Source organism: Dipteris shenzhenensis, chromosome 2, assembly GCF_047967505.1.
Source record: "Dipteris shenzhenensis isolate YYH24624 ecotype China chromosome 2, Dip_SZ_1.0, whole genome shotgun sequence".
Taxonomy (NCBI): domain Eukaryota; kingdom Viridiplantae; phylum Streptophyta; class Polypodiopsida; order Gleicheniales; family Dipteridaceae; genus Dipteris; species Dipteris shenzhenensis.
This window is the reverse complement of record NC_141597.1, coordinates 62791693-62935871: the sequence shown is the minus strand read 5'-3', so window position 1 is coordinate 62935871 and position 144179 is coordinate 62791693. Positions and strand designations below refer to the sequence as shown.

At 42.9% G+C, this 144179-nt stretch overlaps 4 protein-coding genes, 1 non-coding gene and 1 pseudogene across 7 annotated transcripts; 2 read left to right on the top strand and 4 right to left on the bottom strand.

The window, feature by feature from the left end:
- Nucleotides 1-451: 451 nt before the first annotated feature.
- Nucleotides 452-1707, bottom strand: LOC147905139 (chlorophyll a-b binding protein CP29.2, chloroplastic-like). The gene is made up of 2 exons (XM_087390410.1): nucleotides 1128-1707; nucleotides 452-1042 (listed from the first exon to the last, which is right to left on the bottom strand). The coding sequence occupies exons 1-2, from the start codon at nucleotides 1653-1655 to the stop codon at nucleotides 683-685; spliced, it is 888 nt and encodes a 295-aa protein (XP_087246536.1). The 5' UTR covers nucleotides 1656-1707; the 3' UTR covers nucleotides 452-682.
- A 14707-nt stretch (nucleotides 1708-16414) lies between these two features.
- Nucleotides 16415-24661, top strand: LOC147905138 (putative sucrose-phosphate synthase 2). The gene is made up of 13 exons (XM_087390398.1): nucleotides 16415-16768; nucleotides 16911-17000; nucleotides 17318-17553; nucleotides 17964-18027; nucleotides 18194-18892; nucleotides 19603-19728; nucleotides 19866-19997; nucleotides 20150-20326; nucleotides 21237-21290; nucleotides 21441-21503; nucleotides 21646-22569; nucleotides 23113-23240; nucleotides 23686-24661. The coding sequence occupies exons 1-13, from the start codon at nucleotides 16577-16579 to the stop codon at nucleotides 23954-23956; spliced, it is 3156 nt and encodes a 1051-aa protein (XP_087246524.1). The 5' UTR covers nucleotides 16415-16576; the 3' UTR covers nucleotides 23957-24661.
- Nucleotides 24662-49320: 24659 nt separating this feature from the next.
- LOC147905137 (small nucleolar RNA R24) lies at nucleotides 49321-49400 on the top strand. Its single transcript, XR_015543658.1, has one exon. It is a non-coding gene; the product is annotated as a small nucleolar RNA R24 (small nucleolar RNA).
- Nucleotides 49401-73010: 23610 nt separating this feature from the next.
- LOC147905134 (glutamate NMDA receptor subunit epsilon-1, putative (DUF3598)) lies at nucleotides 73011-143799 on the bottom strand. 3 transcript variants are annotated; one of them, XM_087390386.1, is made up of 8 exons: nucleotides 143443-143799; nucleotides 143254-143348; nucleotides 143015-143135; nucleotides 142783-142904; nucleotides 131227-131413; nucleotides 130947-131093; nucleotides 107817-107872; nucleotides 73227-73380 (listed from the first exon to the last, which is right to left on the bottom strand). In XM_087390386.1, exons 1-7 carry the CDS (start codon nucleotides 143683-143685, stop codon nucleotides 107849-107851), a joined length of 939 nt encoding a protein of 312 aa, XP_087246512.1. In that variant the 5' UTR covers nucleotides 143686-143799; the 3' UTR covers nucleotides 73227-73380; nucleotides 107817-107848. The 3 variants fall into 3 exon arrangements, with proteins under 3 accessions (XP_087246495.1, XP_087246503.1, XP_087246512.1); XM_087390369.1 differs by lacking the exon at nucleotides 107817-107872 and having other exon boundaries at nucleotides 73011-73380; XM_087390377.1 differs by lacking the exon at nucleotides 107817-107872 and having other exon boundaries at nucleotides 73011-73380; nucleotides 143271-143348; nucleotides 143443-143618.
- Nucleotides 79503-81602, bottom strand: LOC147905136 (uncharacterized; annotated as a pseudogene).
- LOC147905135 (uncharacterized) lies at nucleotides 121288-122118 on the bottom strand. Its single transcript, XM_087398021.1, has 2 exons — nucleotides 121908-122118; nucleotides 121288-121770 (listed from the first exon to the last, which is right to left on the bottom strand). Exons 1-2 carry the CDS (start codon nucleotides 122088-122090, stop codon nucleotides 121288-121290), a joined length of 666 nt encoding a protein of 221 aa, XP_087254147.1. The 5' UTR covers nucleotides 122091-122118.
- Nucleotides 143800-144179: the final 380 nt, after the last annotated feature.

Genomic DNA, 144179 nt, shown 5'->3' with positions numbered 1-144179 from the left:
GTCTTTGGAATTATATGCTTTATCTTATCTCTCGAGCTTCACAATTTACAACATCGCCCACCAACGATGCAGGCAATAGAAAATTATATAAATCAAGAGCTCCTTGATCACAACATGAAATTAATACTCTACAAGATCATGTACATATATACCATGTCTATGGAAAGACAATATCTTTCCCTCCAACGCTTTGCAACTCTGTGTCTTGCAAAGATGTGTATACCTAGATGAATCCAGGAACATTCCCAAACTCATCCTCTAAAAACACAACATAGTGCAGTTTCAATCTCATGATAGTCGCTCACAAGGTTGAAAACCATGAACTCCATCATGCATAGTAGGGACTTGCAAAGATGTGATTCAAGATAGTCTCTTCAACCAGAAAAATGTTCAAAGCGCAACATGAAAACTTGATAATTGACAAGCAGCTCGCACGACTGAAAGAAATTCATTTCAAAAGATGCTTCTGCTATTAAGCATACAGTACAAATTGTCCACTCTAATGCACTGGAAAAGCAAGGACCGCACTTCCTAGGAAATTGAGTCACATTTCAAAGCTTAATGTACCTCCATAGGAAAAGCCGACTGCGAGAGTAACGATTCCAATACCTCGGAAGAAGGCACTTATCTACACCAACGCTAGGATGAACCCTACAGGGCAGCACCTAGAGAGCTGAAAAACTTACTTTGTGAAAGTGTCAATAATAGTGGTGTGAAGGGGGTCGCTCAAATGCGTTGCCCAGTTGTCCAGAGGACCTTTTCCAGTTGCAGCGGCTTGGACGGCGAAGCCCAACGCAGCTACCATAGCAAGCCTAGCGTGTTTGATTTCAGCTAGCTTTAATACCTCTTTCTTCTCAGGGTCAGCTGCCAGGCCCAGAGGATCGAAGAACTTTCCACCGGGATACAATCTCTTCTCAGGATCTAGCTCGGCGTTTCTTTGGAACTCGATGTACCCAATCACGAGCGCTTCGATCCATATTAAGGTAGAGATGGAGAAGGGTAGAGGAAGACCGAAATATGAAGCTCCTTCCACGAGCTCAACCTGCAGAATCAGGAGCAGGTGTAAGATCAGAAAATGGACAAAGACACTCAGCATATAAACCACAGCCCGCAGAGCAATTGCGTACCTTCCCAGCATCTTGCCAGGTAACACCAGTAAAAGCTTCAACAGAAAGCGCTCCAAGAGTTGCGAGCATGGCCCATCGACCGTGAATGAGCTCGCATTCTCTGAACCTCTGGAGGCCAAACACTTCTGCATATGGCTGGAAGGGGGTAGCTTTAATATCAGTGGAGCTGTCGAGGCGAGTTCCGATGATCTCCCCAGCGTTATTTTTGGCCAAGTTCTGGTTCAGCGAGTCGAAGTCGAACTGGAGATATTCGGCGGGCTTACCCAAAGAGAGGGGATCGAATCCATAGTCACCCACAAGAGAGCCGTCGAGCCAGGCAGGAGCCTTAGCACCGGGGAACCAGAGGGGGCGATTGGGACTACCTGGAGACTTCTTGGGGGCTTTGGCAGCTTTCTTGCCACCAAATCTGGCGAAGACGCGAGAGCCATTGGAGGGGCCGAAGGATTTGATGGTGGAGGAGGGCTCTTGAGATGCTGCGAGGAAGGTGGAGGAGGCGAGGGAGGAGGCGGCAGCGGCGTGGGCGGCCATGGCTGATGGAGGAGTTGTGCGCTCTCGAGAGATCCGTGCGTGTTTCTGTGTGTGTGTGTGTGACCACAGTTGCTGTTGCGCTGAGGGTACTCTGTAGGTCGTGGTGCGCGTATATTTTACGTGTGGATCAGAATCGCGCTCTATCCTGATTTCGCTTACTTGGCATTCTCCCATTCGCTCCCCTTGCCACCTATCCTATGTGGCTTACACCCAATAGGCCCGCTTCTTATCAGTCATCAATCACGCAATTCAATACCCCCACACACAACACAAGATCACTCTTTCTAGATACAAAACTTCAGCGACTTTTAAAACTAGTAATGCATCCCCCTATGGGCCATGAACAAAGCTTGGTTTATCTAGGGCCGCTTTGTGTTTGTGCTCTCTTGCTATCTAACACTTTTATCCATTATTACGGATTTTTGAAAAAATCATCAAGAAAAGTACAACAACATTTATAGTCATGAGAAATAATGAAGGAAAATCCTTTTTCAAAAATCCTATGTGTGGTTTATATAATGTGCCAGTGTTTAAAGTAGTAATATTTCTTTTTCACAAGGAGGGTATCCTTTGAGATTGTTGTATCCTCTATTGCCCGTCGTATCAAAGCCAGCTACGTATATTTTTTTCCAACGTGATTGCCTTGTCTATGTTCTCTGTTTTCGATAGAATGTCCACATCAAAAATTTCACCAAAAGGTACACATTGTTCTATGTGTGATTTCATCCTAAGCTGGTAGCCGCCGTCGACGTTGTGAGTTTGAATGCATGTCACCAAGTTATTGGTGTGGCCGATGTATTTTTTTCCATTATGCTTGCAAGTTATGCAATAGATCACATGATTGGTTTCATTAGTGCAAATGGGTTCGTCAGGCGTACGCTGTTGTCCTCGATCATGGATGGGTCTACTGTTTGGACTAGCAAGGCAACAACAAAGAAGCACTTATGTCGTGGTGGTTGTTTTAAAAATAAAAGTGAATAGTTATTTTCTTGGTACAAATTATGTATTAGGTAGCGGTGGCCTATCTACCTTTTTTTTTTTGGGCAAATGATGTTCCATCTAGCTCGTCCGCTACATCAAGTACGAGTAATGTGGTTACCTTTTTTATTGTCAATGGGATTTTATCGTTTGAGTGCCCATATCCAAACTCGTCCATGAACTTATTCAAAATGTCAATGCTCGTCCTCCGATCCAATGCTATTAGGTGATCCAGCACAGACATTGAAACCCATAGTGCAACAACTCGATGTAGTAGCAAGATACCGTTTGCTTTGTTATCAAGTAACTCTTGCGTTCACCTTGCAACATGTGCAAACTGCGGTCATCGATATTTATGTCTAGCTTCCTTAATATATTTTTCACAAGTCTTGCAAATCAATTAATTACATAATGGTAGTAAAGTCCTACTATTGATGTGGTTGTTGTTGACTTGGCATGATAGTTTCGGACATTACTGTTCGTGAATCGTTCGACGGCGTCCTTTTGTGTAATTTGTTGCTTGCATTGTTACATAAATTCATTCATCTTCCCATACAAAGGGAATCCTCGTATGTATGCATCTGGCTCCTCGCATGCATTGTTAGCTAGCTTCATCTGTGGTGTCATTAAGTAGCAGGTGCTTTGTTTACTTGTTGTTGGTGGCTTCATGCTAACTTGTGACTTATACTACTCGAATAGTTGTAACATAGTATATATACTAGTCATTTGTCAATCGAAGTCTCCAAAAGGTAATTCTATTAAATCAAATGCTATGAGAAGGATGGTACTCATTGCTTACTTGGCTCAGGTCCATGGCTGATGATATAGGCAGTAGCTTGTGTCGATACGGTCGATCTGCACGTATGGAATCGAAGTTAAATATTTGTAAAAAATATATTTACTTCCTCTAATATGAGATGAAATACCTTCTAAGATTGGGCAGCAGGCTCGAGGTCATCCGGTGGTGTTAATTGTCCTAGAATATGGAGGTTGTGTCATGTTGTGACTCTGGATAGCATAGAGTGTGCTAGGCTGAGCGTGAACGCTTCTCAAATGACCACCATGGCTTTCATTGTTGAGACTGCACATCCTTGTGCCTCGTGGCTTGTGATAGCACAGGCGAGTGTGAGCGGAAATGTTGTCTTGTGGTACCATTGGCCGTTGATGGGTTTGGTTAGGTGTCTGCTTTTGCTCAGGATAATCGGTTGCGACGTTATCTCAATAACTACATGTATAGTTGTGATCTTGTCAGCATTTTTCGATGAGTCCTGGATGTTAGTGACTGTGGCAATCGCACCATTGGCTGCTTAGTTAAGTCTATGTTTTATGTTATAATTATCATGGCCCCTCTTGCGATCTCACTAAGCTTGTGGAATTTCTCGTCTTCCAGCCATTCTTGCAATTCTGGTTCATCTCTCACATTTGTGATTAATGTGAATGGCTATATTTCCATTAAAGGGAAAAGCCTACATGGTATCTTTTGGTTGTATTCCTTGGCATCAAGGCCGCGCGAGCAAATGATGGTCGTGTTTTCATCCAAGTAGTGTTCTACTTGCTCTTCATTGATGATGATTCCACCAAGGTAGCGTTGTATCTCGTCGATCGTTGGCTTCCGTGTCCATATGATGTTTAGGACCTCTAGGAACTCATTGTCGAGCATGTGGCGAACAGAGTGGTGCATGTTGTATGTCATGCCATGTTGCCAATGTGATGAGTTCCTAATGTGGCACATCTGGTAGAAGTCCACCTGGTGCTAGCATATCATCGGGAGCTGTGCGATGTCTCCGAATAGTAGGATGAGCTTCTTTTTGAATAGGCTATGGATTGACTACAATGTGGTAGTGCACAGTTGTTGAATCATGAGATCGAATGTTGTCTTCATCACCATGGATATCTCCTCGACAATAATGGCATCGGCTTGTATGAGAATGTAGTGCCACTCATTTGTCTCGAGAATGAAGGAGGGGTACAACTATGAGTAGTTTGTGATCTTAAACTGATAGTGAATAGTCGAGGCGATCTGAGACACATCGCTGGCTGCACCGATCATCGTAGTCAGTATGATGGACTTATCATGCTTAATGAGCTGATAGGTGATGTATCTAATCAAGAAGGTTTCCCCTACACCTGGCATCCCACAGACGATGTGGATTCCATTGCCTTTTGAGATGATCTCATTGTTTATGCGTTGCTACTCTAGGGTCAGGTTGGCATGTTCCATCTGTTTAAACTCGTGAAGCACCGTACTTAGTCATGTAACAAGTCCATGTCATTCAGCTTGCTGACCTCAAGTGATATCATAATGTCGACTCATAGGCAATGAGTGAATACCATTACTACATGAAAACTTTATGTCAATTTGAGCCATAGAAGTTTGAGCCATGGAGGTTTCAAATTATCTTTTTTATCTCCATAGAGATCAACTTGGGTGTTTGGAGAAATGATAGGTGCGAGAGGTTCTTTGAATGACTGAAGGAGCTTTTCTTACCTTGCTTTTTCATGGCCATGCTTTCCTAAAAGCTAAAATTAGCTAGTAAAGCCAACGTGCCTTTCTAATCGCCACGATTGCCTTTTATGTGAGCATTAGCATAACAATTATAGTTTCAATCTTAGCTTGGATCAATTTGGTCTCCACTCCATCAAATGGTCTAAGAGATGATAAAGTGGGGAGTGAGTGAGTGAGTGAGAGAGAGAGAGGGAGAGAGAGAGAGAGAGAGAGAGAGAGAGAGAGAGAGAGAGAGAGGAGTGCACACTATATAGCTACATGTGCCCTATGTTGTATTAAACACATGAATATATACATGAGAATCCCATAGGGTTAGGCTTAGGGTTAGAACTTGTCCTCTGAACCCTCTCTAGATAGTGCAATTTACATATCCTCAACACCCCCTCTTAAATTGCACTGGGTATAACGTTCTACCCACCATAGACCTCTTCTTAAACAATTGCCTTCGCTTGTCGAATTTCAAACTCACCATACTCTAATACATCCTTTCCACTCCTTAAACAACACTTCTACTATTCCTCTTCGTGTAGACCTTCGTGTAGACAGTAGGTAATCACGCTAGGTGATGACCTACTGTTTCACCCAGTGTGTTGTATCCTACTGGGGTTAAGTTCGGTACACACACACACTTTTTTTTTGGTGAGTCACACACACACACACACACAGACACACACTTACTATCCCTTTTCCACTTTACATTCAATTTACTTTTTATCCCTTCCCCCTATTTATTTCCAAGTTTAATCTCCCCCCCTTCCTTTTTCCCTTCCTTCCCCCCACTACCTCTCTAACTTTTTCCCTAGTTTTTCTCCAAAATTTTTTCCTATTTCTTGTATTTTTTGTACACTTTTTTTTTTCTTGCTCTCAACCCCCCCTTTCTCTCCCTATCTCTCTCGCTAAATTTTTCTCTTAACCCCCCCCTCCCCCGACTTTTCCTCTCCTGACTACCTTACCTAGCCTTTTTAAAGCCCTTCTCCCACACTTCTTCTCACACTTGCTCCAACTCACTCCTACATCCCCGCTTCTCGTGGCCATCTACATTTATGATGTCCCATCCCTGCTGTCCCGTGGCCGTCTACATAGTCTATTGTCCCGTCCCTGCTATCACAGTATATTGTTGTTGGCTTTGACTCATCAAAGTAATCTATTTCTGACAATAATCTTTTGAGCCATATAGCCTCACATGCACCTATAGTGAGTGCTCCATATTCTGCTTCAATCAAAAATAGGGAAAAATTGGCTATTTGTTTGACAACCATGATATAGCACCTTGACCAAGGAAAAATGCATATCCCTGTGTCGATCTCCTGGTCTCATGATCTCCTGCATAGTTAGTGTCACAGTATCCATGCAATCGTGGATGACTTCCTCTGTATTCTATCCCAAACTATCTTGTACCTCTAACGTATCTCAAGACTCTTTTGGCTACATTCCACAGTGAGAGTGTTTTGGATTTGCCATAAACTGTGCTAGCCAAGTTGCATGAGGCCTTTGACATGAAGGATTTGGGACTTGCAGGTCATATTCTTGGTATGCACATCACGCGTGACTGGAGTAGGAAACTCCTTTGGCTTTCATAGAAGGAGTATGTTACAAAAGTGTTGCAGCGTTTCAATATGGAGGGGGGGAAGGTAGTAAGTACTCCATTGCCTCCATATGTGAAACTGAGTCTAAAACTGAGTCAGGCAGATAGCCCCAAATCAGATGAGGAGAGGGCCATGATGGCCAAGGTTCCTTATGCATCAGTAGTTGGGAGTCTTATGTATGCTATGATAGCTAGTAGACCAGACATTGCATTTGCAGTGGGAGTTGTTAGCCGATATATGGCTAATCCAGGAAAGAGACATTGGGAGGTAGTTAAGTGCATCATGAGGTTACATGAAGGGTACCAAGATTTCCTCATGCACTAGAAAGACTTGCATTGGAAAGCATACATTGCAACCTTTCCTGAATGGTGCAATTCATCTTTTTTGCAATTGGATTTTGCTCTGCATTACGAGGGGACATGAGCTCCCACACGTGTATCATGGAAATGCTGAAAGTCATGAGAGAGATACTCTCCACCATTGTCAGTCTGTAGGCATTTAAGCATTCTACCTGACTAATTTCAACCAAAGCCAATATTTATGAAATACCTGGAACACATTGTTCTTCCAAGCCATAGCATACGCCCACACTTTCCTAGTTGCATCATCAATGAATGTGACATATGTGAGGACACAACGGAAGCTGAGAGGGTGAGAGGGAGCTTGAGAGACACAAGTTTTCATGGACGCAGAACACCCTAATCTTCTATTTCATCTGTATAGCCGGGGTTAAGGTATAGTGGCCTTTAACCCCCATGACCTCCCACTTAAAGGCTAATGTGCCTTTAAGGGAGAACAACCACCAATGAGCATACTATCCAATGCCCATCAATACACGACAATACTCAAACCACTGACTAGGTAGACTCTTTGTCAGCATATCTACAGGGTTATCATCTGTATGAACCTTGACAAGCTCTATGCGCTTGTCCTCAAGTGCCGCCCTGATAAAATGGTACCTGACCTCAATGTGTTTGGTCTTTGCATGAAAGACCGGATTCCGTGCTAGCTGAATAGCACTCATGGAATCACTATGCAATGTCGGTACACCTGTATGAATCCCTAAATCTCTCACTAGCCGATCAAGCCATATAGCCTCCTTGCAACCCTCTATGGCTACTGCAAAACATACTCGGCCTCTGTGGTAGACAAAGCAATGCACTTCTGTGCACAAGACATCCACAACACTGCACCACCTACAAAGGTGAACACATAACCAGAAGTGGATCTCTTGCTATCCACATGCCCTGCATAGTCGAAATCTGTGTACCCAAATACACGCATCTCTCCTCTGCCCTACCAATGGGTATCATTAATTAAAAACATATGTCTCTAATGATTTGTGGATTTGATTTGGATGGAGTTTGTTGTAGGAGATTTGTAATTTCGCATTCTAATTGTCTGACAATTCATGAATTCAATTTCATCAATAAATTTTAAGGAATTGGGAGAAACATTTCAAAATTTGATTCATATGGAAGATGCGAGTTTTTAGTCATAATCGTAAATTATTCCACCCAAATGACTTATTTTGCTCAAAGGCTTACAAAAAAAACAACATTTCATGTATAACTATTATGCCCAGTGGTCTCGCTTAGCATTTTGGGACATCTCTTTTAGGCAACATTCTTACTCGCAAAAAAAAAGCATTTCATGTATAACTATTATGCCCAGTGGTCTTGCTCAGCATTTGGGACATCTCTTTCAGGCAACGTGCACACCATTCTTACTTGCATTTACTAGAGGAAGGAAGTCAGGCACTCGGGCAATAATAGCACTCCTAGAATCGGACATCACATCAGGGCTGTTAATTGGTTCTTTTCTAGGGCAATGCTTCTGTACTGAGGATAAACATTCATTTGTCTTCTCATTTCCAGGGAAATGCTTATGTATTGAGGATGAACATTCATTTGTCTTCTCAATTGGACTCTCGCTGCATAACAGAAAGTTGGCGTCTGCTCCATCATTTGCATTTGCTGACAACCCAAACTTAAAAAATCTTAAACCACAATCAATTAGGCATTTTATATCATCATCTAGGTTGCGTTGTTCGTGCATCGTAGCAAAAGAAGATATTGCTAACATCAATTGGTGTGACTGCATTGTTGAGATATCGAGCTCCACTCGTGATATGCCAGGGTGACCGTTGTGCATTTATGTCATCGACTTGTTAGCTGCAGATGCGGTTGGTACACCGCCCATGAATAATATCTGGATGACAGCTATCCTTCTGTACTCTAGTTCATGGCTCAGTTAGTATGCCACCTTAGTTAGCTGAGTTTGGTTTGAGACCCACATATAGGGTTCTTCTATTTCTTTGTACTAGAGTTCTTTTGGCTTTCACAACTAAGAAGAGGAAAATTGTTTTCAGCCTCCACCTTTTGTGTGTATTCCCCCATTGTGTATGTGAGAAAGCCGCAAGTGAGACTCCTTCCTTCTCTCCCACTATCTTCACATGGTATCAGAGCCTGGTTCATGGTAAGGAGCTCAAGAAAGCAAACCAAGTTCGTGGTGTCCTGGTAAGAGGACCAGTGTAACTTTCCTTTTTTCGAGTTTGGTAGCAAATCTCTGTAGGTAGCACAGCCGGGAAGTGCAAGAGTGCATTGTCTCAGATTGAGACGCCCTTCGCGGTGTGGCGAGAGGGCAATATATGTTGCGGGAAAGGCCAAAGCACTTGGTGACTTTATTTTTCTGATTCGAGGCCATTTCAGGGCCCGTTTTGGAGGCAGAAGTTCTCCGCAAGCACTGAGAAAAAGGCCCTATTTTTGCTCTGCGACCACTGCTCTGCAGGTCGGTGAAAGTTGCCATAGAAATTGCATCGTATGCCTGTGCGCAGAGATATTGGGAGTTACAGAATCATCCTTATTGCCTGTTGATGCAAAATCGTCACTAGGAAGTGACTATGTGGTCAAATACCACTTTCGTCAGTTTTGCAGATTTGCCCTTGTGAGGCAGAATCTGTGTTTTTTGCAGTGACATAATATTTTGCAATGTTCTGTAATAGCGTTTGATTCTCTTTCACAGATTGTCACTAAAAAGCTTGACAAGAACAACTTCCAAGCATGGAAGTTTAGAATGATGAATTTCCTTATGGGAAAAGGCTATTGGGAGTTCATTACAGGAAATGAAGAAGAACCAGTTCTTCCTAATGTTCCCAATCAACAGGAAATGCAGGCATTTAAAGGACGGCATGAGAGAGCCAGAAAAGTTATGTACTGGCTGTCTATCAGTATTTCAGATTCTACGATTGTGCATATTCAGGATGCAAGTACGCCAAAGGAGGCATGGGATACTTTGGCAAAAATGTACAGCACAAATACGCAAGCCAAGAAAATGCAGCTCAAGCAGGAGTTGCACAATGTGTAGAGAGAAAATATGAGCATCAATGACTACCACATGAAGGTGAAGAAAATTGCAGATGCACTTGTTTCCATTGGGTCGCCAGTGGAAGATGATGGTTTAGTTCCTGTGACCTTGAATGGTCTAGGAAAGGATTATGCACAGTTCCGGACATCCATTGCCGTCCGTGAAAAATTTCCTGATTTTGAGGAGTTGTTTGCTCTTCTAATTTCTGAAGAGGAGAGAAATGGTGGTGCATCTTCTTCAGGAGGAACTTTAAAAGAAACTATCTTCTACTCAAATGTTGGAAGAGGTAGAGGCAGAGGTAGAGCAGGCCGGTCTGGAGGCCGTGGTAGAAATGAGAATATGCAGCAAACTCAAGAAAACCAGTCCTATGGAGGAGGACGTGGTAACTCAAGAGGCAGGGGGAGCCAAAGAGGTCGTGGTGGATGGCAGAGAGGCCAAAATGCAAACAGCAATGTTGAATGCTACTACTGTGGTAAAATGGGTCATATGGCTAAAGACTGCTATAAAAAGCAGAATGACATCATGAATGGAAAATTGCAGCAAGGGAATTATGCATCTTCTAGTAGACAGGGTGATGACAGAAATGAGCATCTGTTTATGGTGCAGCGCATGACCAATTCTGTGACAAGTGCAGAAGAAAGCAATGATGTGTGGTATGTTGACTCAGGTGCGTCAAACCACATGACAGGTCATGCAGAACGGATGCAGGATGTAAGGAAAATGGAAAGACCAGGATTTGTGGAGACTGGTGATGATATTGCACATCCTATTGTGCAGATTGGTAAAATTCCTTTGTCTATGCAGGATGGGAAAAAGAAATACCTGTCTGATGTATTTCATGTCCCGAATATCACCAAGAACCTGGTTTCTGTTGGTCAAATGGTTGAGCAGGGATTGCAGGTCATATTTAATCCTCATGAATGCTTTGTTGAGGACATGAAAAATAACAGTTGCTTGATAGCAAAAGGAAGAAAGAAGGGCAGGATGTTTACGTTGGATGCGGATATGCTTGAATTGAGTGCAACAATGTTTGCACATGGGATTGGTGTAGTTGCAGATATTGATATCTGGCATAAACACATTGGTCATGTTAATGTATAGCAACCTAAATCAATGCAGGCCCAAAATATTGTTGTAGGATTGCCTAAATTCAAGGTTGCAGAAATGCATAAGGTATGTGAAACCTGTCAATTTGGGAAATAGGCAAGGAAACCATTTCCTAGACATGTTCAAGAGAGTAAGAAGCCATTGGAATTAATCCACTCTGATGTGTGGAGTACTAAAGCTGCATCTATTGGAGGCTATCATTATTTTGTCACTTTTATTGATGACTACAGCAGAAAAGTTTTATTGTGGAGTACTAAAGCTGCATCTATTGGAGGCTATCATTATTTTGTCACTTTTATTGATGACTACAGCAGAAAAGTTTGGGTGTATTTTATGAGAAAGAAAAGTGAAGTGTTTGGGCATTTCAAAGCTTTTAAAGCTATGGTTGAAAAAGAAACAGGCCTGCAAATAAAATGCCTAAGTTCAGATGGAGTGGGAGAGTACCTCTCAAATGAGTTTGCAAGGTTCCTGCAGGAGCATGGCATAAGGCAGCAATATTCATGCAGTCATACCCCACAGCAAAGTGGACTTGCAGAAAGGAAAAACAGGCATATTGGAGAGGTATCTCGGGCCATGCTAAATGAAAAATACCTACCAGACTATTATTGGGCTGAAGTAGTTGCTACAGTAGTTTACATAATGAACAGGACTCCCACTGCAACAATACATGGCATGACGCCAGAGGAGATGTATACTGGTAGGAAACCAGATATTTCTCATTTGAAAATTTTTGGTTGCATTGCCTATGTTCATGTGCCAGATGAGTTGAGGTCCAAGTTGGATCCAAAAGCTGAGAAGTGCATCTTTATTGGTTATTCTCTGCAGCAGAAAGGGTATAGATGCTATAACCCTTCTACTCATAAGTTTACAGTGAGCAAAGATGTTGTTTTTGATGAGATGAGCAGCTAGTATAAACCAGTAAATGTGATTGATGATGTAGATGCACAAAATGGTAATGCTACATAGAATTCACAGCAGCAATCACAAAATATTAGTGGACCTGTAGTGTCCTCTAGCAGTGGTTCACATACTTTGCCATGGACAGGCAGATTGAGATCAGGAGAATCTCCTCAAAGCAATGCAGATAGTGGTATGCAGGTATCACAAAAAGGAAAAGAGAAGGTAGATCAGTCCATGTTTGATGTGAATGCAGGTCACTCTTATGTGGATGGTGAATCCAGTGGCTCAGAACAGAGCATTGATGATGAGTTGGGTATTCCTTCTGTTGTTACACCTGGAGTAAGGAAGACCAGGGATGTTTTGAGAGCACCTGGAAGTGAGCCTATTTTGCGCAGGTCTACCAGAGCTAGGTATCCTGTGGATAGGCTGAAATATGATGGATTTACAGCCATTCACTATGCCTATATGGTCAAAGTGATATAGGAACCAGAACCCACTTCTTTTGAGCAAGCCATGGGAAAAGAAAAATGGGAGAAAGCCATGGATGAAGAAATGGATGCCTTGGAAGCAAATGCTACATGGGAATTGGTGCCTTTGCCTAAAGACAAGAATGCAATTGGCTGTAAGTGGGTTTATAAGCTGAAGCACAATGCAGATGGTTCTCTGAACAGATACAAGGCAAGATTAGTTGTCAAGGGGTATGCATAGACATATGGCATTGATTATGAAGAAACATTCAGTCCGGTTGCAAGGATGGCAACCGTAAGAGCAGTCATTGCTATGGCTACATCAAAGGGATGGTCTTTACATCGGATGGATGTAAAGAATGCCTTCTTGCATGGTGATTTGCAAGAAGAGGTCTTTATGGAGCAGCCACCAGGTTATGTTCATGTTGTTCATCCTGAGTTTGTTTGCAGGTTGAAGAAAGCCTTGTATGGCTTGAAGCAAGCACCTAGAGCATGGTCTGACAAGATAGGACAGTATCTTGTCACTATTGACTTTTAGAAATCCAAGGCAGATTTCTCACTTTATGTGAGAAAAACAGAGAAAATTATTATGCTGCTTGTCATTTATGTTGATGATTTGATCATCACAGGTGATAATGATGAAGATATCCTTCATGTGAAAATGCTATTGAAGTAGAAGTTTGAGATGAAGGATTTGGGAGAGCTGCGTTATTTCTTGGGCATTGAGGTGATTAGATCACCAAGTGGGATACGGCTCTTGCAGAGGCAGTATGGATTGGACATGCTGTCCAAATATGGAATGACAGGCTGTAAGCCTATTTCAGTTCCTTTGGAGCAGAATGTGAAGCTGAGCGCAGATGCAGGTGAGCTTTTGGAAGACCCTACTATGTACAGACGCATAGTAGGAAGTTTGATTTATATGACTATTACCAGGCCAGATTTGAGCTATGTTGTTAGATTGGTAAGTCAGTTTATGCAGGCTCCAAGGAAACCGCATTTGGATGCGGCTAGACGCATACTCAAGTATGTGAAGTCCACATTGCAATATGGACTATTTTATGAGACTAGGGTTCAGATACAGTTGCATGGATATACTGATGCTGATTGGGCTGGTAGTATTTTTGATAGACGATCTACTAGTGGATATGTGTTCTCTTTTGGGAGTGCTGCAGTCACTTGGAACAGCAAGAAACAGCCTACAGTTGCCTTGTCGAGCACAGAGGCTAAGTACAGGGGTGCAGCAATGGCTGCATGTGAGGTAGCTTGGTTGCATAATCTACTATATGATATGCATCAGCAGTCTACAGATGGGCCATTTGTCATTTATTGTGACAACATGAGCAGTATGCACTTGGCAAATAACCCAGTCTATCATGCTAGAACGAAGCACATTGAGGTGCATTATCACTATGTGCGGGAGAAGGTTTTACTAGGTCTTATTGATCTAGTTTATGTCAGCATAGAGGATCAGGTAGTTGACATATTCACGAAGGCATTGGGCGTAAAGAAGCTGTGCAAGTTCAGAGACCTGCTTGGTGTGCAGGAATTGGGATTGAGCTCGAGGGGGAGTGTTGAGATATCGAGTTCCACTCGTGATATGCCAGGGTGACCGTTGTGCATTTATGTCACCGACTTGTTAGCTGCAGATGCGGTTGGTACACCGCCCATGAATAATAGTTGGATGACAGCTATCCTTATGTACTCTAGTTCGTGGCTCAGTTAGTATGCCACCTTAGTTAGCTGACTTTGGTTTGAGACCCACATATAGGGTTCTTCTATTTCTTTGTACTAGAGTTCTTTTGGCTTTCACAACTAAGAAGAGGAAAACTGTTTTCAGCCTCCACCTTTTGTGTGTATTCCCCCATTGTGTATGTGAGAAAGCCGCAAGTGAGACTCCTTCCTTCTCTCCCACTATCTTCACATGCATATGGCGCCATCATTGATTTCCACAAGCATTGCGCTTGTGTAATATCCATTCCTTTTCCTTGATATGGAATGACCCACGATGCTGAGGGATAATCGACTTTGCAACATTTTCAAAAGACATTTTCTAAGCGTCGTTGCATACCTATAGCCCACTTAAACTTCCAAAACATAAAAGATTGATCGAATATGTTAGCGTTGCTCAGACACACTCCATTCTTCATTTCATCCACTCCATAACGTATGTATAGCTCTACTCTAGCTTGCAACTCTTCCGAATTCACATTTTTACACACGCTTTTGAAATGAGTCTCACCAAAATCTTTCATACAATACCCCACCAACATACCTTGGTACGTATGCAAGTTGCATTACTTTAGCGAGCGACACATAATCAATCCACCAAGCTGTTGGTTCTTATCCCGTCCGCGGTATTTCTGATTCACTCTGTTCACTACTTGTATGCTACGAGCGCTAATCCGCAAGATGATACAATGCGCCTCCCCTCTCCACAGTGTAAAAGCCAGATATGCATGCCTTGTCCAAGAAACTTTGGATCTTTGGAAGCAAACGTGTGACGTCCACATCTCCACCTCCCACTCTGATCATAATACTTAGCTCGAGCACTTTAGGACTTGCCTTCTTCTTTGCATTTTTCGCAGCCCCCCCCGTTTCCTCTTCATCCTACAAGATACAAACAACATCAAAACAACGATAAAACCGCCGTGGCATCAAAACACCTAAGACTCACTCTTCGAATCCGATTGCCCCCTGTCCCCCATCATCTTGATTAAAAATAAATAAATAAATAAATATTGAAGAGGTCTACTCATATATTACTCAAAATCCACCAAAAGACGTTTCATACAAAATGCTCTGCAAACGAGCTCTGCCAGCCTCATTCGGCCAACTGGCCACTAGCCATCTAACCTGGATAGCAGCTTCCAAGACTGCCTACTTACAAGACAGGGAAAAAATAGCATTCCTACTAACTGAAGCCTCGTATCTAACTACCCAGATCCTATGTAATATCATGTATCTGATAATGTTCGATAGTTCAGTTCTATTCGCTCCTTGATCAGCGCCATGCATAGCAGCCCCCTTGGATAACCAAGCCCAACGTCTTAGCACATAGTGTTCGAACGATGCTCCACACATCCCGCACGCACGGGCACCCCCAAAATAGGTGTGTAATGGTTTCAGCAGAGGATCTACAGAACTTACATCTATCATCCACCTGTAGCCAAGGAACATGGCTGCCAACCGGGAAGTGGCCACCAACAATTCTCCACATAAAAAAGTTCACCTTGCTAAAGGGGGTAGCTTTCCAGGCCCTTTCTACTCTTCCCCTCTCCAGATCCATTCTTAGCTATTTGTTGTTGGCCTTCTGGAACTAGTCCTCATTATGCGCTAGGAGCCTGTCCACCATCTTCGCAGTTAGCTTATGAAGGTCCCCATTCCCACTTGTCTTGATTGCCTTCTTCATCGTCAAGCAACTTCCCATGGACCCTCTTCCCCTTCATCATCGATTGCGACCTCCATATCCAAAGCCAGAAGCCATCGTGGGCGCTCGATTCGCTGCTTTCATAGATCCATCATCGTAGGAAATTAAATGCCCATGAATGACCTTCGACTGCATGCAGAGGTGCTTTTTTGGGATGCATGGACACACGTGGTTCTCTCCTTTCACCACGCCCCCACTTCCCCCCATACTGATGCACCATTTTCTAGCAAGTGGGTTCCCTATTGGAACACAACGGATGAAGAAGTTGAAACGTCTACTCAAATGCCCAAAAAGTGTGGACATTGCTCTCGGAGCTGCCAAGTGTCCTCCTCCGTGGGGAATACATAATAATAGAGAATCGAGAATAGAGAATAGAGAATAGAGAATAGATAGATAGATATAGAGAATAGAGAAAAGGATAGAAGAGAATGAAAATGTAGACAATACTCCGAGACTTTCGGCGTGGTGTCTCTTCTTCTTCTTCTTGTTGCTCAACAAGAACTTCTCTTCTTCTGCATCCTCCATTGATCCTTCCTCTTCCTTTTGCATTCCCGCCTTTTGTTTCTTCACCTTCTTGTTTCTTCATGGCTGGTAACGACTGGATCAATGGCTACCTCGAGGCCATCCTCGATGTTGGATCCTCTTCCGAGCCTCACCATCGCTCCGCTATCCCTGCTCCCATTGCTGAAAGTGGCATCTTCAACCCCACCAAGTACTTCGTGGAGGAGGTTGTTGGCAGTTTTGACGAGAGTGACATCCACCGCTCTTGGTTGAAGGTGGAATTTGTTGCCGTATTTCTAGTTTCTTTTGGATCTTTCCAAGGGGATTGCGGTGTTTCTTTGATCGATCAAACCAACTGAATCTCCTCATTCCGATCAACTGTTTAGTAAGAAACTCTGTGTATCTGAGTGAGTGCAGGCAACTGCGACGAAAAATACCCATGAAAGGAACACCAGGCTAGAGAACATGTGCTGGCGAATATGGCATCTTGCACGAAAGAAAAAACAGGTAGAGCGTGGCCTTTCCAGAAGCTTTAATACGAGATTATACGACTTGGAATGCCGAGAATACTAGGCTTTAAGAGAAATTTTGAATCGTACCGAGCGGATCGAGTTAGGGACGTGCAATTCTAACCGTGCCTGTTTTGCATCCCAAAATGTTTGAGGATCGGAACTTGATCCTAGTTGCGGGACCTCTCGCTGATCCGTGCATCGCCCAGGCGTCTTCGTTTTCTGAATTCGGAAGTCGAACGCCTTTCCAAAGACTTTTTATCTTGATACGATTTTGAAGGAACGAAGAGAAGTTTACTGATGTCCTATTTGCAGATCGAGTGGGAGGATGCACAGCGCCTTGCCAAGCGTCGCATCGAGCGAGAAGAAGCCCGTAAGGACGCAGCAGAGGACATGTCCGATGACTTTTCTGAGGGAGAGAAACAGTATGCCCACAATCAGAGTGGAATCGCTACTTCTGGCAGCAGAATGCCCAGAATTAGTTCTGTTGACTTGGTGACAGCATGGGCGGAACAGCACAAAGACAAGCGATTATATGTCGTCCTGATAAGGTGCATTCATAATTTTCTAACTCCCGTCGTTTTTTGCCACTGGAGTTAGGTGTTGAAATGTCGCGCTAGCTCCGACAAGTGAAGCTGCAAGCCTCGTTTGAGGGGCTTATCCCGTTCATCGCTCCGATATCTCTACGACTGTGAGAAGAAATGAAGGGAAGGGAGAGGTGAACCTGGGGGTTTATAAGTTGGGCGGTTGCATACAGAAAAAGGTTAAAGGGTAATCGAATGCATCAAAATCCATTTAGTAGTGAGGCTTTACAATCAGCTCATCTACAATGCTTGTGTTCATCTCTTCATCTCTTTCCTTATGCTAGTGAAGATCTTCTTTCAACGCAGTTCCTGTGGACTTGTTATAATAATTGTGCATGTGCTTTCATAAACTGCCATCTCACCTGTTGCACTTTCAGCTTGCATGGACTTGTACGAGGTGACAATATGGAGCTTGGTCGGGACTCGGACACAGGTGGTCAGGTGTGCATTAATTTATGTCCCTGTAAACTGTGGGCTTCAATGCTGACTCAGTCTTAGGGCCATTTGATTGCAGTTAATATGCGTGGCTCAAGAAATCTTAGTTAGGTGGTCATTAGGACTCAGCTATGATGTGCGCCACACTGCATACTAATTCAGAAGGAAACAGGTGAAATATGTGGTGGAGTTAGCCAGGGCGCTGGCTCTGATGCCGCAAGTTTATAGAGTTGATTTACTGACCCGACAAATATGTTCCCCTGAGGTCGATTGGAGTTATGGTGAGCCTACGGAGATGCTTACCTTTAAACATAATGATCATGAAGGACAAGAGCTTGGAGAGAGCAGTGGAGCCTATATAGTGCGGATTCCTTGTGGTCCAAGAGACAAGTACCTTCCTAAGGAGAAGCTGTGGCCCCACATTCAGGAATTTGTTGATGGAGCTCTCGCTCATGTGTTAAATATGGCAAAAGCTTTAGGAGAGCAGGTTGCCGGCGGAGATCTCGTCTGGCCACATGTAATTCATGGACATTACGCAGATGCTGGAGACGCTGCATCCTTTTTGTCTGGTGCTTTAAATGTTCCCATGGTTTTAACTGGACATTCTCTGGGAAGGAATAAGTTGGAACAACTCCTTAAACAGGGTCGTCAATCCAAAGAAGACATCAATTCTATGTACAAGATAATGCGCCGCATAGAAGCGGAGGAGTTGTCTCTTGATGCGTCCGAGCTCGTGATTACCAGTACGAAGCAAGAAATTGAGGAGCAGTGGGGTCTTTATGATGGCTTTGATGTGAAGCTTGAAAGAATCCTCAGGGCACGGGCTAAACACGGCATTGGCTGTCAGGGTCACTTCTTCCCTCGCATGGTGGTGTGTAATCTCCTCCTCTCTGAGTCTTAGAACCAGGAGAAAATAGTCTTTAAGTCACCCTGGTGAGACTTATTTTCTTAATTTTGCATCTTGCCACATCAATGTTTCCCTTGACCAATTTTCTTCTTCATGGACAATGCTAACTAATCAACAACATCTCAGCCTCGCCTTTTCTGTATGGAATGAAAACTAATTATCATCATGTTCATCATCATCCTCGCCATCCTCTCTCTCTCTTATGTGCCCCCCCGCACCGTGAGGCCTCCTGAAAATGCCAATATTCTTTCTTTCTTTCTCTTGTGCACATGCACATACACACAAGGGCATCTTCATCTTCCTCTCTCTCTCTCTCCCCCTCTCCACCCTTAGGTTTCATTGCATCTGTTTTCTTTTCAGTCTCATAGACCCTTTGGTCTTTCGTAGATGTTAATAAACTTTCTTTCTTCTCTTTCTTTCTTTCTCTCTCTCCCTCTCCCTCTCCCTCACCCTCTCCTCCACTTATGTTGATCTTCTTATACTTCCCCTTCTTGGAGACGCACTTATGTTGATCTTGAAGTATGTTTAAATTCTTCTGACTTGAAGAATATACATTCCGCTTCTAGTGAAAAGTTATAAATATTGAGCAAAGAATTCATTATTGTCACGTAGAACACACAAAAGTGAACGATGGGTTCCTATTTGGAGTGTCAATAAAATGCTTCTTTTCACAGGTCATCCCCCCTGGAATGGAATTCAGTGAATGCATTGAACAAGATGGTGGAGATGCAACTGACAGTGATGTAGATGCAGTTGGGGATGCGACATCTCCACGAGAGGACCCACCAATCTGGACTGAGGTCAGGTGATTGTAGGATATGTTTATATATATAGGGATTAATGCCTCATTTGTCAATTGGCGGATCGAACAAATAGGACAACTGTAAGTGTGAAGCAAACAAATTTTGCCAGAACTTTAATATATTGGCTTTACCAGATAATGCGTTTTTTTACGAATCCACGAAAGCCAATGATCCTTGCACTCGCTCGTCCAGATCCAAAAAAAAATATCACCACATTGGTGAAAGCCTTTGGGGAGTGCCGACCTCTTCGGGACCTAGCAAATTTGGTATGACAGTCGTATCAAGGCATTAATTTGTGTTTGCCTGAAATATGAGCTCAACCTGGTTTGATAATAAGCACTTCTGGTTTGATAATGAGCATTTCCAAGTTGTCATACCTGAAGGTGAATCTCTAGTAAAATAAGAATGTGATGTGCAGACCCTCATAATGGGGAATCGGGATGACATAGATGAAATGTCCGGTGGCAATGCAGCTGTCCTGATGACGGTTTTGAAGTTGATAGATAAGTATGACCTCTATGGTCAAGTGGCATATCCAAAGCATCACAAGCAGGCAGAAGTCTCCAAAATCTATCAACTTGCTGCGAAAACAAAGGTAATATATTTTTACCCTAGTTTTCCATCTTTGATGATCCCAGCCTTCTCTTACCTCAATTTCACAGATGTCAAAGTCATATGCACATACTTATGCACCATTTAACATTCCCTCTTCGGCACAAAAAACCAGATGTATCTAGAGCAAGTATGGGCTACAGCCGATGCGGTTTTCGTTACAGGATGTGAGATTCTTAGTTTTAAGAGTTATGCATCACTTTGAAGTCCACTTGGATGGATCTATCGTCAATCATGCTAAAAAAATGTCACAAACTAGTATATGTTGCAGTCATGATGGTTTCATCGATGTTTTCAAGAATTCAGATGCAATGAGGAGATTTGTAGTCAATGTTTGTAACTGTTTTTCCTTTATCTGGGTTGCATTTATTGTTTTTGTGGATATATATATAAAAGCTCGTGTGCTTTAAAATTTAAGGATCATCGAATTGTGCCACCTTGTTCATGTTACAGTGGTCCTGATTGGATCATGGACATATTTTGAAAATTTGGGTATTTGAGGTAAACGATATTGAACGAATAGTACGGAAAGGCAGGCACTTGAATTGTGTGTTTCCCCCAACCATGTATTTGGTTTTACCTTTCCCTGTGTTCTTCTTGGGGGAGTGTGGCTCCTCCTCCTGGGGGCAATTGAAGCAATTGGACCAAATACATGTGGGCATTCTCCTGTTGAGGGGGTAAATAGTCGTACCTTTTGTTTCTTTCTTTTCTTGCATACTTAGTCTGTGATCCAATCTTGTCCTCTGGTTTCATGGTCTGCTCTGAAAGAGAGGCCAAGGATCAGAATATAAGTTGGTTTCTTAAACACTCGTAAGCTTGAGCAGTCATTTTAAGATCCCAACTCAGAAATGAAGTCTTAGATGATTTAAGGACGAATTCTTGCTTGTTTTCAGGGGGTCTTCATCAACCCAGCCTTGATGGAACCCTTTGGGCTTACCTTAATCGAGGTACCATATTGTTAAATGATGAATCCATCACAGTCTTGTATGCTAGCAGGAATGTCTGAAGATTGATTTGCGACACAACCTCCCTGTTACTTGCAGGTTTTGTGTGTACTTTTCAAAGAATGCTCACTGACAGGTTGTTGAATACTACAGGCAGCAGCAAATGGTTTACCAATGGTTGCAACAAAAAATGGGGGCCCTGTCGACATTCACAGAGTATACTTAGTTTTCTTATTTTTAGAATTGATTTTTAAAAGTGCAGGAATAGAGAGTATGGGAAAGAAGATATGTATAAAAGTAGTACTCCTGAATTAGATGCACGCTGATAAATTTACTAAGTGGCTTTAGGATGATACAGGCCCTTAATAATGGACTGCTGGTGGACCCGCATGATCAAAAGGCTATTGCTGATGCTTTACTCAAACTCGTAGTTGATAAACTGCTCTGGACAGAATGCAGGCGCAATGGTCTAAAGAATATCTACCTCTTCTCATGGCCTGAGCACTGCAAGACATATTTGTCAAGGATTGCCCTATGTAGGATGAGGCATCCACAATGGCGAAATGATGATTCTTCAGATGTCTATTCAGATTCTCAAGAAGACTCACTGCGAGACGTCAACGACCTCAATGTTTCCTTTGATGGGGATAGGGTTTCTCTTGATGATTCCGTTGATGTTGATGGTTTAGGGCAAAATGAGGAGAACGGAACTCTGGATAAACAAGAATCACAAATTGATGCTTCAGAGGCCAGCAAGCTTGGATCCTTACAGAAAGTTTACCAGAACAGCAGTTCACTCCGAGCTCCTGCAGTGAGGAGGAGGAAACTGCTTTTTGTTATAGCTGTTGATTGCTATGAAGTGACAGAAGCCCAGGTTCCAGGTTTGGTTCCGATAATAAGAAATATCCTTGATGTGATGCGTTCCATATCGGCTGTCCGTAGTGCTGGCTTCATAATATCAACTTCTTTGAAGTTGGAGGAGATAGTCTCTATTTTGGATTCAGGTGGAATTCATGTTCGTGAATTTGATGCCTTGATCTGCAGTAGTGGGAGTGAGCTATACTATCCAAGCCTCACAAATGCAGAAGATAGCGGCAATTCAAGTGATTTGCGATTGTTGCCAGATACAGATTATGAAGCACATATTACATATCGTTGGGATAGAGATAGCTTGAGGAGGACAATAGCCCGGTGGAGCATTGCAAATGATCTTGGCATTGTTGAAGATGAGACACCTTATAACCATCATTGTCTTGCTTACAAAGTGAACAACATTGACATGGTTTGTGTATATCGATTTTATGCTCTACTCCTAATGTGCATGGAAATCCCGAATTTCCTGTGTGTGTGTGTGTGTTGTTCGCTTTGGCATTTGGATTAAGTTTAGGCCTCCAGTTCAGATAGACCCTCTCTTGGTGCTCAAAGCTCTCTTCAGATAACAGAATGTGGGATTTTACCTATCTTTTACTTCTCATGCTGTCGTTTTTAGATGTTAGGCCTATTATTAGAAACATTTCCCTCTTATATAGTTCTTTTTCCTTTTTGCTGCTATATTGGATGAGACGAACAATAATTTTGTGCGCTGGATGTAACGGCTTCATAACATCTGTACCCCATTGTTGTTGGCTGTATGAGCTCGCTCATTTGTTTTCTGTCTAGACTCTGTGCAACCTTTTTTATCATTCTAAACCTTGCAGTGCGCGACAGGATGAGATGTTTTTGTTTTTTTCTCGTCTTTTTGTGCAGTAGAGATTTTATTAGAGTGGCCAAACAGATGCTTTGTAGCGGTCGTGTTTTCTCATACATGGTGTCAATGATTTTTCAGTGTCTAAAGGTGGACGAATTTCGCAAACGGTTGAGGATTCAAGGATTGAGATGCCATCTGATCTACTGCCAAAACTCTTCAAAATTGCATGTTATTCCTCTATTGGCTTCTCGATCACAAGCTCTAAGGTGACAACATCGTTATTTTAATTTACCCTGGCCTGGACTGTTGCAATTTTGTGGAATGTGAATTTGCTTTATGCCGCATCGGCTTCAATCATGGCCCTACTAAATGTATCCTGAATGTAATATTAAATAGCTTCGCAGTATTGCTGCAATATCGCTCTAACTAGAGATTCTGATGGCTCATTGTCTCCACTTTCTGGATGACAAATTTTATTAATGCGTCGTTAGATTTGCAAATCCTGATTCAAATTTGGAAGTATGAGTAAGTTACAATCTTTTGAAAGATACTCTGGAGATTGTGTGGAAGCTGTCCATTTGCTGACGAACGATGGTTTGGAGTGTATAGAAATTTGCTACTGTGGATCATGACTTATTGACTGGCTAGTATTTTGTTTGAAGCGAGTATATCTTTGCTACTCTTGATTGCTTTGTTGGCATAAATGTGCAGGTATTTGTTTGTGCGATGGGGGATTGACGTTGCAAATATGGTGGTCTTTGTTGGAGGAACTGGGGACACTGATTATGAACGATTGCTTGCTGGTGCGCACAAGACTGTAATTTTGAAGGGCAGTGTAAAGGGAGGATCTGAGAATCTCCTTCGAAGCAGTGGCAGTTATCAGAGGGAAGATGTAGTGCCTTCAGAAAATCCTCGTATTGTCTCTACGAACGACCAGTTAACTTCAGAAGAGATTGTAAATGCATTTTACAAAGCTAATTAGCGTCTCGCCCTTTACTAGCTGCTGCAATCAGACCTTGGGGGTCACATCCAGGGGAGCAAGTTCTGGTCTATGGCTGTACACTAGAATTGTAAAGAGTTTTCTGTAAAATACAAAGCAATAGCTTTTGAAAGAAAATGCAGAGCAATAACCTGATTCTGGAAGATACTGCCTGCTCGGAATCTTATTTAAACAAGAAGCCTTATGATTTGTAGTTGTAGACTCTGTACGAGAGGGTAATTGAAGGAAGAGCACGGGTCAAATGACGTTGGCTGCTGCTATTTGTGATTAAGCGTCTTGCAGAAAACATATTTTGTAATTGACCGAGGCATTCCATGTAATTGGCTCTTGTGATAGACAGGTGCATTTCATTCTCCCTGAAAAGAGTATCAATCTATTCAGCCTAGTAAGCCATTGTCTTGCTGTCAAGACCTATCATTTGGCATTTGCTCTCAGGAGGAGAGGGAATTGTTTAAATTTTCTGGTGAGTACGGATAGTTTCAAGCATTACAGGGACAAGTTCAAGGGAACTGTAGACAAGGGAACCACAAAGCTCTCTTTCCGTCTCGTCTAGTATCTCTAGCAACAGGAATATCTCATTGATAGCATAATGATTGCGTTCTCTTGAATGCATCATGTTAGTCACTTCAAACAAACATATGTCCTCTCTGCCCCTTGCTCGTGTGCCTAGACTAGCATGCACATGTGCAAACAGGAGTTGTATTAAAAAGTGGCGTGGTTTGAAAACCTTTTTGTAACAAAATGATGACTGAACACAGTTGGGACTCCCAACTCACGCTTTATCATTGCATGCATGATGGTGAAATGTGATATATGCACCGGCTATGTTCAATACCATACATGGACTAAGATTGAACTCGTACACTTGAACACAGCAACAAGAAGGTTCCTTGTTTGTCGCACACTTGTTGAATATGCTCAAGCACCGAGTATGGCTATATAGAATCTCATACATGGGCATTAGTGGATTAGTCAGAGGAGATATGACTAATTTACACTACATGAGGTGTGGGTGCAAAAAAGATCTTCAAAGGGAGAAGAGATGTGCTCCCAACCCTCCCCTCTTACATTGAAGTCGGCCCTTGAAAGGTAGAAGTACACAACTTTGGAGGAAAACTTGGGTAAGCAAATGCCTTCTCACTTCTCTCTCTCTCTCTCACACACACACACACACACACACACGCACACACACTTTCTTTTTTAGTGAACACACACACACACTTGTTTTTGTGAAATCCATTTGTCATTATATTACAAGAAACAGTCCCAAAGAAAGGGACAATCAGTTAAAAGCATAGAATACATCATTATATACTAAAAAGGCAAGATAATCCAGATCTTGCCCATGTAGAAAATCATAAAATGATTGCCTTAGAGATGCTCAGAGAACTGATATTTAGTAAGAGAGGGATCACCAAAGACTTGATGGTTGCAATCTTTCTAAAGAGTCCATAGCGCTCAGTAACAAGCACAGTACAAAGAAGATCATATCCTTGTTTGATTGGATGAAAGTTGAATAGTGAGAATTGCTAGCCAAAGCAAGCACTAGGGAAACAAGCTTGAAGACGTTGTAACAAAAATAAGAAATCACGAGGCTTCCAAAAATGTCAAAATATATGGGGTTTGCTCATTTGTGGTGAGTTTTTATTGGAGTGCCTTCAATTACCTATAATAAGCCATTCTATATGCCGAGGATGTTCGTTGGCTCCCTTAGTGTTTGCTTTATGCACAGTTTCGGATAAGCGTGATAAAGGAAGAAGTGGTTGAAGGTGCTATGAAGGGGTTGAGTCTTCCTTCTAGAGAACAATTGTGCTCTCAGTTGTTTGCAAATGATACTATGGTAGGTTTTGAAGAAGGTGAAGAAAAGGTAGTGAAATTGTTTGAGATCTTGAGAGATTTTTGTGAGGCTTCAAGGTCAATGTGTAGTTTGGGCAAGTCCTTTGCTATGTGGGCTGATTTGGGTATGGCTCACGGTTGGGTAGTGGGATTGCAAGTCAAAGGGATTGAAGAGGTACAATAGTTAGATACTCTTCTCCATCGGGCTTTGAACACATGTTGAAGCTCCATTGGACCTGAAACACATGTTAAAGCAACGGTTTTGTTGGTTCTTTGATAAGATAAGGAGAAACTGCATGGGTGCGGGGAATGTGTCTGGGATAGAATGCTCAAGTTTCGATTATCTAACATGTTTTGGTAGTAACCATGACCTACATTACGTATGCTTTGTATTTTTAAAAACTCACTGGGATTGAGAAGATATTTAGAGGTTTCTTTGGGGAGGAAGGAGGGGAAAAAAGATGCACTATCTTTCAAGGGAGGTATTGCCTCTAAGACTTAGGGTGGATTGGTTATTCCAGATATCTAGTTGAAAAGTGTAGCCCTACTGTGAAAGTGGTTGCCAAGAATGTTTGAGTGCACAACAGCTTGGGTGCAAAGGTTAATAATTAGGTCTAAAGGCCAATAGATGGGCTCATGACGCAACCTATTGTGGTATGAATAAAATTTGCTCTTGGTATTGTGACGCCAAAAATTGATATCTTTTATTTGGCAATGGTGTTACTTTTCTCTATGTTTGATAAGAGTGTCAGTATCAAGTAATAACCTAGTGGCTCTCACTTATTTCCATTTTCTAAGATATTGTATGAGATTGAGAGGATGAGTGGAATGGATCATTGTAACTACCATGTCTATATCAATACCTTGGTATGGGGTGAGAGTTATTTGTGTATGGGATATAATGGGGTTTTTAGAAAATAGGAAGAGATTCATATAAAGAGGTGAGTAATGTCCATGTGTTCCAATAATGTAAGAGAGATCACATGCCAAGCATGTGGAAGGCATGTGGAGGAGTGTAGAAGAGTGTGGAGTCGAGGAATCCTTTTAGAATTCCAATGTGGAATAAGGAGGATGTGGACATATGGAAAAGAGAGGGTCCCTATGGGATCCATGTGGGAAGACCCTTGACTCTCTCAATATTTTAAGACTCATGAGCATCTTTTGATGGGACACATGTCAAGAGTAGCCAAAAAGGACATGGATGGTGACATACAGCTTATGTGATTGATGGGGAAAGGAATCTATAGGTAGCAATTCTAAATGGGTGAAGGTCCAAGGAGGATGACAAAATCTCTATAAAAGGAGCCCTCCTCTCCCTTGTTCAACATCTCTTCCACCATTGAGCCTCATGCTGTTGTAGCTCTAGTTTCCTCAAGCCTCTTCCATGAGCCCACTCTCTCCCTCTCGTAGATATCATCTTATATAGACTCTTGAGTCCATATCTCTCTAGTTCATTCTCTTTCTATGAGTAGTCTTGGAGCTCTCGCTCTCTCTTGTATTTATGAAGCCTCTTCTTCTCTCTTGTGTTTGTGGTATTTTGAGTTGCATTTAAGTAGAGTCTCACTCTATTGGTAATGAAGGTCACCTTAGGTTATCTCTCTTGAGTGTCTCTCCCCTTTTTCCATTGCTAAATGGGAGCAGTTGTAGTGACGAATTGGAAATCACTAGAGTCACTTTGAGTCCAATTTAAGCTGACTGCTATTGAAATTAATCTACCAACGAGTGTTCTCTAATCTGTCTTGTAGAGCTGGCCTACAAACTATGTTTCTTCTCTAAGTTAAAGGATCAACTAGTGGGTGGTGCTAAGGAAAGTCGCTGCTCATATAGGTATTTGGTCTCTAGAAGGTTACTCTTACCATCTTTGAATTACAAATGGAATGTAAGGAGGGGTGAAACTTGGTGGAAGAATAGGTTGCAAAAACTATTAAAGGATTGCATCATTGTGAAGGCACAGTTCCTTGTTATGGAAAGAATCACGCAACTCCAGTATGGGGTAGTCTAATGATGTGGTTCTAGGTCAATCTAGTGTGTTTTTTGTTCTCAAGTGCTATTGAAGCCCTTAGACATCTCTTTTAGAAATGCCAGTTTTCTAGAATGGTGTGGAAGCATCTAGAGAGAGCTATCAGAGTGTCCAGGGAAATGGGGGGCATTCTTGGTAAAGTCAAAAGGTAGGGGTGTGTTTGTGAGACATCTTCAAGGGTTAACATTGACATTGGCAAGGTGGTGGTTGTACCTATGAGTAGCTAGTATTTTGGCCATCTAGGAAGTGCAAAATAGTCTGATATCTGACAATAGGCTAATGACAAGTGTGACTATCGACTTATGAAATTGCTGAAAAGTTTGCTCCAAGATTTAAGTGTTCTAATTAGTGCAAAGGACTCATTGATGAGTTCTTGCCTTGATGATGTCTGTCTTTCTTGTATGGATGTGTGGCTCTTGAAGTGTGTTTAATCACCTATAGTAGCAAGTGGAGGAGTGTGCTAAGTTGAGGAAAAGTTTACTTTGGCTTAGCCTTGGACATCCAAGGCTGTTTTCAAATGGTTTTGTTGCTTTCTGGATGTAAGGAGTTGTGCTTGTAGTCATGAGTTAATTGGTTGTCGGTTTTGTTTCTAATAGTTGGATTAGTCTTTGTTGGGATGACTATCTTGGTTCTACATGGTCTTCTTGCTGAGATTCTTATGCTATGGCTTATTGTTGATAGCATTTCTTTGATCGATGCTACCTACTTTAGTGTGCGACCTACTTTAGTATCAAGGCTAGTTAATCATTGAGGGTTGCAGTGGGTGGGTATGTGCGGTATGTGTAGGGGCTTTGTATAGGCACTAATGTGTGAGGATATGGCTTGTATGGGTTTTTTCCTTTAATGTTGGGTGTTTATATGTGCCAATAATAAGGTCCTAACACATGTATGAGACTAGATTGGGAATTTAATTGTCATCGGATGGGTACAAATGGGATTAGCCACTTTTCCTCCCATCCTCAACCTTGTCTTTAGGAATTGGAATGGGATCCTCTTTTTCAGGGATTGCAAAGGGGAATGATGACATCTACCCTTGTCCCTCCTCTTGAACACAGAAGATAATGCCATGTGTTGTCTCCCACCTAACCCATCCTAGTACTATCTTTAACTATTGGCATGTGGTAGGATGGGAATCGGCATGGGACCAGTATCCTTGCACTTTCTTCTCTTTGTCTTCCAATCTCCTAAGGTAATAACATTGGTAGGCGTAGTGGATTTTGCTAGTGAGTTGGAATGTGCATATCATCAAATCTTGATGTTAGTATATGACTTTTTGCATGTCTTTATTTTTGAATTGGTTGTAATATTTGCTAAAGAGGCTTATTAATTTTGATGGTGCTTTGTATTGAAGACTTATCCATGTTTGTTGTAGCTCTCATTGGGGCTCATTGATAGAGTCTTATCCAATGCTTCTTATAGAAGTATTATCCAAATTGTAAACAAAAACTGATGGTGCTCAAAGATTGAGACTTCACCCTAGTGGTGTTGGCTGGCAATTGTTTTCCAACTATTTCATATGGTGCTTTTTGATGGAGTCTTATCCCAACTGACATGATGGTGGTGCTTCTTGTGTAGAGGGCTTATCCTTGTTGCATAGGGTGCTCATTGATGGAGTCTTATCCATGGTGATTCTTATAGAACCTTATCCAACTTGTAATCTAAAAGTGATGAAGGAAATACATTTTCCTTGGTACACAAATATATATCTCCAAGAACCAGCACGGTGGCTTTATAGATCTCCTTCCGTTTGCCAGCGTAGTGATCATCATAGATCTCCTCTTGTAATACATAAAAATAGGTAATGGAGCCCTAACTCCAAGAACCAGCACGATGGTCACTCCAAGCCAACCTTGAATTCTGGGAGATGACAGGTCATCAGGTCAGAGACTACATTGCGGTGATGTTCAGAATGATAAATTGGATCTCATTATTACGCAAAATTGTGTTCTATGATTTGCATGGGTGCGATGTGCAATGACAAGTGGCAAAGCTGCAGCAAAAGGCTACGCGATGACAGGTGGTCATGCTTTTTAAAAAAGACCGCACTACGACAGCATTGTATAGAATGATAGATTGCCTCTCATTATTACGCCAAGAACCAGCGTGGTAGTCTCTCCAAGCCAACTTTGAATTTTCATGATCTCCATGGGCACGCTACCTAGTGACATGTGGCAAAGCTACAGCAAGAGGCTGCGTGTTTATAGGTGGTCAGGCTAGACTGCACTGTGTGAAGGAGTGCAGAGATGCACGATGTAGTTCAGAGTTGCTGTGTGTCGAGCTATGCAGTGTTTAGAATAAATAGATTGCGTCTCATTATTAAGCCAGTGTAGCATCATGACATCGAAAAAAATTTGGCGAGAGCGCGGCTCTACAGAAAATTCAAAATCTCACCCAAGAACGCGTCGCATCGTGGCCCCAAAATGGCCCTAAAAATAGTTCCACGATTGGTGACACCCAAGCAAACGTTGACAAAATAAAGACAGAGATATATTGTCAAAAAGAATATTTGTCAAATGGAGAATATTTTGAAACAAATTAAGTAAAATGCATCACAGGTGATGAATAAAGAAGAAGAATTAGATTTACTTGTCCTCAAGTAAAATGTAAAAGTAGCAAACAATATCATGATACTGATCATGATTGTTGGTAGACCATTGGAAGATATAAGGATTCTCCAATAGATAGTAAAATGCAAAGGTATCAAATATATATCATGATACTATTCATGATTGCCAAACATTGGAAGATAGAAGGATTCTCCATTAGATAGTGTTACTCTTTTGTTACTAGTAGCCACCTAACCTGATACAATTGTGCTGGAACAATTCCAATCCCTCCAACCATTTTCTTTTCTATCAACCTTCCATTTGTTCTTGTGTGTCCAATCATGTCTCAACCATGCCAACTTGATTTGCTTGCTTTCATAATTTACTTGTCTTACCACAACATGTAGGATTTCACTACGATGATATCCATACTTCTGCCATCAATGCGTGATAGCACAACATCATTTATTTCCAACCAAGGAGGCACCCAACCAATTTGTCCTATTTTTAATAACGTTTCTCTTTAAACTAGATCCTTTGTTTCATATGCAATAATTTGATTGTTGATAGGAAACGGCATAAACTTATGCAATAAAGAACTTATGGGTCTTACACACAATCCCAATTGTATGGAAGACGTTGAACTTGTAATACATTCATTCTTGTGATGGGATCTACCAATAAGTCTCTTGATTCACTATACTCCAACCTCTTGCCTATTATAATTAAAAAAGTTCAAACCAAAGAGTCAGATCATTTGGTCATGTCTGTGCCTTGTGTGCAATGCAAAGGGTGGCATCATTTGATAAGGTCATGTTAGTGGTTTGTGTGCAAAGATCGTGCAAACCAAAGAGTTGGATCATTTGATAAGTTCATGTTAGTGGTTTGTGTGCAATGAAAAGTGTGGGAGATGCTGCTGGCAAGGCTCCCCAATGCCTAAACAAAGTTGCATTGAAGTTGTTTGTGTGCATGTCTTTAGGATGTCTCCTCAAGAACATTGTCGGCGGTTGTGAGATGCTATGCAAGGCCAAGATGTACTATCTTTAGGATGTTTCCTCAAGAACATTGTTGGTTGTGAGATGCTGCTATGCAACGCTCCTCAATGCCTTGACAAAGTTGCATTGAAGTTGTTTGTGTACATGTCTTTAGGATGTTTCCTCAAGAACATTGTGAGTGGTGGTTGTGAGATGTTGCCATGCAAGGCTAGGAGGTACTGCTTCTGTATCAGGCCAAGTTGCTCAAAGAGTATGGGAAAATCTAATAGCAATGTTGGTTGTTGTGATAGAAATGTTTGAAGATGTCCTTGCAAGACTTAGGGTCTATGCAATGGTCTAGGGGAAGGAGGATTTTAGTTGCATGCATCGGTGGTCTTGGGAAGCCAAAACTTTCCCTTCTCTTGCATGTCTTCTTGTGGTTGTGAGTTTGCAACTCCTTGTGAGTGAGCTGAAGTTGAGACATGTCCTTTGTGATGTATTGAGAAAAGAAATATTCTATCTCTTCATTGGTGGACAACCCATAGGTTAGTGCTTGTTCAATCTAGAGCAATATGTGGTCATGTTGGATTCCTCTATTTTGGAACTCTGTCATGAAGAAGAAGTCATGTTTGATCAATGTCTTGACAACATGGAATTGATGGGCATAGTAGTGAGCGGTTGCAATCGGATCTGAACGGATGACATTTTGGAGGCCGGTGCAAGGGTTCAGGACTATTATTATCACGAAAAATGAAATCATGTATAGATTACAGCCAGAGAATTTCATTAGACAAGTCCAAAGAGGTTTAGTAGACAAGTACAAAACTCTTAACAAGCATAGCCATAGACTGCATAGAGAGAATGGCACTAGTGCTATTCTTCATGACCCCATGTGGCACCAATGCCATTCTCCATAACCTCATAGGGAGCCCCCATTCTCCATTATCTCATAAGGAGAATGACACCTATAACATTCTCTATAACCTCATAGGGACAATCCCAATACTACCATTCTCATATCCTCACATGGTAATGGAAATGGCACTCGTGCCAATCTCCTTATGGGGGTTGTGGAGAATGGCATTGGTTCCATTCTCCCTATGCACTTATGGAGAATGGCACTCATAGCCACAAACCCCACAGAGAATCTAGTGCCATTATCCACAACATCATATCAGGCTACTCCCTGTATGAGATGATACATAAGGAGAATGGCACCTATATCAATCTCCACAACCCCATGGCTGGTGCCATTGTCCCTGTGGGGTTGTGGAGACCCCTATGATGTTGTGGAGAATGAAACTAGTGCCATTCTCTCTCTAAGTTTGTGGAAATTGGGATGTGCACATTTTCGAGCAAAAACCTATGAGTAGAAAAGTTCGATCGATAATGTTTGATACCAACCATGCTAGTATATTTTTCAAAGGAATATACAATTCTTTCTTAATTTCTCATTTTGGAACCATATACTTACTTATTTATCATTATATATGAACAAATAGTGAACACTTTAGAAACTCCTATAAATCCCTTCCTACCATACTCTCTTTTGAGGATTATGGTAATTCAATTGATTTAAAATGGTTTCCCTTAGCTTGAGAAATCCCATATTTGAAGTATTGAGAAGCTTTCATGTAACAATGTATACCATATTCCTTAGATGAGTAGAAAAAGGATATTGAAAATCTCATAATTGAAGCCATTATTATTGATCATAAATTAATCTCTAATACGTTATCAAATATGGGAAGGCAAGGGAGGTATTTTCAAAATATTCCCAATTCTCCAAACTTTTAAGGAAATGTGGTCCCTCCTACTGAATTTCTTCCTACCATAATATGAATTAGTAAAAAGTTGTAACTCTCATATTTTGAAATTTCCAATTTATCTCTTCTATACCTATTAAAATTATAATTTTAAGCCTACCATTGAATAGATCATGAAATTTTGAATATTTTTCCTTTTTACAGCTCCTCAATTTGAGCCAGGAGCAAGCAGGCGGAATAGTGTTGGGGCAAGCTCTTCAAACCTAGCAGAATATCCTTAGAGGGTCTATTAAAAAGACGTTATATATTTTTTTAAGCTCATCCTGAGGAGCTATAAAGAGGATATTTGCTCAAAATTTTATGATCCAGCCAATGGTGAAAGGAAAAGAAAGGATATTTGAAAGTCATAAAATAAGTCACCATTTGGACATTATGTATGTATATCATATAAAGGTATATTTATATCTATCTCTGTTCATCAATATTTCATATTTACTTATATATTCCTTGAAATAATTTGAAATTTTGTGCTTCCCAAAAATGACTTGAGCCTATATATTTTGACCCCTCCCACCTTTTGTCCGCTCATCGCTTGGGGGTTTTCGCTCGGAAAATGGAAACCCATATTGCTACCCTAGCCACATCAACCTTGTCTGAGTGAGCCGCATTCTTAGGCAAATTCCAAACACCTATACCTTATTTGGAGGTAAACAAGCCAGTGAAAGCTCAGGGTTTGGCATCTCCAAATGCACAAAGAATTGCCTATCTCGATCCAATGATAGAGAAACAGAGGCTTCAAGAAGCGCAAAACATGGTGCGTGATTGCAAAGGGAAGTTTGAGTAGAGGCTCAGGGCTAACAGAGGGGCAAATACTATCCACCTCAGACACCTGATTCACCCTAGAGGCTCTAAGGCACTCCAGGTGCCTGAGCGAATGGAGGAGGTACCTCAGAGTCCTATGGTCATAGGGGAACCGAAGCTCCTTCAGTGTATGTTTGAGGAGGATCAGGAGGATCCTGCCCGTAGAGCTTAGGAGAAGGGGATGAAATGCCCTTCTATGGCTTTGAGGAACCACTGCCAGTGGGTCAATAACTCTTATGCACACCACACAATAAGCATGGCTAGCATCCATCCTCTCAATGGAAGTTAAGATGCCTATAACTTCCTTGCTTTGGAGGAATCCCGGGGGACCTTTTTGATTGGATGAATGGGAAAATTCTAGCTTAGGAGACTACTAGCTCAGAAGAAGACCTACCACCTCCTGAAGATGGTCAGAATCTCTCAAAGTACTCATTAATAAACTGGCCAATATTATGAGAGTGATGACATGAACTGATAATCCCCATATCTTTCTGCAACATAAAGGTTGAGGTAATACTAGATGGGGAGACGGTGCTAGTGTTTGCACCAAGGAGTGTTGGGAGAAGTTGGATTGATGTAAAGGTGTTTGATTTCACCTACCCCATCAAATTTATGGTAATGGACTTCACACAGTAGCCCAAGTATGAGGCTATCCTTGGTAGACCTTTCCTAAGAATGTCTGGATTGGTACATGACTGCTAGTCGGACCGCATTTATTTGCACCAAGATGACCAAGTCATGAGGGTGGACCTTCATATGTTCAACGCCCATCCCCTATTAAGACATCTTTTTGTTATTGCTGCTGAATCGGATACCATTGAAATATTGGAATCTCTGAAATTGGTGCAAGCATGTGAAACGGAGACAGATAGTAAGGAGGAGGATGAGCAGTGGTATGCCCCTCTCCCCAAGCAGGATTTCTCAATAGAATTGGATGCATATCCTGGCGACTGTCGGCATCCCAGAGAGAGTGGACTTCTATCTTACAACCCCCCAACTTGAAGGGCAAAAGAAAATAGTGCCACTACGCATGTTTAATATGCTGAAGCCCAAGAAGGTCAGTAAGGGGGAGGTCCATATAAAGTCAAACCTTCATTGGATGACTTATGTGGGCACCACAACGACTCACCATGAGTTCTCGTCAGACTGGGGATGTTGTTTGAGCAAGGTTAGGGCTCTCATGGGTTTCATCACCGCAATGAGGGAGCAATTCAAAAGTCCAAAACCCTCTAAGTCCAAGAACCCAGCCTAATCAAATAAGGGCAAGCAAAAGCTTGATCCCATAGTAGAGGAGGAAGATGATGAAGACAAAGTAGAGGAGGAAGAGCTTGATCCCATAGTAGAGGAGGAAGATGGTGAAGACAAAGAGAATTTGAGGAAAGTCCCTCCTCACTACAAGGGCCTATACGATTGAGGACTGTAAGATTCTCTGTCAACAGGCCAAAAGGACTAAGGAAGACGACGACTTCCAAGTCTAGTTAAGGTTAATGAAGTCAACTTGGCACTAGAAGGGGCTGATTTGCAACCAGTGTTCATTGTCTTGCTGATGACCTTGCCTCGCATGAGGAAGAGGTTCTGATTGCCCTCCTCAAAGAATTCAAGTATTACTTCTTGGAAATACACAGGCATGAAGTGTGTGCCAGCAAAAGTTGTGCATCACACCATACCTATGCTAGATGATGCCAGACCACTGAGGCAACACCCTTACCCCAATGAATCCCAAATATGCATTAATCATGAGGGAAGAGAGAAATACAAAACCTCATAGATGTGGGATTCATCTATGAGATTGAGCATATGGATTGGGTGTCACCAATAGTGATAGTCTTGAAAAAGAAGAACAAGATTCGAGTATGCATAGACCTTAAGAAGGTCAATGTTGCTCTACTATGAGATGGATCATTACCCTTTGCCATTCATAGAACACGCTCTAGAAGGGTAGTAGGGGAGAAGGAGGCCTATAACTTCTTGGATGGATTCTCAAGCTATAATCAAGTATCCATCACCTCGGAGGATCAACATAAAACCGCCTTCACCACCCCATGGAATGGGGTGTGTTCGCATCCAAGGTGATGATATTTTGGCTCTCCAATGTCTTTGTGACATTCTAGCGGGGTTAATTATCACAACATTCTCTCTTTGTAGACACAGCTGAGTTCACTAAACGACGTGATACTTAAAGAGCCAAGATTCCACACAAAGATGATATGATGCACCTAATGGGACTACTATAGCAGACCAACCATTTGAAAAGTGGGGCATAGACTTCATTGGCCTGATTAGCCTAACAGCTATAGGAATGGGAGCCATGTATATTATACTAGCCACCAATTATTTCCCAAAGTGGGTGGAGGGCAGGGCTACCAAAAGAGTGGATGCAAGGTCTATAGCCAAATTCCTGTATGAACAAGTCATAACAAGGTTTGGATTCCCTTTGGAGTTGGTTCGTGATAGAGGAACCCATTTCCTCAACAAAACCATGGCAATCCTAACCAGTGAATTTATGATAATCCACTACAAATCCTCACCATACTACCCAATGGGCCAGCACTTTGTCGGAGAGCTCCAACAAGACTTGTTGTTTCATACTCACTTGCACGGCCAAGGCTAGTCACTCGAATTGGGAACACTTAGACTTAGCGCTCCTCTATAGCATCTATAACACAAAACTCAAACTTAAATACATGAGCATAGGCCCCTACCATGTGGGTGGAGATCTTTCCATAAGGCGCATGTAGAATAGCTACCCTCGATGGAGTAGAGATGGATGGCATGACCTTAATGGTAGTAAACTAAAGTGTAATTATGGCTTGCAAACCATGAAAGCTATCCATAGGGAGAAGGAGCTTAAAGCTAAGGTAGCAAGGATGAAACATCAAGCCATAGAAGAAGCTCGGATGGGAAACACCAAACTAAGACAAAGAAGACAAATGTCTATTCTAAAAGCTACTCTTGAACTCAAAAAATGGATGATATAATAGTAGATGTAACAGTGAAGAACAAGGCAGTACATACATGCGATGCACTCGTCAACCTAGGAGCTAGCAACAATTTCATCTTGCAAGAACAATGGGAACAATTTCCAAAGGTACCCTTGACTCCCCATCTTGAAGATGTACACACCGTAAATGGTAAAAATATTTGTGCCTTAGGATATTTTGTGATGGAAGTCACTATTAATAACCTAGTTGTCCTAGTTTGCTTTTATGTAATGCCTACAAGCCTTGATTCAAGAACATGTGACACTAGAAAGAGGTTGGTGATGGCAGACTGACTGCCAAATCGATTGGCATCGGTGTACAGCTCTCCTCAACTACGATGGGCACACTACAATGGTGTTCCTTCATGAAGAGGACAAGAACAAAAAGGGGTTCAAGGAGATAGCAATCCTGCTCATGGCCATGCCAGCTTCCACATCTTTGTTGGGCATCAAAATATAATTCGTCCATGCCCAAACACCAAAATGATGCAACCTCTTCAAGGCAAGCTCCCCTAGAGGCAAAAGATCCAAGGAAAAATCCCCAACTGCCAAACAAAGAGCTAATATGGGTATGAAAAGAGAGGTGTCGATGTCCAAGGCCCACTCTTTTAGTCTCTTCCTCAAGGCCCATTTTCTTCCCTAAGCCTCGACATAGAAGCTAGCTGCATAGGTGTAGCCACAAATCACACTTGTAATGGGTGTGCAAATAGCTCTTGAAGGTACAATGCTATTACCAAGGACAACAATAAGTTTGATCCCTAAGTACCCAAAGGCGATTGGCCACAACACCCTGTGACCCACAACTCGATCAATTGGGACAAATGAGGAATGATCCATGGTGGATCGGACACCTAGGACAGCCCCACAAAGACCTGCTTCCGCAAAGGGAGCAGAGACACAAGAACATGTCAAGGATTCCACCCCAAAGGAAAGGTCCTAGGACCGATGCCAAAATTGGGCTCCAAGGTGCACAAGCACAATCGGGTCTTTAATTGATTCCATGGCCCTAGGCAAGACCCAAGAATCAGCAACAAAAAGGATCCCAAGGTAGAACCATAAGAACAAGCTCCTAGGGGGACAACACCACGAGAACCCACCATAGATTCTTCTCCCACCAAAACTCTCCAATTCTTCAACAATAACATGAGGCCCCATGTATTGAGGCTCCAAGAGTGTACCAAGTAGTTGAATGGAGGAGCACCACAAGAACCTCTTCTACATCCGTTCATATCAAGGTCCAAAGTTGCCTAGATCACGGCAACCTTAGAAAGGTAGAACTAGGGCACAACCCACAAGAACTTGCACACCTCCACTAGGACAAAGTTCTAGAAAGGTAGTATATGGGCATCTCTAGCTCATCTTCAAGTGATAGTACTTCACCTCATCTATTGGCCAAGGTGGCTAGCACAATCAATGGGTGCTCCACTCAGCTATGCACAAAGTCACAAAAACTAAAGGGAGGACCCATGATGCATGAGCATTCAAGTCTAGGTCTAGATGAGTCTATAGGATAGGCAACTCACTCACCTCAATTTTGAACTCATAGGAGATAGGAGTCCTTAGACACTCACAAGGATTTACGGTTTGCATTTGGTACCCCCATCTTGGCAGCTAATGCAGGCACCCCGTCTTGTAAGTCAGCACCTTTGTGATAGTGAAAACTATAAAAGGACCAGCCCCTAGCCCCATCCCTTACCCCCCTACCCCCGCCATAGTAAAGAGGGGAAAACTCTATCAAAATTCAACAAGATTTCACACAGTTTTCATTCAACCTCCAATTAACCTTCCGCACTTGATTCCTAGCCTCCCATTCCCTCACGTGTACCAACTCCCAAGATTATCATCATGACTCACTTATCAATGAGCTTAACATCAAAGATTTTTCCATGAACCCTTCTTCCAACCCTCTGTATAATCTTGTGGTCCAACTGGGACTCAAGAACCCATTGCATTCACATGCAACCAACTCCTCACCACTCCTACTCCCACCATCATGATGCCTGCCGAAATGATAGCAAAGGAGCTCCATGAGGGTGACATGAACTCTCAAGTCTAAGTCTATTGGGAAATCAACTTGAAGATTGCCTATATTATGTTGTGTTTCCATTATAGCGCAGTCTAGAGAGCATGGGATGTTGCAAGCGATTGAGAGGTTCATAAAATGTGCAGGTTATGGGTTCATTTGTGATGCTCTTATTGTGTTTCTGAGTTGAAGAGCTATTATAGTAGTCACCCTTGGTTTGGCCTGTCACTATTTTTGGAGCCCTCAATGAGCAGATATCCACTTGAAGAGCTGTTATAGTGGTCACTGATAGTCCCTTGGTTTCACCTATCACTATTTTGGAGCCCCTAATGAGGAGATATCCTTGGCATTGTGGTGACAGGTGAAGAACTTTAGGTGAGAGTGAGATTGCAAGTCAAAGATGGCATAAGATGTTGGAGGCAAAGCTAATGGCACATGACAACAAAGTGTGTGGGACTTACATGACATGAATCTCCTTGCACCCTTTTATGTGGACACTTGGCTCTTCTTAATGGACATGGTGCAGGATGCAAAGACAATAAAGACTGAAGCTAAGAGGGCTGCATAGGAATTTGATGTTCCCTTCATGTATAGCCATACTTTGGTAGCTTTCCCCCTATTGGTAAACTGAAAGGAAAGGAAAGAGTGGACACAAACTCAGAATACTTGCATTACTTGCTTGTAGAATGAAGAAGAGTGAGGTCCTTAAGTAGGCACCTCATACATGCTCACTGACATCACTGATGACTTCAGAGCTCCTCAATCATCTCCTCAATTTTCTCCTAGATTCTCTCAATCATCGTATGTGGCTCTCCACCACCTAACTGTGCTTATGGGCACCTAACTGTGCCTCTAGCACTCACACATAGAAACCAAGGTGTGCCTGAGGCATACACCTTGAGATATCCCATCAAACCCCCCCTCAAGGGAATGCCTCAGGCTATGTTAAGGATACATCTAGTCTCATAGTTTCTCATGCCATCTCATGGTGGTCAAGGATAAATCTATGGCTAGGTTCTCATGCTAGCAAGGGTTCCCATGGGTGTAAGGTAAGCAAAGAGGGATACAAAAAGACCTTCCAATGGTTATCTCCCCTGCATGTACATGCACACAATGTCTGCAGGAGGTACCATGGAGCAAAACATACACATGGCCTACATCATAAGGTGACTAGAGGTGTTTACAAAACACACAAAACACAATAGTTTATTTTCATTCATTTTGGAGGACTATCCAGGCTGAGTACCTTGACATAAAAAGAGAGATCTGGAGCATACATAGAGATGATTTAAAATGCATAATCTTCATGGGATGCCTCATCTTGTGGAGGAAAAATATCCATGTTAAGGCAAGGTCTTACCACATGGGCAGTGTCTAGTGCCTTATAAGATGGTACTATGATAGAACAAGTGGATCTGGAAATCATATCCTTCAAGAGAACAATTATCTTGTCATCTCCATAGTTGTGTAGAGAAGCATATCTTAGGTATCTGACCTTCATCTTTTTCTTGTACTTGGAGTCAAATAAAAGTGCCATGAGAGGGTAGATCTTTGGCTTTGTAGTTGCTTCCTTTTTGGCAACCATTGTTTTGGCAATCTTCAACAAGGAAGTCAGGTTGACATTTTCATCCTTTGTAGCATAACAAGACATTGCTTTATGTTTTGGCTTTTCACATATTTTGCATAAGCAAGCCATGAGAGGGTCTAACCCAGGTATTGGGTAGTGTCTTCTCTCTTACAGGGCTTAGAATAACAACTGAAATGCTTCAGAATATAAGCATTTAATGTAGCAAAGTCTTGTGACCAAATTTCAAACAATGATGCTTCTTCTTACATGCTTCATAGAGGTGGCTAAAATGAATACTTTCCAATCAAAACCAGGTCTAGCAATTCAAAAAAAAACTGAAGCCACACTTGTACTGAAGTTATTGAAAGTTTCAAAAAACCAGAAATGCTAGAGTAGCATTTTATGTAGCATCATCTTCAAAAACTTGTCCAAAACTGTCAAAACTAAAAGGCTGAACTTGGAGGGCTTGTAGCTCACTCTTCAAAGCAAGGAAAAGAAGGCTTTCTAAAGCAAAAGAAAGCTCATATACCAGAGAGGGTCCAGCACAGAGGTTGGACGAAATGGTGTGCACTTTTGCCCGGGAGAGTTGCTACAGTCTGAACCTGAGTTTTGACGATTTCTCCCTCGTTACTAAACCAAATGAGCTGAAAAATGGATCAAAATCTTTGTCTTGAGGTCGCCCATCTACTCCTAAGAGGGCTCAGGCAATGGCGGAGCAGGCAGGGAGTATTGAGCAATAGAAGAAATGGCAAAAAATGCGCTGTTTGGGGAATGGCAGCCAATACAGACGTTTTTTCTTCAATTGCTTGCAGGTGGAAGTTCGCCCATACTAGAGGAGTTTCCAGCTCAGAGGGTTTGGGCAATGGTCGTTTGTAGGTGGAGAACCAAGCTCTCAAAGATTTTGGGAAGAAAGAGGAAAATGGAGAAGAAGAAGATGAAGAAGAAGAAGATGATGTGGCAGAAATGGGCTCAAGGGGGATCAAAGGGCTCTGATACCATGTTGGTAAACTGAAAGGAAAGGAAAGAGTGGACACAAACTCAGAATACTTGCATTACTTGCTTGTAGAATGAAGAAGAGTGAGGTCCTTAAGTAGGCACCTCATACATGCTCACTGACATCACTGATGACTTCAGAGCTCCTCAATCATCTCCTCAATCTGCTCCTAGATTCTCTCAATCATCCTATGTGGCTCTCCATCACCTAACTGTGCTTATGGGCACCTAACTGTGCCTCTAGCACTCACACATAGAAACCAAGGTGTGCCTGAGGCATACACCTTGAGATATCCCATCACCCCCCATATCCTTGTTTGCCGTAGGTAGATGCTTGTCACCCATGGGGGTATTTGGGAGGTGCAGGAGCAAGATATTGGAGCCGGAGAAAATGACCACAAAATACATCAATGACATTTTCAATATTGGTAGGCCAAATGTAAAATGTAGGTGCAACAAGGAGAAATTGGAATGTAAAGCCCAACCTCTATGGTTTGACCATGCAATTTGGTACATAGTGAATAACTTAACTTCCTTTTTTTCGAGCAGACTTCTAACAGCTACATTTAATTCATTTCTACTATTTATGAAGATATTGGACATGGTCATATTTGGCAAAGCTTCTATCACATTCATGTATATCAGGGAATTGATGCTCATAGCAGCAGTGAACAACTTGGCAAGGAGCCCTTTTATGCTGTACTCCCTTATCCCTCCCTGGAGTATGCTCATATGTAGAAAAGATAATAAGAGGGCAGGATTCAACAATTTTAGGGGGACCAGATCCTTAAGGAGGGGGGTCATATTTTAGCAAACAAGAGGAGGCTTTGGGAGGAGCAGGATTTTATAGCCATTGCAATCCCCACCCCCAAGAAGAATTGAATGGCAACTTTCTTCCAATAGTTCAATCCCTTTGGACATAGGCGATACTCAGGTCGGACCTTCCAAGGTCTTTAGAGGTGGCAAGATGGTTTATAATACTCAAGGTGCTAACAACAGGATGCCATTGAGGCATCTGCTTTATGATGACATGGATTGATTGGATGCAGGTATGTTCCACACCCTTAGAGGTATCATGACCCTCCCTCATGGAAATTTATCCTTGATAATTGAATGTAAAAATGAAAGAAAAAAGTTTATGATCTTGAAATTTGATTACCCTCTTATGGATTGTTTTTTGATGAAGAAATTGATTGGTTTCTTCCTCCTTAAAGATGATCTACCTAATGTAAGCTCCATACTAAGGGAGAAAGGGGTCTTCCATGTCATTGCTTGGAACCGAAACTAACCCGTTATGTTAACCATACTTGGAACCATATAACATTATTGGATACAAACTGATTCAAAATGGGCAATTAGTAAATAAGATGTGCAAAGGCTTGAACCACATCCCTAAGGAACCAATTAATGTCAAAGGATCACTTGATACTATAATGGATGCTTGGAATCAATTGGTCATGTTCGTAGGGAAACAGGACATGGACCAACTTGGCCATCCTACGATGCCATTCTAGGAACACACAAAAGCATTTTTGAAAAACCTAATTGACTCTAAGTTCCCTAGAAAGGGACTCCCTTCTACCTTTTCTCACTCTTATGATGTAATGAGCAATGTTGATTGGCTTAAGGCCAATTTCTTGATCACTTCTATAGACAAATCGGCCTCCATTCTAGCTATCATTTACAAGAGATTGATCTTTTCCCTGGCAAAAGAGAGGTTGAATAGCACAAACTTTGAACAAGTCCAAGAGGGCAATATCCTTGACCGACTAGCCAAGGAAATATTGGGCTTCTAGGAAATACTTAATTGACTAGCCAAGGAAATATTGGGCTTCTAGGCGTGTCCACATATTGAAAAATACTCATGTCCCTATTTGAAATGCACATACAAAGCACATAAAAATGCTTTTAGGTGGATAACAAATGCCCCCCCCCCCCAAAACACACACACATCTTGTTGGGGACCCTTTTGTGCTTCAAGTTTGTCAACATATTGATGGCCAATGGAAACATGTGATCATGTTGAAGTCTTTCATAAAGTATATGATGGCCAATATACACACACACTCATCACCTTGGAGATTATTACAATCTATAGAACTTGAAAAATTTTTGTAGACACTAAATAACTCTATTGACAACTGCCCTAAGTTAAGTAACAAAGATAACGGTCCCTCAACCCCCTTTTTTTAGTGATATATATATAAGATGCTTCCTTGCATTTTTTAATGGCATATATATAAATAATTTCCCCTTGATAAGGAGGCATCAAAGGACATAACAATCCTTTGGCCCCTTTTTTAATGGCATATATAGAAAATTCCCCCTTGATCCCACTCTTATACTTGGGTATATACGTGCTAGATACATATATATTATTCCCCAAACTATTGGACCACCATGTCCTTCATTATAGTTATTGAGAGAAATTAGAATGATGGCCAATAAGGCTTAATGAAATGGGTGGTTGGAGCAGACTTGACTCTGCAGACTTGACTCTGACGACCCTCTAGCACCACACCATATGACTTCTCATGAACTTGGCCTCCTTTGTAACTAAATACATGCATTATAGTTTGGACTTACTGGCTTGACAAATGTGGGGAGTAGATGGTATGACTTAGGACGTACAAGGACTTTGCAAAAAATCCCATGGACATTAAGGAGGGGAAGGATCACATTTACATTTCAGACTCCTCACACTACATGCAACACTTGAAGACTAAGTCAGAGTTCAGATAAGCCTGGCATATTTACAACATAGTAGTCGAGGAACTGAGTCTAAATGCCAACCTATGAATACTTTCAAAGATTAGAATGCCAAGATGTGATTACTTTAGGAAGTGGATGGCTATAGTAATCATTTAACACTATGGATTCCTTGGTTTTTTGACTCCTTGTTCACAATATGGAGTCCTTGCTCACTCTATGTCAAAATTTATGGAGGAGGTATAAAGGAGATAAGAATTTTGCATTGGATTATTTTGTAAGTATCCTCCTCATTGTTAGGGGTGTATGGTAATAGGTACCTGTATGTAGGTTCTACTTCATTCCTTTCCTTAGACTTGAAACTGGTTTTGATTAAGGAAACATGCCAACAGTCAATGACGAGATTTAACTAATGCTAATCTAAATAGATTGATAGGGATAACAACTGTGTGCCACCATTGAAGCTTGGCTTCACAGCATTGATGAATTATTCTTACTTTCATTATGTTGTGATGGCACCAAGTGAGTCGGCATACCTCTCCACTAGATTCACATTCATGAATCTTTGGCCTGATTTCCAAAAATGAAGATACGATGTTGGCAACTTTGAGAAGTATTATATGGAAGATATCTCTGACTATTGTAAATTAGGATTGAGTCATTTGTTCGAGACTAGGCATGAATATTGTACTACACTTTATAGTTTACTAATGTGAAAGCGAATATTTAAATTGATTTCCACTTCGACACTTTATCAAAAGGGATTGACTACTAATGGATTACTCTCACTTGTAATGTGTATAAGGGAAATAGCATTTGATTGTATTTAGTTTACTTTATCATTGGAAATGGATCCAGTAGTATAGTAGGGTAGATTCTTGCTAGGTCGAATACACACTTGTATATCCATTGTAAGATGGCAAAAATCTTGTGAGACCAATGGTGGGTATACATGATTTGATTGGGTTTCAGGACTACTTTAGCACCGGAGCTTAGGACAAACTCCTTCCTTGACGTTCGAATCGACATCAGGTTAATGGTTATAAACATTGCCCTTGGTATGTATAGTTTACGGGAGCATTTGTACACTTTTTGGCTTTATGATGTGAAGTTATCATCCTCACAAAACCAATTGATGGTGAAAATTATTATGCCCTTTAATGATTTCTAAAAGTATCCAATTATGAAGGATAATCTTTAGGTATGTTTGAAGTCTGAACACTAAAAGTAATATCAAAGAGTTTCTTTCGATACTTTTATTGATAACCTCAGACTTGACTCTAATAGATCTTGAGCTAGGAATTCTCATGGACTAGGCCTCCTTTGTAACTAAATACATACATTATAATTTGGACTACTTACCTCCTATGTTTTGCCTCAACTATTCCATGATCCAAGATTGCACTAGGCTCCTCAATTACAAACAATGCAACATACCCTAGTTAAATTGGCCGAGATGGGAAGCTATGGCCTTTATAGAGTCCAAACCATCATTGAATCCCACTGTCAGTAACTCAGACCCTTGAAAATGTTAATCGCACTATCTTTCATGGTCCATACATCCTTGGCCTCCTCCGAAGTCCATTCTTGAAAGGAGATACATCGAGCACTACCAAACTAAATCTACAACATGAATACTAGTTTAGTTTAAAAAGGATCCCAAAAGGAATACATTGAGCACTTCTAAACCAAATATGTTGCATGAATATCGTACTGAACCACCTTTTGATAGAAAGATGACTAGTCTTAAAGTAAATTCCAATACCAAGTAGCGAAAGTCGTTGAACAAATGCCAATGCCAACTACTCTGCTAAACAATCAAAACTCTCTCAAGAAACTTCACAAACTCCAATACCAACTACTATGCTAAATAATCAAAAGTCCCTCAAGAAACTTCACAAATGGTAATACCAACTACTATCCTAAATATTCATTCATTGAACAAACTTCGAAGTGCACAATGAAATACCGAAGCTCATTGAAACTGACAGCTATGTTATCAAGGAAGAACAATAGAAATCTTGCCACTACAAATGAACATAATCCTAGAATGCATATGTATTTCATGAACAAAAACAACAAAAATATTGGTATCACCAATCGATACAACACTTTTGCAAGGTTAGGCTACATACAATCCATGAAGTGGTAAAATAGTATTCATGTTAGATAATAAAAAATCCAACATAAACATCAGATCGTATAACTACATCCATACTGATGGAAAATGTGAGAAGAACAAAGTTGCCACTGAAGCAACTTGAGATAAAGGCGATGGTCCTATGCCAATGCTAAATATATGCTCCTAAACAACAAGAAGCATAGAAGGAGATGATTGACGATCCTACACAAGTCACTCATTGAACAAACTTCGAAGCGCACAATGAAATACCGAAGCGCATTGAAACTGACAGCTATGTTATCAAGGAAGAACGATAGAAATCCTGCCACTACAAATGAACATAATCCTAGAATGCATACGTATTTCATGAAAAAAAACAACAAAAATATTGGTATCACCAACCGATACAACACTTTTGCAAGGTTAGGCTACATACAATCCATGAAGTGGTAAAATAGTATTCCTATTCGATAATAAAAAATCCAACATAAACATCAGATCGTATGACTACATCCATACTAATGGAAAATGTGAGAAGAACAAAGTTGCCACTGAAGCAACTTGAGATAAAGGCGATGGTCCTATGCCAATGCTAAATATATGCTCCTAAACAACAAGAAGCATAGAAGGAGATTATTGATGATCCTACAAAAACAGTGTTAGAGAGAAACTAAGCACATAAAAAAGACATAACTTCATGAGAATAGCCCAATGCAGAAGAAATAGTAGGAAATGAATAGTCAAGGCACCCCTTTCTAGAACAATGAGTGAAGAACCAACATAGAAATCAAATGTTGACAAAACACAAAAGGCAACAATTGAAGAATGCATGCATCCATCATCATGCAAAAGTTGATGGAAGATAAAGATCATGCATAGCATAGTCACAGAACTTGTCCATGCCTATAGAGATGCGAGGTCAATGTATTCAACGTAGGAAGGTAGAAGTAGCATGCATTCAACCTAGGAAGTCAAAAGCATTCGATCCATGGCAGAGACGAGGACCATGCACACTGTCAAGGAGCAACATTTTTCCGAATCAAAGGAGCTTAGGCGATTCGAGCCTCAGAAGGAGCCAGAAGCACCATACATGCACTCGACCCACGGAAGCCACATAAGTACACCCATCAACAAAGCATGCACATTATCGAAGAAGAAATCATAGCACTCTGCATGATAGAATATGAATTTTCAGTACATAGCACTTTGCATTGATAGAATATGCATTTTCATTGCATAGCACTTTGTACTTATTGCCGGCGTGACTCTTAACCTTAGCTTGCTATGCTAGATGCCAATACAATCATGGAAATAGAAAAGAGCATAGAGTATCAACAACATAATGTTAATGTAGTCTTGAAATTCATAACGTTATTGTTTAATGATTGGCTTTGCATTGCACTGTGAAGCTTTATTGCGCTCTGAGATTTGTTTGTGTCAACTCTTAGAATATGATAATTTCCACCTCAATCTTGCTCTCCTTTAACTAAATGTATGTCATGCAATCTAGTAAATCTCAACACCTATCTTGTAGTCCTTGCGTTGCGCATATGTCTTGGAATTTTGAAATTGATAATGTTATCATCTAATTGTCATCAATGATAGCCTTTGTGCTAGGCCATGAGTATTTACCTTTGTCGAATCTCAAAACATGGTAAAGCATAAAGTATTGGACCATGTGATGAAGCAAGCCAAATTCTGGTAGAAACTCGGGATTTTTTTATGATAGGAGTTTCGTTTCCATTGCAAAGTGGCACAAGGATGGATAATCAAAGAGCAGCACATAATTGGTTTTTTTACCTCTCAGATAAAGAGAAGGCAAAAGTGTTAGTTTGTTGATAGGATCATGCTCGTGTATAGGCACTTGTAGGCTTGAGCACCCATCTGCACTTTTTGTTAGCACGGCTCTTGACGCTTGAGTGCTATGTCAATTTATGGGTCCTTGCTTTAGCGCATTTGATTGTTATGTATGAGCAATATCCATTGCTTCTCTATATAGACAATGGTGACTCAAGCTCTACACACACACACACAGAGTCAATGGCAACAGACTCCTCCATTTCTTCTCTAACATAAAACCCACCACTTTACAATCCTCAATGTGTCCTTCATTGTTCACAATTAACGTGCTCCGTGAGAGTTGAGGCTTCTTTTAAGACCCAAGATGAGAGTACTTTACCTAGAACATGTATCTTAGATTCTCTACTAGCGTTTCTATGCTCAGCTCTTGTTGTTTTGTGCTTTGCCTTCTTTGACTCTAATGATGACAATCAAGGAAAAGCTACAAGGTTTTGGTCTTCTTGGATGCTATCAAAGCTAGGTCTCATACTCGAACGATGACCTTGAAGAGGAGGATGTGTGAGAAGTATTAAGCTCAGGGCCCTTGAATCAAGTTAAAGGCATTTTGATGTTTGGAGGAGTAGGCTAAATTTTGGGCAAACCTCGACGGGTTCGCTAAGATGATTCTAGAGCAGCAACTCACGAACCATCTTTTATGATTGTAGAGGCTCCCACTATGGCAACGGGGGCATTGCAAGGTCTTAACCAATGCAAGTTCCCGACAAGTCCATGCTGGACAAGGCAACGGACAAGGGTGATCCATAAATGCTAGTCCTGACGTAATAGTTGCTCGCCAAAATGCAAGTAAGGATTTGACAAGCTGCTCGACTATTGAAGGTGCTAGAAGGACCTTGAAAGGCAAAGATTTAAGCAATGTTCGGAATGCTCTATGGGCTTAACTACACAATCGGTTGATAATCAAAGGGGGTGATGTAGGAGAGAGACACCCTATACAAATTGGCAAGCTTTATATAAGCGCCCAGCTAGTCATAAGGCAAATTGTAGAGATTTGAGCCCTAGGAATGGAAATATAATGGGGATCTATCCCTAACCCTATCAAACCACGGTTGTTTCGTGCCGCTCTTCGTCGGAGCTTAAGCTCGGTAGGCTGCTGCGGTGATGAGAGTCTAACTGTTGAAGAGCCGCAAGGCCTTCTGAAATTCATTAGTTACGCTTGGCTTCTGAGCAGTACGTGTGCCTGTAGCTTCTCGGTTCTTCATTTAGTCGGTTTCCCAGTTTTTGGGCGTGATTCTTTCGATATTATTTGCCGAGAGGGGTGATGCGCTTAGCCTTCACTTCACCGACGTTCTACGCAAATTCTCAGGGTTGAGAATATGCAGATGCTTCCCATTCTGCTATTGGATTGACGTTTGAGCTTACACGGGTTTGGAGACTCCTGTCGACCTTAGATATAACCATTCAAATCATCGTGGAACGAAATTCATGTGCGTTGGGTTATGTTTGGGCGCCTCATTTGCGTATCTTAATGCTCTCGCGAAGTATTTAAGAGATAACTATTTTCTATGTTTTGATAGCGTTCCATCTCTTCATGTATCGTTGAAGTTGAGGTTCTTAGCTACATGTATGTTTTGCCGCCTGGTCTGGAAGTGGTCGGCTCCGTATTTTAAACCGTTTTTCAATTCATTGTCTGGTTTTTGAAGAACCTTCTGGCCAATTCCTTTACTGTGTTCATATTTTCTTCAGTTACATTCTTCTTTTTCCTTAGGTAAACCTTTTTAATGATTTTATAACGTGAGGGTTATATACTTTCAAAGAATGTATTAAGGTTGAAACAGGACTGTTGCAGAAGACGTGTCCATGAAGAGGGGTTTCAAGAAGCCACGAGCATTGTACATAGATGGGCGGGCGGACGTTAGATAAATGGATGTTGATGTGTTGATGCGTGTGTGAATAGATACATAAACAGAAGGTGTTTGCATGTTTGCTGTTTGTATGTACTCAAGCGCCAAAATGTGTGATTATCAAATTAGCTTGTAGACATAAAGACTAATACTCCTTCGAAGTGTGCAGGAACGGCCAAAAATGGGGATTGTTTAACTTGCACCCAAAACCCCCATGATGCACTTTTTAAAGGTTTGCCTAGAACTAAAGTGAGAAATTGTCTCATTAAAGGTTGGTTCTTATTCTTGATGATTTTATCTATACCTTGCATATTCGTATATCATTTGCATTGTCGTCAATGATTTAAGGCACTCTTTGATACATGGGAGAACGTGGAAGTTTGTTATTCCTAAAGTCATGCTCAAGAGGGACGAAAGAGCTTGTTCACACGGGAGGGGTGGTTTGTAACCCACTTGTTTCTATGGGCAAAGTTGGTTGTTAGAAGAGCCCCTTGTTTGATTAGTGGTTGGCTAAAAAACCTGGTTTTCATCCAAGTGAACCTAAATTCAAATTTTAGGTTTGCAAATCCTCCCCATTTCATGTGAACAGTTTGTAAGATTTTTAAATTGATATCAAAATGTAAATGCCCCTCTAAGGACATATATTCATTATAGTAAATTGAATGTATTTTCTCACTACTATTTTAATTGATATCAAAGTGTAAATGCCCCTCTAAGGACATATCTTCATTCATGTATTTTCTCACTGCTAGTAAGGGCTACCTTCTTTTCAACCAACTTTGGTTCCATTGTCCTCTTTTTTTTGGGGGGGGGGGGGGGGGGCGCGGCGAGGAGGTTCTAAATTTTAGGTTTAAGGGTCCCTACTTGCAAGCTTGTGGATGTTATTCTTGAGGATTTGTTAAGCCCAAATGTTTACAACTATTATCTATTTCTTTTCCTCCAAAAAATTTTAAACTTGTTTAAACATTATTCTACTACATTAAAAATTTAATCTCCCCTTCAATAAAGACCTTTCCATTTTAGTGGAGCTAACACATTTTTCCAAGCCATACATGTTATCTATTCTTAGTATTGAGAAAGTTGTAAACCCCATTAGGTTGACTAGGATCAACTCTACCATGTGTGCAACCCTTTCCCAAACTTTAAGTAAATTACTTTGCAAACTAGGAGTTCTTAAGAAAATCCGCACATGTAATTTAGATTACACGAAAGATTTGAAGAGAAGGAGATATGATTATACCCTATGGAGTGTAATTAAATTCCTCCTATGTTATCAAAGTCCATTAATTTATCATTTGAAATAATTAATTCCATCATAAACACACAAAAATTGTTGCTTAGGCATAAACACATCTCATACACTAGCTTCCAACATCTTATAATTTGATTTGACTATCATGGATCTATCACCATATTACAGCTTGTAAATAAGACCATATTGAAGATGGAAAAATTAAACCATAGTAACAATGGTAAAGTCGTGTTGAAGATAATAAATCACTCCAAAGGCGATAGGTTACTCTAAAGGTCATAGTCACACTGGAGTTGACGTACACAAAAAGTGTCATGGACACATTGAAGGTGCTCGTGCAAGCATTGCAATGATGTGGTGCTCATGTTGAGGATGATAGAAGCTTTATTGAAGATAGCATACATGGTGATTAACCATGGTAAAGAGCTCTGAATTGTGAATACCATGTATGCAAGATTTGTAGAAGATAGTTGGCCAGTGTGTGATATCTTGTCATAAGAACTCACACAAAGAAAACTCGCACTTGTGCTTAGTAAACATGTGATGATAATAAATGAAAGCAGTGTATTTAGTAATAATCTTTAAGATGTAATAGTGTGAAGAAAGGTTGACATGCATAACTTGATTGCCAACCTTGCTTGATGGAACAATAGCAATACCCAATCGCCCTCCTTAAACTCAATGGCTCTCTATTCTTCATACACAGTATAGTTAAAGGGCTTTCGTACATGTTCTCATTAGGAGCTTTATTTGTAGAAAAATGAAAAGTATTATTGACAGAGGCAAGTTCTATTGTCAGAAGTTAGCACTCCCACCATTGTTGATGGTCATGAACATAAAAACATGGTAATTCTAGCAAGAATTTTTTGGTGGCTTTGCTTTATCCATCCCTCTTTGGGTGTAAATTCTAGTTTAGTACCCAAATTTTCATGTTGCTCTTGCCAAAAATTACATGTGAACTTGCTATATCGAGTGAAAACAATTGATTGGGATACACCAAGATGTAAGAAGTGTTTCACAAAAAGCATTGTTGCCTTTGTTGCTCTTAATGTCTTCTTCCAAGAAATGAAATGCGCTTGCTTGTTCTAAATTTTAGGTTAAAGGGTCCCTACTTGCAAGCTTGTGGCTCTTATTCTTGACTATTTGTTACTCTCAAATGTTTACAATTATTATCTATTTTTTTTTCTCCAAAAAATTAGAAACTTGTCTAAACACTATTCTACTACATTAAAAATTTAATCTCTCCTTCAATAAAGATCTTTCCATTTTAGTGGAGCAAACACATTTTTCCAAGCATACAAGTTATCTATTCTTAGTTTGAAAGTTGTAAACCCCATTAGGTTGTCTAGAATAAACTCTACCATGTGTGCAACCCTTTCCCAAACTTTAAGTAAATTACTTTGCAAACTTGGAGTTCTAAAGAATATCCACACATATCATTTAGATTACACAAAAGATTTGAAGAGAAGGAGAAATGATTATACCCTATGGGGTGTAATAAAATTCCTCCTATGGTATCAAAGTCCATTAATTTATTATTTGAAATAATTATTTCCATCATAAACACACCTCTTGGACCTTACAAAAATTGTTGCTTAGGCATAAATACATCTCATACACTAGCTTCCAACATCCTATAATTCGATTTGACTATCATGGATCCATCACCATATTATAGCTTGTAAATAAGACCATATTGAAGATGGAAAAATTAAACCATAGTAACGATGATAAAGTCATGTTCAAGATAACAAATCACTCCAAAGGCGATAGGTTACTCTAAAGGTGATAGTCACATTGGAGTTGACATACACACAAAGTGTCATGGACACATTAAAGGTGCTTGTGCTAGCATTGTAATGATGTGACGCTCACGTTGAGGATGATAGAAGCTTTATTGAAGATAGCATACATGGTGATCAACCATAGTAAAGAGCTCTGAATTGTGAATACCATGTATGCAAGATTTGTAGAAGATAGTTGGCCAATGTGTGATGTCTTATCATAAGAACTCACACAAAGAAAACTCGCACTTGTGCTTAGTAAACATGTGATGATAATAAATGAAAGTAGGATATCTAATAATAATTTTTAAGATGGGTTGTAATAGCACAAAGAAAGGTTGCATAACTTGATTGCCAACCTTGCCTGATGGAATAATAGCAATACCGAATCGCCCTCCTTAAACTCAATGGCTCTCTACCCTTCATACACAACATAGTTAAAGATAAAGGGTTTTCATACATGTTCTCAGTTGGAGCTTTATTTGTAGAAGAATGAATAGTATTATTGATAGAGGCAAGTTCTACTATCAGAAGTGTCGTATCTCTTGATCCAGGAAGAATTTGAGGGTGCTCCAAAAAGGGATGTCACTCGTTTTTTCATGCTCTACATGCTCATTACATCACACACACATTTCGGCGCAAGTTATACTCACATTTGAGCCTCACCAACAAAACCACTTCCTTCATGCACATTTACCTCTACATCGATGCATCTGACCCAGCACTTAAAAAGAACAAAAGAAAAGGAATTATTTGATGTTCTTTCATCGATCGATGGTTGGTATAGATCTAGATTAGAGTAGACTAGATTGCCATAGAGGGGACGCTTTGAATTTCCCCAAGTTGCCAATCTAAGCCATTCTCGAAATTCCCGACTAGTATCTACTCGGAGTTAGTCCATACGCTCACATATGGTTTCACATCATTACATTACCTGAAACCTTACGTTGATCAGTTCAGTGAGTAGAGTTCAAAGTTCAAAGGCATTGCAGATTATTTCAGTGGGCAGATATCAATTGATTTCACACACATGCCACCATTGTAAAACCTATTCGGCTATTTCACGGCATCGTGCACATCATTTCAGCCTTGTAAAGCCTCTTGGCTATTCCCGGCATCATTGCCACAAGCCTTGTAATACAAATCAGATTTTATATATTGTAGTTCTATCTTCACCGATGGTTCAGATATTTCACTTGGCATAGACAATGTATTTGCAGTTGATTCATACAGAGATTTTCACGACACTTTTGAGTATATTTCTTGCACCATGTCTATGACTAGCAACCTCAATCTGGAGGCATCTGCTAAGTTAGACAACTCCAATTACGGTATATGGAAATACCGAATGGAGACCATTCTTGTACTTCAGGACAAATGGGAGTATGTCGATGGGTCTACACCTAGACCATTGGACAATCCAGCCACAAGTAGCTCTACTCCACCATCTGTGGTCACAGCACCAGCAATGGGATCTACAATGGCATATACATCTACACAAACAGTTTCTGCACCAGTAGCAAATCCTATCATTGTCCGAGCTCAGGCAGAATGGGATAAGAAAGACAAGTATGCCTATCACCTAATCAAGCAAAATGTGCAAGATGTCATGCTAGGACATCTCAACACAGTCAAGACATCAAAAGAAGCATGGGATATGTTCGCAGCTCTCTACGAGTCCAAGAACACATCTAGGATTCTCACCTTGAGAAACCAGATCAACCAGAGTTTTCGCAACAGTAGTGAAACTGGTCATGCTTATGTACTCCGCATAAAAGACTACAACAATCAACTTGCAGCAACAGGAGAGACTATGAATCTCGTAGAAATGGTTCAAGTCATTTTGAATGGACTAGGAGAGGGATACGAAAATCTAGTCTAGAGAATTACCATCCAACGGTAAATTTCGACACTGGAAGAACTTTAGTCAATCCTACTTAGTGAAGAACTCAGGACTCAAGCCATTCAAGCACATAAAGGTCATTCTAATGATCAGGCATTCACAGCTTTAGACAGAAGCAGAGGCAGAGGCAGAGGTAGATCATACCAGAAAAGTGGTCATCATCAACAAAATCAAAGTCAGAATCAGCATCAGCATCAGCATCATCCTCAGCAACATCAGAATCATCAAAGAGGAAATCATTCCAACCAAGAAAGATTTTAAGGACGAGGGAATGCATCCACCAATGTGTCAATCATTCAGTGCAACTACTGTTACAAGTTTGGACACTATGAAAGAGATTGCCGCAAGAAGCAGTACGACCAAGGCGGTCAATCCAGCAGTAATCGAGGAAATTCTTGAGGCAGAGGAGATCATCATGATGGACATTCTAGTCACAGTCATTTTGCAAATGAACATGGAAATATGTTTCTTGCGAGCGAGGAATTGCATCAAACTGATACAGTGTACTCAGACACTGATTTCAATCCCAAAGAGGATTTCAACTATCAAGTCAACCAAGTTGAACAGGATCCTTGGTACATCAACAGTGGTACATCATCTCACATGACAAATCATTAGGAATGGTTCATAGAGATGAAACCATTAGAAGGACAGAATAATGTCATCTACACAGCAGACAATACACCGAATCCAGTTCAAGGGACAGGCGTTATCCCTATGAACAATTTCACTGGTACGAAAGGATTAGTGAAAGATGTGCTCTATGTTCCGAAGCTCAGCAAGAACCTTTTGTTTGTAGGTCAAATGACGGAACACAATTACAAAGTCATCTTTGACTGTGATCAATGCACTATTAGAGATAAATCCAAAAGATGTCAGCTAGTAGTAAAAGGTATCAAGCAAGGATGCTTATATGGAATGCTAGCTATAGTATCAGATAAGCATGCCATGTCAGCTCAAATGCAACACATGCCACTATCTACAAAATGGCATAAGAGATATGGTCATGTCAACTTCCAAGTACTTGTTAGATCTCAGGAATCAGAATATGGCAATTGGGATTCCGAAGCTATAGTTTCTTGGAAAAGTTTGCGAAGCATGCTGCTTCGGCAAACAAAAGTCTTGACTTTCATCGACGACTACAGCAGATATTGTTGGGTCTACTTTTTGAAAGAGAAATTTGAAGTGTTTTTCAGATTTCAAGAATGCAAAGCCATGGTAGAAAACCAGATAGGCAGAAAGATCAAGGTCATGAGATCAGACAGAGGAGGTGAATACATGTCTTCAGCATTCATGAACTTTTGCAAAAATCACGGCATTCGAAGACAATTCACATGTGCAGATACTCCTTAGCAGAATGCAAGAGCTGAAAGGAAGAATGGGACTTTAGCAAACAGTGCTAGAGCGATGCTTAATGAAAAGCATCTTCCAAATCAGTATTGGGCAGAAGCAATAGCTACAGCAAACTACTTGCTTAATCGGCTTCCTACCGAACCGATACAGGGTATGACTCCTTATGAAGCATTCACTGGACAAAAGCCACACATTGGGCATCTCCGCATATTTGGTTGCATAGCATATGCTCACATACATGATGATCATCGCATGAAATTGGATGCAAAGTCATGCAAATGCATCATGGTTGGCTACAGTAAAGAAAGCAAAGCATACAAATTGTATGATCCCATCAACCGCAAAGTCATTATCTCTAGAGATGTAATCTTTGATGAGGAATCAGAATGGAAAACCTCACCTACACTGGAGATAGAAGCATCAACTTCACAGTCATTGACAGAACAGGTTAATGAAGAAGAGCAAGAATTGCTAGAAACACCCCAAGTAGAGCCACAGTAACTCAGACGGTCTACTAGGGAAAGCAGACCTCCATCCAGATTGACATATGCTCAGGAAGGCAAAGCAATTCAGGTGGAAACCACCAACTATGCTCTTATGACTACCATCATGGCTATAGAAGAGCCAGTGTACTTCGAAGATGCAGTAGACAAGCCAGAATAGCAAACTGCTATGAATGAAGAAATGGATGCTTTGTATTAAAAAAACACTTGGGAATTATGTGAGCTTCCACCAGGAAAGAAGGCCATAGCAAACAAATGGGTATACAAAGTGAAGTACAATCTAGATGGCAATATTCAGAGATACAAAGCCACATTAGTTGCAAAAGGATTTGCACAACAATATGGTTATGAATATGATGAGACTTATGCTCCAGTAGCAAAGATGGATTCCATACGGTTCTTGATATCACTAGCGACACTTAGTAAATGGAATGTGTATCAGCTCGATGTCAAGAATGCATTTCTCAATGGTTACCTAGACAAGGAAGTCTACATGCAACAACCAGTAGGTTATGTTGAACCAGGAAAGGAGAATAAGGTTTGCCATCTCAAGAAAAGTCTCTACGGCTTAAAACAAGCACCCAGAAGTTGGTACAGTAGACTCGACAAGTATTTTGCTGATCTAGGATACATGAAGTCCAAAGCAGATCATACTCTCTACTACAAAGTTCAAGGGGAAGACATTACTACTGCACTTTTGTATGTAGATGATCTAATTGTGATAGGAAGCAAGGATAGCTTCATTAGAAAACTGAAACAAGACTTATCTGCAGAGTTCGACATGAAAGATCTTGGACTTATGCACTATTGTCTTGGAACTGAGTTCTGGAGAGATTCAGATAGCACATTCATGAGTCAGCTCAAGTATGTCGACAGTCTCTTGAAGAAGTTTCATATGGCAGATTGCAAGATTGCAGCCACTCCCATGGAACATACTTTGAAACTTACTAAAGATTCAGAAAAGCCTACGGTCAATGACAGAAACTACAGGCAGCTCATCGGATCTCTTATATATCTGACAATCACACGGCCATATATTTGTTATGCAATAAGCTCACTAGCACAATTTATGGCAAATCCAAAACAGTCTCACTGGAATGCAGCCAAAAGAGTCTTGAGATAGATCAGAGATACAAGATAGTTTGGGATAGAATACAGAGGAAGTCATCCACGGTTGCATGGATACTATCACAGTGACTATGTTGGAGATCATGAGACTAGGAGATCGACACAGGGATATGCATTTTTCCTTTGTCAAGCTGCTATATCATGGTTGTCAAACAAACAACCACGTATTTCTTTGTCTTCGACTGAAGCAGAATATAGAGCACTCACTACAGGTGCATGTGAGGCTATATGGCTCAGAAGACTATCGTCAAAAACAGATTACTTTGATGAGTCAAAGCCAGCAACAATATACTGTGATAATCAATCGACTCAAGCATTGGCCAAAATCCCAGTATATCACTCCAGGACAAAGCACATTGATGTCAGAGAGCACTTCATAAGAGAAAGAGTGTTACTTGGTGACATCACACTGTAGCATTGTGATAGCAAAGAAAATGTTGCAGACATCTTTACCAAACCACTCGGTAAAGAGCTTTTCGAGAAACACCGATTAGCTCTTGGTTTGACGCAGAGGAAGGACATTCCCATTAAAGGGGGTGTGATGGAATGTAATGCTCAGTGCTTCTTCGATTCCCCAAAATCATCATCTTGAGGAAAGGCCTACTTCATGATGTTGATCTTGAGGGAAGGAGTTGAGAGTTCACGCTCAACATCATGTGATCATGTGTGCATAGCACCATCACGTGATCATATGTGCATACCACTAACCTTATAGAGTGCTATAAAGGAAAGGGTTAGATCCCCTAACCCTAACCCTAAATGGGTTTGTATATATTCTATTTTTTCAACTAAACCTAGTGTACAGTTAGTCATTTGTGGTGTGCTCTCTAGTTGTGCCCTCTCTCCTCATCTCCACTCTTCTCCTCTCCCCTCTTCATATTTTGTCAGACAGTTGATGAAAAACTCCTTGCCCAAATAGCACATTGTTTTCACAAGAAACCTCAATGCACAGATGAGTGCACAGTCTTGCAACATTGAAAGAGAAGAGAAACTAGACATTTTCATGAAGGTAATGAATCTCTCCACCTTTGATTCTCCTGGGGTAGTGCCAAGAGAACAGCCTTCATCCCTTTCCTGATCAAGCATTCTGTAGGGGGACAGTCAATAGAACGAGCAGGAAAATGCGAGCAAGCCCAAAAAAGTAAGCGAGAATTTGTTGAAGCGCTAGGAAAATCAAGCAAGAAAAGAAAGAATCTAAGTGTTCATTAAATAATTGCTTGAAGTACAAAGTATTCAAAAGGGGGGTCATGTGTCACATTTCTTGAAATTGAGTAGCCCAAAGTTAAGGACTATTTTAATGTGACCCATTTGGGTTTGGCAATTACCGAGGGGGCTCACTCATAAACATGTAACATAGCACTTTAGTACATTGAGGGGTATGTTTTTATTGGGGGGACTTACATGCCATTTATGTGCATGAGGGGGTTTATAAAATAGAAACTTAATGTAATTCATATATATCAATTTATGAAGGGGTTCCACAATTTTAAGATTGAAAATGTAAACACGAACAGGGTTTTAACCAAGTACATGAGAAAATGTAAAAATGAAAGAATAGGGATAATTTTAAGAACATGCTTTATGGGTTTATGAAGAGTGACACCTCGAGCATAATTAGATGGCAGAGGATGTTTAAATTTGGCTTTTTTTTTTGCCAAAATAGACAGTGTCTTCTCACTCCCTACTATGGGAAACCTTGATTTAAATTTAGTGCAACAAATTGGACAAATTTTCATAAATTTCATATTTTGATGCATACAATTTTTTTAGATGATGCAAGAAGGCATGATATTCATCTAAATCAGGCCTTGTCATTTGTAATATTATGCCATTTGTATTTGACAATCAAAAGATGCAGAGATGTTAAAAACTCATTTTTTGAGCCAAACAACTAGATTTAGACAACTTGCAAAGATATAGGGATGTGAAAATGTCAGCTTTTGGGCCAAAACAAGGAGTGCATTGACACACTCCCTGTTTGGGCCCAAAAAATGACATTTTCACATGGGTTGTAGGGTTTAGAAGAAGTCCAAGGTTGAGGAGTGGAGAGCTAGTCCCCTTCGCGACTTTGAGGGGTAAGGGTTGATGAGGAGCGACAAGGGAGGAGAAGGAGGGAGGAGGGAGGAGGGAGGAGGAAGGAGGAGGAGGAGGAGGAGGAGGAGGAGGAAAGAGGGAGGAGGGGGGGGAGGAGGAGGAGGAGGAAGAGGAAGAGGAGGAGGAGGAGGAGGGAGGAGGAGGAGGTGGGAGGAGGGAGGAGGAGGTGGGAGGAGGGAGGAGGAGGAGTACGAGGGTAGGGAGTGCAAGAGTAAGGGCATGCTAGAACATGATAGTGAACACAATAGTGAGCTTTGAACATTGACCCCAAAGAGTGGGAGCTACATTCCATTGAGAGAGATTTATATATATTGGTCTCTACACAACCCGTAGGTACATCTGGGGTGGGACGTCTTTTGTCGGGAACCTTTAGACAAGATTCCCTCCGCATTTTGGGGGGACCTCTTGGGTCTCTACACAAAGTGAGGGAACCTTATGAGTCTCTACACAAATTGGGGGAACCTCATGAGTCCCTACAAAAAGTGGGGGGACCTTCTATGAAATTTAAATAAATGAATGGAAAGTAATGATGGTACTTACTACTTTATCCTTTACAAAATATGAATCAATAACATATTGAGCATTGAGAAGTACCCTCCACTCACAAGAGTGGGCATCGTATTGTGGTGGTGTCTGTAAACCATGCACTAGATTGTTAGTTGGAAACTCTTTGGATTTATTATAAAATAGTATTGATAGGAAAAAGGAGTTTGAGTCTTACCTCCATGTGTACTGGACTAATTGCTCCCAACTGATGCGGATAAACATCAATTGTAAATAGCCAGTCCCTTTAGAGCACTAAAAGTTACATTTATTAATGTTAGCAGGTTTCTGTAAAATAAATGATTGGTCATTTTTAAAAATCAAGTACCTCTATAAGGCAATGTGCGAACACTCACATATCTATCTCACGATGAGTCTGAGCAACCAAATTAAAGCAAAAACATGCTTTAGTTGGTAGGTGGATGGAAGCCAAACTCCAATGTTTCCTACAGATGACAATCCTTAAAGAGATTAGCTTTTGGGTATTAAAAAAAAGAATTAAACTCTTTCTGCAATGTAACTCAATAATCACTTACTCTGAATGGTATGGTATGATAATAAGGCAGACTTCATTGAAGTCACAAACCACCTTGGAATTTGGTTACTGGCTCCCTAGGGTTTCTTAGCTTGAATGAGATAGCGGGGTCGACAATATGTACAAGACTTTGGTCTAACTCATCTAACATTTTCTTCAGCAAGCTGTAAATGAATCGAGTAATTCAGAAATCTTTAAAAAAGATTGTGATGTATTAAGAGATATATATAAATATAAGATCTCACCTGAGTCCTGCAAGGATAATCGTGTCGGTAACCTCTCCTTCTCTAACTTTAAGCTTAATGCAATCTTTTGTTAGGTTGAACTCTCGTATTGAGTTTTGATCCTGAAAACTGATATGTACATTTGAACCCAATACTCTTAAACATTCCAAAACATTTACTTCTAATTGTCTAGTCTCATCTTTATAAGAATAGGTGCTCCTTCATTTGAGCACTCTTCTCCTTCATTTTTTGCTTTTGATATGTCTCAAAAGCATACTTTCCTCTTATGCCTTTTGAGTGTGTCACTTCCCCTATCTTCAGTTCTATCACTTCCTCTATCTTCAGGGCATCTGCTCTTGGAGTTCATGCAGGAGGTATCAACAAAATTTCCCTCATCTTGATGTCACTCATGTTTGTGGCCTTGAGTAGCTTGTCATGCCTATATCTCACCATCTTTAAAGTGTTGATGTCCTTTTCCATTATTGTAACCCTGTGACTATGGGTTGCAAGAAGACATGTATCTTGAAAAAATTCAAGAAAATAGTCTTTTGCAGCCGGTTGCAGCACACCCAGATTGTCGTTCTTTGCCAACGGAAGCCAAGGTACATAACTCTCTCTCTCTCTCTCTCTCTCTCTCTCTCTCTCTCTCTTCCCATCGCACATAATTGGCTTCTAGGCTCCTCGATGATTTCCAATAAGAGTGTACAAAAGAAAGCGATTTGGAGGTTTGGGTGATTCCCAAACCTCCAAATCACTTTCTTTTGTACACTCTTTATTCTCTCTCTCTCTCTCTCTCTCTCTCTCTCTCTCTCTTACACACACACACACAGTTCTAGAATTCTAGCTCTATAGTGCTTTCCAATAAGGTTGTGCAAAAAAAAGTGATTTGGAGGTTTGGGAATTACCCAAACCTCCAAATCGCTTTCTTTTGTACTCTCTCTCTCTCTCTCTCTCTCTCTCTCTCTCTCTCTCTCTCTCTCTCTCTCTCTTGCACGTGCATGCAATACTAGCACCCATTAAACTCTCTCTCCAATGCCCCCCATCGAACTCTCTCCACCACCACACCTCTCTCTCTCTCTCTCTCTCTCTCTCTCTCTCTCTCTCTCTCTCTCTCTCTCTCTCTCACTTGCACGTGTGCGCAATACTAGCACCCATTAAACTCTCTCTCTAGCACCCCCCATCGAACTCTCTCCATCGCCACCTCTCTCTCTCTCTCTCTCTCTCTCTCTCATTGTGCAAAAGAAAGTAATTTGGAGGTTTGGGATTTACCCAAATTTCCAAATCGCTTTCTTTTGTGCAAACTTTATTCTCTCTCTCTCTCTCTCTCTCTCTCTCTCTTCCCCTGGCACATAATAGGCTTCTAGGCTCCATAATGATTTCCAATAAGAGTGTATAGAAGAAACTCATTTGCAGGTTTGGGAATCACCCAAACCTCCAAATTGCTCTCTCTCTCTCTCTCTCTCTCTTTTCCTCTCTCTATCCCTCTCTCTCTCTCTCCCTCTCTCTATCCCTCTCTCTCTCTCTCTCTCTCTCTCTCTCTCTCTCTCTCCCCCTCTCCCTCTCCCTCCCTCTCTCTCTCTCTCTCTCTCTCTCTCTCTCTCTCTCTCTCTCTCTCTCTCTCTCTCTTTGTACAATAGAATGCAATTTGGGGCTTTGGGCATCCCCCAAACCCCCAAATCGTGTTCTATTGTAGAACTTGAAAATGTCAAGGGAGGAGAGAGACAAAGAGAGAGTACCCAAGATGGACAAGGGATTGGCCAATGATGCACACAATAGGGGAGGACAAGGGATTGAGACGAAACTCTCTTGACCGGGGCACTTGAAGAGCACATGGGCACGCTTATCTATGCGTACATGTGGGCCATAAATGTGCACATGTGTTCATTAATGCACACGTGTGTGATGATTTAATGTGCATGTGGGACCTTTCAATCCACACGTGTGGCCCATTACTATGCAAGATACTCGAGAAAAATGGCCCATTACTATGCAGGATACTTCTGACCAATCATTCCTCTCTCTCTCTCTCTCTCTTACAAAAGAATGCGATTTGGGAGTCTACGGATTTCCCAAACCCCCAAATCGCTTTCATTTGTACAATTTTCTAGAGTGTACAAATGAAAGTGATTTGGGGGTCTGGAAAACGCCGAGGACCCGAAATCGCATTCTTTTGTACTATGATGGGAGCTTAAATGACTATGGAGAACCATCAAGTACGAGAGAGAGAGAGAGAGAGAGAGAGGAGGAGTGGTGGTGCATGATCATGGCATGGTCGAGCACTCCACAGGGCAAATTTTCTGGTGGCTCACGATCAATGATGTGGATGGCGAGAGTCAGGTCTTGTATGACCGTTTGGACACCTATCGAGGCTTTAATTAGCCAATCATTATCCATGTGTGGCAACGTCTCATTATGGCTATTTAAAGACCGCACATGTCGTCTCGATATATGTGCCACCTCACATCAAGTCATCTCGGTATATGTGCCCCCCACAACACATGCCCTCACTCCCACAGATCCTCTACTCCATCACCTCCTCTACTCCCATGGCTCATTCACTCCACCGATTGGCTGCGCCAGCCCTGCTCATCCATGCCAATCCCACTTGTTTGCGCCAGCGTTGCTTGTCCACGCTAGCCCTGCTCATTGGACGGTATGGTCTACTCTCTCTCTTTCTCTCTCTTAAGCATCTATCTCTCTCCCTCTTTCACTCCTTGACCCCAACTTGTACATAAGAAGGCGATTTGGGGAAAGTGAGTGGGAGAGGGAGCAGAAGAGTGGGGGGTTGGGTAGAGAGAGAGAGAGGGGGGGGGCAGTGGTTAGGGTTTTAGAGAGAAAGAGAGAGAGAGAGAGAGAGAGAGAGAGAGAGAGAGAGAAGGGCGGTGGGGAGGTAGGGTTGCATGCGGGGGAGAGATATGATATGATATGATTGTATTAACGTCCTCGTGAGACCCTTTAAGATCTATGGGACAGTGATCACTATCAACAAGTAGTGATTGTTTACATCCATTGAAAGAAAATAGCATAAATGTGCTATGCAGTGAGTACATAATTCCATCCATTTCAGCCCCTCTTTGTGCCATCCATCAATTCCCTAGCTTCCATTGTTTTGTGTGGTATCCTTTTGGCACCCATCCTATTGGTATCCTATTGAGAGAGAGAGAGAGAGAGAGAGAGAGAGGAGGGGGGTGGGGGGGGAGGTAGGGTTGCGAGAGAGAGCGAGAGAGAGAGAGAGAGAGAGAGAGAGAGAGAGAGAGAGAGACAGAGACAGAGAGAGACAGAGAGGGAGGAAGGGAGGGAGGGAGCAAGGGAGAGAGGGAGGGGGGGGAGGGGGGGGGAGAGAGAGAGAGAGAGAGAGAGAGAGAGAGAGAGAGAGAGAGAGAGAGAGAGAGAGAGAGAGAGAGAGAGAGAGAGAGAGAGAGAGAGAGAGAGAGAGAGAGAGAGAGAGAGAGAGGAGGTCGAGAGAGGAAAAAGTGTACAAATGAAAGCGATTTGGGGGTTTGGGTATTGTCCAAACCCCAAATCGGGATTTGTTTTGCTTTTGCTATGTTTCTTAATCTTTGCTATGAACTCGATGATGAGGAGAGTCCGGACGAGCCTGAAGAAAATCCTGAGGAGGAATTGACTATTGAACAAAAAGAGATCAACATAAAAAAGACTCATGAATTGGAAGAGAAAGATATAAACCTTGAGGATGAGAGTAGCAGCGCTAGATCTTCTAGCATTGAAATCTAAAACTTTACAAGGAGCAGTGTCTACTGAAAGAATGGACTTTGAAACATCTACCCTGGCCATACATGTGCTTCCCTCTTTTACTATTCAAGGTCAAGAATATTATCTTTTCTCAAATATACAAGCCATATTTAATCTTAGATAAGATTATGCCCTTGCCTTGATTGCATCGTCTCCATTACCTGCGATCATGTGACAGGCTGCATCACACCTAAATATTATTGACTAGGTGGCAGTACCGACCCAAACCTTGCAAAGTCTCTCTCTCTCTCTCTCTCTCTCTCTGCCCTTTTGTAGTTTAAGAATAAGTAGGTCACTCGTCTTCGCTGCGCAATCAAGTACACTCAAGGCCAATTGGCATTTCCTATTCACTTGACTCTCGTAGCTCTTCCCATTTCTTCGCACAAACCACCACTCATCGTTCTTTTAGACCTCATAGTTATCTCAGCCTCTTCATTGCTCTTATCAACCTCGCCTCCACCTCTGGAATCCTTGCCAAAACGTGGTCTCTCCTAGTAACCTTAGTATTACCTTGCAAAATCATCCCATTTCCTAGCCACTCAAGGTTGGGATTTTCGCTCCACTCTATGATTTATCCATCCAGCCTGCAAATTCTTCACAAATGTCACAACATTTACTGCCATTGCATAGGAAAGCTGGACTAATTCACATTCTTCACTAACTTACCGCCATTGCATAGGAAAGTTGGATTGATTCACATTCTTAGCTAGCAACCTTGTTGATGAGCAAAACAAAAAAAAACCTCGTTGATGATCAGGTTTCAAGCTTGTACCTTGGACAAGGATGTAAGTATCGAGGATGATGAGATGATGGTACTGTAGGATACATTTGACCCTAAGGAAGCACATTCCGTGTGCTTTAAAAAAGCCTTAGATGAAGATCATGAAAAGGACATGGATGATGACACCTTTGCTAAGGTTCAAATAGGACTGAATATTCAGCCAAAGGTCGAGGAGCAGAAGAAAACAAACAATGTCTTGGAAAGGAGCATCGATCTATGGACCAATAAACTTTTGGAGGAGGAGGAGAATATGAAGGTATGCTATCACTTTTACTTTTGTGTTTGTCCTAGATCCTTTTAACTATGACCCATGGACATACTTCTAATTACTTATTGTTTGATATTGTAGCTGTACATTAAAGACGACAGTTTTCTTAGAAGGTCCATGGGGAGTAGAGAAAGAGGCCTAGGACAATTGTCTTCTCTTGCCCACTATATGAAGAAGATGTTGTATGCAAAGATCTTGATTTATCATAGAGAGTTGAGCAATGATGGAGAAGCTGCCACTATGTACTATTTGAATGTTTGTCAAAGTTTCTTGGTGGGTACCAGGTCAATTGGAAGAAGGATAAAGTCATTCTCATTGAAATTCTATTTGCCTTAGACATTTTTGGGTATTGTCCAGGCTAGTAGTGCTCAAAGGCTAGGTATTTTCTCACTTACACCGCTTATGCTTTAGCACATGGAATAAGTCCTCGACATTTAGGAAGTTATGGAAAGCACCATCTTATTAGGTTCAGAGGGCCACTTGTAGATGCTAATACTAAACACAACCAATCCCCATAGACTGGTGCTTTCCACTTCTCTGGAGATCATGCATGTATGACTCAGTTAACCACAGTTTCTAGCTCATTTCGGGGGTGCCTAAGAGGACTCCCCACAATAGCTAGTGGGGTTGAGAGAGCCCCAATAGCCATGTTCTAGCCCCTAGCATTGGACCGCTGGACTGGGAAAGCCGGTTTGCTCCTTCCTGAGAACCATCAAAGTGGTGTAGACGGCCGATGGCAACAGGTGCAGCTATTGTGCTGGAGGCATTTGTCATTGATTGGCGACACAGGGGGCCATGATTTCTCCAACCCATCAAGCTGTGACTTAGTGGGCTCCCTAGTGCTAGCAGCAGCTACGCGGGGATGTCCTCTAAGAGCACGTTCCTGCGATGGGCTTAGCTCCACAAATCTGGGCAGTGAAATGCTACGCCTGGTAGAAGCTAGTGATTGTTCTCGCGTGCCCAGGTTTGCCTACTCTTCTTTGTGCGTGCTAGGATTGTCAGAACACCGCAATCTCAGGTTGCCCAATAAGATGTCAAGGAGATGACGGGTGGGATGGTACGCCGTGGATGATTCATGGTGAAGAACTACTGATACATTAGGAGAACTTTGATTTTAATTCTACTCATTGTGCGGTGATCGAACTACTTGCTGCTTCAGAGGTAATTAAAACGGTGTCCTTCATCGAAGGGTGGGATACTCCCCAAGCTTGGGGGGAGATTTGGTGCATCTACTTGTTAATTCCTGTGGATAAGCTCATCCTGAATGGTTTATTCTCAATCTCACTACAAAGGTTTCTAGGCCTCAGCTATGGTTGGTAATGTTTCAACCAAGGAATCCATTTGTACCTAATCAACCTTTTGTGCCTCATTTCGAGCTTCAAGTTGTAATTCTTTTTGGTCTAAAGATAAACTATCAACAAGGGATTGCAAGTTTATTTGGTGCTGAACGTTTGGCTCAAGTGTTGAATTCTCCCCACCCTCTCCTTCTACCTATCCTAGACTACCGAGAAACTTGGGATGTCCGTTCAAATGTTACAAAGGAGATCAGTCAACTCAGACTTTGTAGAAAATTTCATGGAAAATATTATACAATCTCAATTTCACTTGATTGCAATTTACATTGTTTATTTTCTCTATAAAGTTTCAAACTCTATCAATTCACTTGTGATCTTGAAAAATCTTTGACTGCCTACTTTGCATGTTTCTGAGCAGTTATTGAGTTGTCTAGGATTTGCCTTCTTCTTCTCTTTGTGCCATATTGAATGCCAATTTAACCTGTGATAATGCAACTTTTCCTTGATTTGCAACCTTTGAAGTATACCTCTAAAGAACCACTGAAATACTTCCTTGAGACTATTTGCCTTCTATGCTCCCCCAAAATGTTGTGTATGTTGAAAAAATGTATTTCTTGCAGTGTAATGAGACTTTTCCATTCCTTGTGTTGACCATATTGTAGGGTATCCATACTTTTTAACGAAATGTGGAAGGTGGTTATAGAGAATATGCTGCAATTAGAGAAGATTTACTTTTTTGATGTGGAAAGAAAGAAATTGCTATGTCTTACAAATCAAATTAGCTTACCTTACCATGTAATGTGTTATGTTGCAACTTGTCCAGGCTTGCTTCATTGATTTTCCAAAGGTTTTAAGCTCCTCTTCCAATGCAAGGTGATCGCTCTTGCTCCATTTCTTTTTGTCACAAAGAGTGAAAAGCTTATCCAAAGATTTCCACACTTCTGCTTTGACATTTCTAGCAAGTCCATCCGCCTCATTATCTTCGATAGTGTTATGCACATGCCTCCAGAGGCCATATCTCACCCTTGAAACATACCTTGATTGACTACCAAGCTTCCCTTCTCTTTGTGGTTTTGATAAAAACCTTCTTGCTTTGACTTCACCAATTGATGGCTTAATTGGAAAATATTTTCCATTGGTTGACTTCTTGAGATCTATTATGATGTGAACATCTCCTCCATGAAGACCCATGTCTGATAGTACTTTTTCTAATGCAGCAATTGCTTTTTTTCTATGCTTTTTTTGTTGTAGCTTCCAAGATAATCAAATGTACAAGAAAACCAACTTTTTGATGATTCTACATAAAGCATGCAATGTGTGTATATGTACATTGCATAAAGGAATATCAAGGACTGCTTTGAAATCTGGGTCTATCTTATCCCTATTCGAGACTTTTCTCCACCATTTAAAATCCATCACATGGGATGTCTCCTTGCACAGTAAAGGCATGGGGATGTTGAACATGCACTTGAGGGTTTTCAGGTCCCTAGCCATATGCCAATCCACTTGAAAGTCTCCCTTGGCTTCGACATGAAGTTGACATCCTTGAACCTGGTTTTTTATAACTGTAGGTAATTTGGTATGATGAAACTCCCAAAATAGAGTTTGGTGGTCCTCTATCTTTACCTGCAATTTAAAAAAAAGCCTCTATTTAAGTTCACATCAACTAATTATAATCAAGATTAAAACTCAACATAACTAAAAAATCGTGCTTACCTCAAATGCACCTAACCACCATATGTGCTTCTCTGATTGTGCACTGAAATTATTTGGGTTTGCTTTTGTTATTGATGTATCAAGTGCCCTATTCACAAGCATGATAGTCACCCTTTCAATCTTCCTCTCCTTAAAAATTTTACATTCATCAAGCTTAAGAACAAATATGAGCCATCCCTGATACTCTTCAAATGTGATCCTATAGAATCCAACCATTCGTCTTTGTAATTCCTCCATGATACTCTTCAAATGTGATCCTATAGAATCCAACCATTCGTCTCAAGATCAACAAAAATGTTACTCCATGGATTATACACAATGGTACATTTACTACCTTCAAAATCATACTCAATATGCAACCAATGTCCAATAAGTTCATCTACCTGTTGATTAAGTAAGGCTCTCAAATTCCACACTTCTGTAGGATTTGGAAGAAGGGACACATTTGATCCTCTGATCCTTAAAAGTTGATGATACTGCCTTGAAAATGGAAGAATAACCATTCCTACTGACTCCACTCTCATCAAGTGCCTCCTGAATTAAGTTTACATCAACTTTGTTGCTTTCGAACGAAATTGTTGCACCACATTGCGTTTAATTGTTTTGAAATTTTTTTCCTCAATCATCTCTTTCACAATACTACTTGAAAACAGACCTTTCATTTGTTTCACAGGAAGAGCATTTGGATCAACATTCTCTTTCTAGGGCTCCAAAATTTTCCTACAAGCATCATGCAAAAATAAGAGCTTTGCTAAAAGAAGACTTAACATAGTAGACTACATTCGTATACCTTAGAAAACCTTACCTTACTAAAAGAAGACTTAACATAGTCACATTCCTATGCCTAAAAAAACATTACCTTGCTTTTTGGACTCGCCTTTTGCACCCTCCACTTCTCAGTTTCAACTCCCCAAGGTTGCGAATTTTTCTTTTGATAAGCCTATCTCCCATTGGGGTTGCTTTCAACCTTGCCTCACATGATTTCTCTTTTGTCTTCGAATGTTCTTCAATTTCATTTTGCAACAACTGCTCTTTCAATCTATAACTTTCCGCTATATGTTGCATTTTACCTTTCGTTCGGTCACCTACAAACTTTAGCAATGTCATTGGATTTGAGAATGGCAGAGTAGAGTTTCAAAGTATGCAGTTTGGATAAATCTTCCCATCACACCATAAGTCGATATGTTGTAAACCTTCCGTTCTCATGTTTTCTCTTTGCACAGCACCTACATATTGTCGCTTTGATAGAGGCGCATATTCTTTCGCTAAATCAATATGAGGATGGTGTTGCCGTCTCTTATTAGCTTGTTCCAAAGTGTTGTTGCTTCGCGCTTCCATTTTGAGAGTACATTTTCTCCATCGCTTCGCAGTTTCATTACGTTTTCTTAAAGGAAGGAGTTGATGCTGGTGGTAATCTTGAGAAATTTTGAAAAACAATGCTATGGCAAGATTAGTTATGGTTTTCTGATAGAGAAGCTAAACAGATCACAAAGGTGGCTAGAAATGATTGAGAGAAGACGTGGCTTGTAGGAGCATTAAATGCAAAAGCTCGTGGGATATAAGTACTGATTATAGAGGAATATCTTTATTCTTCTATCCTCTGACATGTTTATAGGACATCTGAATATTTTATTGAGTATTTTGTTATTTCCTCGTATTTCAGATGCACAAAAAATGAAGAGATTCTAAATTTCCCTCAGGGCCCCAAAATGAGCTCCCTTTCTTCCTAATGTTCTTTATCCTACAAGGACACTTTTAGAGCTACCAGGACTGAATTGGTTGGTCTTTATCTTGCCAGGACGCTTTTCGAGCTGCTGCCACGACAGACTTGGTTGTCTTCTATTTTACCAAGACTCTTTAAGAGCTGCCAAGTATCTAAACAGGACTCTTTTAGAGCTGCTAGGAGACACTTTATTGGTTTTTATCTTGCCAAGACTCTTTTCAAGCTTCTAGGATAGACTTAATTGGTTTCTATCCTGCCATGATTCCTTTGGAGCTACCAAGATAGAATTAATTGGTTTCTATCTTGCCAGGACTCCTTTGGAGCTACCAGGTTAGAATTGGACAACCAAATATTTGATAAGGGTTGCCATGGAATTTTGCACTTGACTAGGATGCCTATTTAAGTCATGAATTGATTGCATAGCAGGACAGAAGTGCCTATGAACTAAATATTCAGTTGGCTGGCTTTGGACATGGCTTTGGACAATTGCAAAAAAGTGCTTTTGCTATAATTTGGTTGCCTTCTGAATAAAGATAAAGAAATGCCGAAAGGGGTGCTAAGTTTTAGGGCCAATCTGGTGTCTGGCTTCACAACAAGGGCAATCTAGCTCCTTGTGTTGATTATGTGATTATTTGTTTTGCTGTTATAATTTTTTGGTTGACTGTAATAATTCTCTAAGTGGCTGATATTATGGTATTTGCTGGTTATATTAATTGTTCACCGCCCTTTGGTGTTCCCAAAGGCCAATTTCAAAACCTATGTCAGTCCTGGCAGGATAGAAACCAACCAGCTCTAGAGACCCCATCTTGGTTGCAAATCTCTAGATGCCAAATAAGGCTGACACTCAAACTCCTCCCTACATCAAGAGCGAGTCCGCATGTGTCCTAATAATAACCATTGTCACACCCTATAGAGACTCTAGATTAATGGGGAGCCCTTCCCCATAAGGACACCTTTAGAGAAGATCCACTGATGAGATTCTTGCCTTTGACCACACATACAAGGGGTATTCTTGAGAAGGCCTCGTTGAATAGAATCTTTCAGGGATTTGCACCTGGAGGCCTCACACTACTAGCTTGCCTAGGAGGGCTTTGCTCTACATCTCCTAATCAATAATGCCCAAGCCTCCTAGTGCCTGGGCCTATCTACCGTGTGACTCTGGCTCTGGTATTCCTCATGCCATCTGATTGTGCCCATAAGACATGCACCAAGCACCTGAGCTATCCCATGCATCCCTTATGAAAAGCATCAATAGGAGGCTATGAACCAAGCCGTGGCAAGGAGGACGTAAATGGCCACTAGGGCTCTATCTATAAAGGAGAGTTTGGCCAAGCTCCAATAGAGAAGCTTATGTTGCACTCTCTAAAATCGGAGCAATCTTCATGCCCACCTAACAACCAAGGTATCTTGCTGTCTACCCGAAATCCAATGAAAATCAATGGCCAACCTCTAGTCGCAGATCTCCTAGACCTCCTCTGTCGCTATAAGGAAGTCGACGAACTTGATCTCCTAGTCGTAGATCTCCTGGACCCCCTCTGTTGCTATAAGGAAGTCGACGGACTTGATCTAGTTGATCCTAGTCTGAGATGCCAAATAATAAATATCCACGGCTCCCTTGACCACCTCGAGCTCCCTATTGTACCCTCTACATATAGGGTCGTGTCATCTGCAAACATCTCCGCCTTTGCGCTCCAATTCTTCCAATTAGGGTTATCTAGAGATCATCCGCTGCATTCCACGTTTTTTTATCTTAAGGTTAGAGAGAGAGAGAGAGACAGAGAGAGAGACAGAGAGAGCTCAAATATTGAAAAGCCTCCTCAATGAAGCCTAAAAAATATGGACCCAACATTCAAAACACATAGAAGAGACCACTTGCGACTAGCATTACCCACCTCACATACACTTAGATTCAAACCAAATACACCAATCTTATCGAGCATAAACAAACTTGCTGCCACACAATTCATAGCTTTCCTCACACTTACACCAGCAAACCATATTCAGGAAGGCAACACACACGAGCAATTTGAAAAAAAGACTACATTTGTACATAAGACTCAACAAAAGTACATCTTTTAAGGCCTACCAATAATTTCATGGTAACAGTGCAATTTTGTCCATTGTATACATATTACATGGGAAGATACAAAAGCCTAAAAGAGATCCATCCAACCTATCAGTTACAACTTTGTTTCATCCACAAAAGTTGTAGACACTACAAGACCATCTTTATCATAAGTGCGTACTAATCTTCGCCTCCTTCCAGGAGAATGAATCCAAGAAAACTCAAAGTAAAAGGACTGTGATCGACCAACACTTTGCCCAACATTCACCGGAGAGGCTAAAGTCATGCCTCCGGGTAACAAAGTCATCTGTAAACCTTTGTCAAATTTGACTACACTTCCATTTGTTGTCCCCGTAAAATGAAGGCTTCCTCTTGAACTCGTTATATCCTGCAATAACTCAATCCAGCATCATCATTACAGAAACCACAAAGAGAGAGTGTGGTACTAGTCTAATGCAGCCAATTTGATAAAGTAAAAGTGGGACAAGTTTTCATATAGACCTAAAACAAGCAAACCTGCTGAGACGTCTATTTTGCAGCATCAGAACAAATATTGTAAAGACACGGATCGAGAGAAAACATGATCGCCCTATGGTTTTCAGACATGACGACCCAAGCACATCTCTTTGGAGGGCTCCAGAGACCTCTCTAGATCGAGGCCCAACCTCATTTTGTTACCTTCCTGAGCTTTGGAATCCCTACATTTCTCCATCCCTGAACAAGGACGTGTGCTTGTCTTGGTTAGCCTACATACCCGATTCAAACAGCACGTGGTTGCAGAGACATCGGATGGTACATGCTATGCCTTCTTTGGAGACTCCTCCTAGACATGTCTATGACGAGTGCATATTGAAAAAAATGCACAAGAAAGCCTTTCCGAGAGATGGATCTCTCAGAGCTGAGAGAAAATTGTAGTCCATCCACAGCGATGTGTGTGGTCCCATGAGGACACCATCAAAGGATGACATCTATATTTTATTACCTTCATGTCTTTAAAGAATTCTTGAAGGAAAGAAGGATCATGTGTCAGCGTACAGCCCCTTATACACCTCAGCAAAAATGGTGTTGCTGAAAGAAAGAGGTCGTCTCTGATGGAAATGGCCAAATGCATGGTGAAGTAAAGAGGTAGCCACAGAGATTTTGGTTGGAGGCAATAATGTGTGCAGCACAGGTTCTGAGCAGATGCCCCACCAATGTCCTTGACACCACTAAAGGCTTGGTACAATAGAAAACTCAAGATGGATTACCTCAGGGTGTTTGGCTGTGTACCTATGCACATTGTCTAGTCGGTTGAGAAGCAGGTTAGATGATAAGGCAGTAAAATGCCTTTTTATTGGCTACAGTGGTGGCAGCAAGGCTTACCGTCCCTACAATCCTCAAACGAGAAGAACATTGGTCAGTAGAGATGTGATTTTTGCAGAAAATTCATGACTAAGTTTAATGGACAGCTGCATACAGGCACTCAGGATGCGCTTGGAGGGTTAATACCACTGGAATTTGAAGGCAGTTCGAAGCAGCCACCAGAAAATCAGAATATTCAGCATGCACATGCTGATGCACAGCAGCCTTTTGAATGCTCCAGATCAGGTCCAAGATCAGCTTATCACAAATGATACAGGAGGCTGTTAGACAAGAGAGGGCTGCTTCACAGGACGGTAGAGCAGTCCCTACATGGCTCTTACAGAGTCTGCAGAGCAGCAGAATTTCAGCCACTCTCTCCAGTAGAACCAGGGCTGGTTCAAGAGGGACAGACAGAGTAACCTTTAATAATACACCTTGGATGAGTTCACTAAATGAAACAAAAGAATCAAGAAGTTTGGAGGATCCCTTACGATGAAGAGATACAAGAGTATATCCAGAACGAAGAGATATTTCTGTTGTTATCTAGCTTAGTTGCAAGAAACGTCCAAAAAAGTTAGGAAACCCCATTTCCTAATGTTTCCAAATTGGGGCGTTTCCAAAACTTGGAAATGTTTTGGAAACGCCTAATCTACAAGTGCAACAGAAGAAAAGCCAACAAGGACAGGTATTGACAAGAGATGATGGCAGGCTCTTGCATTAACATGTTGGGTGCATAACGAAGGCTTCAAAAGTAACACAAGACTTGGAGTAGACGATCTACATGGGTGACAACGACTAATTCGTCAACGCACTATACGAATCGCATCTTTAAGCTCCATGCCCTCCAAGAATCCAATTGCTAGACCATTGATTGGTTGGTGCTCTCCAGTAATTGCATTTCTAATAGATTGCCATCTCAATCCATCAACAATGGGATGTGTGTGCTTTCTACAATTGCTTGGTGACCCTGCATGCATGCTCGCCTTGTGCACACGTCTAGCTTATATGGTGCATGTTTTGTTTAATTGCTAGCTTCTGTATGTGAGCAGAAATATACTTTATTCAGCCTACCCTTGCCGTTTCCTATTAATTCAAATGGTGTTTAAAAAACTACCACATTTCCTGCATGAAAACGTTTCATGCAACTTTGTCACCTAGCCACATATTCTTTCATCCTAGTTCCAATTCCCTTTCTCGTCAGTTTTGTAGTCCCTTTTAACCATTTTCCTCCTTAAAACCTTGTGGAATCCTCCCCTATACCCAATGCTTGCCACTTGGGACCCTTTTGAGTGCCATGTGTCCATAATGGATCTTAGTAACTAGGATTATGTCCCTTGTCTTCAAGGCATCTAATCCCAGTGCACCACTAGAATTCCCACTGGCAAGGCATACTCAGGCATTCACTTCTAATCTGACACAACTTAGAGGCATTCAAGTATCCAAACCACTGGCAAACTGAGCTCAAGGCAGCCTCAAGATCTGCCCCGAAATGATTGCCTCGGGATCTGTGCCTGAGTTCTCCTAAGAGAAGGTATTTTTTGAAAGTCCAAGAATGAGTTCAGGCACTTCCTAGAAGTGCGTACTAGACTTGGAACAGTCAAAACAGTGTTAAAACGGCTGAAAACAGGCTTGAATCAGCTCAAACAGCTCAAAAACTGCACAAGAACAACTAAAAACGTCCAACACCTCTGGGAGAGTGAGGGGAGAGAGATGGAAGGTGGGGGAAGGGCATGCATACACATGCTTGACAAATGGCACCTCCTCCTTGCCATTTGCGCCTTCATTAAAGTCCTAACCCCCATACCAAGGACAACGTTGGTTGTCCTTGGGCCCAACTTTTAGACCCCTCTTTTAAAGCCTTTGCCTTGCCCCTAGGACCTAGTGGTGCACCTAGACTTTGCCCTTAGGAACTTCTAGGAAGTATACACTTCCTCTAGCCAGTCCCTCACGGCCAAACCATTACAACACTTAACCATGGTTAACCCCAGGTTAAGCATAGGTTGAGTTACGAAGATACTTTACATCACTTTTCACGTCCTCGTGACATACCCTCCTCTTAAAACAGCAAACTACCTAGGTTGCTGTTGAAAAAGTACAAATAGGCAAAAATAGCCAATACCAGAATATACATCATCTGTAAGATACAACCTGCAATGATAATATGGGCTAGGAGACTCGAGAGTCCATCCATACATCAATGCATCCTCTATGTCGAGTGTCGCGAACACCCATCATAGAGACCTCACGGCAGAAATATTGTCAGCAAGCAGCATCTCGGGTGAGACAATCGGTGCCGCCAAGCGATCTCCAGATATATGAGCAGTCTGAATCAAGGAAGGGGAGGTGCTACCCTCCTCTTGAGCACCAGGCAATGCTCCAAATCTCTGCTCTGTTGAACCTTTAGGAGCCTGTACCGTAGTTGGCGCAAGCTGAAACGCGTCAAGGTAGAGGTGCAAAATCTGAGGTGAGTCTGCCACGTCACCCTCCTCCATCCACCTCAAGGCTTCAATGAACTCACACGAAAGGCATTGTGTATGGTCCAAGTGGCAGGTAGCTTCAGCCTGTAAGCTACGTCATTAATGCGTTCAAAATTCTGAAAAGGACCATAATACCGTATCTTCAGCTTTGTGTACACTTTCGTCTTGCCTTTCATCTTCCTAAGTCGTGCTTTTTCAAAACGCGGCAGCACCCAATCGCCCTCTTTCAAGAGCAACTCGCGGCGATGCTTGTCGGTTGCTCGTTTGTGCTTCTCTTGGCTTTTCTGGAGGGCTGTTTTGACCTTCTGGTAAGCAACATCCAAACTTTCCACAAATCTGTCCGCTTCAAAAATCTTCTCTTCGTATGCAGAATGGGAGGTACCTTCCGTTCTCCTGCCACAATTTCAAAGGGGGCTTTCCCCGTGGATGAGTGTACAGTGTTGTTGTACGCGAACTCAACAAGTGGCAGAAATTGCTCCCATTTCGATTGCTGATCCAAAACATAGCATTTGAGAAGATCAAGGGCAGTGGAATTGGCTTCTTCGGACTGCCCATCAGATTCAGGATGGAAAGAGGATGAGAAATTCAGCGTGGTACCCATATTCTCAAAGATACCTCTCCAGAAAAGACTTGTCATCCGCGGGTCTCTATCACTGACAATTGATTGAGGCATCCCGTGATGTTTAAACACATGAGACATAAAGAGTCTCGCCATCTGGTCTGCTGTAATTTTCTTTCTGACGGGAATGAAGTGGGCCTGCTTGCTGAATCTGCAAATAATGGTCCATATCCCATCATGTCCAGATGGTGTACGAGGAAGATCAAAGATAAAATCCATGGCAATACTCTGCCAAGGTCGATCAGGAATAGGTAGAGGCTGCAGCAGTCCAGCCGGCTTCTGCCTGTCATATTTCACCTTTTGGCAGGTGATGCATGTCCTAACATATGCCTCGACATCTTTCCTCAATGATGGCCAAAAGAAATAGTGCTCCACAGCTTTGATGGTGGCATCAATGCCTCTGTGTCCTGCATAGGGTGGAGCATGACTCTCTGTCCACACTTTGGGCCTCAACTGTTTCGTGACACACAATCTGCCATGCATCATCACAAATCCATCTTTGAGAGTATAGTGCTCATGCCTCTGTCCATCAACCAACTGATCATAAATCCGTGAAAAATCAGCATCATTAGCATATTGATCCTTCATGGCATCAAGCTCATCATGATATGCAATGGTCACTGCTGAAACTTGTGGCTTAACAGACACTACATTTGGAGCGGGCTTGCGTGAGAGTGCATCTGCAACAAAATTCTTCTTCCCATGCACATGCACGATCTGAAAATGAAACATAGAAAGAAAATTTGCCCACCTCATATGCTTCTCAAACAACTTTCTCTGAGTGAGAAAGTACCGCAGTGATTGATGATCGGACTGAACATGAAAATCAGCACCCAAAAGATAATGCTTCCAGGTCGAAAGAGCATGTATGACAGCCAACATCTCTTTCTCATAGATGCCAAAATTCATTTCAGCATCGTGGAGCACTCTACTCTCATATGCCACGACTCTTCCATCCTGCATAAGTACCCCTCCTACGCTGTTTCCACATGCATCTGCTTGGACAACGAACGGTTTGCGAAGATCTGGCAAAATAATCACAAGATCTGAGCAAAGTCGCTCCTTTAGTAGGTCAAAAGCTGCAATTTCTTTGGGACCCCATCTGAAAGTGACCCCTTTCTTCTGTAAGGCATGTAAAGGAGATGCAATCTCTGCAAAATACCGAATGAACCTCCTGTAGTACGAGCACAAGCCCAGAAAGCTACGTACTTCATGGATGCTCTTCAGGTATGGCCAATTCCTGATGGCCTCTACCTTGGCAGGGTCCATCCTAACTCCATCCTTGGAAACAATGTGCCCGAGAAAATGGATCTCATGCATGAAGAATTCACTTTTCTTGGCATTGACAAGCAGCTTATGCTTCCGTAGCTCCTCGAGAACAATTGCCAGGTGCTTCCCATGTTCAGCCTCATCCTGAGAGAACACGATGATATCATCGAAGAAAGTGCCAACAAAGGTTCGGTGCTCTCTAAAAATCCTGTCCATCATTCTGTTGAAGGTGGCAGGTGCATTAGTTAACCCAAATGGCATGACAAGAAACTCGTACAGACCAAATGTGGTACAAAATGCTGTTTTGTGAACATCCTCTGGCTAAATCATCCACTGCAACCCAATGCACACCACAAATGAGCACACACTACTCAAACTGCAACCAGAGTGATCTGCATAAGGTATGCTCAAGAAATCATGGTCCCACGGTAATGACCGCTACTGAAAATAGAACCTGAGATGCCTCAAAACATGGGTGCCATTGCATAATCGGACTCAGCAAGAAAATCTGCAAATATCTCTCTTGTGTCGGATTTCCAAAATCCCAACCAATGAGTGAGAAATGGGAGTCAACACTTATCCACTGCCATGTGGCATAAATCTAAGGTTTCAAAACCTTAGAATGAAAAATGCATAACAGAGAGACGAAATCGAATACACAGAGATCTATAACTTTGAAAATACTTCACCGAATCACGCAAGAACTGATAGGTAGGGGTTTTTGGGCATCCGGAACGCAATGGGACAGATGGTCATCTGGTGATAACCACTCTTCAGATCAATGCGGCTGAACATTCCAGACCCCTATAAGCTATCCAAAATATCATCTATCCGAGGTATAGGGAATCTGTTCTTAATGGTAATCTTATTGAGGGCTCTATAGTCAATGCACATCCGCCAGGACCCATCCTTCTTCTGGACCAAGAGTACGGGTGAGCAGTAAGGTGAAGAGCTGGGCTGAATCAGCCCCTTCTCCAGCAGGTCCTTGACCTAGTTCATAATTTCCTCTTGCTGGGCTGCACTGATCCTGTAAGGAGGTCGGTTAGGAGGACTGCTACTAGGGATTATATCTATCGTGTGGTCTTCTGGCCTTTCAGGGGGCAACTCCGGTGGAAGTGAGTCAGAAAAACAGTCCCTAAACTGAAAAAGAAAATCTGTCCGCTGTTTTTCCAGCTTAGAAAAATGAGACTCTTCTTCTACTGACTTCTTTTCAGATGCAAACACTAAGTACGCTGAAAGATGCTTTTTCATTACGTTGCCAATGGCAGAAGCAGATACAACAGGGATGGATTCTCCCTTCAATTTAGCATCCAAAACGTGGGTCTTGCTACGGTGAGTGATTGTGATTGTTTTATTCTTCGTATCCAAAACAGCCCCAACACGAAAGTGCCAAGGTATCCCCAGTAACACATCACAACCATTCAACGGCATAATATAGAACTCTTTCGTGTCCACGTAGCTCTGAATATGCATCCGCAGCTTGCCTATCACCGGAGTAATTGACTGGCTGAGTCCCGGACACGCCATATCTGCATCACATAAAGGACCCATCTCTTCTGCCCTTATTCCTAACTTTCCAGACAGCTCTGGAGAGATGAAATTGGCCTTGGCTCCCGGATCGAAAAACATCAGAGCTGTCTGGTCTCTTATCTTGCCCCATGCCCGGCATAACTCTGTAGCATCTGTATTCTGAACAGCCCCAATCAAGTCTGGCAAAAGACTAGCAGTGGGCTTGGGCTTTTTATTCTTCTGATCAGTCCTCTTTTCCTCCTTGTGCTCACTCTGCTCAGAAGGAGGGAACTTCCGCTTCTTATGTGGGCATTCAAAAGCCCTGTGGCCTTCCTCCTTGCAAATATAACACTTGTTGGCATCATAGAGAATTTGCTTTTCCTCATCAGACATGCGGGTCGGTACTCGCTTCTGTCCTCCAACAAACTTTGCCTTCATGGGCTGCAAAAACTTTCTGAACTTCTTAGGGGATTCCGTCTTGCTGCCCTTTGGCCTTGATGTCTCCTGTGAGCTTCCTTTGAACCCAGAAACTTTCCCTTGCATTGGTGCATAAGCTGTAGTGGCATTCTCAACCAACTGAGACATATTGGAAACCCTTGTCTTCGTGCAATAGTCCCAAATCTCCTTTGGCAACCCGCAGCAATATCTTTCAATTTGCTCGGACAGAGGCACATGTCTGTAAGTATGCACTGGCAATAGGGCTTCCCAAAACTTCTTATTGTAGTCCTCTAAATTTCTGCAATTTGCAGCATCCAACCTGTACCAGGCGGTCATGATATCCACCTCAAAAGTGGTAGTGAGCCATGCTGCTGAGAAGACCTGCTTGAATTTGATCCAAGTGGTAGGTGCTCTGCCTTGCAAGAGGAGGTTGGTCCACCATTGGAGCGCATTGCCCTTCAGAAAGGTGGCTGCCTTTCGGACTTTGGAGGATTCTGTTAAGTGTCCACCTGAGTAGGCAGCATCAAACTGTTGCACGAATGTCAAAGCCTTCAATCTGTCCTGCATCCCATTGAAAGTCTCCAACTTGACAGTTGACCCTCCCTCCTTGTAATCTTTCAATTTGCCTTTAGGGGTGAGATTGTCATAAACGGGGGCCTGTAAAAACGGTGGGGGCATCACTGCTCCCGCATTCTGAGCCATTCCAACCGTACCCATGGTGGGGTTTGGCATTCCAGGTCCCACTCCCTGCATCTGTGGCATATTCCAAGTATTGCCCATTGTCCCAGGCATTCCTGTCTGCATTCCAGGCTGCATTCCAATGTTTGAGTACATCATATTGGCATTTGCAAGGGGCATTCCACCCATCATAGGTTGCTGGAAATTCTGCATTCCCGGCTGCGTGCTGCCCATAGAGCTACCTGGCATTCCGGGTGCCTCTGCGGATGGTGCCACCATTGCCTGAGAAACTGATCCCCCTCCGAAATATCCTGGATGCATCGTGGGCTGAGGAAGGGCTTGCTGTCCCTGATTGACTGAATGGAAGTTATTGGCATGACCCGCTACACGGGTGATCGAGGGCATTTCTAACGGCTGTCCACTAAAAGAAACATGCCTAGGGGTCTTCTTATGCTTCTTATGTTTCTTTTGAGATGACTTTTTGCTTCCAGGGGAAGCAACCATAGGGGGAGGAGCTTGCATAATCTCCGTGACAGCATGTTGCAGCTGCGACAGGGCTCCTGCTACACTTTGCATCCGTAGCTGAAAAAGTGCATTGGGATCAAGCTCCTCTGTCTCATCTACCTCATCCTGTGAGTCCTCCGCATAGTCACAAGAACGTTTCGTCCGTTTCGTTGTTTCGAGGTTTCGACAGGTTTTGTTTCGTTTCGTTTCAAATCTTCGGACAAAACGCATAGGTTTCGAAATGATACTTGATATATACAAGGATAGGGGCAGATAAGACATGTTATATTCAAGTTTAGAGTGAACAAAGAGAAATACAAGTGTCAAGTCCTTAGTCAAGACACCCAGAGTCTAGATAATCCAAAACACAAACACATTCAGAATTCAAGTCTCCTTTCTCAAGTTTCAAATTTAGACCAATTAATATTTATGGAGTCAAAACTTAAAAGCATATTGACATTGGACATTGGATTCTAGCATCTAGAGATATCAACATCATTGATTCATTGAAATTTGAATCTAGATATATGAGTCATTACTTTCCAAAATGTCAAGTAAATATAAGTTCCCAAAATAGACATATGAATAATAAGTTCCCAAAGTGACGAGTTGTAAGCTCAAACTTCAAAGTTCCAAAAATGAGTAGCATGAGTGATAACAAATCATAATTTGAAACTACTCAGTGCTCACTACTCTCTCTACCAAGTTCACTATCACTATCTGCATCTTCATCTGTGGATTCTGTGCCATCGGAACTCTCTTCCTCCTCTACCCTTGCCACCATCTCCTCAAAGGAATCACTACTATGACTACTAGTAGCAAGGGTACGACCACGATGTCGTCGGCGTCTATAACAGCGTGGTGAAGATGAAGTGCCAATGCTTGCAATCAAGGGTGGTGCACTAGTAGATGCTTGTGCAATAACCCTTGATTGCGAACGTGTGACGCGTCGAAAGCGTGCCTCATCCTCTCGAAAGAAATCATATGCTATATCCTCATCGCTGCGCCTTTGGATGAATGATATATCAATATTCTCCCCTCGAGCCAAGCCTCGCTCAAGCTTTCTTAGAACTTCATAATCAACCTCTTTCACCTTCCAATGTAACACTTCAGCCCCTTCAGCCCCACTGGTACTTTCTTTGTCTTTGAACCGCTCCAAGAGACGAAGGTTGGCATTTACATAGACCAACCTATCAAGCTATGATGTGCTCAATCTGTAACATGATACATCACATAAAACGTAAATATTTTGAACTAAAACAAGATTGAAAATGCAACTAGATTCTAATTAGTCATGATTCGTAAAATTAGAGAAGACTCAAGACTCAAGAAATGCATCCAACCATTCATAACTTATAAGTTGGATTACCTATTTCTTTTCTTAGTATGGATGTCCGCACATATGCTCCATATGCACTCAGCTGATCCACTAGTACAATCCTGTGATAAACTCGAAGAGCTAATCTCTGCAAAGTGGGAGTAAGTCGCCCATTTATCTCCCACCATGATACAGCAAATTTCCTTTGCTCTAGACTCATAGCCACATCTCACCTGAATTGGCTTCGGTCATGAACATAGAGGACAGACTCTCTTTCAATCCTATAAGATGAGTCATGGACATTGCTTTAGTGTTAGATAGAAATTAGGATAATGATTCATGAAGTAGACTTTAAAGGCATGCATGCCAGAGTCAAAAGAGGTTGCAAGTAAAAGCTAATTGATTGTACAATATACTAGAATCAAGAATCAAGATACTTAGAAGTTAGTACTCACATTCCTTGCTCTTCAAAGGGGATAACTGTATCCACATAGGATGTCCATCCATTCATAAGAACAATATCGGACCAATGACTTTCCTGCTTGTACAATGGATGCACCATGTAGGAAACAATATGGATTGGTTTATGAAACCAGTTCCATCTTTTTGTCCATATGGCACGAAGATCATCCACCCTGTAATTTGCACTATAAATAAACATTCCCTAAATTCTATGTAGCAGCTCATGAGTCATGATAGAATCACTAAAGAGTTTGCATACCTATGACTTGAGAGAGATCTACAATTGAGCATACTCTCTTTAAGCTTTTGCATGTAGTGATAAAGATGACTCATTGTACTTCCCTCATGGTCAAATAATCTTAAAATGAGCCTTTATGGCAGCTTCTTCCCAAAACATACTGTCCAAGATGTATGAAGTGATTGTACATGCCTCCGCTTTGCGGCTTCCTCTCCAAGCTTCCCACTCTTCACTACAAACGAGACGCCTAAGCGCATCTTTCGTTTGTGTCATCCTACAAGTTTAGGAAAAGTTAAGAATCAAAATTTGAATACATAAGTATTAAGAATTGAAATGAACTCTCAATTAGCTAGCTAAAAAAGGATGTTGACTTACCTTTGAAGAACAAGAAAGAGATAGCCAAATCTTGTCTTAGATGGCTTCACAAGATCATACTTGCATACTGCTCTGAAAAGAGCTAATGCAAGGCTCTTTCTTGTTATGAACTCGATGATTTGGCTTGCTTTATCAAGAGTAGATTGCACCCAATCCAACTTGGCAATGTCCTCCATCATCAAGTCCATCGAGTGAGAAGCACATGGAGTCCAAACAATGCTTTTATAATCTCTCTCAACCAATTCTCCCATCTTGGCATAATTGGAGCCATTGTCAGTAATAATTTGGACCACATTTTGTGGCCCAACCTCCTCAATGGCATTTTTAATGTGTCCATAAATCCATTCCCCAGTGATACTCAAGCCAGGGGTGGAGGCATCAACTACACGAAGTAATGTAGTGCCAGGGGTGTAGGCATCAACTACACGAAGTAATGTAGTGCCATCATGTGGCGCCGCCGCTGGCCACATATGGCAAGTCACAAGAATCAAGATCCATAAGTAAATCATACATTTGTTGTTAATACTAAAATCAGCCATCACAAATCTTACCAAAGACTCAAGAGTCAAGAGTGAAGGGTTGTACTTATAACTTACAGTGTCACTCCATCCATCTGACACGATGCTACAACCATATCGCTCCCAACAAGCTCTCAAACCCACAAGCTCCTCTTGAATCTACCTCACTTGGTTTGTCAAGTGGGTAGTTCTCAAGGACTCAGAATTTGCTGGTTGTAGACCTGTAGCTCCTGCTGCAGCTGCTGCCACAAGTGCACGATGGAACTTTTGGTATGCTGGACATCGAGCTATGTTAAAAGCAAGGTTGCATTGATAGAAGAAACGATGCTCAGCTATTTGAGCCTCTTGCTTCAACTTTAGAGCAAAGCTAGCATCAAGGGTGATTTGGCGTCTTGGCAGCTCTCTTCCCCTCTTTCTTGTTGTTGCAGCCTTGAGATGAATATGGGAGCATGTTGGGATCCTCTCATGACCCACAGCAACACTAACAAAGCTTGATGAATGTGGAGAAGCCACAACATGCGAGGGAGCTTCATCTGCATTGACATTGGGTAAAGACTCACCAATGTTAGAAGACTCCGGGGTGATATGAACTTGGGAAGAAGCCCTAGTATTACTTTGAGAAGACACTTGAACTGAGGTTCTTGTTGAAGTAGAGGCCCCTCTTTTCAGCGCTTCACTTTCCTTGGCTTCTTGCACCTTCCCATCAATTATCTCCGAAGGCAAAGGTAGAAGGAGCAATGACCGGACCTCTTCAAACTTTGATGGCAATCCACCATGGGCCAAAAAAATACCTTCTGGAACATGAGTGCAGCCATGTGTTCCTTGTGCTCTCTCCCAAATGTAATGTGCCTTCACCCGGTTTGATGCTCCTCGAATTGTTTCCCCACAATACTTGCAAACCACACATTTTGTGCCAGAAGTACCATATTTGCTAATGAGAACTGAATCTTGCCAAACATCACGCTGAGTGGGAGACTTGCGAGGAGGCATGATGGAGAAGGCCTTGAAATTTGAGAAGAAACAGAGAATTGGGGCAAATTGGGCTGCTGCTCCTTGGACCTTGCTCCAGGTGCTGCTCCTTGAGTAGAACCAAAAAACAGCAGCAACAAAGGGGATGGTGGGCAGGACTGTCGATGGCAGCAGGTCCTAGGCGTGGGCGTCGATTGCAGCAGGTCGTTGATGGCGTCAGTTAGCGCAGGTCTCCCTTCTATTATCGCCCACCAAATCGATTTCGATGCCCCCAGCTGAACTCCTATATATTGTTAACAGGCAGGAATTCTATGGATTTCAACTTTCCTCAATTTAGCTCTCGTTGATCCGGCAAGATTTTGCAGCTTCGGTCACGATCAGTATGAACGCTTGTGAACGTATAAAATCAATCTTCGTGCCAGATTCCACTCAGCCGATAGTGTATCATGCGGGGCGCTTCCTGGCTTGCATTTAAGAGTGCCCCAATGTGGGATCACTAACGGCAGTCGTTGTGGGCATAATAGATTTGGATCCGGGCTGGTTGTTACCAGCGTACTGACGATGATAATGGCAAAGAAATCGGAAGCCCCATCTTTCAACGACTTAATATCCTGTGTGGAGAATTGCCTGCATCCTGCGATCCGGACAGCTACGACCCTCCCTCTAGGCCTTGTGTTAGTGGTGGCTAGCAGTAGCTAGCTTGAGCCTTGCAAGCAGCCTGCAGGTCAACGGAGCAGCGGCAGTGCTAGGCTCTAGCACATATGCTAGCCCACGGGCCACGAGCCACAAGCTCACGTGAGCGTAGGAAGCATAGGGAGCAAAAGCGGCGGGCTGCGGACTGGAGAGGATGCTAAGTAACGAAATCAGGCCGGGAGTGTTATGCTCTAGCGAGATAGCATGACCTCAGAAAGATCGGTGGGCATTTTCTCTTAGATGACCAACTGTTGTAATAATTAATGTGCGTAAATGAAATGGTCAAGAGAAGTAACTGCCAAGGTCCTAGGTGAGGGTGAAATGGCATTGACTAGGTGGTTCTGAGTGCTAAGGCCTAGGTGCACCTAAATGTGCAATAATGCCAAGGGGCAAATGGTTTTAATGTGCCCCAAGAGAGGGGTAAATGGTGCACCAAGTGGAAAGGCTAAAATTATGACATTTGGCAAGGGGAACCATCTAGGGAGATGAGGGTCTCGTGGATATGCATAAGGAAGGAAAAAAAAGGATGTATCAATTGGGAAAAAACATGCGATCCAAGAGAGTAGGCTGGGAGGTAATAACAGATGCCATCACCCGTGATCTGAGTGTGTGTTAGAGAATAGAGTTTCTATCAATTGGTATCAGAGCGAAGGTAAGGGAAGGAGGCTCGTTAGGCTGTGACGGACAGCAGGCGGAGAGAATATCAGCGGCTGCTCATCGACGGGCTCCCCGAAGACCATCGTACCCTTCAAAGACTATGCGGAAGACGATTGCAGATTGGGAGCAGAGGTAACGCAGGCTGTCCGTGACGGGCGATCTGTGGTTGTGCCAGATTTTGAGCAAGCATCTGTTGGGGTAAAGGCATTATGGCTGCCCCAGTACAGTTAGTACACTTAAGTACAGTTAGTACTTTTATTGCTAAGTACACTAAGTACGGTGTACTTAGTGTTGTAACCTTATCCATTGATATAAAAGGTTGACTGTGTGCTTGGGGAGGTACACACATACTTCATTATCCCCACACTCTCGTGACTACTGTGTGTGTCGGTGTGCTCTCTCTTTCTCTCTCACTCCCACCTCTCAACTGGTATCAGAGCTTGAGCTTGCACATCTCCCTCCCATTCGTTCCCATTCGTCCAGCAGCAGCAGCATCGTGTTGTGGAGCTCGCCAGCATCAGCGCCTTCAAGCAGTTGCAGCAGCAGCCTAAGCTGCTGCATTTCGCCGCCAGCAGCACCCAGTGCTGCCAGCGCCAGCAAGCAACGAAGCCAGCCAGCGCCACCAGCGTCACCCACAGGCGACGCCAGCAGCGGCGGCGCCAACAAATGCGACCAGCGACGCCAGCAGCGGCGGCGTCAGCAAAGGCGGCCAGCGTCGCCCAGCTAGCAGCGCCACCAAGTCGCCAGTCAGGCGACGCCTTCAGTAGCCCGCCATCAGCTCGCCACGCAGGCGAGCAACCCGCCAGCAGCCCGCCAGGCCTACGAGCTCCCGCCAGGAGTTCGCCAACTGCTCCGGCAGCGTTACAGGTACAGGTGCAGTCTTCAAGCTCATTGTGAGCATTACTGGTCAAATGCAAGTACAGTGAGCAGATAACAGTCTATGCCTACTGTGTGAGGAAATCCTCAACATTGGATTGCAGAATCAAGGGGCTTTTGTAGCCAGTGCCAAGTATTGGCTTGTATACGCACGCATTGCGTTTATCCTCCTGTTTGGAGTTGATTCTTGCAGGATTCGTATGCATTTGTTGACCTACGGGACAGTGGAAGATGCATTGAGCACTACATTGTAGACTTGAGCACTGAATGTGCCAGTCAAATTGGGATATTTGCAATTGGATGCATATCAGTGCTGGGGGAAGCAATTAAATGCCTTACAGTGGTCAGTGAAGCGGTAAATGCACTCAAATCCTGAGAATTTTTCCTCCAGTCAAGGGGCTTTTGCCTAAATCCTACTCTAAACTGTGTTATACAGTTTTAGTGGTATCTTGAAGCTTGAAGTTGACAGGCTTGAACAGTCAAACAGTCATTTACTGATTCTGTACTTTCTGGTACAGTCAGGTACTGTTCTGCGTCAACCGTGGGGCTGATTAAAATCACTATACAGAAGTACAGAGTGCAAAATACACTGCTGTTTTTCACTGTAATTGCAGGGAAGATGATGCTATAATATCAGAGTACTGCTGATTGTACAACAGTGCATTTAATGATGCAAACAGAGTTGCTGTTCGGAAACTGCAGCAAGCAGTAAACAGTTATAATTCTCTGTTTAAGTGGGAGAAACAGTTGCAGGTGCAGTTCCTATTGTTCCGCTGCAGGAATTAAATTTTTTGAGCACAGTTCAAGTGCCTGTGTGCACTTGGTTTGCAGGGAGTCAGGCACCCAAGTGTGGGTTATATTTCCTGCTGATTGTAATGGCTTCATCCTCGGAGTCCTCTCTTCTTAATATTAAGAAGTTGCAGGGTGCTGCTAACTACCCGATGTGGAAAAAGATGGTCTTGAATGTGCTAATCCTCAGGCAGTTCATGCTCCTATTGTACACAAAGGTGTGAAGCCCACTGGCACATCTGATGATGCTTGGGCACTGGCCGATCTGTCGGCAAAGTCCATAATTGAATTGTCACTCCATGAGAGTGTTGTTTGGAATGTGGACGGTGAAAAAACAGCCTGGGGTGTGTGGAAAAAGCTACAGGACACATATGAGCAGCAAAGTGCAGCCACAAAGATATATTGGTTGCGCAAGTTCTTCAATCTGAAGATGAAGGAAGGGACCTCCATGGATGCACATCTCAATGAGTTTAATTCAATTGTTACTCAGCTTGCGAATCAGAAGTATGTGGTGGATGAGGAAACCAAGGGTATGACACTCTTGATCTCTCTTCCTAAGAGTTGGGATACGTTCACCACAGCTGTGACAAATGCAAACACTTTCATAAGTTTTGCAGACATCACAGGGCTGATTTTGCAAGAAGAGCAGAAGCTGAAAGCTCAAGATGCAGTAAAGCCTAACAATGCCTTGAATGCAAGGGGGAGAAGTCAGCAAAGAGGCAAATCCCAGGAAAGGGGAAAAGGCAGGAGCAAGTCCCGCTCCAACAAAGATGTTGAGTGCTACTACTGTGGCAAAAAGGGACATACCAAAAAGCAGTGCTTTAAACTGAAAAATGATAAGAGAGACAAGGCCAAGGACACTGATGCGTCAGATGCAAAGGCAATTGTACTAGTAAGCAAGGGCAAGAGCAGTGTGAAGATTGAAGAGCTTCATTCTTGAGAGGGGGAGAGTGGTGGAAGAGAGCAAGAGAGTGAGAGTAAGAGAGTGACACTCTAGTGCGGGTGTGAAGTGAGAGTGAGCCACACCACAAACTCAGTTGTGTTTTATTAGGATTAGGTTTACCCTATGACTGTCTTAAGACAGTCATAGGTGTCCTATCTTTAATTCTTTAATTAAGGGTTGGCAATGTGCCTTTACCCCCAACAACCTCCCACCTAAAGGCCAATGTGCCTAAAGGGGAGAAAAGAATAAAAATTACAGCAATATACAGTTACTGTATACAAGACCATAAAGTAAGAATGGTCTCATCCTAATCCCATGATGTGGCGGCAATGTGCAAACCGCTCTGTAGGCAAGCTCTTAGTGAGCAAATCTGCAGGATTATCATCAGTATGTACTTTCACAAGCTCAAGTCGCTTGTCTTCCAGTACCTCCCTGATGAAATGATATTTCACTTCTATGTGCTTGGTCTTCTGATGAAAGACCGGATTCTTTGCCAACATGATAGTACTCTGACTATCACAATGCAAAACTGGCATATCTCCTGTAATGCCCAAATCTCCCACCAGCCGAGTAAGCCATATTGCTTCCTTGCAAGCCTCAGTGGCTGCAACATATTCAGCTTCTGTGGTTGACAGTGCAACGCATTTCTGCAACCGAGACACCCATGATATAGCACCTCCTGCAAATGTGAAAATATAACCGGTAGTAGACTTCCGGTTATCCGCATTCCCTGCATAGTCTGAATCTGTAAAGCCATGCACCAATGCATCCTGCCTACCATAGCATATGCACAAGTCTTTGGTACCCTTGAGATACCTCAAGACACCTTTCACTGCTTCCCAATGCCGCTTGCCTGGATTTGCCATATACCTGCTGATGACTCCCACCGCAAAAGCAATATCCGGACGAGTGGCAACCATGGCATACATCAAAGATCCAACTGCAGATGCATACGGAACCTTGGCCATTTCAGCCTTATCATCATCTGATCTGGGGCTGTCCTTACTGCTGAGTTTTAAATGTGGAGGCAACGGGGTACTAGTAGACTTCCCCCCCTCCATTTTAAACATCTGCAGTACTTTGTCAATATACTCTTTCTGTGACAGAAACAAAAGTCCCTTGGACCTGTCACGAGTAATACGCATGCCAAGAATATGATTTGCATCACCCAAGTCTTTCATGTCAAAAGACTTATGCAGTTGTTTCTTCAAAGCACTAATCTCATGCTGAGATTTACTGGCAATAAGCATGTCATCCACATATAGAATGAGTAGCATCAAACTGCCATCCTTTGCCCGTTTGGTGTACAAGCAATGATCGGTCTCACATCGATGATACCCTTGGGACTGCATGAAGGCATCAAACTTCTTGTACCATTCCCTTGGCGCCTGCTTGAGTCCATACAAGCTCTTCTTGAGCTTACACACAAGCTGCTCTTTCCCTTTAACAGCATATCCCTCTGGCTGACTCATATAGATCTCATCATGAAGATCTCCGTGAAGAAAAGCTGTCTTCACATCCATCTGACATAAATCCATGTCGTCATGAGCAACAAGAGCTAACACTGCTCTCAAAGTAGTCATCTTGACTACAGGGGAAAAGATCTCATCAAAGTCAATGCCCTTTTCCTGCTTAAATCCCTTGGCAACCAATCTGGCCTTATACCGAGGTAAAGCATTTGAATCCACTTTGACTTTGTAAACCCACTTGCATGGCAAAATCTTTCTGCCTGCAGGTAACTGCACCAAGTCCCATGTATCATTCTGAAGTAGGGAGTCCATTTTTGACTGCATGGCTTTCTCCCACTTCTTTTTCTCTGCTCTTCCCATAGCTTCCTTGAAGCTGGAAGGCTCACCACAATCTGTCAGCATGATAAAATCAGCCACATTATTGGCTCCTGGAACAAACCTGGCAGGAGGCCGTTGTGCACGGGTGCTCCTCCTAACAAAATGTTCCGGATTAGGCTGCTGTCCAGCCTGCTCTTCATGCATGACGGGTGGTTGTACCACCATATCTGGCTGTTCTACAGCCTCATCTGTTGGCACATCTAGTGGTGCATCATTGGCAAAATTATCTGGCTGATTTTCAGCCTGTATACCCTCTTGAACAGGGTGATCTGCAGCAGGCTGCTGCTGCATATAAATGGGCATTCTTTGCTGTCCAACATCATCATAAATAACCCTCCTGTATTCCACAGGTTGCACGGGTTCCTTGTGTACACTATCTTCTTTAAAGATGACATCATTGCTGCGTATAATCTTCCGTTTAACGGGATCCCATAACCTGTACCCCATTTCACCTTCGTCACCATAACCCATAAAGATGCATCTGATAGACTTTGGATCCAGTTTGGTGCGTAGTTCTTTGCGTACATGAGCAAAGCACTCGCAGCCAAATACACGTAAGTGCTTATATGAGGGTGGCTTGCCAGACCACACCTCCTCTGGCACTTTCAACTCCAAAGCCTTATTTGGTGACCTGTTAATAATGTGAACTGCTGTTTGCACGGCTTCTGCCCAAAAGCCATGGGGTAATGCAGCATAAGACAACATACATCGAACCTTCTCCTGAACAGTTCGATTCATCCGCTCACTTGCACCATTTTGAGATGCATTATGAGGGGCTGTGAGTTCCTGTTTGATGCCCTTAGCTTGGCAAAACTGCACAAAAGCATGTGACACATACTCACCCCCATTATCGGATCTGAGGCATTTCAGCCTACGACCTGTCCGATTCTCAACCTGAGCGACAAACTTCTTGAAAGCATCTAAGGCATCTCCCTTATGCTTCAAGAAATAGACCCACACCTTACGTGTGGCATCATCAATGAAAGTAATAAAATATTTTGCACCCCCTAGTGATAACTGTGGCATCTCACACAAATCAGTGTGCACTAGATCAAGTGGTGCTCTATTCTGGGGAGATCTCCTCTTATGAGGAGTCACAGAATGCTTGCCAAAAATACAATGATCACAAGTAGGCAAATCTGAAAAAGAGAGAGGCGGCAGATAACCCAAACGTGACAGTTCTTGCATTCCTTTAACAGACATGTGTCCCAACCGGCTATGCCACAATGAAACCTTTGGCAGCTCGGTTATGGCAACAACATGATTACCCACACTGGAAACATAAAGAGGATACAAGGTATCACTCTTAAAACCCTCAGCCACTACAGTCTGGCCATCAGTAATCACCCATTTGGAATCCCCAAATGTGGTGTGGTAACCACTGTCATCTAATAAGCCAGTGCTAATCAGATTTTTCTTGATTTGCGGCACATGGCGAACACCATCAAGCATAAATGACTGTCCATCAGGAAATACTATCTGTATACTGCCAATCCCTGCAATCTGACATGCATAGTTGTTCCCAAGATGAACAACTCCATGAGTACCTGTGTAGGAAGTAAACCACTCCCTATGAGGAGTAACATGAAAAGAGGCACCTGAATCCAAGAGCCAGGTGTGCATGTCATGGCCATCAATAACCAAAGCATGTGCTATTACAGCAGAAGAGCATAAAACATCATGTATGTCACTGTCACTGTCCTCTGCTGCAACATTCACTGCATCCAAGTCATCTGCCTTGGCCTTGCCTTTGCCTTTGCTTGCATTTCCTGCATCCTTTGTTTCAGCCTTCTTGGCTTTCTGATCCCGTATGAACTTGAAGCACTTCGACTTCACATGTCCCTTCTTGCCACAATAAAAGCATTCAATGTCCTTTTTGCCACGGGACTGACTACGGGATTTGGACTTACTAGCAGATCTCCCCTTCTGCTGAGTCCTGACTCTGTCCTGTACCTGCAAAGCATTTGAAGACTTGCTGCCCGCATTATTCTTCCTGCTCATCTCCTCCATAAGGAGAGAGCTCTCTACATCAGCATAAATAAGAGTGGCATTCGAGTTTGACAGGGTGGTCTTGAAAGTGTCCCAACTCTCAGGGAGGGTACACAACAAGAAAGTAGCCTTGAACTCCTCATCAAGGTTCAACCCCTGTGCAATCAGCTGTGTAAAGATAGCATTGAACTCACTCAAGTGTGAGGTCATAGCTGTACCTTCCTTCATGCGAAGATCAACCAGCTTCTTCAGCCAATAAACCTTACTGGCTGAGCTCTTTTGAGCATATAATTCTTCTAGTCTTTGCCATAGACCATAAGAGGTCTTTTCAGCCTGTACATTGAACACAAGAGTGTCTGAAATAGTGAGCATGATAGCTGCCCTCGCGGACAAATCAAGCTCTTCCCAGTCATCAGCTGCCATATCAGATGGCTTGACACCCTTCACCCTTATGGGCTTAGCAATCTTCTTTAACAGAAGTACATTCAAGCACTGTTCTGCCCATAATGCATAGTTATGTGCTCCTTCCAGTTTCTTTATGTTCAGAATTGAAGAATCACCTCCTCCTGATGCCATATCAGATGAGGAAAGTACCTGACTCCCTGGAAGTAAAAGAGGCTGAATAAAGGTTCTGATTTCTCAGAAAAGGCCTGCTCTATTCTAGAGCCAGAAGCACTCTCAATGGTGCTGTTTTTTACTGTCAGTAAAATCTGCAGCAAAACAGTAAATGTCCCTGCAACTACTGTACCTTCTGACAAACTGTTCTGAGCTCAGAGAGGCATAAAAAACAGTAATTTCAGACTGCTGCTGCTGCTCAACAAGTGCTTAACAGTGCACAATCATCTGACAAAACCACCAACACTGCTGTAAACACTGCTGTACTGACTGTACTGATCACTTCTCCCACCTCAGATGAGGTATTGCACTGAGTTAAATTGCAGAAACCACTTGACTAACACCCCAAAAAAAAAGTAAATGATCCTTCAGCCTGTTACAAAGCCTGCAACAGTAAATGGGATAAATCCCAAGCAATCACCCTTATACCAAGGGAAGAAAATGCATCTGAAGATCTCTGTCGGTAACCCAAGTGCTATCAAACAAAGTCTGGGCAAAAGCCCCTTGATCTGACAACTCAATCAAGTGGAGGACACCTCAACACTGAGGTAGCATGCAATATGAAAACTCTCTGACACTTGTACCTGACAATGTGCAATGCATAGACTGCCCCTGTGTACTCAGTAACAACACAAATCACAAAGTACAGACACCAAGAAGAAAATCTTTTGAGCACTGTCAACGATGGACAGTAAACTCGATGCGCCCTGACCAAGCGTGGCTCAACTGAGAATTTCAAAGTGTGTACAAAGAATGTGACCTGCAACAAATGTCACCAAATGCACTGCGGAAATAAAGCAAATGTGTGCTCCCTGGCTACACACTGCCTCAAGGCATATACTGCAAACACATCCAGGCAAAAGCCCTTTGAAATGGTCACCCAAAACTGAGAATTGCACTCAGTAAATGCATAGAAGCTTCTGCAAGCATCTGACCTTCCTGAATGACAAGTAACTGCACAAACACCACCACTGTGGCACAAGTCACCTCAAGCGTGAGTGACACGAGAGTACCTGATGTACCTCAACAAATGCACAGTATACTGCTAGAATGCTTCAGGAATGTGTCAGAAATACTTCATGTACTGCGCGCACATGCACAAAACAGAGTGCTTCAGCACTATTCCTCTTCCAATCAAAAAATCTGCTGTACTTTTTAGTACCTGCAAAGTACCTGCTGTACTTCTGTCCCTGCAGAGTACCTGTGTACTATCGGTGCCTGTAGCAGGCACGCTTCCCCCAAAAAAAAAATCGAATCTTGCAGCCAAACAATTGTACCTACAGGTGAGATACCAGAAGAAGATGCCCGTACACAGTTGTACGGCAGTCCGTACAACTGTACGGACAGTCCGTACGGCTGTCGTACAACTAGCTGCGCACAGCAGCTATGCAGCTGCCGGATGCAGCGTACAGCAGCTGCTGTACAGCTGCAGCTTGACGAAGCCCGCGCCCGCGACAAGAAACCCTGCAGCTCGCGCCTGCGCTTCACCCTGCAGCCCTACGAAATGCGCCGCCTGTACCTTCACCCTGCAGCCCGCGAAAAAACGCCGCCTGCAACCTGACGATGCCCGCGCTCGCGACCACGCTGTCGCCCTGTAGGCGAAAATGCGCCGCTGTACGGCTCTGCGCCCTGGTCCGCTGCGATGTCGAGCCCGTCCGTACGGTCGTACGGACGACGTACGGCCGTACGGATCTGTCCGTACGTCCGTACGGTACGGATGAGGTAGGCAGATGAGGCTAGGGAGAGAAGGCTTGATAGGCTCTGATACCAGTTGAGAGGGGGAGAGTGGTGGAAGAGAGCAAGAGAGTGAGAGTAAGAGAGTGACACTCTAGTGCGGGTGTGAAGTGAGAGTGAGCCACACCACAAACTCAGTTGTGTTTTATTAGGATTAGGTTTACCCTATGACTGTCTTAAGACAGTCATAGGTGTCCTATCTTTAATTCTTTAATTAAGGGTTGGCAATGTGCCTTTACCCCCAACAATTCTACACACGGTTATGACAGTGAGGGAGAGGTTCTATTTCTCTCTACTTTGGATGCTCATTCTCTCCATGCAGGCGATTTTGCAGACATGCACTCTTGGGTCATTGACTCAGGTGCCTCATTCCACGTTACACCTTACAGAGAGTTGTTTGTCAGGTATGCAGGAGGCAGTAATGGAGTCGTGTTTCTAGGGAATAATCATGCATGCAGTATTGTCGGTGTTGGAGATGTCAGGCTTGTATTTGCTAATGGTACTCAGCTTATGCTTCACAATGTCAGGCATGTACCCGAAGTCAAGAAAAATTTGATTTCTACTGGCATGCTGGATGACGAAGGTTTTGTGACCAGCTTTGGTCATGGTTTCTGGAAGGTCACCAAAGGTGCCCTGGTTGTTGCCAGAGGTCCTAAGGTTGACACGATGTATACCCTTCATGCTAAAGTATGTAATCATACTGATATTCATGCCACCGAGCTGCCGAATATTTCTATGTGGCATAGCCGGTTGGGACATATGAGCATAAGTGGAATGGAGCAATTGGCTCGCCTTGGCTACTTACTGTCTCTGAAATTTTCTGATTTAAAGTTTTGTGAGCACTGCATATATGGTAGACAATTACAGTGTCCTCATAAGAGGAGATTAGGACATAAAGATGCTCAACTCCTTCACTTGGAGGTGCACGGTACTTTGTCACATTTATAGATGATTCCACACAAAAGGTGTGGGTGTATCCTCTTCGATTGAAGAGTGATGTCTTTCCAGTGTTCCAGAAATGGCTTGCTTTGGTTGAGAACCAAACAGGCAGAACACTGAAGGCTTTGCGGTCAGATAACGGTGGGGAGTATATATCTAATGCATTCAATGCATTTTGTGATGCTAGAGGTATTAAAAGGGAACTCCCTGCTCCTTACAGTCCAGCGCAGAATGGCACTGCAGAGCGTATGAACAGAACCATACAGGAAAAGTCCCGCTCTATGATATCACATGCTGCTTTATCTTATGGATTTTGGGCTGAGGCTGTAAAAACAGCAGTACACCTCATCAATAGGTCACCAAATAAGAGACTGGAAGGCCGGCAGGTAGCTAAGCAGTATAAGCGCCTTGTCAAGCGCGCTGGCATGACCATCTCTGAGTTCAAGTCATAGAGTGCCAGAGGAGCTTTGGACAGGAAAACCTCCTTCCTATAAGCACTTGAGGGTCTTTGGCTGCACTGCGTACGTGCACATACGCAGAGAAGATCGCAGCAAGCTTGATCCTAAGTCTCTTAAATGCATTTTTCTTGGATATGGTGACAGTGGTGAGATGGGTTACCGCCTATGGGATCCTGTGAATAAGAAGCTTATACGCAGCAATGATGTCTTATTTGATGAGTCATGTATGTTTAAGGCAGTAGATAAGCCTTCTGATGCTTCAGAGGTTGACATTGATGACTCGGGACATCCTGTACAATTCAGGCAGGCTGCAAATCAGCCACAACAGCAGCGTAATCAGCCAATACATGATGCTGCAGCAGGTCCAAATGGACAGCTCGCAGTGGCGAAGATGTCCTACAAGATATACCACCTTTGGAAGATCTCCCAGGCATAATTCTGCAGCCTGATCTACTGGAACAGCCACCCGTTTTAGGTGAGCAGCAGGCTGGACAGCAAGACCAATGGGTCCGAAGGTCCACTCGACAAACGAGGCAGCCAAACAGATTTGTTCCAGGGGCAGATTTTATTATGCTTACAGACTGTGGAGAACCTTCCTGTTACAAGGAAGCCGTGCAAATGCATGATAAAAGGCTATGGGAACTAGCCATGAAGTCTGAAATGGACAGTCTCCATAAAAATGGTACTTGGGAATTGGTGCAGTTGCCTAAGGGCATGAAAGTACTGCCATGCAAGTGGGTGTATAGATTGAAAGTCACACTTGGAGCTAAGCCAAGGTATAAAGCCAGGTTGGTTGCCAAGGGCTTTAAGCAGGAGTATGGTGTCGACTTTGATGAGATCTTTTCTCCAGTGGTTAAGATGACCACACTCAGGATTGTACTTGCTTTGGTTGCATGTGAGGATTTGGAATTATGCCAAATGGATGTGAAGACAGCTTTTCTTCACGGTGATCTTCATGAGGAGATCTACATGCAGCAGCCAGAGGGATTTGCAGTCAAGGGCAAGGAGTCACTTGTATGCAAGCTTAAGAAGAGCCTTATGGGCTGAAACAGGCACCAAGGGAATGGTATAAGAAATTTGATACCTTCATGAAGTCCCAAGGTTTCAGGAGAAGTGATGCCGATCACTACTTATATACCAAAAGGGCTGCAAATGGCAGCTTAATCATTCTCATTTTATATGTGGATGACATGCTTATTGCTGGTAAGGCTCGTAAGGAGCTTGAAGACCTTAAGAAGAAATTGCATGAGGCCTTTGATATGAAGGACCTTGGTGATGCAAATCACATACTGGGCATGCGGATACGGAGAGACAGGGGACAGCGTTTGTTGTATTTGTCTCAGACCGAGTATATTGGCAAAGTATTGCACAGGTTTCATATGTAAGGGGGGAAGACCCTTAGTTCTCCATTGCCTCCATATGTGAAACTCAGTGCAATGGATAGCCCACAGTCCCCACAGTCAGATGCTGATAGGGCTGAAATGGCCAAGATTCCGTATGCTTCAGCTTGTGGCAGTCTCATGTATGCCATGGTTGCTACCAGACCTGATATTGCGTTTGCAGTGGGAGTGGTTAGCAGGTATATGGCAAATCCAGGCAAGAAGCATTGGAATGCAATGAAAGGTATCATGAGATACCTGAAGGGCACACAGGAGTTGTGCATATGCTTTGGCAAGCAGGATGCAAAGGTGCATGGTTATGTGGATTCAGATTATGCTGGTCATCCAGATAACCGGAAGTCTACTACCGGTTATGTTTATACATTCACTGGAGGTGCAGTGTCATGGGTATCAAGGCTGCAGCAGTGCACAGCCTTGTCTACCACGGAAGCTGAATATATTGCAGCCACAGAGGATGCAAGGAAGCCCTATGGCTATCTCGGCTAGTGGGAGACTTGGGCATTACATGTGATATTCAATTGTTGCATTGTGACAGTCAGAGTGCTATTCAGTTGGCACACAATCCTGTCTTTCATGCAAAGACGAAGCACATTGATGTGAAGTATCACTTCATTAGAGAGGTGATAGATGATAAGCTGATTCAGCTTGTCAAGATTCACACGGATGACAATCCAGCAGATTTGTTGACAAAAGGCTTGCCTGCAGAGCGGTTTGCACACTGCCGACAGTTGATGGGTATAGGTTGAGCCTCATTTGGCCATGTACTCCATTGTGTATATGCTGTATTTTTCTCATTTATTTTTACTTGAGGGCATATTGCCTTTAAGTGGGAGGTTGTTGGGGTAAAGGCATTATGGCCACCCCAGTACAGTTAGTACACTTAAGTACAGTTAGTACTTTTATTGCTAAGTACACTAAGTACACCGTACTTAGTGTTGTAACCTTATCCATTGATATAAAAGGTTGACTGTGTGCTTGGGGAGGTATACACATACTTCATTATCCCCACACTCTCGTGACTACTGTGTGTGTCGGTGTGATCTCTCTTTCTCTCTCACTCCCACCTCTCAGCGTCGACGGGCGTCTCATGTGGACGTTCTGCTGCGACGGCGTGGCATAGGATTGACGCACACTGGGAGCAGAGGCCTGCCTCCATCGGAATGTGGCCCGTTAATGAGTTTACGGCAACTCAGTTGGTCAGCTGATTATCTCCCTGGTGGAATATCGACGGACGACTGCGTGGAGACAATAGGAGGTGAACGGAACGAAGGCCTGGGGGTCATAGTTGACGTAACGAAGGCGAAGGGTCAGGATGTAGACGTCGATGCTGGCCGTGTGATCTACTAGTTAACTCTGAGCGCTGTTGACGTGACGGACTTACACACAGGGAAAATCGGGAAGCGAAAGTCACTGCCTTCGAGTTTGTCTCAGAGCGAAGCGCGCCCACTTAAACTGCGTGGAATTTCCAGGGAGCATTTTTTTCCCTCTATACAAATTTTGGGCGGTTGTTGATTTGTTTTCTACAACAGAGGCTGTCGCCTAATTTCCTGCATTTTTTTTTTTTTTTTAAAGGAGATCTGAAAAAAAAAAAAGGGGTCTATTTTCCCTTGTGAACTATGGAGGCAGAAGGACAGAATTCTAGGGTGAATCCTAGCGAGTCTAAAGTACGGTCTACACAACAAATGTCACATCACACAGTACCTACTTTGATCGGTAGGATTTCGATATTAGAAGATGTCTTACAGCACATTATGAACCAGCAGCTTCAAGTGAACGCTGGTCAGAATGAGATCAGGCAGATGGTGCAAGCCTTGTCGGCTAGACCGTCTAGAATTGACAAGGGCAAAGCTCCAGTAGAGCCAGAGCCCAGTATACATTCATCAGAGCGCGCGAGGGTCAAAGTGCCTAATATTGCTAATTATAGATCGGAGAAGTACGCTGGTCGGATGACCGAGCGCAGGTTCTGATGTGGTCGAGGTTTGGTTACACAAGTGGGAAGAAGCCTTCGCCATTTGTGAAATCAGATCTGATCTAAAGAAAATCCAAATCCATGAGGCCACTCACCTGTTTATTGAGGCAGCGGATAGATGGTGGATAAAGCAACAGAAGGATCAAGTTGCTCCTACCACTTGGGAAGGGTTTAAAGCTGAATTTAAGAAACACTTTCTCCCACCCGATGAAGAGTCTCGAGCTTGGGATGCTTACAGAAATCTTCGTCAGAGGAGTCTGTTGGTGGCTGAGTACACTGACAACTCCAAGCTCGTGAAGAGGCTGAAATTAAAGACAAGTCCATCTGACTATGCGTATACAGTCAGGATGGCAGATGGAAGTTCAACTGAAGTATGGGACCAAAGGGTTACCCAGTTGGAGCTTCGAATTCAGGACTATGCTGAGAAGCTTGATTTTGAAATGACCAAGCTTGCTCATGCGGATATAGCCCTGGGTATGGCGTGGCATTCTAGGAAGAATCCAGCCATTGATTGGAAAAAGCACGTATATCAATTCAAGATGAATGATGTGTTCTATGTCTTGCGAGGTGAGAAAGATATACCTCAGGGACCGTTGGTTTCCGTGATGGAAATCCGAAAAGCTCAAGTAGAGTTTTTATTCCTTTGCACAGCATCGGTAGAGCCGGTTGATGATTCTTCGGCTAGCACTGATGTTACGCAAAGTGGTGAGATGGCCAAGCTGGCTAATCTTATAACAGAGGAGTTCTCTAAATGTTTTAGGGATGAACTACCTTATGGGTTACCTCCAGAGCGGAAAGTTCAGCATAAGATTGAGCTGATCCCGAGGGCAAAACCTGTAAATAGACCTCCCTATAGAATGAGTTTTACTGAAGAGGCAGAGGTGCGTAGACAACTGGAAGAATACCTCAAGTTGGGGCATATTCAACCAAGTTTCTCACCTTTTGCTTCGCCAGTGACATTAAAGAAGAAAAAGGATGATACGTTTCGCCTCTGCATAGATTACAGAGCATTGAATAATATCATTGTTAAGCACAAGTATCCGATGGCTCGGATTGATGATTTGCTAGATGCATTACATGGAGCCGTGATTTTCAGCAAGATAGATCTTAAGTGTGGCTACCATCAGATCCGGATTAGAGCCGAGGATGTGCATAAAACCGCTTTCAGAAGCAGGTTTGGTCATTATGAGTTTTTAATAATGCCCTTCGGACTTACCAATGCTCCAGCGACTTTCGTCATGCTTATGAACGATTTACTACGTCCGTATGTCGGAAAGTTCGTAGTACATTTTATTGACGATATCCTGATGTTCAGTAAAAGTATTACTGAGCATCGTGAACACTTAAGAATAGTGTTCAGTACTTTGAGGAAAGCCAGTCTTTATGTAAATAAAAAGAAAACTATACTGTGTATGGTTAGGCTTGAATATTTAGGGTTCATAATTACTCCACAGGGGGTAGAAATGGATCCGAAGAAAGTGGCTGCGATACTAACTTGGCCAATCCCTCAGAGTCTGACCGCGTTTGCGATCATTCTTGGGATTTGTCCAGTTTTATAGAAGGCATATCAAAGGATATTCCGGAATAGTATCGCCATTGACTGATCTGACCTCAGATAAAGTACCTTTTATTTGGGGACAGAATCAACAAGAAAGTTTTAACACCATAAAACAAGCTGTGGTCACAGGACCGGTGTTAAAAATAGTTGATCCCCAGAAACCGTTGTTCCTAGAAACCGATGCAAGTGGCATTGCGGTAGGAGCAGTTCTCCTTCAAGAGGGAAGGCCGGTAGCCTTTGAAAGCAAGAAGCTTTCTCCCTCTCAAAGAAATTGGCCAACTCATGAATTGGAGTTGTATGCTGTTATCCATGCTTTGAAAACATGGAGGCATTATTTGTATGGCTCAGAGTTTTATGTGGATGTGGATCATGATACTTTGAAACATTTTTGTAAACAGCCTAACTTGAGGGGCCGCCAAGTAACGATTCGGTACCGAAGAGGAAAAGACAACAAGGTTGCTGATGCGTTGTCTCGCATTATGCACAACCTGAGTTTCACGGTATTAGAGAGTGCTCTAATGATCGAGATTAAAGAAACTCAAAAAGTGGACGAGTTTGTCCAGAGCTTATGGCCTAAGGCTCATGTGTTAAAACCCAGGGAAAGTGAAAAGGATGACCTGGCATCCAAAAAAGGCCAAACTTATGCATAACTTATGCAAGATATACCATAAGGGATGGTATGCTAGTTAGAAATGGCAAAGTTGTAGTACCTAGTCAGAATGATCTCAGGTAGAGAGTCATTCGACAGTGCCAGGATAGCCCGTGTGCGAGACATCCACGAGTCGAGAAGACATATGATCTCGTGAAGCGAGATTTCTTTTGGCCAAAGATGAAAAAGCATATTCATGAATATGTGACACGATGTTTCTCGTGTCAGGTAAGTAAGGCCGAGCGGGTGAAGCCACCCGGACTTTTACAGCCCTTGGAAATACCACTAAGTAAGTGGGATAGCATTTCCATGGACTTTATTATAGGGCTGCCTACAACGCAAGGAGGGTATGATTCTATCCTTGTGGTGGTTGATCGTCTAACCAAGATGGCTCACTTCATTCCGACTAGAGAGTCTGTTAGTGCCCCGCAAGTGGCGGATTTGTTTATTAGACATATATTTCGTCTGCATGGATTGCCTAGATTCATAGTGTTAGACAGAGATGTCAGATTTACCGGTCATTTTTGGACAGCGGTATTCGAGACACTAAGAACTGAGTTGGGAATGAGTAGTGGGGATCATCCTGAGACGGATGGTCAGACGGAGAGAGTCAACCAGACTTTAGAGGATATGCTGAGAGCATATGTGTCATTGAGGCAACATACGTGGGACAAGTGGTTGCCATTGTTGGAGTTTGCCTACAATGATAGAAAACATTCCTCTACCGGGTTCAGTCCGTTTGAACTGAACTATGGCTATAGACCAGCCAATCCAACTATAGTTGGAGTACCTCAGAAAGTGCCTAGTGCCGCGAACTTTGTAGTTCAGATGTGGGAGATGCTAGCACTTGCGAGAGCTAATATCCGCTAGGCGATGGATAGAGCCAAGGTGTATGCGGATGAAAACCGGTCTATAAGAGTATTTAAGGAAGGAGAAAAAGTTTTTCTCAGAGTTCCTTCGCACTCGAAGTCACTGACTTCAGGAGAGTGTGCTAAGTTATCACCTCGATACTGTGGGCCGTGGTTAATTCTAAAGAGAATAGGCAGTGTAGCCTATAAATTAGAATTGCCACAGGGGTGTAAGGTGCACCCAGTGTTTCATGTTTCTCGTTTAAAGAAATTTTTGCATACAGGTGACTCACTAATCGAAGGTGTGGTTTTGTTTCAGGAGATAGAGGATATTGCAAGGCGCAAACCAACAAGAATCCTGGACTGAGGAACAATGCAAATACGAAATCGGAAGATACCCACGGTGTTGGTTGCATGGCATGGTCAGCCTCTATCGGAAGCTACCTGGGAATCCGTATACCAGTTACGGAGAGTGTTCCCAGATTTCATCATCGAGGACGCTGATGCTTGAAGAGGGAAGGAATGTTATGCTCTAGCGAGATAGCATGACCTCGGAAAGATCGGTGGGCATTTTCTCTTAGATGACCAACTGTTGTAATAATTAATGTGCGTAAATGAAATGGTCAAGAGAAGTAACTGCCAAGGTCCTAGGTGAGGGTGAAATGGCATTGACTAGGTGGTTCTGAGTGCTAAGGCCTAGGTGCACCTAAATGTGCAATAATGCCAAGGGGCAAATGGTTTTAATGTGCCCCAAGAGAGGGGTAAATGGTGCACCAAGTGGAAAGGCTAAAATTATGACATTTGGCAAGGGGAACCATCTAGGGAGATGAGGGTCTCATGGATATGCATAAGGAAGGAAAAAAAAGGATGTATCAATTGGGAAAAAACATGCGATCCAAGAGAGTAGGCTGGGAGGAAATAACAGATGCCATCGCCCGTGATCTGAGTGTGTGTTAGAGAATAGAGTTTCTATCAGGGAGGATCACAATCGATTCGCGAAGGGAAGAAAGGACAAAACGGGCAAAAATGCCTTTTTGGGATTTGGGCGAAACATGCGTTTCCTTGGGAGCGTTTCGTATTGTTTCGAAACAGGACGAAAGGTTTCGTCCTGTTTCGACAGCACGAAACGCGTTTTCATGTGACACTAGTCCTCCGTGGCATGCTCATGAGAGACTGGATGAGTCCCACTGTCCTGCTGATCATCACCCCCGCTAGTACTGTGCTCCTCTTCAAAGCTCTCTGATGCTTTGTCTTCGTCCTGCCCCTCCTGCTCTGAAATGGTCAATGACCTCTCACGGTGTGACATGCTTGCTGAGATTGATGGCTATAGCAACAATTGCACTGAAGGTGTCCTTCACCCAACACTATGAGGGCCCACCTCTGTAGGAAGATGGTGACGGTCCCGGCAACGGAACCACTGAAACCGGCCTTCGATAAACAAAAGGGCAGTGATCTTCTTCTACTCAGTCATAAACTTCATAAATAGCCACAATGCAAGCTTCAGTCACTTAAATCACTTAGCGCAACTTAGAAACAAGCTTCAACAACAACAAAGGTGAGGCTAGAATGCCCCTACTCAATGAAAATAATACACAGTGCACCCACTGGCCCCAAATGCCTTGGCGCCCCTTACGGTATTTATTTAATGCTTCTGAATGGAATTGCTTTACAACAAGGGTTCAACCTTGCACACTGTTCCTCTCTGCAAATCCTCTACTTGTCTTCAAGGCATCTAATCCCAGTGCACCACTAGAATTCCCACTGGCAAGGCATACTCAGGCATTCACTTTTGATCTGACACAACTAAGAGGCATTCAGGCATCCAAACCACTGGCAAACTGAGTTCAAGGCAGCCTCAAGGCTATCACATGCATCCACACTGTCCTTAGGCCTTCCACAGAATCACCCTTGCCTTTGGGTGCTTCCTAGAACTGCTCGAGTCCTGAAAGGACTACACACAACACGCATGCACTACAAAAAGCTGCAAAGCAAGAAAGAACAAGGAAAAACCGAACCTGGAACCAACTCCTGCTGACTGTGGCAGAGGGGCAAGCTCCTTCCTCGCACATATCCTCTATCCAAGCTCCCTGCAGGGTTTAGGTGTCTTCCAGCAATCAGGAGAAGAGAGAAAGAGCGGAGGGTGAACAAGAAAGAGCTGTAGAGGAAAGATGTTCACAGATCTGCCCTGAAATGATTTTGCCTCAGGATCTATGCCTGAGTTCTCCTAAGAGAAGGTGCCAAAAGCAACAGGGAAAGTTCCTCCTGCAGCCTGCACTGGTCCAAAACAGCTCCAGAAGCCACCACACAGCCAAAAACATGTGCACAAAGGTCTAGCACAGCAAAAGACAACTCCGGGCACTTGCTGGGGGCAGCTGAACATGTCTGTACGGATTCCGTACCGCCGTACGGACATCCGTGCAGTCCATACGAAAGTTTTTTGAAAGTCCAAGAATGAGTTCAGGCACTTCCTAGAAGTGCGTACTAGACTTGGAACAGTCAAAACAGTGTTAAAACGGCTGAAAACAGGCTTGAATCAGCTCAAACAGCTCAAAAACTGCACAAGAACAACTGAAAACGTCCAACACCTCTGGGAGAGTGAGGGGAGAGAGATGGAAGGTGGGGGAAGGGCATGCATACACATGCTTGACAAATGGCACCTCCTCCTTGCCATTTGCCCCTTCATTAAAGTCCTAACCCCCATACCAAGGACAACGTTGGTTGTCCTTGGGCCCAACTTTTAGACCCCTCTTTTAAAGCCTTTGCCTTGCCCCTAGGACCTAGTGGTGCACCTAGACTTTGCCCTTAGGAACTTCTAGGAAGTGTATACTTCCTCTAGCCAGTCCCTCACGGCCAAACCATTACAACACTTAACCATGGTTAACCCCGGCTTAAGCGTAGGTTGAGTTACGAAGATACTTTACATCACTTTTCACGTCCTCGTGACACAATGCCTTAATCTGATTGCATAAATTGAATGCCCAAATACTAGTATAACAGCCCCAGATCAGACATCCTAAATGACACTTCAAGATCATGCTTGAAATCTGCAATTTTCTCTTCACTTGTGCCTGTAAGCAGCATATCTCCACATACAGGATGACTATCAACAAACTCTTTTTGTCCTTCTTGACATAAAGGGCACTGTAAGCTGGACTTTTCTGTAGACCATGACTAGTCAAACATGTATGAATTTTTCATACCAAGCCCATGTTCTTATTTCAGCCCTTAAAGTGCCATATGCAGCTTGCATACTTCATCTTCCTGACCACACATTTGAAAACCCACAAGCTGACACACATACAACTCTTCATGCAAGTCCCCATTGTGGAAGGCTGTTTTGATATCCAACTTATGTACTTTCCACTTTGATATCCAACTTACGTAATTTCCACCCAAAATGAGCAGCCAATGAAAGAACATATTTGATGGTAGTCACCTTGGAAGTGGGGACAAAGGTGTCATCAGCCTATCCCCTTCTGTTGAGAATAGCCCTAGGCAACCAACCTTGCCTTGTGTCTCTCAATCGTACCGCCAGATTTTCTATTGAACTTGTACACCCACTTTGTCCCAATAGCTTTCTTCCCTATATGGGCAAATCTACCAGTTTCCATGTAATGTTCTGCAAGATAGAATCCAATGCTAACTTCATGGGCCTCATCCAATGCTCACTATCTTGAGAATCCTCAAAACTACTTGTCTGAGGGGATCTATAATGCTTCTAAATTTCATATAAAGAATCTTAGATTACACATGATATTTTGCTTGATTCTACAATGATTCAAAATCAACACTGCATTTTTCCTATAGATGTATCCTTTTTTAGGAAACCCTTTCAAGAGAGACAAACACTTAGACTTTAAGAGGACAAGCCCGAAGCCTTTTACATACCTACGCATAGCAAATCTACCAGTGCTAGAACTAGGGGATTTTAAAACATTACATAAAGCTCTTAAATTTCATTGAAAGACCCTTAATTGCATACAAACACTTAAAATTTACAAGAAACTAGTTTGGCACCTTTACAATACTACAAAATTGAATGGTTCTAAAGTTGCTAGAACTATGGTTTAGAAGCCTCTGGAGGGCTCAAGCCTCAAGCTAATCAATGCTCATTTACAAAAGTTGCACATAAAGTAAGAGACTACAAGCAGCACGGTGTGGAAATTGCACATCCTCATCAGCCCAATACGCCAAAAGGTATCTGTAATTGAGCGAAAAATAAAAGGGATTATAAAAAACATGGCATCAAAAGCAAATTTAGCCAAGCACATAGAGAAATAAAGTAGACCTATCCACAAGGAAGTGCAAATGTACAAAGAATTCACGGTTGCAAATCTTTGTCAGCTGAGAGGCATATGATCACAAGAATATCTATAGAATCAAACCCCACACTCAAATCACTCTGATAAGATATCTACACTCTAGTCTTAGAAAAATTAATATTCTGGTATCATATCTATTTCATAAAATAGATTTCTCGGCCACTGGTTCTTGGAAAACTCCAATCCTGCAGCTATCTCGTCAGTTATCTGTAGGATAAGAATCCACCGCTCCTCTGTAACTTCATTGTATATTACTTCATACTGCACATGTCGTGATACAATGATTGCCTCCACCCTGGGGTTCATCTCAAACACCAAAAACATTTTTCTACTTAGATCCCTGATCTGGAAGACTCTTTGGTCGGAAAATGACTGCAAGCACTAGACCCTGCTACCCCTTGTGATCACCATGATCTCATGATATAAGCAAAAAAGCTACTACTTCGAATCAGCTGCACTCCCTCACTTCTGACTAACAGATGGCAATCCACACGACCTTCCACAGTCTAGCAGAGTAGCATCAAACTCTTCGGGTGATCATTTACAAGCCACTAAACGGCTTTTCCTTGGCTTTTCTCCTATTGCTTGCTATTAGTTATGGTGTGACCACAAGGCAAAAGGGCAGCAACTAGCACCTGGCACCCCTGGCTAAAACCTTCAGGGCATATAAGAGGGTCAGGCCTGCACAGATAACTCAAGCAAAGAGAGCGAGTCTAGCACATAAGGAGCCAAAGCATGACTGATGGACCCCAAGTACCCATTTTGCACAAGCTTGAGGATGTTTAGGGCTGCCCTTGAGATCTTTGCATAGTAGCTTGGCAAATTCTCTTTATATTCCCTTCCATCCTCCCTTGCGCTTAAATTTAGTAATTTTCAAGAAATCATAGCAATAATAGCTCCCCCTTGGAAGCCACAGTTAAATGGGACCCATTTAGAGTGGGTAAAAGACCTAGTGTTGTGCCTATTAGGCAAGATTTTGATTGAGCCTTCCAACTATTCAATATATTTATATTCTATAAATATCAAAAAGCTCATAAAATGCTTGCTTTGCTTGTAAGCCTGAAGGATCTTACCTCAACTTTAAAAGTCCCCATGAACCTCATGGCTCATGATGAGCCATTAACACCGACATACCCCTCCTTGAAGAGTGTGTTCTTGCACAGCCAGCAATTAACAAGAACAAACTTGTCCCCACAATTCATTATGGGCCAGCCTCCTCGTTAGTTCAATGATATGACACAATTCTATATGATAGATATAAATATCATTCATTCAACTAGAAAAGGGTAAAATAATGTGTTAGAAATCGACCCAAAGAGGGTATCCATAGCGGAAGACTGATAGAATTGCCTAGGAGCTCACACAGTGTGGTTTAGGTTGTGGAATCACAAAACTTCTTAAACTTATGAGATGTGCAGACTCGTCAATAGACAATGAACCAGCCAGATAGAGAAACCACCAAAATAATATATTTTCGTCCAAAGCTATGGACGCAATACAAAACAGATAGATCTAGAGTCCCACCAATGGTGTAGTCCTCTGATCTTACCACAAGGTACTCCTCCTATCTACTGGCTATTTCTAGACTCGAGCCCGCATGCTCCACCTCGAGCGTCTGTAGACTTTCCATCCAGAATGATCTTCTCAACCTTGCTGCCCTGTGTGTCAGCCTAGGTAGGCAGCCCTCTGTCGGCTAAGTCTGCAGCCCCTCAACCCAGTTCACCTCCTGATCATAGGCCCAACTAGTGCTGCTCTGCTGCTCCTTCCTGCTCCCTGAAGATCTACTCCAGAAGATATAAAATGAGGCCACAAGGCCTGCTTTTTAAAAGCCCAAGTGTAAACTACTCGGTGCTTTCTATCAATTCAGACAACGGATTTTGCAGAGGCGTTTGAATGAAATGATTGCAAGTTGCCAAACACATATACTTGAACTTAAGAGTTTGCAATTAAGCTGGAATTAAGACTTATACAGCTTAAACACAAAGTGACATCATTGGAAATTGCAATATGATTGAGGGGCCAAGACGCCCCCCCCCCCCTTATCCAGGCTCACTTTATTCTTGAAAATGGAGATACAAGACCAAGGTGCAATGCACCTTCCAAGCTGATGAACTTAGTGAAAACCTAGGACCTCGATACAAGACTCAAGAGCATATGCGCAAGGTAGACAACAAAAAGGAGAACTCCAAGCTCAGGTTTCAACTCTTGGCTTGCCCAATCCACAAGGAAGAAGCCTGCAACAATCACCACTTACATCCAACATTAGAGGCAAGCACTAGTTTCTAGAAAGATAGTAGAAACAACATGAAATAGTGCTGTAAATGAGATAAACTTGACAATTCAGGCTCCCTTCGTGACTTGACCCTTTTGTAGATGAAGTCCTTGATGCCTCTCAAGCTACCTGGGGTGAGGAGAGTGTGGAAATGGGACTGGAATGAGAACAGCTTAGAAAAACAGCCTATAGGCTAGAGAGAGAAAGCCTTTATGGAGTGATAGCTGTAGAGAGAGAGTGCCAATGCTGATCTCAAGGGAGGGGATGTAAGGGAGGAGCTGCTGCTGTTCCAGAGGTGCACAGAAAGGCAGATTTTCGCAAGGGAAATGGGCTGGAACAGTAGAGAGAGAAATTCTGCAGTAGAGAGAGAAAGACTGCAGCAAGAGAGAGAAAGGGGCTGAGGCTAGGAGAAGGAGAGAGGATGCTGCTGCTGTTCCAAAAGAGCTGAGAGGGGACAGATTTCTGGAGAGGAGGGGCTGGAACTGTAGAGAGAGAATGTGCTACTGTAGAGAAAGAAAGTGCTGCTCAGGTGAGAGAATGGCCTGGGGAGAAGCTGGCTGTACCCAAGGAGCTGGAGAGGTTCTGCTGCATCAACCAAAAGGAGAGAGAAGAAAAGTGACGAATTTTTCATGTAGGGAATGAAGGGGAGAGGCCTTCTTTTATAGGCTCAGCCCCCCACCCTAGGCTCAGAGTGGAAGGTGGACACTTGTCCCAGATTTTTGGTGGGCTGCAGTCCCAAAGAGCACAGCCCACAACCTGCCCCAAATCTACCAGATTTGGGGCAAGAAACTGGCCTGCATGCCCTGCCACTTGCCATGCATGCTGCCACATGTGTGGGACAGGTGGACTGACCTGCCAGCTCAGATTCCATGTGGCAGTCTGCCACGTGTCACTCCTAAAAACCCTAAAATTTCAAAGTTGTCAGAATTCAATTCTAATCGCACCCACGGGTTCCTAACAAATTGGACTATCTATTGACGTACTCTAAGGTCATAATTGAGCCATACTGAGCTCATTTGTTTGTCGTCTTATCTTGTATCTCCATTACTCTTGGCATGCTGCCAGGCCCACACCCAAAGCTCACGGAACATTCTCTTGAATGGTTCCTAGGTCAATATGCAATCTGTGCATTTGATTGGTCCCATGTTTGGGTACTCAGGTGGGGTGTGGTTTCCATATGTCCCTCTCAAAGAGAGGCCATCACTCTTGTGGGTCACTAATGCCCATAACCCCAAGCAAGGGGATCCACCCTCAAATGCTAGACCTAGTCCCCATTGTCCGTAACTGAACAGTAGGAAAACATTTCATTTCTTAATAAGCATACTATTGAAAAACAAAAAGAAATAGTACCAAGCAAGTGGATACATGTTGAAGCAGGATGACATTCCCTCCGTCTTCCATTCGGTTGTCCTCAGCTGAAATGCTTCCTCATAAGCATCCAGGATTTCAGGACACTTCTTAAATGCTCTGTCCACCCATTGGGCATCGGTGGATGGGAGCCCTCTGAACTTCAAAAGGTACATCTTGCGAGTCGTGCCTCGACGTCCCGTAGTGAAGTTATGCAGAATAATTTGCTCTAGGATCAACAAGATCTCAGTGTCCTCTACTTCAGGTGCATCATCCAGTGTGGGCTCTTGAGGTGGTTCCCCAATGAAGGGTTTCACCAAGCTTACGTGGAAGACATCATGGATCTTCCAATGCTCTAGAAGTCTCAATCGGACTGAGATATCATTTATTACCTGCAACACCTGAAAAGGACCATAATATCGAAAGGATAGCTAGAAGTAGATGCGCTTTTTGCCTACTTTGGTTTTTAACTGGGCTTTCTCAAATTTCAATAAGACCCATTGGCCTTCTTTCACTGCAAACGCCCTCCGTCTTTTATTTGCAGCTGCTCTTTGTTTCTCCTGTGCCTTTTGAATGGCTGCTCGAACCGTGGCATAAGCAGAGTCATAATCCTCCACGAATTGATCAACGGCAAAGATTTTATCTTTTGTTTGCATGAGTGGAGTTGGTAAAGATCTACCATATACAATTTCGAAAGGAGCTTTTCCAGTGAAAGAATGAATTGTGTTGTTATAAGCAAACTCCACAAGAGGAACGAATTTCTCCCAAAAGGTTTGCTGGTCATGCACATAAAATTTCAGCAAATCCAAGAGTGTATTATTCGTAACTTCAGTTTGGCCATCCGTTTGAGGATGAAAAGCTAAGGAGAAACTTAGAAGAGTTCCAAGGTTCTCAAACAAAGCCTGCCAAAAGTTACTAGTGAACTTTGAGTCTCTATCTGATACTATAGACTTGGGCATGCCGTGGTGTCTAAAGATGTGTCTAATAAATAAATGGGCAGCTTCAGGTGCCTTGAAATTCTTTTTGCAAGGAATGAAGTGGGCTTGCTTGCTAAATCGATCTACTATCACCCAAATCATGTCATGATTTTGATTGGTCTTGGGAATTCCTGTAATGACGTCCATGGTGATGTGTTCCCATGGTCTCTCAGGAATGGGTAGGGGCTGAAGTAAACCCTTTGGTAATATGAGCATAGGCCTAGAAAAGACCTTACCTCATGGGCATTCTTCAAGTCAGGCCACTCTACAATTGTTTGTATCTTGGCTGGGTCCATACGGACACCTTCTCGTGACATAATGTGACCAAGATAGTGAATCTCAGGAAGAAAGAACTCACTTTTCTTCTCATTGATGTGAAGAGCATTTTCAGCTGAGATTTGAAATACAATCTTTAGATGCTCCTTATGCTCTTCCTCATTCTTGCTGAAAATGAGGATATCATCAAAGAAGACAGCAGTTGCCAGAGAACTGTCTATAGTTCTTGAACAATCGTTCCATCAGCCGATTGAACGTGGCTCGGGCATTGGTAAGGCCAAATGGCATTACCATATATTCATACAGCCCAAATGTGGTTCGGAAGGCTGTTTTATGAATGTCCTCAGGTACAACTCGTACCTGATGGTAGCCACTCTTAAGATCTATGCGGCTGAAAATTTCAAATCCTCCTAAACGATCAAAGATATCGTCTATATGAGGAATCGGGAAATGATTCTTAACCGTCTGTTTGTTTAAGGCTCTATAGTCTATGCACATCCTGAAGGTTTTATCCTTCTTTTGGACTAGTAAGACAGGAGAGCAAAAAGAAGAACTACTGGGTTGGATCAATCCCTTGTCCAAGAGTTCTTGGACTTGCTTGAAGATTTCATCTTGTTGAGATTGACTAACTCTATATGGGGGTCTATTTGGAGGTGAAGACTCTGGAACTATGTCAATTTTGTGATCCTCTGGTCTCTCAGGAGGGAGGTGACTAGGAAGTTCCTGAGAGAAGCAACTAGAGAATTCCTTAAGGAAATCTAATCTTTCTTTTGTGAGAGGATCTGACTTTTCTTCACTTGGTTGCTTATCACATACAAACACTAGAAAAGAACATACTCCTTTCTTAAGCAAATTGGGAGATCGTGCATGACTTACCATAGGAATGGTGTTTCCTGAAACTCCCGCTGTAATGCTCACATCTCTATCCTTATGTTGGAGGGTTAGAATATTCTTCACATAATCGATTCGGGGGTTGACTTGCTTATGCCAGGGCATGCCGAGAATTACATCTGATCCTTGAAGTGGTGCCACCATGAAGGGTAGATGATCCAAGTACCCCTGGATGTGTACCCGAAGCTTGCCGATGATGGGGTACACCTTCTCTTCTTGGTTCTTGAAGGCTGCAGTTGCCTCCAAGGCTTCTCCTTTATCCTCTGGGGCTATCCTCAAGTTCTGTGCCATCTCATGAGAAATAAAGTTGTGAGTAGCTCCACTATCAAACAAAAACAAAGCGGATTGATCCTTTACTTGACCCCATGTTTTCAACAAACTATGGGTGTCGTTTACAGCTCCCTTTTCTATAGGTGCTTCCACCTTGTTAACTACCAAAACTGGCTTTTTGGGGGCTGCTTCTTTGTTGCTTCTGTTGTGGAGACAATGAGCTGAAAGTGCGGGCTGCTTTCTTCGAAGGAGGCTAGCTGGCTGACTTTTGCTCTTTTGGTGCGTCCTTTGCTATCTCCTTACCCTTTTGTTCCTTGGAAGAGGTTCCCTGGGACTTCCACTTGCTGTTGCTGCCGTTCCGCTTGTTGGAGAAAGACTGTTTCTTCTCCACCTTCAAGGCGATGTTGATGGTGTCTTCAAGAGAAGTAGGAGTGGCAATGTCCACCTCATGCTGAACGACATACCGTAGGCCAACAAAGAACTTCCTTTGCTGCTCTTTTTTATCCTTCCTACTGAATGCTTGAACTTTTAACAAAGTACCCCAAAAACGATCAACATACTCAATGACTTTCCCTTCTTGGCGTTGGCGGAGGATGTCCCACTACACCATTGTATCTCTCTTAAACTCCTTAGGTAGGAAGTGCCTCATCAAGTTCTTCTTGAAGCGCTTCCAGGTGTGGGCTTGCTGTCCAGTGTTGACCATAGCTGCCCACCAGAGTGAAGCACGGTCTTGCATGTGCAAGACGGCAAACCGGATCTTCGCCTTGTCTTCGTACTCGTCCCCCTCAAAGAAATACTCGAGGTCTCGGATCCACGCCAGCAAGACCTCAGGCTTGTCCTCTCCCTTGTACTTGGTAAACTTGAAGAGCTTATCTCCAAGAGGTACCTTATGCTTTGCATACCTTCGTCTCCGTAGACGTCTCGAAGGAGATGGACTCCGATGACGCCGCCTACCTCGAGGAGGGGAAGGAGAGGATGATCTTCCCTCCTTGTTGGAGTTGGTGTTGTCCGCACGGCCTCTTCCTTGGGATTGGGACCCTATGTCATGAGTTTCTGCTTGGTTGCTTTCCAGCACTTGAACCTGTTGAGCAATGTTTGACAAGAGAGCACTCAACTCATGCAGGTTAGGAGGAGGGTCAGGTCTGTTGGCTGTCATGATGACAAGATGACTCAATGAAGGAGAGACTCAACAAGAGAAAGCACAGACTACAGGACCACTGCCTAAGCTCTGATACCAATGTAAACTACTCGGTGCTTTCTATCAATTCAAACAACGGATTTTGCAGAGGCGTTTCAATGAAATGATTGCGAGTTGCAAAACACACATACTTGAACTTAAGAGTTTGCAATTAAGCTGGAATTAAGACTTATACAGCTTACACACAAAGTGACATCATTGGAAATTGCAATATGATTGAGGGGCCAAGACGCCCCCCCCCCTCCCTATCCAGGCTCACTTTATTCTTGAAAATGGAGATACAAGACCAAGGTACAATGCACCTTCCAAACTGATGAACTCAGTGAAAACCTAGGACCTAGATATAAGACTCAAGAGCATATGCGCAAAAGGTAGACAACAAAAAGGAGAACTCCAAGCTCAGGTTTCAACTCTTGGCTTGCCCAATCCACAAGGAAGAAGCCTGCAACAGTCACCACTTACGTCCAACATTAAAGGCAAGCACTAGTTTCTAGAAAGATAGTAGAAACAACATGAAATAGTGATGTAAATGAGATAAACTTGACAATACACGCTCCCTTCGTGACTTGACCCTTTTGTAGATGAAGTCCTTGATGCCTCTGAAGCTACCTTGGGTGAGGAGAGTGTGGAAATGGGACTCGAATGAGAACAGCTTAAAAAAACAGCCCGTAGGCTATAGAGAGAAAGCCTTTATGGAGTGATAGCTGTAGAGAGAGAGTGCCAATGCTGATCCCAAAGGAGGGGATGTAAGAGAGGAGCTGCTGCTGTTCCAAAGGTGCACAGAAAGGCAGATTTCTGCAAGGGAAATGGGCTGGAACAGTAGAGAGAGAAATTCTGCAGTAGAGAGAGAAAGACTGCAGCAGGAGAGAGAAAGGGGCTGTGGCTGCTCCAGGCTAGGAGAAGGAGAGAGGATGCTGCTGCTGTTCCAGAAGAGCTGAGAGGGGACAGATTTCTGGAGAGGAGGGGCTGGAACTGTAGAGAGAGAATGTGCTGTCGTAGAGAGAGAAAGTGCTGCTGAGGTGAGAGAATGGCCTGGGGAGAAGCTGGCTGCACCCAAGGAGCTGGAGAGGTTCTGCTGCATCAACCAAAAGGAGAGAGAAGAAAAGTGATGAACTTTTCATGTAGGGAATGAAGGGGAGAGGCCTTCTTTTATAGGCTCAGCCCCCCCCCCCCGGCTTAGAGTGGAAGGTGGACACTTGTCCCAGATTTTTGGTGGGCTGCAGTCCCAAAGAGGACAGCCCACAACCTGCCCCAAATCTACCAGATTTGGGGCCAGACACTTGGCCTGCATGCCCTGCCACTTGCCATGCATGCTGCCACATGTGTGGGACAGGTGGACTGACCTGCCAGCTCAGATTCCATGTGGCAGTCTGCCACGTGTCACTCCTAAAAACCCTAAAATTTCAAAGTTGTCAGAATTCAATTCTAATTGCACCCACGGGTTCCTAACAGCTTGGACTATCTATTGACGTACTCTAAGGTCATAATTGAGCCATACTGAGCTCATTTGTTTGTCGTCTTATCTTGTATCTCCATTACTCTTGGCATGCTGCCAGGCCCACACCCAAAGCTCAGGGAACATTCTCTTGAATGGTTCCTAGGTCAGTATGCAATCTGTGCATTTAATTGGTCCCATGTTTGGGTACTCAGGTGGGGTGTGGTTTCCAGATGTCCCTCTAAAAGAGAGGCCATCACTCTTGTGGGTCACTAATGCCCATAACCCCAAGCAAGGGGGTCCACCCTCAAATGCTAGACATGTCACCTAGTCCCCATGTTCGTAACTGAACAGTAGGAAAACATTTCATTTCTTAATAAGCATACTATTGAAAAACAAAAAGAAATAGTACCAAGCAAGTGGATACATGTTGAAGCAGGATGACACCAAGGACCTGCCCAAAAAACCAACCAGCAGCTTCATTCTCGCCGACCCAGACAGACCGACCCATCTGCTGGAAAACCGCCCTTAAAGGGCTCTCGTTACAAGGGCCCTTGGCCCACAGCACTAGAGCTTTGGCCCTCCTTTCAAAGCAAGGGCCCAGCCCTATATAAAGGTAGGTCCCTACCTACTAGCAGCCTCCTTTGCTGCTCCACCATGCCTCCATGTGGCTGACCTGGTATACTAGTCTGCCCTACCCTTTTGCGTCCTGTGCCCTCCCACACACCAATAGCCTGTGTAATCCTGTACTGTCCCCTTTTGAAGTACAGCATCCATCTAAACATGAGACCCCAGGGCAAGCACTCCATGGAATCCACCCTCGTGTCAGTATCGACAGCCACGCACCTGGAAGATGCCAAGCACTCCATGCTGTCCTTGACCTTCACAAAGGTATCTAACTCCTCGTCGACCCACATCTCAATATCAGACATCATCACTGTGGTTTCTAGGTCGGCATATCTGACCTCAATAAGACACGGAGATGTCACCAAGAACAACTCTTCGATTACCACATTTGCTTTGGCCTTTGTATCACCCTCTGAATCTAAGTCGAACTCCTTCCTTTTGTTTTTATGATACGCCTTCTTCTTTCTACAGTCCTTCGCAAAATGCCTTGGCATGTTGCAATAGAAGCACTTCTTCTTCTGCTTCATCTTGGAAGTGTCCTCGTCATTAGAGTCGTCTTTCTTGGACTTGCTACCATTAGGCTTGCTCTTTCCTTTGCCATCGTAATCCTTTGCCACCAACGCCTTGTCGTCTTTGTCGTTGTTGTAGAGCTTCTCCCTAGCTTCCTCCTGTAGCAGTAATGGACCCAACTCCTCCAAAGTCGGAGGTTTGGTCCTTTGTCCTGCTGTCACAGTCGTAACAAAGCTTTTACAACTCTAAGGGAGCCTCCTCAGTACCATCAAGGCCAAATGGCATGAGTCCACCTTCTGACCAACTAATGCCAATTGATCCCTCACCACCTTGACCTTCGTCAAGTGGTTATGTACTGAATCTTCCTCATCCATATCTAGGTTGTAGAGCTGCCGTTGAAGAAGCAAGATCCGGAATGTGTTGTCTGTCTCGTACAGATCCTTCAGAGTGACCCACGCCTCTACTAACGTCTCGGCCATTTGGATGTGAGGAAGCACAGAGTCCGCCATAGTCCCAATGATCAATGCCACAGTAGGGCATCTCTGTCTTCCTAAGCTTCGAGCTCTCTCCATCTCCTGCCATACGTATATTCCCATGTGTGTCCACCATGTCCTCCGGCTTCACCTCCACTATTTTTACAGCTTTCGAGCCACTAAATGACTCTGGATCTTCACCTTCCAAATTAGGTAATTCGTCCCCTCCAGTTTCCCAAACTCTCCAAAGTTGGGGATGGTGAAAGAAAGAAATCTCGCCGAGGACGAAGGGAGAGCAGGGGCTGAAGAGGTCCACATCTCTGCTGCTAAACCACATAGCAAAGTCGATCAAGCTCAATCTTCAGTAGACCAAGACTCTGAATGCACAGGACTAAACCTAAGTCACTCTCCTTCTCGCAAGGGCACAGTCCTCCAGTCGTGGAAGTTGATTCCCAAGAGCTTATGAATCAGGGTCGTCCTTCAGCAAGGTCCCTACCTTCAAGCTCCCACACTTGTGAGCCTCCTACTTGGGCTCTGATACCGTGTTAGAAATCGACCAACAGAGGGCATGAAGAGCAGAAGACTGATAGAATTGCCCAGGAGCTCACATAGTGTGGTGTGGGGTGTGGAATCACAAACTTCTTAAACTTATGTGCATAGAATAGATGTGCAGACTCATCAATAGACAATGAACCAGCCAGATAGAGAATATATTTCCGTCCAAAGCTATGGACACAATACAAAAGAGATAGATCCAAAGTCCCACCAATGGTGTGGTCCTCTGATCTTACCACAAGGTACTCCTCCTATCTGCTGGCTATCTCTAGACTCGAGCCCGTGTGCTCCACCTTGAGCGTCTGTAGACTTTCCGTCCAGAATGATCTTCTCAACCTTGCTGCCCTGTGTGTCAGCCTAGGTAGGCAGCCCTCTGTCAGCTAAGTCTGCAGCTCCTCGGCCCAGTTCACCTCCTGATCATAGGCCCAACTGGTGCTGCTCTGCTGCTCCTTCCTGCTCCTTGAAGATCTACTCCAGAAGATATAAAATGAGGCCACAAGGCCTGCCTTTTAAAAGCCCTTGGGCTCGCCTGAAAAACGGACTAGCAACATCATTCTGACCGACCCAAACAGGCCAACCAGTCTGCTGGAAAACCACCCTTAAAGGGCTCTCATTACAAGGGCCCTTGGCCCACAACACTAGGGCTTTGGCCCTCCTTTCAAGGCAAGGGCCCAGCCCTATATAAAGGTAGGTCCCTGCCTACTAGCAGCCTCCTTTGATGCTCCACTATGCCTCCATGTGGCCGACCTGGTGTGCTGGTCTGCCCCGCCCTTTTGCATCATCTGCCCTGCCAGACAGCCCGCCACGGAGGCGCCTCCAGTCTGCCCTTGCCACCACGTGTGCGCCTCTTTTGCAAGCCCATAACCTGCCCTTTGCCGGCCTGCCATGATGCTCCTCTGTCAGCCTGCTGTGTGCTGCCCACATGGCAGCCTGTTTGCTGCCCATGTGTCAGCCCCTTTTGCTGTCCTGACCTTGTGAGGTGCTGCCCATGTGGCCGCCCCCTCGCTCCTTTTCTCATGGGCACATGCCCTAGGTCTCCCTCCCCCACGCTCTCCTCATATGGGGGCTAACAGATGGGGAGGTGACCTTTCCAACATAATGTTCCATGAACACATAGATTTCCACGCAGCTTCCAAGTGGTTTTCATAAACTGTTGGAACGTGGGGAAGAATAGATGCATTGTGGCAAGACTTAGTGAGAACACATAAGATGTTGCAATGGGTGTTCTATTGATTTGAGAGGGAAGTCCCTCTTTTATAGAATGGGAGAGAGGGTGGCCTAAATCAATGGCACCTCTCCTACATCAAAGGAGGTAACTCCTAAATCATAGGAACTCCACAATCATAGGCACCACCCCATGTGGGGGCCTTTGCATTACATCATCACCTATGTCATGGCCTATGGCACTAAGTGTTCCTCTTCTACACACACACACACACACACAACCATATGACTGCTAGTGAATGCACACATGTACCTAGCAAGCCCTTGATCACACATATCCCAACATACCCCCCTCAAGGGTTCTTGCTATGTCAAGGATACATCTAGTCACATAGTTTCACGTGCCATCTCATGATGGTCAAGGATAAATCTATGGCTAGGATCTCATGCTAGCAAAGGTGTCCAAGGGTCAAGGTTTACAAAAATGGGATAGACCCCCCAAAGGGTTATCGCCCTTGCATGTACAAGGATGAATCTTAGACCTTTGTGTGGACCTAGTTACTCATGTTTGCAAGAGGTACTATGGGGGTAAACACATATCTCATGGCCTACATCATATGGTGACCAGAGGTGATTTACAAAAGTCAAAACACGTAACATTCTTTTTAGAGTACTATTCCAGGCAAAGAACCTCAAAAATTTGACCAAGTGATGATAAATAAAGTTCAAAAGACAAAGTGCTCAAAAGGCATAGTCTTTATATTCTACCACAAAGTTTGATTCTTCATTTGTTGATGGACATAGTTACTAGCCGAAATGGAAACGGAAGAAACGGAGTTTCCGGGCCCCGCCGAAACGGAAACGGAAGAAACGGCAATATGATACAATTTATGTATAAAAATTTATTTTTTATACATAATATAATTATCAATAGAGTGCAAATCATACATAATACAAATTATAATTATCTATACTTGAAGGCTGAAGCTTCAGCATTCATGATTCATGCCTCTATGATATCTAAATTCTTGAATGATGCTTCAATAATCTGAAATCAACATGTATCATGAGTCATGACTAACAAGTTTGGCATTACAAGAATCTGAAATTTAGAAGTTTGAAGTACTTTAAAGTTTAAACTTAGCATACAAGTTGAAACTTGAAAGTATTCAATGTCCAGACTCCATAGATGATCATGATTCATGATCCACAAATTTCATGATCATGACTCATGACTCATGAGTCATGCAAGACTCAAAATAAAAGCACCCATTGATGATATAAAAAAAAGTAGCAGGACTACTGATCATCTGCATCATCCATAGACTCCTCGTCATCGTCATCCTCTGCGTCCTCAGATAAGCTTGAGGCATCTGTGTCACTGTCTGAAGAAGAATCATCAACATCAGGATCAGGACCATCGGGTGCAACTGAAGTACTAGCACCATCTCCAGATGGTTGAGTGTATGATCGTGTGTGGTGTGCTGGTGCTGACAGCTCCTCATACAACATGGTGTATATGTCCAGCTCCTCCCGTGGGATATCTGGTATGGCCTTCATCTTCTCCACGTCCACCTTGTCTACATTCACTTGGCGAGGTTCGGGGCAGCCGACGGTGAACTCAAGGAGACGGACGTTGCAATGACAAAACACCAACCGCTCCAATTGAGCCGTGCTCAATCTGTTCCTCTTCTTTGTGTGAAAGAGGGCCCAAGTGCTCCAGTTCCTCTCACAAGGACCCGAACTGCAGTCCTGTGAGAGAACAAGTATAGCAAGGCGTTTCTGCCATAAGCCAATTAAGCCGAGATAAGTATCAGGAACTTGATAACTTTAAACATATTTGTAGTAGATAAAACTTCAAATTACTTAACGACTAAGCTCCAACTAGTGGCGTTGGAACTTGTCTCTTAGACTCTTACCAAAGTAGGAGTACAATTGCCATATTTCTCCCACCAGGAGACAGGTTGCAACTGTGTCTCTCGGAGCCTAGCCGTAGGTCGACCAAAGGAGAGGCTGTGATTGCGGAACAATAGAAGTTCATCCTCCATTCTTCGTTGCATCTCCAAGTCACCACCCGTCCAATTTTGTAGATACTGTTGCATCCCCTCCTCCAACTCGTCATTCTCATATTGCTCTTGACTGCGCCAGAGCAGATGCAATACATGTGCCACCACATGGATTGGGCGGTGGAACCAATTCCACCGCTTATTCCATATAGCACGGATGGACTCAACCCTAAATCATGCCACAAGAAATTAGAATGCATTATGCATGCAAAATTCATAGACTATAGATAATAGTACGTACATAATATATATCTGAAAATTCCAGGCTTCATGATAACAAATTGCCATTTAGTAACTGCAATAATTATACATATTACAAAAGTAAAAAGTCTTACTTATCAGGCGATAGGGAAGTGTTTCTGTTGAGGGCCTCTCCAATCTTGTCCATAAACTCGTAGCCCTAATGTGCTTCCCTCCATGTCTGTGATGCGAAGCACCGTGTAGATAGGATTAATCGATTTGAAGTTGAATTTCCCTAAGCTACCCTATACATTTCAAAGATGAATTTACTCTATAATTGGATACTGGCATGCATCCGCCTGATTCCACCAAGACTCATCCATGATCATGCGAAAAAATTTGATAGACTTTGCTAGGCCTCTATCATCCCAATCTCCCCACTCCCGAGACACAACCGTGCGCAACAAGCCCTGGCGCACTCGCACAAGCCTCTCCACCACTATGAACATGTAAGCAAACCTTGTGGCTGGAGGTTTCAATAGCTCAAGGTCACTGTAAGCCCGATAGATGCTGAGGACTTTGGGTCTCTTCGTGACAAACTTCACAATACTACGGGCTGTGGAGAAGATGGCATCAATCCAAGGTATCTTCCCTAGGTCCTCGATCAAAAGATCAAGGTAATGTGAGGCACAGGGTGTCCACACAATCTTAGGGAACTCATCTTCTAACATGGCACCCATTGACACACAATTGCTGCCATTATCTGTCACCACCTGCACCACATACTCAACACCTATCTCCATAATGGCTGCCCGTAAATGCTCCCAAATATACAGCCCTGTAATCACTGTACCTGCAGTGGAAGCGTCTATGGCTCTCAAGAACATGGTTCCCTTGCAAGAAGACACTAAAATATTGTACACATTCCTCTTGCGTGCATCTGACCATCCATCGCATAAGAGTGTGCATCCATATTTTTTCCAAGTCTCTTTCAAGGGCTTCATTTGGTCTTCCACACATTCCCTCTCTCTTCTTAGCTCTCTTGTCCGCAAGGCCTCATATGTAGGCCCTTCCCATTCATACCCAATGCGGCTTACGGCTCTCATGGCCTTCCTCCATCGTGTAGTCTTCGCCACATGAAAGGGTATTGCACACTGTATGAAGAGCTTTGTGAGCTCACTAGTGGCCTCCTTCACTGCTTGCTTTTGCAAGCGTGCTTGAATGCTAGACCTTTGCAGTGATCCTCTTTTCCCCGCACTAGCATCCACACTAATTGATCCATGTGGCAAGGGTGTTCTTGTGGCACTAGGACCCGTGCTCGATGTAGTTGATGCCCCTCTACTTCTCTTTGCAGAACCCAATGTGCTGGCATCATCCAATGGCTCAGTGTCAGCAGCCTCTTCTTCATCTTGCAGCCCTTGTCCTCCACTTTTTGCAGCCAAGGCTGCCATACGCACACACTTCCATTCTGTTAGGCCACCTTTCACTGGAGTAGGCACGAACTCACAAGGTCCTACATCCTTGCTAGGAACACCTGCTAGATGGTCTTTCACCCGTGTGACAGACCCCGTTTTGCTTATGCCGCAATAGTTGCATCTCCACTTCTTGGAGCCACCGCCTCCTTTATAACTATCCAGGAGGGAGACATGGACCCAATAAGCATCTCTCGACATTGAGGAGGATGGAGAGGTGAGAAGGAGGATGGAGAGGTGACAGGTCACAAGTGAGAAAGGATGGGAGGTAGACCGTGGAAGGAGGATGGAGAGATAGAGGTAAAAGAGGATGGAGAGGATGGAGAGGTAGAAGTGAAGGAGGATGGAGAGGAGGAGGATAAAGAGGTAGAAGGTAAGATTAAAGAGAGGATGGAGAGAAGAAGGATGGAGGAATGGAGTCAGGAGAGCAGGCTGCCAAGCTGCAGGCTGTAGCTTGCAGGATGGAGAAGATGGAGCAAAGGATGAAGAGGATGGAGGTCCAAGAGCAAAGGATGGAGGTCTGAGGGATGGAGAGAGCTTGAAGAAGGTGGAGAGAGGAGCAAGGATGCACAAGAGGAGTGGAACGGGCGCGAGGCGGCGAAAGATGAAGAGAGGCGGCTGAAATCCCGTTTTTAGGGTTTGGGAAAAAAGCAGGGTGTACGAAACGCCGTTTCCGTTTCGTCGTTTCCGTTTCTACCCACCAACCGAGGGTTTCGTGCAACTATGTTGATGGAGTTCTTCCTTCAGCAAGATTTGCTTTGTTGTTGATATAGCTCTTTTTCACATGATATGCTTCATTTTCCTTAGAGTTGCAGTAGGAGTCATTCCTCTCCTCTTCCAAAAGAGAAGCTTCAATATCCACCAAGTTGGATGTAAAAGTGTTGCTATACTCTTTATCTAAAAGACTTTTGAGTAAAACTTGTGCACCAAATACCTTTTCAAGTTGCACCCAAACTTCATGTGAAGTCTCACACCCATCTATGTGATGAATGTACGAGTCACTAAGTCCCAATGCTATGATAGCAAGGGCCTTTTCATATTGGACTATCCATTGTACCTCCCTTTTTTTCAAGATGGTAAACTTCTTGTTCTCCATGATCTTCTTGAAATGTCCAAGCTTTATCTTGGTACCACAACATATCATCTTGATCATATCACATCCAAGCTCATCACTTACAATCTTTTTGAACATCAAGGTCAAGGTAGAGCACCCAATGGAAAGTGATGATCTTCTATATATGTCACTATGAACAAGCAACTCCTTCACCTTGTGAAGACATGATATTGAGTAGGTCTTACCACTTGATATATTATTCAAGGGCAGTGCCTATATACTCTTACAAAATAGCAATCAAACATATTCAATTCAAAATATATCATAGATGCATCATGAGCATTTACCAAAACTGCCAAACCGCACGACAGTGCTCCAAAGATAAGACTAAACAATGCCTCAAATCACTTCCAATGGTCAAACATCCAAAAGCCCAAAGATAACTGAGATAATAATGAAACTTTCTAGCACTTAACCATGTTCAATGGTTCATATTAGAAGTAAATATCACTGTTACCCCCAAATTGAACAGTCTGAAGTTGGGGGGTGCAATTCGAACAGTTGAAAGCTCTATTGATGGGGCTTTTTTTGTGGAATGAAAGAGCTAATACCAAAGTACGTCCTCCAGAAAGGAATCACACAATGTTGCGCCAGATCGTCGGTGAGACGTGCGCCATTTCTGACCGGTGTTTCTCAGATTTCTCCTCCATCTATGGACCAAATGGGCTCAAAATTGAGCAGCAAGTAGCTATTAACATCGCTCAACTATGACTAAGAGGGTTTTACGAAATTGTCTCCCAACAGGCGGAATTTTAAGCTAGATTGGCGAGCAAAGAATGAAGCGGCACGGCCGCTCATAGTAAAATTCTGTCAATCCCAACGGTGAAGAGGTGCGCCCTAGTGTGGCAAAGCTAGAGCCAGAAGCATTTTAAAAGTTAACGGTTGGACAAGATTCCGGCAGAATTGGAAAAAATGGGAGAGAGATGGAAGAAGGTTGAAGAAGATGATGAGGTGGCAGCCTAAGAGTCTAAAAGCTCAAGGAGGATCATGGCTCTAATACCACATGTTCGAACCTGGGAAAGAATAGATGCATTGTGGCAAGACTCAGTGAGAACACATAAGATGTTGCAATGGGTGTTCTATTGATTTGAGAGGGAAGTCCCTCATTTATAGAATGTGGGAGAGAGGGTGGCCTAAATCAATGGCACCTCTCCTACATCAAAGGAGGTAACTCCTAAATCATAGGAACTCCACAATCATAGGCACCACCCCATGTGGGGGCCTTTGCATTACATCATCACCTGTGTCATGGCCTATGGCACTAAGTGTGCCTCTTCTACACACACACACACAACCATATGACTGCTAGTGAATGCACACGTGCACCTAGCAAGCCCTTAATCACGCATATCCCAACATAAACAACATAAACTATCTAGCCAAATGTGTAATGTTCTTGTATTTGTCAACTGCATGCACACATGCACCTAGCAAGCCCTTAATCACACATATCCCAACATAAACAACATAAACTATCTAGCCAAATGTGTAATATTCTTGTATTTGTCAACTGCAGTATTCTTATATTTGTCAACGTGCAAATTACAAAATGAACAGCATTGCTTTCGTACACGCCAGCTTTTGCATAGTGACTACCGCTTAAAACTGTTCTCCAAAGTCTACCAAGTGTGGAGTGCTTACAAAATCCTACCAAAAGATGCTACATGTGCATGTCTCCATCAAATGTGTTATGCTTCTATAAGGCATTATCTTTGCTTGTATCCACCATGAAACGTGGTTCTTCTTCTATAAGGCATAATCTTTGTGCATAGTCATGGATGATTGCTTTGACCATATCCACATGTTCTCATGCTCTCCTTATTATCCCCTTGTTTCCATGTCTTGTTTTCCTAGCCCCTAGCTCAAGAGCAACTTTGAATCTATGAAAGGAAGGCTTTGATATTCCATTTATTGTGCAAGGAAATACTACAATTTTTAAAGCCAATAGGTCACCACGATCTTGAAAAAATCAAATTGGTATTCGTATGGACGAGGGAGGAGCCCGAATTAACCTAAGGCTTAACGAATGATCAAATTCTCTAGAAGCTTCTCACCGCCTTTCGTCTTCCTCTGGAGGCTTCTGCCTCTCTGTATAAACTCCCTCATCGCCCTTCATCTCCTTCACTCTATGCCTCCTCTCTCTCTCTCTCTCTCTCTCTCACGCACTCTCTCTCTCTCTCTCTCTCTCTCTCTCGGTTTTTCTATCGCCTCTCTCTCTCTCTCTCTCTCTCTCTCTCTCCCTCTCTCTCTCTCTCTCTTGCTACCTCCCTTGCTTTCAAGCACTCTTTCTCAGTTCTTCTACCACCTCTCTCTATCTCCCTCGATGTCATGCACTCTATCTCTTGGTTCGCCTCTCTCTATCTCTCACAGTTCATCTATCACCTCTCGCACAAAATGATAATAAAGCAATGCAAACTAGACCTCTACAAACCGACCACCCGCATTTCTGTAACAACGATGTAATGCGATGGAGTTTTCTCTATACATACGAATTTTCTTACGAAAATTAGGAACACTGGGCAATTGATTACACGTTAAAAGATTTGTCAACAAGCCATAAGTTACTACAAGTCATGCATAGCAAGCAGTAGTTCTTATGGAATGTCCACCATAGTCCTTGGTGCCCAGAAGCAGCAGAGCATACATTCTTAACTCCCAGCCGTGATAATTAAGATTAAGCCGTATGAAAAAGGAATCATTAGGAACCTTAAAGGACAAGCAGTTTGGGACTTGATTTTTGGGTGTGATAACTTAGGTTGTAGCAAGATTCGAACTTGTATGTGATGCACTTCCCAAAGACATTAATACAATTATCCATCCTCTCTCTCAAATATTTTTATGTACTAGTCTTTCTTGATTATACTGTATTTGTCTTGGGTGTTGATGCCCGCATAGAGGCTCCACCCATTGAGCTCATTGTATCTAGTTCTTTCATTCTCATATTCGACTTTATATAAACTCTATCTCTCTCTCTCTCTCTCTCTCTCTCTCTCTCTCTCTCTCTCTCTTTCCGTTGCCCAATCTACTATGAGATTCGTGGATGATACCATTGCCTTTTCAAGGACGGATTGAAAATTTTCATACATAAGGGTAACGTTAATCATCTCAAATTTTACAAAAGAGGCGTATATAGGTTATAAACCTTGGTAGGTAGGGGGTTTTTTTGATACCCCTTGTTCGCACGTGGTATATGGGGTTTTTACATAGCCTCCCCCCCCCCCCACCCTCCGAGATTCCTCCTTTTTGCACTACTATGAGGAAAACAAATACAACACTTTTAACTTCTAGGAAGTAGAGTCATAAATTAGAGTATGATCACAGAGTTCTTCCAGGCGGAGCAGGTCACTATCACAGCCACGGTTAGTAAGAGAGACTAAGACCCTGAGACCAAGACATGACACACCTGGCAGAGGACAGACACACAGATCACACTCACTGACATCTCCTTTGTTTTCAAACCTGGGGTGCAGCCTACTGGGGTGACAGTGGCGCTCATCAAACATCGGGTAGCAGCTAGGAGGGCACAACAGGTTACTCACCCAGATAGCAGGCAGCAATCCATTATGGGCTTCTTGCCTACACTAACTAGTCTGACGTTGGGTGTATCTTGATGTTCTATATGCCTATTGTATTGTAGTGGATCAGACTGTGTCGTGAGGATGATGATGCCAGGATGGATGCAGAGGTTTATGGTGGACATGTACTATTATATCACTGACTATGTCTACACAGTTCTCTAGCATGGGTTAGGATGCTCACTTAGTAGCTCCACCCTTTTGCTCATTATATCAGGTTTTTCTTCAGTCTCATAGACCCATCGGTCTTTAGCTGACTTTAATAAATTCTCTCTCTCTCTCTCTCTCTCTCTCTCTCTCTCTCTCTCTCTCTCACTCTGCTCAGGCATACATCAGCACTTCCATCCCCTTGCTCTATCGCAGAAATATTGCTAGATTCCGGACTAGATCTCACATGCTTGCAATTGAGAAGGGAGCGTGGTTGAATCTTCCGCAACATGCCAGAATATGCAGATTTTGTGACTCTCAAACAGTGGAGACAGAGGCACATATAGCTCTACAGTGTCCCAGTTATGCACAGATTAGGGAGGACTACCGGAAGTTACTGGGAGACTCCACACAGTTAACATCAGTCCTTTCCACTGCCTCGCCGGCAGCATTAGGATCTTTTGTTACCCGCCTCTTTTTGTACCGTCAAGAACTTGAAAATTCTTGACCCCTCCACACCGGAGGAGACTTTTCTTGTACACCGTTCGGGTCCCATGGGTCGTTTTCGGCCCCCCATGGACGATAATAATTTCTACTTCTACTTCTACTTCTCTCTCTCTCTCTCTCTCTCTCTCTCTCTCTCTCTCTCTCTCTCACACACACACACACACAAATGAAACCTTCAGCTTGGTCACCTTTTCGCACGATTGTCTTTCCTTCCAATGTGCGTGCATGCCTACATGTGTGTGCGCGCATGCGCATGCGTGTGTGTGTAGGCTACTCAGCTGTCATATGTTTTCTTTTCAGCTTTTTTAGTGTATGAGTAGTATTTGTCTCACTTTGAGACAGCTATAAATGTACATTCTTCTAAATGAAAGGTTCTTTTACTATTGAAAAAGTGTGTAGCTACTCACTTGTTTGTATGCTTTTAGTTGTGATAGTGTCTATGGAATGATCATGAGACTAGCAAAATATGCATTTTAGCTAGCACAAGGACTAATCCTTGATATCCAACAAGCAACTACAATTTATTTTATATTAACAGAATAATGATATAGATCTGAGAAAGGTTCTATTCTTTCTCGCAAATTCTTCACACATTTTTTTAGCATACATTCTCCTTTTCTTATGTTTAAAATTGTCTCGTAGGACAACTTTATGCTTTACATTCCAGCATTAAAGAATGTCATCAAGTCATAGATGTAATGATATATCTATCCAAACTCAGTTGATAGGTTTCTATTTCTTGTATTACGACATCATATATAGAACTGTATGATATACTCTAATGCGTATTTGCAAGGAAAAAAGATACTCAAGCTTGAGTCACCTTTGAAGTACAACTAGGGAAGCTGGAGACCAAAAATGCATGGATAAACAATTGAGACATTAAAAAGTGAACTCATATTCTGCAACCTTAGTTTTTTATGTTAACATATTGAAATATAAGGTAAGGCATTATTGAGTGCCCTTCTAATCTTCTCGTATGGCCAAGCATTGTATGGATTCTTGTGGGATCGTAGCTTGCAAGTACAGTGCCAAATCCTCAACTACAAATGTAGGTAAGTCAGCATATAATCGAATGATTGGACAAGGGACAGAAAAACCAGGAACCCATATGAGAGAAACCATGGATCGAGAAGGCTACTTGATGCATATTTGAAGCAAGAAAATGGGATCACCTGCAGTACACCATCTTAGAACATGATAATTACTTAATGGCAAGCATTCTTATGAATTCATAGCCTGTCGAGTAGGAAAATGACTAACAGTGGCTTTTGAGAGCCCAGCAAAAGATACTGGATCATTTGAGAGGTAAGGGAGTCCCCATGGCAACTCTGTGTGTGTGTGCGTGCATGCATGCGCATATCTATACCAGATCGTGTGTGCATATCTGGATTAAGTGTGTGTGTGCTACTCAGCTGTCATATGTTTTCTTTTCAGCTTTTTTAGTGTATGAGTAGTAGCTGTCTCACTTTGAGACAGCTATGAATGTACATTCTTCTTCATGTAAGGTTCTTTTACGATTGAAAAAGTGCTACTCATATGTTTGAATGCTACTCATATGTTTGAAAAAGTGCTACTCATATGTTTGAATGCTTTTAATTGTGGTAGTGTCTATGGATTGATCATGAGACTAGAAGAATATGTATTTTCGCTAGCATAAGGAGCTAATCCTTGATATCCGACAAGCAACTACAATTTCTTTCTATATCAATAGTATAATGATATAGATCTGGGAATGGTTCTATTCTTTCTCACAAATTCTTTTAGCATACATTATCCATATCTTATTTTTTAAATTGTCTTGTAGGACAACTCGTAGCTATGCTCACACAAATTTATTTTTACAAGTTTTTCCTTGCTATCTGCAAGCAATGTAAACTTTGAAGCTAGTATATACCTGAACTAGAGTATAATCATCTTTCAAGCTGAACGTGATATTCACATCCTCTTCAACCAAGGTCGATCCATAAATTCCTGTCCGTTGTGTCACTGAGTGGCCTAACCAAGACCCCAACAATGCATCTAGCCTATTATGAGCTTCATCCTGTGCAACAGCCCATGAAAAATAGTTTCGAACAGTAAGTAAACAAATAGACAGAAGATGTGATTCACACTCTCTAGTTCCTTTAAACAAAGAATTCCTAACAAGTTGAATGGGTGGAACAAAAGGTAAGTACTTGGATGGTGCTTGTACCACTCGTTCGTAAGGATCCATTGTCCTTCTTTTCTTGGAAAACTCCCATAAAATCAAGAAGCCCACGAGGATCCAATACATGGAAAGCGCGCATACGGTTCTCCCCATCCTCAGAATAAAGACAACTTTCGCAAACAAGAGCAGGCCGTCGAGAAGGAAGCTTGACACCTCTACAAGTAAGAACAGATAGAACCAACAAGCCCAAAAGAGAGAAACAAAAGCAAGAATTGAATTAGCAAGAATACTAACACAATGAATCAGATGTTAAAAAGCAATTGAAGCTATTTAAAATGCTCTCTAAGAAGAAGCCCATATCTGTACTCGTTACAAAGTCATATCAAATATGGGAGCAAGTAATCTACACATAGACAAAAAAAGTATGTTCAATTCAAATAATATGAGACACAAAGCAAGAGAAATAAAGAAAGTTGTGCTAAGTCGAGCCATCTCTTGCTGTGGCGGGGGGTGTGTTCTTAGTAATCTCTATACCCGAAGGTGATACCTAGGCTTGGACAGTCTCCTCTGAGTATAGCAATGGACCTCTATCGTGTGTGATCTAGTCAATGGTCCCTGTGTCCCTGGCTCCATCGCTCTGTGCTGTGCTGATCCATGCTTCCTCATATCGGCTATCTCCTACTCTACACCAATGTGTCATGGGGGCTGACTCGAAGGCATAGAAATCGGTGACATTTTGCTGTGCTCAATCTGCCTCCTATGGTATTGTCACCTCCTGTTGTCTAATCTGCTGCAATAAGGTCTCCTTGTGTCACCGTATCAGGTCTCCTTGTGTCACCGTATCTCCATCAAATAGAAGCCAATGCAGACCTGGTCATGGAAGTGGATCAGTCGGGAGAGTGGCCTGCCCCCGTGTCCCTCTTGAAAGAGGCAATGGTACCGTCCTTGGATCTGTCCTTGGATCTCATAGTAGGCACGGCAAGTACATAGGAAGTGCTCCTCTATCTCCACCTCTGCCAATGTGCATAGCCTGCAAATCCGCTGCTCTCCAGGTGTCCCTGTGGCTCTCTCTACCTCGATCCTCAGCTGATGGGACAAGATCCATCTCTCTCCAATGACAATCCTCAATGCATGTGAGACCTCTCTATCCTCCAGATAGTGGGGCCTGGTAATGACTCCATCCTCTGATACTCTTAGGAAATGATCATGGTAGAATTGGATCTTGGTGGGAAACTCCTAGTTCCCACTGCAAGTCCCTGACGTATGGAGTTGGAATAGATCTAGCCATACGATACGGTTGATCTCATATCCAAAATATGGAGGGACGGGGCATGGGCATCCAAGCTCTACTGAAACGAGGAAGGCAGTCCATCTAAATACCCTGGCTGTCAAACCATCTACATATGTGTGTGCTTAGCAAGCTATGGTAATTCCACTCTTGGCTGATCGTATGGATGACTTTAATGCCAACCTCAGTAGCCTCCAACTGACAAGGCCCATACTCTATGAAGATATGTCACTGTCTGGATGTATAATTTGATGTAGGGCAGAGGGCTTACCCTAAATCATCCTCAACCCCATAGTCACATGTAGCCTCTCGAATCTCCGCTAGATGAGCGCTAATAAGTCGCTCCCCTAGAAGGGCACTTGCATACATGACTGTCGGCCTTACAAGTGTGTCAAATAGCCATCCCTTCGTCAGTCCTGAAGCACTATCACTCTAGTCGAGCTAGAGCTCCCTGCCCTCGTGAGAGGCGTGACCTGACTACGAGTCATCATAAGAATTTGCCCCTCAAAGACTGCCCCTAGATAGATGCATGACTGTACAATTCCAAACGGCTTCCCTCAGTAAGTGAGCTGTGTCGATGAAGTACTGCCCATGAGGTGTTAAAGATCATAACCTTGGTCTCGTTAAGGTTTACTATTAGCTCTCGCTCTCTACAGAACACCTCTAGGGCCTCTAGGTGTCTCTATAAGCCTACTGCTGAAGAGGAAATGAGGACTATGGCATCTGCATACATCAAATATATGTATCATCAGATCAGCAAGCAAGGATCCCATCCCTCCCATCATCAATGAAAGCCGTGATCTCATCAATGTTGAGCCCAAAGAATGTCTGTCAAAGGGGGCATCCTTGCTTCACTACGATTGACTGACTCATATAGGCTCATCACCCCCAGATCATGTCCTCTGAGATCTGCATCTCCTAGAGTCTCCTAATGACGTGGGCTCGTGGGAAAGGCCTTCCAAAAGTCTACAGAGCAAGCTTAGACTTTTTGGGGTCTCGATCTAGCCTCCTCGATAACAGCCCGTAGGATGAATATATACTCGAGTGGAATGTTCTGTCCCAGAGCTTGCTGCCCATGTGCCTTTGTGTAAGTGTTGATCCCCCTTTCTAGTACCGATTCATAGACCTTGGCCATTGTGTGGCCAATCAATGAGCGTGCGGTAGTTCTCCGGGTCCATAGGGTCCCCTGCTTTGTATATCGGCACAATAGTGGTGGTACTCCAAGCAGTCATGGCATACTACATGGCTGAAAATATGTGCCAAGATTGCACAGTGCTCAATCCGCAACCCCTCATGGTCCTAGGCTCTCTAGTAGTGGAGCCAGCATAGTGCAGATTGCACATTATGTGCCATGAATAGGATGGATGTGGTGGGTCTGGACAAAGACAACATATCGGGTGATGCCTAGATTGGGACACCATAGAGTGAGGTCACATACATGTGCCAAATGCCTCGATCTGTGATGGGCATGGGTGGCTTACCCTTAAAGAGAAGTCCCGACCCAATAGTGGGACTCATGCTCGTAGAGACAATTAAAGGATCATAGTCTCTCCTTTGAAAAATATCATAGTTACCAGGGAATGAGAACATTTTAAAATTTCATCTAACGGAACCCGAACGTTTTGGGAAGGGGGAATAGGAGAACGCAACCGAAACACTACATCATATGAACATCATCAATTCATATGAAAATATACCAATTATAAAAGGAAAACCACTTTTAGCAGCTCTAAACTTTCCATTCGAGCTTTAGACAATTAAAGACACTCTTAGATTATTGAAAACTGAAATGTACATGTTTGCAATGTGCATAAGGCATAGAAGTGTAGAATACTACAGATCCAAGAGCATATAATATGCAAAGTACAAAAAAAGGAGGCCATGCCTCGGGCCTAAAGACACTCTTAGATTATTGAAAACTGAAATGTACATGTTTGCAATGTGCATAAGGCATAGAAGTGTAGAATACTACAGATCCAAGAGCATATAATATGCAAAGTACAAAAAAAGGAGGCCATGCCTCGGGCCTAAAGGCCTCAATACAAAATAGGACTCGAGACTCTCAAGTCAAGTACATGGTGTATAGAAAAAAAGAGAGTCAACCCTAATGGTCTCAAGGTGGCATAGCAATGGAGGCCTATCCCTCACCCTGCTGAGCCTCATCATCCTGATCCTAGTCTTGGGCCTCATCGTCCTCATGCTTAAGAGCATCCTCCGTTGCATCACTGTCAAAGTCCTCATCTAGTTTAAATCCAAGATATGGTTCAATAGTGCACTCTGCCCTTGTTATGTAAATGCAATTTTGCATTAACAAATACAAGATCACTTGCCTTTTGAACCCCAAGCTTGTTTCTCTTTTTGGATGCAATGTTTCCAAAATTGCTCCACAACTGCTCAACGGGCGAAGAGCTAGCTCCCCTGGCTGAAATACGAATGGCCAAACGCTGCAACAATGGAGCATCTGCCCCACATAGTCCTCCCACCAACGAAAGGAGGAAACCTTGAAATGTCATTCAGTGCATCCTCCAAGCCAAACAACCCTTTTCCTTGCCTATAATATGACAACTCCTCCCACAGTTTTCTCCTATCATCTGCACTTGAGACAAGTCGTCTCAATACCTTCTCTCATCCTTGCACCACCTCTTTATATGTTTCTTGCCCCTTCCCTTGATATTCCGGATCCAAAACAAAGGGTGCAGCTTCCAAAGGTGAATGATATCCTGTCCACCGAGAGGTTGCCAACGTCCTCAACTCCTCCTTCCTCCAAGCATACAAAGCATCTATACTTTGAATGGTCTCAATCATCTTATCGATCCCTTCATACAACTTCCCAAGACAAGGACCAAACAAGCCTCAACATCAAAAGAATAGGCTTTGTGACCTGAAGCAAAAGGTGAACATCATCCCAAAAGAGGTCATTCAAGACTATGGACTTAAGTCTCTGAGCCCCTGCAAAGTTCTGTTCACGCCATGCATCCCACTTAGCGGAAATAACAAGCTGCCTCAATTGAACTTTCAGCTTAAAAAGCTGCTTCAACATGATGAAATTATAAGCAAAGCATGTACGGTGTGTCAGAATACTTCAAGAGATTCTTGCAAAAAATAGCCAAAATGTAGGGATGACGAGTGATGAAAGAGACAATATAATTACCCATATAAATGGTAGGATCCACCCAATCCAACTTGCCAATATCCTTCAAGAGATTATTCAGCCCATGTGCCATGCAAGGAGTGAAGGTAAGGTGAGGGTACTTCTCTTCTAGAATCCTCCCTACTGCCCTATTGGAGTTCTCACCATTAGAAACAAACCGAATAACATGATCTACCCCCACATGCTCAATGGACTCCATCCAAATTCTAGCCAACCTCTCGGCCGAATTTCCCTCCCTTAAATTATCAATATATGCAATGACGCCCTGAATAGAGCGGCTCATAGTGTCAGTCCATCCATCTCCCATCAATGTGACACCATGTTTCATCCAAATGTTTTTGATGGAAGCCAAAGCCTGCTCTATGGCGGTCTTCTCTATTGCCAAAATTGTGGTGCGCAGGGCCTCACATGAGGGAGGAGTGTAACTAGGTCCAAAGGCTTCATGTAGGGAAGGAGGCAGGGGCAGATTGGAGGAAGGGGATGGAATTAGCAGAGGGAAGAGAGAGGAAGGGGGAGAAGGAGTCAGAAGAGAGAAAAACGGGTAGAGGAAGAGGAAGAGAGAGAGAAGGGTGAGGGAAAGGGAGAGAGATAGAGAGAGATTGGGAGAGAGGGTGTAAGCAGCACGTACGAGGGAGGAGGAGGAAGTAGATAGGATTAGATGTCACATCAAAAGTGTTACAAGAGTGGAGGGCTTGGACTTTACAATCCACTCCATTATCCCTCTAACCGCACCCTGAATTAGCCCCTTTTTCCCCTTCATTACACTGCAATCTCCTTCACCATATCAATGAAGTAAGGATTGCACGCTTTTGCTATGAGTGCATCTCCTCCATAAGAGAATCGGTTCACTCCAACATCTACATGGACATTGGGTTGGTTTCCTCAACCTTTATGCTCCCAACAATAGAGGGGATTGTGTCCTTTTGTGGAAGGAGCTTCTCTCTTGGCCCCAATTGCATATTCATGGGTCATTGGAGGTAACTTCAACATCGTTGAGTTGCCTTTTGATAAGAAGGGAGGTATAGAGAGTGGCATTTACTCTCTAGAGAGACCAGCCTAGGATGCCTTCTTTTTCAGTTCAGTGGCGGAGATGTTTAGTTTGATGATGCCTTTCACGATCAGTCGCAGTCACTTTTGTATTCATGGTCGAATAGGAGAATGCAAATGGCTGAGACTTCCTTGAGACAAGAGGAAGAGCTCTTGGACAATGAGTTGGCGGATGACACTGCAATTTTCTTAGATGCCACTCCTCAAACTCTCACTTCTTTCAGGGCAGCCTTGGATATGTTTTGTACTGTAGCAGATGCACACATTAATTGGAATAAACCCAATGAGGACACTTCGGATTAGGGAGCTGATATTGGTTTCACTTTGTCATGACAAGAGAAATCACTAATCCGTGATTAGTAGACATTGAAAACATTATTATATATTATACGCCAATGGTGCAACATGTATATGTATTTATGATGGCCACCGACCAATTTGTTATGGCGGTGGATCATCTCAATAGATAGGACTAGTCGAGCTAGAGCCACTGCTTCAGACGGCATCGAATTTGGACATGTGTACTTATTCTATTAATAAAAATGTGCACACATGTGTCTAGGTCCTAGGGGCAATAGGAAGGGAAGGGTGCATTAAAGTGCATTGAATGGTAGATGCATGGGTCATAGGCTAAGGATAGGTGTAAATGGGAAGATGGAACTTGAGTGATCTCATGGGACATTCATGAAAGGGTATCACCCTTTCATTGAGAATCTCACGTAGCATTATTCATTCACCTTGCATTCATCCGCCATCTCTCATACACCTTGCATGTAGGTCGAAAATAGAAACAAGTACTCTCACGAGGGTGCTCTTCCCCATTGGAGGGCCAATTGGCATTCAAATTCTGCATGCATTGCACACATTGCATTCTCGAAGAGTCTGGTTCTTCACATTCGGTATCAAAGCTTCGACGATCCACTACCGGGACAGAAAGAGAAGGAGCGAGCACGAGACAAGGCGTAAGCGTGCGGGACAGCAGCCAACGCAAAAGACAGCCGCGTGAGAAGGTTGTGCACAGAGAAGTGCGGCGGGAGTCATAGCAGGAGAGCACCGTGGAAAGACGTGGAAAGACACGTTTTGCGGAGCACTGGGTAGAAGGCAACGTGAACGAGAGGGACCCCGAGGAACTTTGCATGGAGTAGGGCCATTGGACGAAAACTGAGTGCACAAGAAGAGGGCTACTAAACGTTTGAAGACAGGTGCGACAGGCTCCGAATTTGGCTTCTTGGTAGGAGAACGAGGGCCTGAAATCTGAAAGCAAGGTTGAATCCGAAACACGGTTGAATTCGGAACTGTGAGGTAAGGGCTTTCTTTTTTGGGTCTTTCGACGGGGAACGGGGTGTCCTAACTGCCCCCCGTGCGAATAGACTCTTAAAACCCTTAAACCGTGGGGAAAAGAGACCCCCTCCGTTCTCCCCAACGGAAAGTCGGATTGGAACAAGATTTGGGGGGTGATCCACCCATCAAGTACCCCCTATAATGGTATCTAGAGCTCCAATCCACTCAAAATAAGTAGCCCAAATGGAGCGCACCAGTTAACAGCAGAAATACAAGAAGAAAAGCTTAACAGAGAAGGAAGAAGAGGTCATTTCAAGTGTTTTCTCGACACAAACGAAGCGGGAGTCGGATAAGTATCACCAACTCTACAACACTTGACTTTTGCTGTAAAATAAACCCTTTTCTGAAATTACAGCAAGTCATTTTCTCTCTTGTACTACTAAAAGGAAAGAATGGAAGGGGAACGGATATTTAATAATGAACTTGTCCTTTTTCCTCCACTACCAGAAGGAGATAGAGAGAGAACACCATCACCTCCTGAAGAGGATGATGTAGATGAGAGTTTTACACATATTGAGTATGATAACCCACGAATAGAATTACCTTCATCTCTCCTTCAAAAATCTCTTGATAGGGAGTTTTCCTTCAGAAATGAAGGGAGAAATGAGTTCATCCAAAACCAAGGCGCTGAGTTTACACCTTTAACTCAAAATCCCGTACACATGGATTATAATCCAAGTGCAAGAGGGAGACAAGAGTCTCCCGTTTATAAGCTGGTTTCTCAGCTTAGCCATATGATTGAACAGTCCATTATGACAAAATTAGGGACTAAGAGAGTGCTGAACTTTGGGGATGACGATTTAAGTACCCCCTCAAAGAGAGCTAAATTCCAACCCCGAGAGAGAATAGAGTTCCCAAAGTATGATGGAGCAAGAGAGGCGGATAAAATCTTCAATTGGATTCGCCATTTTGAGCTATATTTTGCCCATCAAGATAAGACCGACCATGAGAAGCTTACTCTTGCCACATTGCATCTACAAAAGGATGCTTTAATGTGGTGGTCCTTATCACAAATGGGAAAAGAGCCTATTCTTCAATGGTCCAAATTTGTAGAGCAACTTAAGGCCACTTTCATGCCTCCGAGGCATAAAGAAGAATTGACCTTCCGCTGGGAAAGGTTCAGGCAATTCGATAATGAGAATAACGCTGAATTTACAACTAGGTTCTGGAAACTCTCTTTAGAGTTACCTGAGAAGAGCGAAGATGATAGAAGGAAGAAGTATTTAGCAGCCCTAACCTCGAAAGTGAGATATAAGGTTGAGATGTTCAACCCAACCACCTTGAAAGACCTCATTAAATTGGCTGAGATTGCTGAGAGGAAATTGAATCCTTGTAAATCCTTCAACAAAGGAAAGGAGAAAGCTATTGTACAAAATGTTAACAGCCAATCACGTCCTGGATGGATACAATTTCCTTCCATGACTAACGATGAGAAGAAAAAGCTAATTAAGGAGGGTAAATGTTTCGGATGTAAGAAATATAAGCCAAGGCATCCATGGCATAAATGTCCTACTCTATTAGCCAAATTGCCAAAACAAATTCTGTAAAAAGAAAAGGCAGTTGTTGAGAATATGTTTCAGCTTATTGAGCAGGTTACTATAAAGAGATTTCAACAGCTTGGTATTCAGAAGAGAATTCTGAGTATGAAGAGATATTGAAGAGGCACTGCAGTGGTACTTTTGCATTTTGAATATTCAGCATCAAGAGGAACCAGAACTTGAAGATGAAATTTAAGTTCTGATTCAAAAGAGATCGTGTACTACCAAGAGAAGATTATTTGCAAATTATGAAGAGGAGATGCAAATGCAGAAGTAAAAGAGAAGCGTAAGCAAGAGAAAGAGACAAGAGAGGATCCAGAAGAGGACTTCTGCCCATTTAAGCAGAAGGGAGTGTCATGACAAGAGAAATCACTAATCCATGATTAGTAGACATTGAAAACATTATTATATATTATACGCAATGGTGTAACATGTATATGTATTTATGATGGACACCGACCGATTTGTTATGGCAGTGGATCATCTCAGTAGATAGGACTAGTCGAGCTCGAGCCACTGCTTCAGACAGCATCGAATTTGGACATATGATACTTATTCTATTAATAAAAATGTGCACACACGTGTCTAGGTCCTAGGGGCAATAGGAAGGAAAGGGTGCATTAAAGTGCATTGAATGGTAGATGCATGGGTCATAGGCTAAGGGTAGGTGTAAATGGGAAGATGGAACTTGAGTGATCTCAAGGGACATTAATGAAAGGGTATCACCCTTTCATTGTGAATCTCACGTAGCATTATTCATTCACCTTGCATTCATCCGCCATCTCTCACACACCTTGCATGTAGGTTGAAAATAGAAACAAGTACTCTCACAAGGGCGCTCTTCCCCATTGGAGGGCCAATTGGCATTCAAATTCTGCATGCATTGCACACATTTGCATTCTCAAAGAGTCTCGTTCTTCTCACACTTGGATTCAGAGAAGTATCATTGTCAGATACTTGGGACGACAGGTCATCTTGTCAATCTCAGATCTGGGAGGGCCGGCCTCTCCCTCATATTCAGTGGGACCTAGGAGAGTGGTTCTGGAAAGATAGGGTAGAGGAGGTGCCCTTTTTCTTGTACACAACTCGATTTGATCGACGCCTTCAATTCGAGGTAGCAGCTTGGACACCCTTGAGGGGACGTAGGTTGAGCAGGATGTCCTTCTCCCACTTCTGGCCTCGTTTTTGGACCAGTCTGAGAACACTGAAGATTTCCTATTTCTTCTGGCTACTAGCTCATGGAGGATTGCTCATCAGCCCTTAGTAGGAGCAGATGCGCGTAGATGGCACATGTTTCTGTTACGCAGAGAGAGTTCTGGAGACGATCCCCCACTCCCTATGGAGCTGTCCTATAGCTCATAGGATTTGGCTAGTAGCTTCACGATTGTGTCTTACATGCAGCAAATGCAACGGGGCATCACATGGGGAATGGTTGCATGGCTCACATAGGGAGGCAAGCCTTCTCAATTAATCCGATTTGCCAACCTGTAGGATTCATGGCCAGCAAGTCTCTTGGATAGAGATATATGATGCTTCGTCGCCTTCCCGTGTACATCAGTCGCCTTTGCCAGAGGACAATGTTTGAAAGACAATGGCCCAGCATTACTGCTTTGAACATCTCGGTCGTTGAGTGCAGCTAGGTGATGGGCGGCTAGCAAGACCCTTCCACGGCTACCTTTGTCGCCATCTAGCAAGACATCATCTTTACTTTACTCGCCATCTGGGAGCGCGGTACTGCAGCATCAAGAGGAATCGTCGAAAGATGGGAGCGTTTGCAGGAGTCTTTTACAACCTCTCCACGGAAGATAATCGATGGATGTATAGACCACCTCCCTCATTGTTAGCCCCTGTTCCGAAGATTCCCTAGGCAGCGAGCTGGTTCCCAGGAAACGAGCTGGCTCTTTTCTGACAACCAGTCCCTTTCAAAAGCTGATTTGTATGGTGTTTTTCAAGCATTAATAGAAGGTTCCTTTTTCGGGGGGGGGGGGAAGAGTTGTATGCCGTGATCCATGCTTTGAAAGCATGGAGACATTATTTGTATGGTGCAAAGTTCTATGTTGATGTTGACCATGATACTTTGAAATATTTATATAAACCACTTGATTTAAGTGGGCGCTGAGCAAGCTCACGCAGGAATTTCATGGGAGATTTGGTATCGAAGAAGGAAGGATAATAAAGTTGCTGATGCGTTGTTATGCATTATGCATAATATGAGTTTCACACTATTAGAAGTGTGACTGCATCTAGGCAAACTCACATAGTGGGCAAGTATATTCAGAGCTTTTGGCCTAAGGCTGCTGTGACAAAACCCAGGTTTATAGATGACCTGGCAGGCCAAATGTATGCAAGATATACCATAGATAATCGTCTCCTCAAAGAAATAGCAAGGTAGTAGAACCAAATCTCTCTCCTATTCCAACCCATTAATTAATTAGTTTGGGTGCATGCTATGTTTATCTATGGCTTAATTTATTTTATGCTTTCATTAAGCTATGTTTCTCTATGGCTTCATTTATTTATGGATTAATACTATGTTTCTCCATAGCTTACTTTATTTTACTCATAGACTACGTCCAAGGGGGGCTTCCCCAAACGTTCAAGAAAAGATTCGAACCCAAAACCTTGTTTTTCCCATATGTAAGCCCTACCACTAAGCTATGAAGTAATATATATGCCCATTTCCTTATAATAGTATTATAAGTGCTCCCTCATCCCCCTTCCCCTTTGAGATGTCCTTTCCTCTTTAATGCGTGGTCCCTCCCCAATCTCACGTCCATCCTACTTTAAAGCCCCTATCCTCCATTATTCCTTAGTTGATCCCTCCCCCCTTTATACTTAGTTTAATCATTGCCTTGCCCACTTCCTTTTCACCCCTCTTTCCTTCTCCACAACTAATTGATAGGAATTTCCCATTTTTCATATGATGGGACATCTATTTTCAGAATGATCTTCCTTTCTCCACAACTAATTAATAGGAATTTCCCATTTTTCTTATTTTCGGAATGATCATATGAAGAATTAGTGCCATGATGGCATAGGAGACATCTTTTGAGAGCTCTATACGGTCCTCTCCAGCTACCACATTCGATAAAAAGAACTCTTTAGTTTGTGCTTGTGCTGGCATAAAAGTAAGGTTGACGTACGAATCAACTACCTACCCACATTTCTAACCTTGAAAGCCAGGGTGAAAAACGGTCTGCTCCATGAAATAATACTTACGGAGGTGACTCTTCTAAATCATCGCCATCTTCCCCAAGTACTCCAGCCCTCATTACTCTGTCGAGCATCTCCGCTGTCCGATGTGAAATGGTGTACGCTCGCTTGTTTGGAAAATACCCAACCTGAAAGACGCTCCCACAGTTAGGAATGCTTTTATCCATACGATGATTGGGTTTCTCCACGCTGCATGCGATGATTGGGTTTCTGCACAGCGTGCAGACAACAAAATCACCTGCTGCTGCTTTTCTATGGTCAGAAGATTCGTTTCTCCCAATTTGAACTCCGCCCAATCCGTGTCCTCGCTTACTTCACCGGCTATAAAAGTCTTTGGCGGAGCTTGTTTGATATTTAATCTGCATTTAGGGAAAACTGGTCATCGAGTCATGACCATAAGACAGGAAAACTGAAATAACCAATCTCCAGGAAAAAGAGGAGAACTAACGAATCTCCAGGGGAGAGAGGAGAACTAACGTTTGATAAAGACTCACTTGCTCCCCTCTACCATACGAATTCGCCGCCAATCTGGTAGGAATATCTTGTAATACATTTCCCAGTGCATCATATTGCTGCCGATGCAGGAACATTTATCAGCTCGAAAAAGTTCGATTTTCCTGGCCTTTTAAGACGTATTAAAATTGAACTCGAATGCAAAAACATTACCAAGAAAGAACCGGTCCAGTCACCGACATTCAGCTGAATGAACTGCTCAAGAATTTCAATTCCGAAATAACTGCCGGAGTCATCCGACGTGGCATTGCTCTTGATCCGTGGAAGAGGCGAACGGGAAGGTGAGGGAATTCTTAAAGCTGGGGGGCGTCGTAGGGGGGAAAGACGGTGAGGCGAAAGGAAGCTGGATTTTGAGTTAGCAAGGAAGGAAGGAAAATTTAGCGCAGAGGCTGTCATGGAGCTGAATTCAGTTCAGTCTCCTCGGCTTCCCCCACACAAAATGTAGGAAATCTAGTCCCTACATTTTGTGCGTGCTCATATCTTCGTTTTTTTCTCCAAATGATGATGATAGCTGCTTCATTGGCCAACTCCTCCTTCCACAATAAGAAGGGCACCTTATTATTTTCGTTTTTCCTATAAAATTTTAAGAAACTTAATGTAATTCATAATTGGATCTTGAAACAAGTTGAATACATTCAAGAGGCCTACCCGAGCAAATTGTAAGCTGAGAAGAAGACAAAGCATAAGAAGAAGAAGAAGAGAAAGAGAAAAGGGGGAGAAAATGATAGAGCCATAAATGGAAATTTAGCTTCAAGCTCAGAGAAAGAGAAGAAGAAGGTGAATCATATTCAAGGGGCATGCCCAACGAGGAGGAAAGAAACAAGGAAGAGTGAATGACCATAAAAGAATGATGCTAACTACTAAGAAAAGCTAGCCAATCACAAAATTAA

Excerpts from the sequence above, each read along its gene's own strand:
- LOC147905134 (XM_087390369.1), bottom strand. The coding sequence starts at position 143,685 with ATGACAGCCTCTGCGCTAAATTTTCCTTCCTTCCTTGCTAACTCAAAA. Across the intron at positions 131,094-131,226 it reads GTGGTACAAGCACCATCCAA|GATGAAGCTCATAATAGGCT; the intron begins GTACTTACCTTT and ends GCTGTTGCACAG. Across the intron at positions 73,381-130,946 it reads ATGATTATACTCTAGTTCAG|GATATAACGAGTTCAAGAGG; the intron begins GTATATACTAGC and ends GAGTTATTGCAG.
- LOC147905139 (XM_087390410.1), bottom strand. The coding sequence starts at position 1,655 with ATGGCCGCCCACGCCGCTGCCGCCTCCTCCCTCGCCTCCTCCACCTTC. Across the intron at positions 1,043-1,127 it reads CCTGGCAAGATGCTGGGAAG|GTTGAGCTCGTGGAAGGAGC; the intron begins GTACGCAATTGC and ends CTGATTCTGCAG.
- LOC147905138 (XM_087390398.1), top strand. The coding sequence starts at position 16,577 with ATGGCTGGTAACGACTGGATCAATGGCTACCTCGAGGCCATCCTCGAT. Across the intron at positions 20,327-21,236 it reads AACTTGCTGCGAAAACAAAG|GGGGTCTTCATCAACCCAGC; the intron begins GTAATATATTTT and ends GCTTGTTTTCAG. Across the intron at positions 21,504-21,645 it reads GCCCTGTCGACATTCACAGA|GCCCTTAATAATGGACTGCT; the intron begins GTATACTTAGTT and ends AGGATGATACAG.
- LOC147905135 (XM_087398021.1), bottom strand. The coding sequence starts at position 122,090 with ATGCAACAGTATCTACAAAATTGGACGGGTGGTGACTTGGAGATGCAA. Across the intron at positions 121,771-121,907 it reads GCAATTGTACTCCTACTTTG|AAACGCCTTGCTATACTTGT; the intron begins GTAAGAGTCTAA and ends GGCTTATGGCAG.